The sequence below is a fragment of the Sebastes umbrosus genome, chromosome 1 (assembly GCF_015220745.1).
Source record: "Sebastes umbrosus isolate fSebUmb1 chromosome 1, fSebUmb1.pri, whole genome shotgun sequence".
Taxonomy (NCBI): domain Eukaryota; kingdom Metazoa; phylum Chordata; class Actinopteri; order Perciformes; family Sebastidae; genus Sebastes; species Sebastes umbrosus.
Window position 1 is genome coordinate 2428913 of NC_051269.1, and position 144179 is coordinate 2573091.

The window sequence follows — 144179 nt, forward strand, 5'->3', positions numbered from 1 at the left end:
GAGATAGCGCCCCCTAATGTAGGCAGTTTTTCAGAGAAGTTTCTTCGATCTTCACGAAATTCAAGTATGTCATTGCTCACATCCTCATACCTGGATTAAATATTTTTGAGATTTTTTCAGCCAACAGGAAGTCAGCCATGTTGGACTTCCTGCGTTTTTTTTAAATTTACGAACGCATATTTGAAGACTTTAGGATGCACAAAAAATTATGAAACTTTACACGCACATCCAAACTAGTAATTACTTTATTTTCGTGGTGAAATTTTGCATGGGCGTGGCATGTTTGCTCTCTAGCGCCCCCTTATGTCTTTTAGATATGGAACATACCTTGAGGTACTCGGAATCGCATGAAACTTGGCAATATGATGGACAACTGTGAACTTCATGTAAATATACAGCCATTATGTTCAGTGGGTTTAGCCGGCTCTCTAGCGCCCCCTAACGCGTGGAAGGCCGTAGTTTGGTCAAAGTTGATCCGATATTCATGAAAATTTGGTAGGCATATCCCACCCATTATTTCAGACATATTCCTCATCGGGTTTCATTAGCTCCGCCCACCGGGAAGTCGGCCATATTGAATTTTGTGCGTTTTTCATGTATTTTATGCATACTTTTATGAACTCCTCCTAGAGCGTTTATCGGATCCGCGTCAAATTTGGGTGGTATAATCCACCCACTACTGTGATGCTAAATTGCGAAGGGATTTTTGATCGCTCGCACGGTGATGTCATACGTCATGTGCGAAGACGCCATTTTGTCACTTTTTAGGTATGGAACTTTGCGATACTCCTCCTAGAGGATTCAAGCGATCCATCTCAAAGTTGGGCAGCAGAATCTCAACACCTTCACGATGATAAATTGCGAAGCTTTTGTGTTTTCGTGAAACGGCGTTCTTGTGGCGGCGCGGCGAATTCTGATGTTTCGCCATGACACAGGAGGCTGTTGTAACTTGACTTTACATAGTCCGATCTGCCCCAAATTTCACAAGCTGGATAATAGTCCAGGCCTGAAGACATATATATGCAATTATGAGTGAAAGTCATAGCGCCCCCTACAGGAAACAGGAAGTTGTTGTAAATTGACTATTTATTGTCCAATCTTCCCCAAATTTGACAGATTTTATAAGAGACCCATCCTGAAGACATATACATGGTATTATGGGTGATAGTCATAGCGCCCCCTACTGGCAACAGGAAGTTGTTTTAAATTGACTATACATTGTCCAATCATCCCCAAATTTGACATGATTGATAAGAGACCCATCCTGAAGACATATACATGGTATTATGCGTGATAGTCATAGCGCGCCCTACTGGCAACAGGAAGTTGTAGTAAATTGACTATGTATTATCCAATCTTCCCCAAATTTGACATGTTTTAAAAGAGTCTTGGCCTGAAGACATGTACGTGCCCCGACGTGCGCGTTCCCCAAACGTGCCCGCAAGGGCGAGGGCCCGTTCATCGCTGCTTGCAGCTTTAATTAGGGCCCGAGCACGAAAGTGCCAGGACCCCAACGGTGTCCTGGCATGAAGTGCGAGGAAACCTATTGTTTTTCTACAGATTATTATTATTATTATTATTATTTTTCCGCTGGGAGATCGCGTTTTTGAGGCCTTTCCCATCCCCAAAAACTCACCATAAGTGGACTATGCGTCGGATCTGGTGGGAAATTCAATGTTCTGGAGTGACCCGGCTCGGGTGTGTCCAGGGGGCGAGATAGCGCCCCCTAATGTAGGCAGTTTTTCAGAGAAAGTTTCTTCGATCTTCACGAAATTCAAGTATGTCATAACTCACGCCCTCACACCTGGATTAAATATTTTTGAGATTTTTTCGGCCAACAGGAAGTCAGCCATGTTGGACTTCCTGCGTTTTTTTAAAATATACGAACGCATATTTGAAGACTTTAGGATGCACAAAAAATTATGAAACTTTACACGCACATCCAAACTAGTAATTACTTTATTTTAGTGGTGAGATTTTGCTTGGGCGTGGCATGTTAGCTCTCTAGCGCCCCCTTATGTCTTTTAGATATGGAACATACCTTTAGGTACTCGGAATCGCATGAAACTTGGCAATATGATGGACACCTGTGAACTTTATGTAAATATACAGCCATTAGGTTCAGTGGGTTTAGCCGGCTATCTAGCGCCCCCTAACGCATGGAAGGCTTTAGTTTGGTCAAAGTTGATCCGATATTCATGAAACTTGGTGTGCATATCCCACTCATTATTTGAAACATATTACTAATTGGGTTTCATTAGCTCCGCCCACCCGGAAGTCGGCCATATTGAATTTTGTGTTTTTCGTGTCATTTATGTATTTTATGCATACTTTTACGAACTCCTCCTAGAGAGATCTTCGGATTCGCGTGAAATTTGGGTGGTATAACCCTAAAACTACTGTGATTCTAAATTGCGAAGGAAATTTGATCGCTCGAACGGTGATGTCGTACGTGAATTTTTATGGTTCGCCATGACATAGTAGGCTGTTTTTACTTGACTTTACCTAGTCCCATCTGCCCCAAACTTCACAAGCTCGATAATAGTCCAGGCCTGAAGACATATATGTGACATTAAAAGTGAAAATCATAGCGCCCCCTACAGGAAACAGGAAATTGTTATAAATTGATTATACGTTGTCCAATTTTCCCCAAATTTGGTATGCATATCCCACTCATTATTTGAAACATATTCCTAATTGGGTTTCATTAGCTCCGCCCTTCAGGAAGTCGGCCATATTGAAATTTGTCGTTTTTTCATGTCATTTATGTATTTTATGCATACTTTTACGAACTCCTCCTAGAGAGTTCATCAGATTCGCGTGAAATTTGGGTGGTATAACCCTGGATCTACAGTGATGCTAAATTGCGAAGGAAATTTTGATCGCTTGAACGATGATGTCATACGTGAATTTTGAATGTTCGCCATGACACAGTAGGCTGTTGTTACTTGACTTTACATGGACTGAGCAGCCTCAAATTTCTCAAACTGGATAAGAGACCAGGCCTGAAGACATATATGTGCATTTATGAGTGAAAGTCATAGCGCCCCCAACAGGAAACAGGAAATTGTTGTAAATTGATTATACATTGTCCGATCTGCCCCAAATTTGGTAGGCACATCCTGCTACTTATTTCAGACATATTCCTAATTGGGTTTCATTAGCTCCGCCCACCCGGACGTCGGCCATATTGGATTTTGTGCGTTTTTATGTAATTTATGCATACTTTTACGAACTCCTCCTAGAGAGTTCATCGGATTCGCGTGAAATTTGGGTGGTATAACCCTGAATGTACTGTGATGCTAAATTGCGAAGGAAATTTGATCGCTCGAACGATGATGTCATAGGTGAATTTCGAAAGTTCGCCTTAACACAGGAGGCTTTTGTTACTTGCCTTTACCTAGTTCCAGCTGCCCCAAACTTCTCAAGCTTGATAATAGTCCTGGCTTGAAGACATATACGTGCCACGACAGCGAGTTCCCTGACGTGCGCGTTTCCCAGACGTGCCCGCAAGGGCGAGGGCCCGTTCATCGCTGCTTGCAGCTTTAATTATTATTATTATTATTAGGGCCCGAGCACGAAAGTGCCAGGACCCCAACGGTGTCCTGGCACGAAGTGCGAGGAAACCTATTGTTTTTCTACAGATTATTAGGGCCCGAGCACGAAAGTGCCAGGACCCAACGGTGTCCTGGCACGAAGTGCGAGGAAACCTATTGTTTTTCTACAGATTATTATTATTATTATTATTATTATTATTATTATTATTTTTCCGCTGGGAGATCGCGTTTTTGGGACCTTTCCCATCCCCAAAAACTCACCATAAGTGGACTATGCGTCGGATCTGGTGGGAAATTCAATGTTCTTGAGTGACCCGGCTCGGGTGTCTCCAGGGGGCGAGATAGCGCCCCCTAATGTAGGCAGTTTTTCAGAGAAGTTTCTTCGATCTTCACGAAATTCAAGTATGTCATTGCTCACATCCTCATACCTGGATTAAATATTTTTGAGATTTTTTCAGCAAACAGGAAGTCAGCCATGTTGGACTTCCTGCGTTTTCTTTAAATTTACGAACGCATATTTGAAGACTTTAGGATGCACAAAAAATTATGAAACTTTACACGCACATCCAAACTAGTAATTACTTTATTTTAGTGGTGAAATTTTGCTTGGGCGTGGCATGTTAGCTCTCTAGCGCCCCCTTATGTCTTTTAGATATGGAACATACCTTTAGGTACTCGGAATCGCATGAAACTTGGCAATATGATGGACACCTGTGAACTTTATGTAAATATACAGCCATTAGGTTCAGTGGGTTTAGCCGGCTCTCTAGCGCCCCCTAACGCGTGGAAGGCCGTAGTTTGGTCAAAGTTGATCCGATATTAATGAAACTTGGTGTGCATATCCCACTCATTATTTGAAACATATTCCTAATTGGGTTTCATTAGCTCCGCCCACCGGGAAGTCGGCCATATTGAATTTTGTGCGTTTTTCATGTATTTTATGCATACTTTTACGAACTCCTCCTAGAGCGTTTATCGGATCCGCGTCAAATTTGGGTGGTATAATCCACCCACTACTGTGATGCTAAATTGCGAAGGGATTTTTGATCGCTTGCACGGTGATGTCATACGTCATGTGTGAAGACGCCATTTTGTCACTTTTTAGGTATGGAACTTTGCGATACTCCTCCTAGAGGATTCAAGCGATCCATCTCAAAGTTGGGCAGCAGAATCTCAACACCTTCACGATGCTAAATTGCGAAGCTTTTGTGTTTTCGTGAAACGGCGTTCTTCTGGCGGCGCGGCGAATTTTGATGTTTCGCCATGACACAGGAGGCTGTTGTAACTTGACTTTACATAGTCCGATCTGCCCCAAATTTCACAAGCTGGATAATAGTCCAGGCCTGAAGACATATATGTGCCATTATGAGTGAAAGTCATAGCGCCCCCTACAGGAAAAAGAAATTGTTGTAAATTGACTATACATAGTCCAATCTTCCCCAAATTTGACATGTTTATAAGAGTCCAGGCCTGAAGACATATACGTGGTATTATGAGTGAAAGTCATAGCGCCACCTACTGACAACAGGAAATGGTTGTATACTGCCAGCCACCCTCATAGAAGTGCTTTAAAGGACGCCCCACATATTCTCACAGTTCATTTCCAGCGCCAGATGCTCCAAGCAGACAATTCACTCTAACTGTTGCGTGCAGTTTCCGACTTTCACGGGAATGCACGACAGCGGGTATCCCGACGTGCGCATTCCCCAGACGTGCCCGCGGGGGCGAGGGCCCGTTCATCGCTGCTTGCAGCTTTAATTATTATTATTTTTCCGCGCGGAGATCGCGTTTTTGAGGCCTTTCCCATACCCAAAAACTCACCAAAAGTGGAATATGCGTCAGAAGTGGCGCGAACTCCAATGTTCTGTAGTGACCCGGCTCGGGTGTCTCCAGGGGGCGAGATAGCGCCCCCTAATGTATTCAGTTTTTCAGAGAAGTTTTCTTTCGATCTTCACGAAATTCAAATATGTCATTGCTCACATCCTCATACCTCGATTAAATATTTTTGAGATTTTTTCAGCCAACAGGAAGTCAGCCATGTTGGATTTCCTGCGTTTTTTTTAAATTTACGAACGCATATTTGAAGACTTTAGGATGCACAAAAAATTATGAAACTTTATACGCACATCCAAACTAGGGAATTACTTGATTTTAGTGGTGAAATTTTGCTTGGGCGTGGCACGTTGGCTCTCTAGCGCCCCCTTATGTCTTTTAGATATGGAACATACCTTTAGGTACTCGGAAACGCATGAAACTTGGCAATATGATGGACACCTGTGAACTTTATGTAAATATACAGCCATTAGGTTCAGTGGGTTTAGCCGGCTCTCTAGCGCCCCCTAATGCGTGGAAGGCCGTAGTTTGGTCAAAGTTGATCCGATATTCATGAAATTTGGTAGGCATATCCCACCCATTATTTCAGACATATTTTCTCATCAGGTTTTCAGCTCCGCCCACCGGGAAGTCGGCCATATTGAATTTGTGCGTTTTTCATGTATTTTATGCATACTTTTACGAACTCCTCCTAGAGCGTTTATCGGATCCGCGTCAAATTTGGGTGGTATAATCCACCCACTACTGTGATGCTAAATTGCGAAGGGATTTTTGATCGCTCGCACGGTGATGTCATACGTCATGTGCGAAGACGCCATTTTGTCACTTTTTAGGTATGGAACTTTGCGATACTCCTCCTAGAGGATACAAGCAATCCATCTCAAAGTCAGGCAGCAGAATCTCAACACCTACATGATGCTAAATTGCGAAGCTTTTGTGTTTTCGTGAAACGGCGTTCTTGTGGCGGCGCGGCGAATTTTGATGTTTCGCCATGACACAGGAGGCTGTTGTAACTTGACTTTACATGGACTGAGCTGCCCACAACTTCACAAGCTGGATAATAGTCCAGGCCTGAAGACATTTTTGTGACATCATGAGTGAAAGTCATAGCGCCCCCTACAGGAAACAGGAAGTTGTCGTAATTGACTTATACATTGTCCAATCTTCCCCAAATTTGACATGTTTTATAAGAGTCCAGCCCTGAATACATATACGTGCCATTATGAGTGATACTCATAGCGCCACCTACTGGCAACAGGAAATGGTTTGTATACTGCCAGCCACCCTCATAGAAGTGCTTTAAATGACACCACACATGTTTCTCAACAGTTCATTTCCAGCGCCACATGCTCCAAGCGAAAAATTCACTCTAACTGTTGTATGCAGTTTTTCCGACTTTCACGGGAATGCACGACAGCGGGTATCCCGACGTGCGCGTTCCCCAGACGTTGCCCGCGGGGGTGAGGGCCCGTTCATCGATGCTTGCAGCTTAATTATTCTTATTATTATTATTTTGTTGTCTGCCGAATAGGCGCAAAATGCCGTGAGCTGGAATGAGCTAGAAACATGAAAACTTGGCACACTAACTGGAAATGATGTGCAGCTTGCTGCCCCAAGAACTATGACCCCAATCAACCACATGGTGGCGCTGTAATTAACGCCCAAACATGCGATTTTGGCAAGGCCACGCCCCGCACCACCGTAAGTCCGATTGACTTGAAACTTGAACAGACATGTGCAGCTCCGTGGTGATCTACAATAAAGCCTCTGGGACTACTAAAGTCCGCCTAACTAGATTTTCCGCCATATTGGATTTTTTGAAAAACACATTTTTGACATCTCCTCCTAAACCGTTGGTCCGATTGCTACCCAATTTTCTGAGGATCATTATTGGACTATTGTCATTCTAATGTTACAATAAAGCGTGTTGATACCACATTGCGTTATGAATCTGTTGACCAACGAAACTTTCAATGGGAGGAGCTTAGCAGGAAATTGGCCATAATTCATTGACCATTTAGTCAAATCATCACAAATCTTGGTAGATATCTTCAATACGTGTTTGGAAATAGGCGTACCAAAGCATTATCCGCTTGACCCATAGGGGGCGCCAAAACTGTCAAAAAACTCATATCACAAGATCCGGTGCACAGAATTTTATCAAATTTGGTGTACGTACTCTGGGGGCAAGTAATTAACCAAGATCTGAAGTTGTGGATATTGATCGGTACATGTGGGCGTGGCCCTATTCAGCATTTTATGCTAAATTATGCCTTTGCTTCAATTTGCTGTGAGCTGGAACGAGCTAGAGACATGAAACTTGGTACCATAACTGTACATGATGTCATAATGCTTCACATAAAATATGAAACAATTGGCCACATGGTGGCGCTATATAAATTTTCAAGGCCAGCCCCCTAACACCCATAAGTCCCGTCGATTAGAAATTTGACAGACATGTGCTGCTGAATGTGATCTACAAAAAAGTCTCTTGGACCACGAAAGTCCACTGACTAGATTTTTCCGCCATGTTGAATTCTTTGTGAAAAAACACATTTTTGACATCTCCTCCTAAACCGTAGGTCTGATTGCTGGCATCATTTTCTGCGAATCATCATTGGACCAGGCTCATCAAAAAGTATGCATAAAGCTTGTTGATATGTCATTGTGTTGTGAAGTTATTGACCAATTCATTTTTAAGGGGCGGGCTCAGCACATCAATAGACCTAACTTCACCAAGCCTTTGGCCCATCGTCTCCAAACTTGCAGCATATGTTCACAAGAGTGGCTGAAACATCCGCTGAAAGTTTCATTCAAATCGGCAACTAGGGGGGGGCGCTTTGAGCGCGAAAGGCTATAACCCGCGAAATGCCGCTTGCGGCTTTAATTTTTCTTTGAAATAATGCTTCCTTTTCAAGAATATGGTTGGTATTAATCTGTATTTGTTTTTAACTTTAAAAAAAAATGGTTGTCGTAAAATACTTGATCATTGTATCTCCCATGCCAGGTAAATATGAGTTGGATGCCAACTCGCATTGCTCAACACACAGCTTCACAACGTACACCCAGACACTGCTGCCACAGCAACACTGCCACTTTCCTGGACATTTAAATTTAGTTTTCCCTACATTTTTTCGAATATTTCATACATATCCTTTTATGTATTACGGTGATGTTATCGTCCTTTGATGTGATGTCAATCGTCCTTTGATGTATTCACACATTCTGGAACATTAGGCTAGTTTGGGTAGACACTTGAAGCGTGCTGCCACAATACACTCACAGTTGACAATCTCTACTCAGTTGGATATTTGTAACATACATATTTTTTTTCTTCAAAATACAGCTTCTTTCAAGAATATGGTTTCTATTAATCTCTATTTTCCATACGTACATTTTGAATAATCATAAATATCCTTTTAATGTATTACAGTGATTGTCATCGGCCCTTTGATGTGATGTCATCATCCTTTGATGTTGTTACACATTCTGGAACATTAGGCTAGTTTGGGTAGACACTTGAAGCGTGCTGCCACAAAACACTTACAGTTGACAATCTCTACTCAGTTGGTATTTGTAACATACATATTTTTTTCTTCAAAATAATGCTTCGTTTCAAGAATATGGTTTGTATTATCTTGTATTTGTTTTTAACTTTAAAAAAAAATTATTGTCATAAAATACTTGATCATTGTATCTCCCATGCCAGGTACATATGAGTTTGATGCAACTCGCATTGCTTAACACACAGCTTCACAACGGTCACCAGACACTGCTGCACAGCAACACTGCCACTTTCCTGGACGATATTTCAATCAGAGAGACTTGTATGAATTGAATGATGATTTTTACAAAAATGCACGAATTATGAATAGTAACAGTCTTTGGCGATTTAGACCTTATGTGACATAATAAGGGGGAAGTGATGCCGTAGTTGGATTTAGGATTATTCCCCCCCGGGTCTAGACACTGGTGATGGTGGTAGTTCAATTCAATTCAATTCAATTTATTTTTGTATAGCGTCAAATCATAAACAGAAGTTATCTCAAGACGCTTTATATATATATATATATATATATATATATATAGGGTAGGTCTTAGACCGTACACCCTAGTTTAGAGACCTAACAAGATCCACCAAGCGCGCTGTGGCAGGAAAAACTCCCCGATTACTTGAAGAAACCTGGAGCAGAATGCGGGCTCAGGGCGGGTGGCCATCTGCCGAGACCGGCTGGGGGGATGGATAGATAGATAGATAGAGAGAGAGAGAGAGAGGAGAGAGAGAGAGGAGAAGAGGAGAGAGAGAAGCAGCCACAAGATAATGGCCTAGCAGCTGTAATAGCTAATACAAGTAGGACTGATAACACAAAATCAATAGTAGTGGATGGAAAGAGTGGTAATACAACTATCGGAATTGATATCATTGGGGTCGTCCTCAGACGGGCTTTCAAGCGGAGCTTCCAGCTGTCTCAGTCCACCATACATTCTTGGCTAGCTCGCGCAGCACTGTCCAGCATCTCTCCTCAGTACGTCCATGAATGTTGGTGTGGGACGGCCCTGTGATCGATGCCCGTGCGTTGGTTCCCGTAGCATCAGCATGCTTGCTGGGAGTTCTTGATGTCTTTGGCGGTGACCGAGAAGATTGATGCAGATCCGATGAATGAAGTGGAGCAGGATTGCTCTGATTGGCATGAATCTGGAGGTGATGGGGTGGTGGAGGGTCGCATCCGTTTGTGCTGATACTGACGCTGAAAACAGCATAGAGGAGAACAGTTTTTAACTTTTGACAGCGACAATGTGATTGGTAGGGAGCTATGGCAAGCTCTGATTGGTCACTGAAAAGAGAGACGCCCATAATCAGCTGACATAGTAATAGCCCATGATGAGAGAGACCCAGAATGAATGACAATGAATGAGATTGCACCCCTAGTCTTCCTGACTGAATTTACGCATAAGCTTCATTTATCTGGCGTGGTGAGGAAGTTGTGTTGCTCTGGCTCTATCTACCTGGCGTGGAGAGGAGGTTGTGTTGCTCTGGCTCTATCTGTTGGCATGGAGAGGAGGCCGTGTTGCCCTGGCTCTATCTGTTTGGTGACGCTGGGAACTGCTTGACATCCTCCTGGATCCACCTTCTCACATACTGTATGTTCACATAACATGTATATTTTTTGTCATATGGATTGACTATGTTGTATTTTCATGATGTTGTTACTCTGGACAAACACGACATCTATTGCACGTCTGGCCATCCCTGGAAGGGGGGATCCCTCCTCTGTTGCTATTCCTGAGGTTTCTAAAAAAAAATCTTTTCTCCCTGTTAACGTTTTTTTTTTTTTTGTGGGGAGTTCGTACTTATCAGATGAGAGGGTTGTACTGTAAAGGACAGAGGGTGTCGTATCCTGTAAAGATTGCAAAGCAACCCGAGGCAAATTTGTGATTTGTGATTTTGGGCTATACAAATAAAATTTACTTGACTTGACTTTGTCATGGCCGTTTGCACATGTTACCGCTGCACAAGGCGCCCTTTAGCACAGACTAACAGTAAACGCTCTGAGAAAGTGGGCCGGGAGTGTGGTGGACGTAGCTTAAGAGCGAAAAGACACAAACACTTTGATCCAGGGGACCGCTGTTTATGTCCCCTGGTTTCAGTTTCACATTACAATCAGCTGTTTGTTTGTGTCCCGTGTTAACAATGTTCAGTTCCATTTTCACTTTAGAAACGTAGTTTTAAGGCCAACCACTGTAGTTTTTCCTAAACCTAACTAAGTGGCTTTGTTGCCTAAATCGTATGTGACGCCAAGGTGGTAACTATAGTGGCTTTGATGCCAAAAATAAAGTGACGCCAAGGGGCATATGACAAAGCAGCAGCATGTGACGAGTTGGGATGAGAACAGGTTGGCATTAAACCTGTGAAATCTAAGACAGCTTACAATCACATTTGTCTTCCTCTGACGTGCTATTTGCTGTGCTGTAGTAAATACTTGTAGGTCTTCCCTTTATACAAAGTTTCCATGCAGGGAATATAAAAATAAGAATTTAACTGAATGAAAATCCAACATAATCACACCTCACAGCTACCCTCGGTAACATGTCAAGAAAATAAGTGTTTCAATGCAGAGACAGAGTAACTGGAGAACACAGCTCTCTTCCACAATGCTCTGCAAAACACAGCCCCTGCCATGGTAACAGATGGTCAGCCTTGCGCTTTGCAGCAATGATTATTTTCCATGGCAACATAATCAAAAGTTGCATGGAAACAATCATAGGCATGCCAGCCAGATCTGAACAGTGCCTTTTCCTATTCCTTCTTTTACCATTTTCATTCTGTTTACAGAGACTGATAATGCCAAGGTTTAACATCACATGTCCCACATCTTTTTCTCATATTGCTTCTTATTGGCAAAATCCTATTTAACTGTAGCTTTTATAAAAACATAATGTAAGAGCTTGATTGATTCTTTCATTTGCATGTGAAAGTGAACATAAGAATAAAGCAGATAGATACGCACACCAAATTAGCTCCCGTTGGAAGGATTTTTATTATGCCTGTAACGGTTATGCTCCAAACGTTACATTTCTGTGATCCAGCACCCATCCTATCAGACACGTGATACTGCGTGACTCACCGTGTTTTATTAAAGGAAACAGAGGAAACAGGAGAGAACAACATCCAGAATTGACATTATTGCTTAGGTTGTAATTATTTCTCCAATAAATCATGAAGATAATATGGCAACATTGAACAAAACACCTCCTGGGACACATTTACTGCTCAACTCTGTTCAATTCTGCTTCAGTGTTGAATTAGATCAAAAACACAACACAGCAGTGATATCATGATTGATGTCCTGCCCCTTTTGTTTGGTCAACCATAAAACTGTCTCAGGCACCACTGTCAACTGCACTTATTTCCTCATCATTACCAGTTCACATGATGGTGCTTGAACAGCTGTATACACAGTTTGATTAGAAAAAGTACATTTCTTAAAGTTTAGAACAAAACAAACAACTGTACCAGTCTGAACTGATTTTTCTGTGGCTGTGGGGGGAGGTGCTGTTTGCAACTTTAGTGTTGCCGGGCAGTGAAGACAGCAGGCAGGTGGATCCGTTCCTGTTTTAGGAGTGGAGGCTGGATGCCTCCTTTTGATAGGATGGACCAAGGACTAGTAAGTGGATTTGCTGGGCTTCACGTGCTGAATCTTCTTCACTCGACATATAACCTCTCGTCATATCCAGCATGTGCCTGCTGCCAGTGCTGGCATCCCGGCAGCTGCTGCCTGTGAATGCTTCTGTGGGTGCTTCCTGATTCTATGGGAGACTCCATGCTCGTGTCCCCATGTGGGGTTTTGTCACCCGACCGGGGAGAGATATGTTCTTCAACAATTTTCATGTTTAATGTCTGTATTGTCTTGTTAAGCGTTTCCATTCATGATTTACTGTGAAAATAGATTTTAGTAATTTGACACCCTGGAGGGGGTTCAGTGAGAAGCAATTCTGGTGCCTAAGGAAACCCTCTGCCTTCCCCTAGTGGTAGAAATGGTGTTCACCTGCCCATAGTTTGAAGTGGTCCTTCATTGATTGCTGTGATTATGATATGTGATTGCAGTGTGCTCATTGGTGTGCACTTTGATATCACATTCCATTGGTGATTAGTGTACTGATTGCTATGCGCTTTGACATAGTGTGCAGTGTTTCTTCAAGGGTGTGTGTTCGGGTCGTAGGGTTGTGACCTGAGTCGGTTCATGAGTTGACCTCTGTGCAGGCTTTCTGCCTTGTGATGTCCTAGTTTTTAATGAATTTATCTATTTAATAAAGGCTATATTTGTTGTACTCAATTCCTGTGTGTGTGTGTGATATTCTCTTGCCTCTGGACACTGGACCAAACTGGGTTAAAGTGGCAGTAGGCAGTATATTTTTTGGCATCATTGGGCAAAAATTCCATAATAACCTTTCAGCATATTGTAATTCAAGTGTTCTGAGAGAAAACTAGACTTCTGCTCCTCCTCATGGCTCTGTTTTCAGGCTTTAGAACATCTAGCCCTATATATCATTTACAAATCTGCAGATGTTCTTTAACTAATGGATTTTTTCCAAAGAGAGAACAATATTATATAAATGATACTGAGACTTGGTAATGATTTATTTCAGCCAATTACTCTTTTTTAGTATTTTGGTCTCCCTCTTGCCTCTCAAAAATAGGAGGAGCAACCTCCTCTGCCTCTATGGACCAGCCTCCACTAGTCGAGACGCTGTCCACTATAGTGGAGGCAGTGAAGACACATCAGGCTAAAGCTTCTAGTCAACAGAAGACCAATTTTGACTCTGAGTGAACTTTCAGTATTACTCTGAAGGGGAGCTGGTGGGATTTTAAAACAAGACTAGGAAAGAGGATTGTGTCCCAAGCTTTAAAGCGCTTTAAGGGCCCTATAAGATCGTAGAGAGGGTCACAGAAGTGTTGTATTGTGTGGCATCTAGAGGGGAGGGGTCAGAGATGGTGATACCTTTCAACCGCCTTAAATCCTATTTGTCTCCCTGTCCAGGACCAGCACCGACTCAGGATGACGATGTAGCAGGGCCCTACCAAGGCAGAAGGAAAGGCCTCCATTTTCTTTGTCAATTTGGAGTGTCTTAAATTTGCACTTCCTTTTCAGCACCTCAATTCTTGAACTAAAGTCCAGTACTAGTTTCGACCATCTTGTCACATCCTTCTGTATCCTAGTATTTATTATATTGTAGTTTTATTTCATATACTTTGTTCAAATCCGGAGTGATTAGCACTCCCAGATATTTTATTGATTTTGCTTCCCACTTCAAATTTATATTTTCTGCCTGATTCCCTGCCTTGGTGTGTAGTTAGGAGAGAGTACCTGTGTTTTTGTGATGTTCAATTTATAACCCGACATCAGACCGTCATCACGTATTTTCATAAGGTTTGGAAATGTGGAGTTTGGGTTCTGGAGTTAGGTAATAATATCATTTGCAAAAGTCCTATTATATGATCCTCTTTTGCTATATTGATTCCTTTCAGCTCTTTGACTTGTCTGATAGCTTGAGCCAGAGGCTCTATGAATATTGCAAAACAGGAGGGGCTAGGCAGCAGCCTTGGCGAGTTGCCTCTAAACAGCTTAAAAGTGCCTGTCAGATGGCCATCGATCTTTACTCTCGCTGTAGGATCTCTATATAAAGATGGTATGCACCTAATGAATTGGTATTAAAACCAGCCTCTACAGCACTCCCATACAGAAAAGGCAAGCGGACTCTATCAAAAGCCTTTACCCCGCGTCTTGGCTGACCAGAGCTGGCACTTAGATTCTGTTTATTTGCCTGTTCTATATTTGTAAGCTTCTTCTGATGTTATCCTGTTTGTCGGCCTTTTATAAACCCTGTCCCAGTCAATCCAGCGATCCAGTCTATCCAGCGGTCCAGTCCAGTCCAACCCAGCTCTTTAATCCAGTCCAATCCAGTGGCGATTCCTGTATCCGGTCTTGGCTCCTCCCGTACTCCTACCACGCCATCTGCCCGTCCGGCTGTCTCGCCAGCCCCGTCCGAAACTGTGAAAGCAACAGAGACACCAGGACAGTAGTGTGTTCCCCAATGCTAGGCTATCACCAACTCCAGCTACAAGCTTTCCTGGCCTGTCTCATGTGTGTCCGCCACTTAAATGTTACCACAAGGGAACTTCCGATTTCCCTGGGCGGCAGGAGACTAACTGCCGACCTAGGTCTGAGTGAAACTGCACTGGTGGACACGGTCTGCTGCATGTAGTCACACCGCACTCGCTGGTCACTCGGGGCTGGTAGGTATTATACATCAGGAGAGCTGTTTCTGCTGCACCAGCCGGTCCCTGGACTGTTTCTCTGACTGAAGAACCCCCGTCTGCTGCGAGCCGCTCTTTCCTTTTCTCCTCTCCGTCTGTGTGCATCTCGTTATTGCATGAGGCTTCGCCATAGCACCTGTCGCTCCTCCTGTAAATTCAGTTTCCTTGATTGGAGGTGTGGCTGTACCAAGGGTCATAGCTCCAGTTCATCAGCATCTCAAATAAAACACACTTCAATCCACGTATTAAAAGCAACCCAACAATTTAAAAGGTAGGTGCACCTACAACACAACACCTCAGGAAACAACCTGCAGGGATAAACAATGCAAAATAGAATAAAAAACAACCATAAAACATGCAGCATGCACAAGGCATTTTTGACCCTGTCACACATGTCCCATACGATGGTTGGGTTTACTTGGCTCAAATCAAATAGAAATGTAAAGAATTTTGTTTCATTCTCCAGAGGAGCATATATATTTGTAAATGTGACCAATGTGACCATTTTGGAATTTGAGAGTTGGAAATCATAGTGGCCACTCCTCTTTTTCAACTATTTTTAACATTAGAACTGAAATAAGAGTTTAGGTACCCAAACCTTTTCATCTTGTCATGTGTGTCTCCTGTAAAAATATACGTGTATTATCCTTTTCATTGTTGCTAGCACTTTACTACTCCTCTTGACTGGGTTACTCAGGCCATTCACGTTTAAGGAAGACATTTGCAAGTTATGTGACCATGTCATACATATTCCAAGTAATAAATAATCTAGTAGCCCCAAAAACAAAAAGTGAACAATAACTATAGAACACAAATGTGAACAAACCTCCAAACTGGCAGGAGGCTCCTGCACCTCCTCCCATGTGACCCCGTTGGTGGGTCGAGGGTGAAGCTTCTATATAATACATATATAAAAAGTGTAAAAAAACAAAATTATCGTAGTCGATTCAGTGTCACCATATTTTGACAGTCATACCAGACTGTGTAGTTTAAATCCACGTTCATGTTTGCTCGGCACGTCCCCTCTGGAACTCCTGGAGTTTATCCCTTGCTTTCTGGGCGGCGGCCCGCAACCTGCTGCCATCCCAACAGCTCACAAAGCCGTGTTTCCAGGCTGCTCTCTCCCTCAACTATCTCTGGCTCTTCAACAGGGAATCTGCATATCTTCAACTCCCACTGCGTCTCCTGTGCACTGTTGTATGTTTCAGACCCCCGTATCCCAGTGGATCCGCATCTTCGTGTATGGTGTTTGTAAGCAAATTCCATTTTTCTTTAGGGCTTTCTTTATCCCAATGTATTCCCTGCACTTCTTGACTATCTCAGTCGCATAATCATGGTCAAAGTAGAGAGTTCTGTTGCCCAGTTGAATCTTCCCCCTTTTCCAAGCTTCTCTCAGTACCGTCTCCTTGGTTGTAAACTCCTGGAAATTGATAATGATTGGTCTCGTGGGGCTTGGGGTCGAGGTTTGTTTGCCAGGGACCGATGAGCTCGTTGTATTTTTAGACCAATCTCTTGTGGTAATGGCAGCTGACGTCTGAGGAGTTTCTCAATGAATTGTGGTACCAAGTTTCCCTCCTCTTCCTCTGCCATACCAAAGATGTGCATGTTGTTTCTCCTAGACCAGAACTCTAAGTCCATTAATTCTCCCCACCCCCCCAACCCCAAAACCCCCAGTGGTAGAAGTGTTTTTCACCTGCCCATAGTTTGAATTGGGCTCAACTGATTGCTGTGCATTTTGATATTGTGTTCCATTAGTGTACAGTGTGCTGATTGCTGTGCGCTTTGACATAGTGTGCATTGTTTCTTCAAGGGTGTGTGTTCGGGTCGTAGGGTGGAGTCTATTAGGAGTTGACCTCTGTGCAGGCTTTCTGCCTTGTGATGTCCTAGTTTTAATGAATTTATCTATTTAATAAAGGCTATATATGTTGTACTCTATTCTTGTGTGTGTGTGGTGATATTCTCTTGCCTCTGACACCGGCCCAGACCGGGTTAACAGAGGTGGTGGCACCACAAACTCTTTAACAACTAAAGTTGATTACAAGATCCTGTATATGTTTCTCAGGTTTTGGTAGTAAACAATGCAGAGCTAAAGGAGAGTGAACATTGGATCATGTGTACAGTAACATGAGTCCAAATGATCATGCTAATGGTACTCCATATCTGCTGGAGTAGCCCGCTGTTTGCTAACATGTTAGTTGGCTTTTTGTTTTCAACACTTTCTGCCCTCTAGTGGTCAAAAATCATCAAAGCAACTTGAGGTAGGCAACGGCCTGGGGTCCCAATTAAAAGGGCCCCAAAGAGCTATAGATTTATTAGGATGTTTAGATAGAAAAATATTGAATAATGTTACTATTCTCACTCATTGTACCCCAAAATATCTTACAAAAGGCCCCTAAAGCCTTTCAAAAAGATGCAATGTACTGTGTTCTTCTACTTAAGAGGAAAACATTGTAGTACTACATTTACCTGACAGAGAAATGTTTACTGGTTATGTTGCAGATTCAGATTTGACTCACAAAATAAAACAATTCAAATATGATGCATTATTGGCCAGCATCATATTAGAATTGAAAGCTCCACCTTGAACAGACTCATAAGTACATTGTGCTGATAATGCCTCTCTTTCACTCTTCACTTGAAGTAAACTTTTGAATGCAGGACTTTTACTGTGCTGTAATAACAGTTTTACCATTAATAGTTAATCAGCCTACTTCTTCTACCACTGCCAATACCAACATTCCCAGTTGGAGAGGGGGAAAAGTAAATCTAGACACTGTTTGCCTGGGGCCCCCAAATCACTAAATCAGCCCACGAAAAACACGCCAAGGTCGCTGTTACTCAGAAACATCGATGAAATACACTCAGAATTCATTTCCAAATAGACGTATTAGTTTTTTCCTTTGACATAACCACTGCCGTTATATATGCAAGGTTTAGAAGTTAATTCATATGTTACGGTCTCAGAAGTGACCGTTCGTTATTGTGTATCTTGTTGTATGTTGCTGTGCTGCGCTCTCCCTGTGCTCTTTTCTTTTGGTGCGCTCTGCTGTCCCTTCGCTCTGAGATGACGTCATGTCTAGGGGATCCCCTTCGGGGCCACGCCTTCGGACCGCCCTCAGGTGGATGCCCTTAGTTTCCCGCCGTTTGTGGTCCTGCCTCTGACACGTCCCACCTGGTTATCCAATCACCAGCCGGCTGTGCCCGTGGAAAGATTTAAAGGCCAGCTGTGACTAAACCAAGGCGGGCAGTTATTATCATTGATCTGTTCCCCGTGCCTCTCGATTGTTGTTGTAATTGTTAACTAGAATGTGTACAGGTCCAACTGGAGTCAGTGGACTTTAGATTGTTGTGTGAGCTGTTAACTAGTCTGAGGTACTCGGTTGTGGTTATATTTAGTTGTGAATAGCGCAGTTGCTTAAATTGTCTGTGGTTAGGGATCATTCAGGGCTAGGGTGTGTGCCTTTTTTGATCTCCTTTTCGGCCACCCTAAACCCTCGTTTTCATTTATTATTAATTCAAACTATTGTATGTTTTATTTTGCTTTAATTTCAATCACCATCAATAAACAAGTGATTGCCTGATAACATCGGCTCAATGTTACATCCTTTACCCCTACACCAACTCCGGGTTGTAACATCATATATTTGAGTTAAGTTACTAGAACTATATTTACAATGTTTACACCGTTTATTATTTACAAATTTATGTTTACAAGATTATTATTTAGATATTTACATGTTCAAATATTTACGGCAGCATCTTTGAAATAGTTCTAATAATATCTTGAATCTGCCTTTAAGTATCTTCCTGACAATGACCTTAGTCCAGGTCCTTCTGGCCTCTGATTGGTTAGTTCTGGAATATGTGAGTTAGGAACAAGGAAGTGTTGTTGTTGTTGTTGTTGTTGTGAAACTGACGAAGTGGGAAGAATAGTAAAGTGGCTGCTTAAAAACGTATCCGTCTCCATCCTGCATGTTTATTCTCCTAAAGAGTGATCCACCACCACACAACGAACCCTCACATTACATAAAGAAGAGCATGGATTTCATTAGCAGAGGTATTTTGCTGCCGCTAACGTTATTACAGTAGCAGTTTAAGTCAAGTATTTTACCAGGGAAATACAGCCTTGCTCATGGGGGAAAAACACACACAAGTCGTGGCTTGCTCATGGTCACACCAGGGAAATACAGTCTGGTTCCATTCCTGTTGGCTATCCGCTCGTGTTGACTCCAGGGAAGTGAAGAAGAGTTTGGTTGTAAAGTGAACATCAGTCAATGAGGACATTCAAATGGCCATTCAGAACGATTGCTTGGCTGACGTTAGACTCCAGGTATTGCTGCTTGTCAGGGGCTCGTTCCAACATTGTCGGAACGTGGTCTGCCCCAAGACATTATGCTTGTCTCAGTCTGTTGAGCCCTGGAGCCCTCCCCTGCTGCTGCACAGAGTGTTGCATGCTTATTTATTCAAAGTTGATTCATATTGAATCACATCAACACACACATCCTTGGGCCCCCAGCAATACACCCACCAAGTGTGAGGTTGATGGCATGAACGGTTCTGGAGATATGGGAACAGCACACAGAGGGACAGACGGACAGGCAGACAGAGAGTCCTTACTTTTTTTTAGTATAGTATAGATGAATGTATAGAAACGCTGTCCTTCCTTCCCTAAAAAATAGAATAAATAAAGGTATGTTCACTCAGCACTCGTCTTATTATAAAAAACTTTTTCTGCTCAGAGACTAAGCGACCCCTATGTCTTGGTGTTTACTAGGAAATGGTGCATTTTTTTCAGTTTAATCCCTCTCCCTGGCCGGCCAGGGCAGTCAGATGACAGGCGCTAATCTCTTGACTGCCTGCCTGACTGCCTGCCTGCTTACTAATGTGGGATTAAAACCTAGCACGCCTCCATCACGTAGCAGGCTCTCAACCCAACAAGTGGGGTCAGTGGAGATGATGACTCAAATGAAGTGGAGCAGGAGGATGAGGAGCTGTGTCGCCTATATTTTTTTAAAACTCTCTTTCTTACCACTTTAATTGTCTCTAAGCCATGTTCCCCTGTATGTGTTTGTTCCTTCCCTTATTATTATATTTCAAGCACTTAAAGCTGAAGTAGGCGAGATTGGAGCAAATAAGAAAACGGTCAATATATCCTGACAGTAGTACATGAAACAGGTAACCTGAAAAAAATCATGTTCCTCTGTGTCCTCTGTGTCCTCCGGTACTCCTAACGGCATCTGCAAGATTTCATAGACTGGAGGAAAACAAGCAGTAAGAGCTGATCTGAGGTCTGCTGTCCAGCTGCCGTCTATGTCTGCCAATCACTCGTGAACTCCGATCAAACGGTGAAACTAGGCAGCGCTGATCAAATATGAATCAATATTATGTTACTTTAATGCCTATTTCTCTCCATCTCGCCTCATCTTGTAGTTCATGGTTTAGCTGTAAAATGAGAAAGTTTGTGACCCGGCAGCCATGTTGAGATCTCTTGATGGAATAACAAGCACCGTTCACATGGCCGGAGCACAGCCAATAGTCTTTACCAAATCATCTTGTCCGCAACAGAGAGGGGGACAAGTGGAAAACGGCATTCAACACTCCACTAGGCCACTTAGGCCTTGTTCAGACCTGGTATTAACATGCGTCCTCAGTGATCACAAGTGGACAGCTCTAAGTACAGGTGTGAACACACTCAAGACGCATTGAGGACGCATTGAGATCGGATCTTTCAGACCACATTCAGAGGTGGTCTGGGCCACGTATGACCACATTCTTTTAGCAGTGTGTAGTGAATGCATCCTGGGCCACATTAAGGACCGCCTACTCATCTGATGTCCAGCTGGGATCACCGCGTCCCTCAGGTGAATAAACAGGCAGACACAGGCGCTTGTCAGCATGGAAACGGCCTCTGTCCTCTACTGGATATAGACTATTATTATCGTACTGTCGGAGATGTGTTCTTGTTCCGCTGCTTTGAGCAGAGCTGACGCCCGCCCGCTCGCCCGCCCGCTCGCCCGCCCGCCTGTCGTCTGTCCTCCCCGGCTCTCTGGAGCTCTGTACCCCGCTGTTGTCTGGCAAAAGCAGCGGTGCCGGCGGCGCGGAGGTCCCCGGGGACCGCCGGTACAATAACCTTTTATTTTGATTTTAATAAAATGTACCAGAATTCATGAATATGTAGGATATTACTACTGACATTCATGTAATATTACGTCACAATGGCTGCTACCGTGTGTTTACTACGTGTTTATTTGCATATAGAGCGGGGAAGTGAGATCGGATCACAAGTGGTCACTGAAGACGCATGTGGCAACGCATTCTAATGCCAGGTGTGAACAGACGCACTTAAAGCTGTCCACTTGTGATCCAATCATTGAGGACGCATGTTAATACCAGGTGTGAACAGGGCCTTTGAGTATCTGGTAATGCCATTTGGACTTACTAATGCCCCTTCTGTGTTTCAGAATCTGGTGAATGATGTGTTAAGGGATGTGATGACATTTTGTTTTTGTCTATTTGGATGATATCTTGATCTTCTCCAAAGACCCTGAAGTGCACCAGCAGCATGTACGTCAAGTTCTCCAACAAGCTTTTTAGTAAAGCTGAAAAATGTGAATTTCATGCTTCATCTGTGTCTTTTTTGGGGTATGTTGCACAGGGGCAAGTGCAAATGGATCCCTCCAAGTTATCCACAGTCACAGAGTGGCCAGCCCACACCAACTGAAAACAGGTGCAGCGCTTTCTGGGGTTTGCCAATTTCTACAGGCGGTTTATTCGAAACTACAGCCGTCTGGCAGCACCTCTCACCGCTCTCACATCTACCTCCACTTCATTCTACTAAACCCCCGAGGTGGAGTCAGCATTCCTGGAGCTCAAGCACCACTTCACGTCAGCCCCGGTCCTCACTCAACCTGACCTTGAGCTCCATTTCATTGTGGAGGTGGATGTGTCTGACACTGGGATTGGTGCTGTGCTTTCTCAACATTCCCCCTCTGACCAAAAGCTTCATCCATGTGCCTTTTTTCACAAAAGCTCTCACCTGCAGAAAGAAACTGACATCGGAAATTGTGAACTGTTGGCAGTTAAGTTGGATATGGAATAATGGTGCCACTGGCTGGAGGGTGCTACACTTCCATTCATCATGTGGACAGATCATAAAAACCTTTCCTACATCCAGACCGCCAAACATCTGAACTCCGAGCAAGCCAGGTGGGCCTTGTTTTTTGGTCGCTTCAATTTCACACTCACTTACTGCCCTGGTTCCAGGAATATCAAGCCTGATGCCCTTTCCTGACAATTTTCTGCTGACAACTCCAGCTCTGAGCCAGATACTATCTTGCCACCCACTTGCATCATTACTACCAACTCTTGGGAGATTGAAGCCCATGTCCATCTAGCCCAGCCGGACCAACCTGACCCACGTAATGGTCTTAGTAACACCTTGTTTGTCCCTAAACTCTGTGCGTTCTGATGTTCCCCAGTGGGCCCATTACACCCATCTGACATGTCACCCTTGTGTGAACCGGACTCCAGCGCTTCTGGTGGCCCTCTATGGAAAAAGATGTCCGGAAGTTTCTCTCAACCTGCTCAGTCTGTGAGCACAAAACAAGACATCCACTAAACCAACTTCTGGCTTGCTTCTCCCTCTCCTCACACCCAGCCGTCCCTGGTCACACATGACTCTGGACTTTGTCACTGAGTCCAGTGACAAAGGTAACACAATCATACTCACAATCATTGATAGATTTTACAAGGCAGCTCACTTTGTACCTCTCCCCAAACTCCCATCCTCCAGGGAGACAGCAGACCTGCTAGTAAATCATGTGTTGTCATGCCCAGTGACATTGTTTCTGACTGAGGACCACAGTTCACATCAGGTATCATTTCATTCTCACTGTGCAATATCATTTTCCACTTGTGCAATGTTGTTAATGGTAAATGGACTTGCATATATATAGCGCTTTTCTAGTCTTCCGACCACTCAAAGCGCTTTACACTACATGTCAGTATTCACCCATTCACACACACATCGATCGAACCACCGACCTTCCGATTGGCGGACGACCTGTCTACCCTCTGAGCCACAGCCGACGACAAAAGAGAAGTATGGACAGGAGACACTGCTTCACAAGCCATCTCATCATAACACCACATATATAATTCTATAGTTATGATTAATAGTCTGTTTATTGTCATTACTGTATATACTGCTCCTATTTTTATATTTCCTTCTTTTTAAATGGTTCATATTTTGTTTCACTTTGTTTAGCTCTTTTTTACTGTGTTAGCACTATCCCCTTTGCTGCTGTACACTGCACATTTCCCCACTGCGAGACTAATAAAGGAATATCTCATCTTATCTTATCTTATCTTAGGTATGGAGTTATTTCTGTTCCGCCCTTGATATTAATGTCAGTCTGTCCTCTGGATATCATCCCCAGTCTAAAGGCCAGACCGAGCAAGCCAACCAGGAAATGGAGACTGCCCTTCGCTGTGTGATACAGCAAATCCTTCAACCTGGATTGCCCAACTACCCTGGGTGGAATACGCCCACAACACACACCTCAATGCTTCTTCGGGTATGTCACCATTCAAATGTGCTTTTGGTGATTTCGAGGAAGTCGAGGTTGCAGTTCCCTCCATTCAGGACCACCTGCGCCGTTGTCATCGGACTTGGAAAAAGGCCCAAGTTGCCCTTCTTCGAGCATCCACCAGGCCACAGTTACAAACCAATCATTGCCATATCTCAGCTCCTGTCTACACCCCAGGCCAGACAGTATGGCTGATGTCTTCTAAAGACCTCCCCCTCAAAGTGGAGTCTAAGAAACTTGCCCCCTGGTTCATTGGTCCCTTTGAAATTGAAAGTATCATCAATCCCTCTGCTGTGCGACTAAAACGTCCTGCCTCTCTCAGGATTCATCCAACCTTTCATGTGTCCCTGATTAAACCTGTCTGCTCCAGTTCCCTTTCCTTCTTTCCTTTCCAGCTGCAGCGCCTCCACCACCCCGGATGATAGATGACCACCCTAAACTGTTCGACGTCCACCGCCGCTTGCAGTATTTGGTGGATAGGGAGGGTTACGGGACTGAGGTGCACTGCTGGGTGCCCCGTTGGCAGATTCTGGATCCCTCCCTCACATCCTGACAGGCCAGGTCGGACGCCAGATGGGGTACTGTTACATCTGCTCCGTCAACATTATGTTTCATGGTAACCTGTCTGCCTCGGAGCCACACCATATTATCACCATAATCCAGATCTCCTCAAAAACCCTGCTCAGTCATCTCCCCCCTGCCAGTTCGTCTGTGTTCTCTTTCGCCTGGTGTTTTGCTTGCTATTAACTCTGGCCCTACCTAATCCTCCTGGACAGCCAAGCCGGCCTCATTCACTATTCCTGCCAGTTCATCACGTACAATACAGTGGTGGAGACGACATTTGGCATTCATCATTGGACCATGTACGTATTCTGCAGGTTGTTGATTGGTAACATTGGAGCGTCATTTGACATGTTTTGGCCAAACACAGATAATCATGAAAAAAATGAAATTGATAGAAGAGGTACCGCATCATGGGAGGAACAGGACCTGCTGTCCTCCTCTACCCCCCCACGATGCCCACAACCAATTCACACACACACAGGCTGCCCTTTCCCCTCTGCCCTGCAGGTGTCGCTGTTGAAGCATTTTAATCAGGATTTGAATAACAGATGTTTTCCAAAGAAGAAATACAAATATTTTATAAATTACAATGAGATTTGGTAATGATTTATTTCAATCAATTACTCTCTTTTTCATATTTTGATCTCCCTCTTGCCTCTCAAAAATAGAGGATGAGTAACCTCCTCTGCCTCTATGGACCAGCCTCCACTGCTGTATGTTCAGTCTGTCATCTCTCTTTCCTCTGGGAGGAGCTAGTACATGTCTCTTCTTTTCCCCCTCACTCTTCCTCACTGTCCCTCCATCTTTATCATTTAACTCAGTTTATTCTGTATTTGACTGTTATCAGAAATGATTTAATCACAGCAAGAAACAAAAAAAAGAATTACTTGTAAACAAAGAAAACAAGTGAGGATAAAGAACAAAAAATGTGACAAAATCCAGCTCTACAATTCTGTCTAAAGACAAACATGTGTTTTTTAAATATCAAGAGTAAGAAAGAAATGAGAGGAAAACAATTGTTTGACATTAAACGGCCTTGCATTTTATCTTTCTCTCTCTGCCTCTTTCAGGAAGTATACCATCTTGATTTTTTGCCACTTTTCCTGTCACATGACCTCCCGTCCAAAAACACTAACAGTTACTGTGCAAACACAACTTGCACAGAGCTTCATCTTGGCTGCAGGCTGCTGTTTGTCAGACAGAAAGAGGGACTGAAAGAAAACAGACAAACATTTTATTTTCACTGTCTTCTGGTTTTCTTGTGTCCTTATTGCACTACACTAATTAATGGTGGCACTGCATTCCTTACATACATATTTTCTTGTCAGGTTCACTGAGAGCTGTTTCTTCTTACTTTGTATTTTTTTTATTTTTCCTTGGTCCTTAAATAACATAGCTACATAATCTATTGCATATCAAGCACTCACCATGAGTAGACTTAAGCTTTATTATATTCATCATATACAATCACGTACATACATGAAATTTAACCTATCCTAAGAATTGTAGGAGCAGTGAGCTGCTGTAAAGCGCCCAGGGACACTACAACATGCAGACAGTAGGAGCCGGGGATTGAACCGCTAACCTTGCGGTTCGAGGATGACCTCTCTACCCACTGATTTACAGCCGCCCCCTAGACAGGAAAGGTGACTTGAAAAAAGTTTTGTAGTTTGCTGTAGTCAGCTTGAATTCCTAGCATATGAATGGAATCCATTAATGATCCAGTTTCATTGTGAAAAAACTACTGTGGGACAATCCACCTCTCTGCAGTACGTCTGTATGATCCAAATAATTATATTTACCAGAATATGGCTAAATACAAAGCACAGGCAGTCTTTACCTTTAGCCCAACCAGATCTCATGGGAAGGCATAGAAATAGCATGACATTTTAATGACATTCCGCGTATTAGGCTTTTTGCGTGTCATTTCACGCCGCATCATTAGCATGAAACGGTCACGGTTATGTTTAGGCAACAAAACTACGGTAACGGCCGCAGTAAGGTTTCGGCAAAAAAAACAGGTTTAGGAAAATTGTAGGCTTAACTAAATAGCCCTGTTTCCTACAAAATCAAATCCCTATACAACTAAACTGCATTCTCAATTACGTTGCGAGGATAACGTATTTTCTCCCGAACGAACTGAGTGGTTAACGTTGTAAATTGAAACAAAACAAAACAATAAACAACAAAAATGCATGATTACATTTATTAAAAAAACATCATGGTTTAGCTGAAAATGACTACATTTGTTACAATATTTATGCTATGGACGTAAATTTAAATAAGTGAATGTTGACTTTTGGTTTCACACAGGACATGAACAGCAGTCTCCGGGGTGAAAGTCCTGTTTGACCCATCCACCACCCCAACATTCTCCCTTCACGGACTTCTGCAGACTATCATTACAAACGTATATGTGATACGTCAAAAACAAATGTAATATGCGACAGAACTCTTGAACAATCCCTCGAAACTCAATTCACAATGCAGTTCGTTGTAGGGGAATCAAATTTTTAGGAGACAGGGCTGTTTTTTTTTCAACCTTCTTGTACCCTAACCTCTGTGACTGTTTACATTGAAATATTATAGAATTCACTTCATAACTTGAATATTAGAATTGTATATGACTTTTTATTGTAAACTATAGAGATGTCTAGTGAGATGGACATTACATTTTGAAAAAATACAGCATTCTCCACATTGGAGAAAACTTCCAAGTTAACTTCTAATATGATTAATTAATTTGTTAATATTTTACAATTTAACTAAGTGAGGTCTGCATATATTTATAAAATATTTCTGCCATGCTGTTGTTTTTGCCCCTCTGTCCCTGCCTCCAGCCACCTCTCACTTCCCCCAAGGTCATGCATTTCAGAGGTATTTTCCAGAGCCGCCATGCTCCACTTGTTCCACTAATCCTGGTCAATCCTGGTGACTCACATATCCATCCGCCCACCTGTTAAAGATCCCCTCCAATCAAAAATAGTTTTTTCTTATGTTTATGTCCTGTAAAATGTCTGACTTTGACCACACTGACTTTCATCTGTGCAAAGTTGGTCACAAGAGAGGTGTTTTCACATTCCTCTACTGATGTGGGAGTCTGTGCACTTACCTAAAATCAAATTCAAACGTAACCCCGGGCTAGATTTGGTATGTCACAAATTTGAAAGCTAATCACTGTCTAATTGGCAAACGCCGACACATATCGACGGGAAACAGTCTTTAACACAACACCGGCAAAGAAACCTGAAACCTTGCTGAGGGGATCCAGAACTTCTCAATGAAGGAGAAAGAGTACATGTGCTTGCAGCACCTTTTCAGAGTTTAACTTTTTACGTGGGAAAACCACGTTAAATAAAATATGAATCAAAGAAAAGTAAAACGTGTCTGGAGGGGAACTTGAAAAACCTGCTGACACACCTGCTGCCTTTATTTATGCTTGTCTATTTCAAATCTAGATCCTTCATTCTTGATAAGTCAGTCATGCAACACATTCACACCAACACATGCTATCTCAAATAAAGACAAGGTATTACTTTTACTTTCTGTCTCTCCTGCTGGCCTGAGGTTAACTCTCCTGTTATCCTTTGACCCCGTTCAATGTTTAACATCTCTAAACATGAAATTAACATGTTGATATATTTTTAGGGCTGTCAAAGTAAATTGGATAATAAAGCGTTAACGCAAATTCATTTTAACGTCACTAATTTCTTTAACGCATTTATAGAACCTGAAATGTTTAGGTTGTTTTTTGAGCATGGCAAAGGCCTCAAAAAGACAATTAATTTGCATGAAAAACAATAATCTTTACAGTTTCAATAGGGCCTTCACTGGCCCAACGTTGTCGCTGCTCGGGCCCTAATAACTTTAGACTTACAGTGTTCATGTGACTGCCATTACACGGATGTAGAGCTTACAAAAAAATAGTGTTAGTGGTGGATGACTTTGTACAAGGTGTTTTCAACACCTCAGAAACTTGCGACTTCCTCCTTCATTTTAGAAAGAAAAAAAAAGAAATTATAACCAACCGGAGTTCCAGCATTTACATGTAGTCTGTGAGAACTGACCCTTTAGGACACAGTTGGCCACCTCATGAGCGATGGAGGAAATCTACGCCAATGTTGAATATGACAAGTCTGTTGACCGAGGACCTTCGACCAATCCCACAGGTAAGAGTATTGAGTCAGTCTGTATATCATCATCTGATTACCATTGACTGTATCACTCTGTGTTCAGGTTGTGGCGGTACTGAGTTCCCCAGACTTTAGTTGTTCAGTCAGAAGACTGAAAAACAGTTCCCATCCACATAATAATATAAAATAAAATGCCTTCTTAATAATAATAATGAACAAATGCCTCTTCAATAATGAACAAATGCCTCTATATTAACAAACAATTAAGGAAACTGAAATATTGGTTTGTGTTTTTCCTTTTACCCTCCTTTAAAGTTTTCCCAAATAAAATACACTAAAAGAAATGGGTATAAAGGGTTTCATTGAAAATCAACAAATGAATAGAATACAAAAATACAGCCTACAGGCGTTAGGCTATTGTAAGGCAAGCCAGATCGTTGCCCAAATAGCACCTAATCGTCCCAGTGCAGGTAACCCAATTGGTTGGCACTTAACTTGTTTCCCCAACTAGGAGTCAACACTCTCAACAAACAAAACACAAAGATCACAGAATCCCAAAAGGGCCCAAAACAGACCAGAGTTTCTGGTAAAGCTGATAACACATGTTGCATTGAGTGAAGGAGAGATCAGAATGACACTGGGTGTGTAGTTTCCCTCCTCTTTTAAGCCCTACAGAAAGGGCGTCGTTACACCCTGATTGGCCAAGAGGGGAATGCACCAAGCTGCTCTCAACTATCATTTAAGAGCCAGTCCCCACACCCTGCGCAACAGGTGAACTGAATAACCCTCTAATCACTCAGCAACTCAACCAAAAAAACACCAGGGAAAAGGGAAACAACAGCAAGCACCAGAGAATTGGCAGCTGCCACAAGGTCCCAGGAGCTCAGAGAGGAGATTTCATGGAGCTGTTGTTCTCTGTCTGGGTATGCTGAGTGTTTTCCTGCTGGCTGGACTCATCGGCCTCGGTGTCCACTGTGAGTCTAAATCACGTTCACAAGATAAAGTCAGAACGATCCCGTGCTTGTAGGAGCATCCTTCTACTCTGGAAGATGTACATGTTTTCCCTAGATATGCGTATCACTGTTAGGACGGAACCTGTCAAAATAAAAAATAAGTGAATGAATAAATGACTCGATAAATAAATAAATGTATAATTAAATGCAGCAAAAATAATATTAAAAATAAATGAAACCATTAATTAATTGATCAAATGTGACATAATTTGATATATCTGTTTTAGTTTGCTTCTTTGTTTATTTATCTTTGAATTAATTCCATTATTTATTGTGTCTTCATTTAATTTTCCCTTTTATTTATTTATGTTTTTTTTTCAATTTATCTTTAAATGTATTTATTTTTGCATTTACTTTTATTTATTTATTTATTTATTTTTGCATTTATTTTTATATTTATTTTTAAATGTGTGTATTTATTTATGTATCTGTTTATTCACTCATTCATTCATCCATTTATTTATTTATTATGTATTTATTTATTTATGCATGCATGATTTTCTCTTAAAAAATAAATGCATATATACAAAAATAAATATAAAATAAATGCAAAATAAATAAATACATTTAAAAATGTATAAAAATAAATACATGAATAAATAAAAGGGACAATTTAACAGAAGAGTAAATAAATAAAAGAAATTAATTAATGGCTACATTTATTTTTAATATTATTGTTGCTACATTTAATGAAATAGTTATCTATTTATTGAGTCATTTATTTATTTATTTATTCATTTTTGTTTTATTTTGTTCCGTCCCCAAAATTTATTTTTCCCTTTTCGTTTGTTTGATTTGTCTTTTCTCAATTTTCTCATTTAGGTTTTGCTCTTTCGAAGCAGTTTTGTTTTCAATATTTTGACATAAAATAAAAACCAAACAGTCAAATCAACAAAACATTCCATTTTGGTGGCGTATTCAAATTGAATTTGGTTGAGATCGTCATCTCACCATTTATCCAGTGTCAACTTATTAGCTTTTTTTAACAGGAGTACATTTTCAAGACATATGCAGCAGTGGCATGTTGCATCTCTACTGTGATAAACCTGCAGTAGAAAATATGCTCCATTTACGGAAGTCTGCTGCAGAGTTTCACTTTCCGCTCTTTGATATGTTGGCTCAGTGTGATCAAAATAATGAAATGTAGTCTTGTGCAATACATTATAGACATGATTGCAGAAGGTGATTCAGCTGCAGATCTCTCCACTATCAAAGCCAACCTGACTGAGTGTCTCCAGGCCAGCGACTACAAGCTGTCCTCCGTGTCTGCAGAGAGAGACCGGCTGAACGCCAGCCTCACTGAAATGACTAAAGAGTTGGACAGGCTTCAGAGTTTGTCCAAAGAGAGTGAGTGCTTGCATGCGCTGTATTTAAATTTACTTTCTTTAACATTTTTTTCTCAGGTTAGTTGCACAAGAGACACACTGCATGACATGATCACTTGTAGATGATATAATCTATATGGTGCAAAACTTTTCTTTTCTTTTTTTAAACTTTTGTCTTGTTCAACCAATCAGGTTAACAGTTAAAGAAAAAACAAGCAGAACAATCTCAATTTTGAGTCTCAAACTGTCCGACAAGGTTACAGCAACCATATGAGCATCATCACAGGGCCGGTAAAGGGGCATTCATTGAAAAAGTTGACCGAACTAACTTCAGACACATTGACATGAGTCTTGTTGATCTGTATTGAATCTTGTTTGTATCTTGCAGAGAGCGCGTGTCCTGCAGGATGGACGATCAGAATAGCCTGTTACTTCCTCTCTGGTGAGACTGGCTCCTGGGATAAAGGCAGAGAGGACTGCAGAAACAGAGGAGCAGATCTGCTGACGATTAACAGCGCAAAAGAGCAGGTGCAATGTGTCTTTGTGTATGTGCATGTTTGCAATTTGATATTGAAATGAATGCAAAAGCCTTTGTAATCATTTGTATGCATCCTGATCTCATAAAAATTATGTTCCAATACAAAGAAACTGTATTGTCAATTAGCCAGATTACGTTTTTGACTTCTCACAAATATGTTAATAATCAGTCCGCTTAGGGAGGAAGTTGTGGTGGATGGATTGGTCAAACAAACAAAGACTTTCAGGAAACCGCTGTTCGTGTCCTGTGTGAAACCAAAAGTCATTGTTGACTTATTTTAATATTGCGTTAAGCGTTTAACGTTATGTACGTAACTTAATTTATATTTTACTAAACCTAACTAAGTAGTTTTGTTGTGTTTTTTGTTATTTTGTTTCTATTCACGATGTTAACCGTGTATAACTATCGTGTCTAGATGGTTACCAACAAGTTGCGAAAACATTTTCTTTTCTCCTTCATGTTCAGATAAATACGTAAACTGCACATATTGTGGTTAAAATTAAAATATAATGTGGATTTCTTTATGTTGAACAGACGTTTGTTGCTGGGCTCACCAAGAAAAATACTTGGATTGGTTTGAATGACAAAGATGTGGAGGGGAACTGGACATGGATCGATGGAACTCCACTGATTCTGAAGTAAGCCTTTACTTTGATATTTAATATAGACATATACAGCCGTCATTTTATGTTACTATGATTTATTTAAATATATATAGATAGATTTATTATAGATCATAAAATATGACTCAGCTCAAGCGGTTTCTTCCAATGCTGAGCTTTTAACGTATCTAAAACTGCAGCTTTCAGATAATAACTATAAGAATAACTAAAGAAAATATACACAATTTTCAGATTAATTGTCCTCAGTAATGTTTTTTTAATGGAACCCTGTTTTCCTCAGTGGAAGAGTCATTTATTTCTGGGAAGTAATAATTTGAAACCATTGATAAGCCAGAAACAGAACAATTAGTCTGCAAAGTTCTATTCATGTAAGTAAAATTATCATGAGGAATTGCCTGTTTATGTAACTATAGAAACAGCTCTAATGCTTCACTAGTAGCTGTGGCAGCATTGTTGCTATTTGTGCAGCGTGCAGTTTACTTCAATGGTGACTGTCAACTGGGGAAAAACACATCTGCAATGTCTTCATACCACTAGAGGAAAGTGAGAAACTTTGTCATTCGGGTAAACTGGTGTTAAAACAAATGGTTAGCAGGCACTTCTTCACCACCTAATTTTAACTTTCACACTGAAGTAGAGACGACATAAAAAGAGGTCCTTCCTCTTTTTTTCAATAATAACGTATTCGTCATTTGGTTGTTTCTTCCCTTTGAGTATGTTGCAGTGTTACAGCTTGTGTTACAAAGCGCAGTCCTGCGTTCTTAGACCAAAAATTCACTGCAGATATGACAGACATCTACGACGGAGTATCAACCTAGAGAGCCTTATGTGCCACAGAGGAATTGTATTTGTGTCAGAGATTTACAGTATCATGATTCTTTGTTCATTAACCTGTTAGGAATTGGGGGAAGAACCAGCCGGATAATGGTGGTGGAGGTCCATATTTCAAGGAAGAGGACTGTGCACATATCAGAGCTGAAACCGCTCGGTGGAATGACTTGTCGTGTGAAACTGTCATGCCGTGGATCTGTGAGAAAATAGCTTAATATTGGTTATATGGTAATGCAACCCAGTCGCACAGCAGTTCGTGAATTAGTCACAAAATGTATTGATTCTTGTACACAAATTTCAAATTTCTTTCGGGATGGTCAGCAAGAAATCAATTCGTATGTAATCCACGTAATTGTTAACCAGAAAGCATTCCAAGTGGCGAACGCAGCATACAAAGGAGGTCAGGGTGGGTGGAGAAGAACACAGGCCTTTCACCCAGGAGACCGGTATTGGTTTTAGGTGTGAAACTACAAGTCAAAGTTGATTTATTTGTCACTTACGTTACGGTACTTCTGGAGTTATTTTAACCAAAACCACGATCTCTTCCTCAAGCTAACTAAGTAGTTTTGTTGCTTAATCTTAACCAAGTCGAGTCTATTCCTAAACCTAATTAAGTACTTTTATTTTGAAAAGACTGAAGAGGAAATTAACACGTGCGTCACGTGTTGCTGGAAATTGGTAGGAAAAAGCCCGAAAAATACTTTGTTGAAAGTCGTGCTGAGCGTCACGAAAAAAATTTGAAATTCGTGTCTATGAACACGAATCAATTTTGCAACTATTTCACGAACTGCAGTGAGACTGTGTTGGTTAATGATATGTTAATTAAAAAACGCTTTCTGCATCTCCTACCGTTTCTAAAACGAACACTTGAAGTAGTTCAGCATATTTGATGAAGTTGATGTATTTGCATGATTCTTGCACTTTTTGGGGCTGTCCCCAAATGGTTGAATGCACTTAATGTAAGTCGCTTTGGGTAAAAATATCTGCTAAATAAATGTAACGTATCAATGATAATATATTATAGTTTATTTGTGGACTATATTTTGTATTATTAATCAGAATCTGTAACTACTGTACTAAGTAACTAGTAGCTAAAGGTATCGAATAAATGTAGGAGTAAAAAAGTACAATATTTGAATAGAAGAAGAAGAAAGTAACATAAAATGTAAATAATAAGTAAAGTACCTCAATAGTATACTGAATTACAGTACTTGAGTAAATGTACTCTTATTTACTTTCCACCACTGGTTTTGTTCAACTAGCATGAGAAGCTGGTTGTTTTTCAATATATTCTCCTCTATAGATATATATACTGTATATGTATACAGTATATATTGTATACATCTTTCTCACATGCCTCCACGGTGAACGGAGAATCCAAAAATGTAGAAAATTCCTGATGAATTTAAATACATTTCTATCAAAATATTTGTTTACAAACTCTCATACACTTTAATAAGCTACTTTAATCAAAAAGTAAGCACAACTGCAAGTCAAGTATATACCTCTCTGTAGGCCTATAAGGCAAGAATACTTAATTGTATTTTTCATAAGTATATAGTATCTCGATCAAAAGAGTAAGTACAAGTATAAGCCAAGTATATTTAGACTTTTCTGTATACCTGTCTGTATAAGCTAAGTATAATTAAGTATATCTCTAATAAGTACATACAAAGTAAACTAAAAGTATACTTTAAAATAAGTATACTAATAGCACACTTGAATAAACTTTTATTTGGTAAGAGTCCTGTTGAGTTCTTTCAGGGTCAGCAGGGTCCGTTTTGAATCCTAATTGAAAATTAAAGCTGCGAGCAGTGATGAACGGGCCCTCACACCTTCCCGCGCGTCGGGGGTACTGGCGGGACGCCGACTGACGCGGCCAGGTACAATGAAACCGGAACTCTGACGACCACAATGATGCCTGCCATAAGACTCTATGACAAACGGTTCATGAGTTATGAAAGGGGGCGGGGCTATAAGTCTATATCGACATGAAAATGACCTCAGGCCTGGACCACCATCATGGCTGAGAAATTTGGAGCAGATTTGACAAAGTATGCTGAAGTTACAACAACTTTGTGTTTCATGGCAGATCACGCCAAATGGCCCCCATTCCACGGCAACGCCGTTCAACGAAAACCCAGTCTTCACAATAATGCATCATCAAGGTCTTCTGGCTTTTCTGACCACATTTGAGGTGGATCTGGTCAACCTGCTAGGAGGAGTACATTAAAATAGAAAACATGTCATTTCAACTTGCCAGTAGGGGGCACTATGAGTGTGACTCAATATGGACATGTACATTTCCTCAAGACTGGACCCTTATCATGCCTGAGAAATTTTGGGGCAGATTGGACTATGTACAGTGTCTTACAACAACTTCCTGTTTCATGGCAAATGGCTCAAAATGGCTGCCACGCCACGGTCATGTTGTTCAGTGAAAACTCACCATTTGAAACACTTTTCCTCCTGAAGGTCTTAAGATGGTCTTGACCAAATTTCAAGTTGTTCTGATTAAATCTGTAAGAGGAGTTCATTAAAGTACACGGCTTATAAATCGCTAAAAATGGGCGAAAATCGCACATTAAATTCAAAATGGCTGACGCACAAAAAAGCTTGAAAAGATGAACACCAGTCTCTGAGTACAAACTATAAATTGTCTTAATTTCATGAACTACAATAGACTATTTAAAACATGTATACTGTAGTAAAGCACTCTGCTATGGCTGGGTAGTACCGGGCGGCCGGGTGCTAATTATGGCTTTCCCCACCTGACTGCAAATACTGTACCACTCGTTGGGAAAAAGTAAATGAATTATAAGGAAATATCCTAAACAAAGGAAATGAAATAGGCCTAAATTCCACCATTTGTCCTCAGATAATAGTTATTATCAGATAACAGATAATAATATGAATATTAATATATTAATATTACTTTACGGACGTTTTGAAAGCCGGTGATGAAAATGCAGTTGTTATGGTTTCATGTAAAATAACCTCTTGACGCTTGTGTCACAGTGCACCTGATGGTCGTTCTTTCATGTACAGTATTGGGATACAAACGTCCAAGACAGAACGATAATGCTGATGAAAGTTATTAAAAAATGCGCTACTCTGGCTCTGATGCAGCTGCCTCTCTCTGTCTGTAGTCACCACTCCGTAGTCCCACTAGATGTCCCGCTCACAGCACTATGTGATTTGTTACACATCACGATTAATAGCCTATCAACACTGAGGGCCAGATTATCTTGTGTTTATAAAAATGCAGTGCAGTGGGGGTACAGACACTTCATACATCGGACGTATTGAACGTGGACCCGACCTGCTGATGCGCATTCAACCCGTGCTGGACTCGTTCAGAGACGCCAGTCTGCAGTGTAGTTCATACACTTCACTGATAACCCAGAGAACTGTGCAGTAACAATGAGCTTCATGATCAAAGAAAGTTTTTCATCCCATCTAAACTTTAGTCCATACTCTCACGCTCCCTCTACTGTATGAGGAGCAGAAATGCAGGGTTCAGCTTCTCACAGCTGTTGCAGACTAGACTGTTCACATGTGCCACCTGGTGGTGGTTGGTGCTCACTGCAGCTAGTGCAAGAAACAACAGAAGAGAATTAAAGTCCCACCTCCCTTTCTGCCAACGCGAGGCACCGTTACCGCCGCGGCAATCCTGTTAAATGAAAGGCATCCCATCTGTTCAGGGTTGACCAACACCATCAATCAGGTTTGTGAGGGAGGGAGAGAAGCCATCAACCAGAGCAAGAACGTCAAACAACCTGCTACAAAAGGCCCAATCATGGGACATGAGGGTGGACCTGGGAGGGAGGCTGCCGGTCCCCCAGGTCATCCAGACAACCCTGAGGCTGGATGTGGTCCTGTGGTCGGATGAGGCGAAGAAGATCATCCTGATCGAACTTACAGTCCCGTTGGAAGAGGGGTTCGACCAAGCCTTCGAAAGGAAGAGTGCCAAATAAGCTGGGAAAAAAAAGTTCTGAAACTTGTGTTTGGTTGATTATTTCTCTGTTGTTACAATGCTAATGGTCATTGTATTTTACGTCGTTGGAAAGCCTGTTTATTTACCTTCACAATGATGTCCAACTTGTAAGGATAAAGCATTTGTGGGATGAGCAGCACAGCTGATTATGTGGGTAGTGCCCAAAAAAAAATTGCCAAAATGCTCTGCCAATGGTAAACAGTGTATTCTCCTGTTGGTATTGACTCTTGTTTTGAGTTGTTTGGTGGATGGGATGATTGAACTCTCTATCAGTAACAAGGAACAAACAAGACATATTGGCTATTTTACACTTTATTAATTTAATACACCGTCAGGAGCCTCAGTAGCGGTGGAAGATCCATACGCAGCCACAACAGCCTGGCACCTCCTCCTCATGCTGGTCACCAACCTGGTCACACGTTGCTGTGGGATTCAATTCAATTCAATTCAATTTATTTTTTGTATAGCATCAAATCACAACAGAAGTTATCTCAAGACGCTTTATACATAGAGCAGGTCTTAGACCGTACACCATAGTTTAGAGAACCAACAAGATCCACCAAGCACGCTGTGGCCAGGAAAAACTCCCTGATTGGTGGGAAGAAACCTGGAGCAGAACCGGGCTCTGGGTGGGCGGCCATCTGCCGAGACCGGCTGGGGGGACAGATAGATAGATAGATAGAGAAAAAGAGAGAGAGACAGAGAGAGAGAGAGAAGCAGCCACAATAATAGCCCAGCAGCTGTAATAACTAATACAAGTAGGACTGATAACACAAAACCAATAGTAGTGGATGTAAAAGAGTGATAGTACAACTATCGGAATTGATATCATTGGGTCGTCCTCAGACAGGCTTTCAAGCGGAGATTCCAGCTATCTCAGTCCACCATACATCTGGCTAGCTCGCCAGCACTGTCCAGCATCTCTCCTCGGTACGTCCATGTATGTTGGTGCCGGACGTCCCTGTGATCGATACCCGTGCATTGGTCCCCGCAGCATCAGCATGCTTGCTGGGAGTTCTTTGATGTCTTTGGCAGTGACCGAGAAGTCTCATTCTCCAGGCTGCCACTTTGTCACTAAGCCTTGGTAGTCTCTCGTTAGCCTTGGTAGTCCCTTGTAGAGACGGAATTAATTAACGATGGTAGCAGTTGGTGTCAAGCAGGCAGCGGACGCAGCAGCAGGTGCAGCCACAATCCAGATGACATCCAGATCCAGGTGAAATTCCGCTCCAAGTGTACCCCTGCTCCAGGTATAACCTCGCTCCATGGTTACCTGCGAGACAAGAAAGCACAAGGACTCCGGGGAAGAAATGAAGTTAGTAACAATGAATGGGACATGAATATATACTGAAGGAGAGAGGAGCTCAGTGAGTCATAGGAAGTCCCCCGGCAGTCTAGGCCTATAGCAGCTTAACTAGGGGCTGGTCCAAGACAGCCCTAACTATAAGCATTATCAAAGAGGAAAGTCTTTAGCCTACTCTTAAATGTAGAGAGGGTGTCTGCCTCCCGGACTGAAACTGGGAGCTGGTTCCACAGAAGAGGAGCTTGATAGCTGAAGGCTCTGGCTCCCATTCTACTTTTGGAGACTCTAGGAACCTCAAGTAACCCTGCTGCATTCTGGGAGCGCAGTGCTCTAGTGGGGTAATAGGGTACTATGAGCTCTTTAAGATATGATGGGGCCTGACCGTTTAGCGCTTTGTAGGTAAGGAGGACGATTTTAAATTCTATTCTTGATTTTACAGGCAGCCAGTGTAGAGAAGCTAATACAGGAGTAATATGATCTATTTTTCTAGTTTTTGTCAGTACACGTGCTGCAGCATTCTGGATCAACTGGAGAGTCTTAAGAGACTTATTGGAGCAGCCTGATAATAAGGAGTAATCGAGTCTAGAGGTAACAAATGCATGGACTAATTTTTCTGCATCATTTTGACACAGGATGTGTCTGATCTTCGCATTGTTACGTAGATGAAATAAAGCAGTCCTTGAGGTTTGTTTTATGTGAGAGTTAAAGGACATATCCTGATCAAAGATAACTCCCAGATTCCTTACGGTGGTGCTGGAGGCCAGGGCGATGCCATCTAGAGTAACTATATCATTAGATAATTTGTTTCGGAGGCGTTCAGGGCCAAGTACAATGACTTCAGTTTTGTCTGAGTTTAACATCAGGAAATTGCAGGTCATCCAAGTTTTTATGTCCTTAAGGCATGCTTGAAGTTTAGTTAACTGGTTGGTTTCGTCTGGCTTGATCGATAGATATAATTGGGTATCATCTGCATAACAATGAAAGTTTATGTAGTGTTTTCTAATAATATTGCCTAAGGGAAGCATATATAATGTGAATAGAATTGGTCCAAGTACAGAACCCTGTGGAACTCCGTGACTAACTTTGGCGTGCATGGAGGACTCATCGTTAACATGTACAAACTGAGATTGATCTGATAAATAGGACTTAAACCAACTAAGTGCGGTTTCTTTAATGCCAATTAAATGTTCCAGTCTCTGTAATAGGATGTGATGGTCAATGGTGTCGAAAGCAGCACTAAGATCTAACAAGACAAGTACAGAGACAAGTCCTTTGTCCGATGCCATTAGAAGGTCATTTGTAATATTCATTTGCTGTCTCTGTGCTATGGTGCACTCTAAATCCTGACTGATAATCCTTGAATAAATGATTGTTCTGTAGAAAGTCACACAGCTGACTGGCAACTGCTTTCTCCAGTATTTTGGAGGTAAAGGGAAGGTTAGATATAGGTCTATAGTTGGCTAGGACCTCTGGATCGAGAGTGGGCTTTTTAAGAAGAGGTTTAATTACAGCTACTTTAAAGGACTGTGGTACATAACCTGTTAGTAAAGACAAATTGATCATATCCAGTAAAGAGGTGCTAACTAAGGTTAAAACTTCTTTAAGTGGCGTTCCATTCCTCAACCAGGATTTGTTGCAGGTCAGCCAGCGCGGTTGTGTTGGTCACTCTAACACGTACAGCACGCCCAAGCTGATCCTACAAGTGTTGAATTGGGTTGAGGTCTGGACTCTTGGCAGGCCGTTCCATTCTCTCTACTCCCACATTGTGGAGGTAGTCTGTGATAACCCTGGCTCTGTGGGGGCGAGCGTTGTCATCTTGGAGGATGAAGTTAGGTCCCAGATTGTGGAGATATGGGAACGCCACTGGCTGCAGAATCTCATCCCGATATCTCAATGCATTGAGATGGCCTTCAATGATGACAAGCCTTGTTTCGCCAGTGAGGGAGATGCCAGAAAGAACTTCTTGTTGGCTATGGAGTAGGAGAGAGGAGACAAGCTGGAAGCCAGGAGGAGGAGATTTAGCAGTGATTTAGCCACCACCCGCCAACGGGAGGGTGTTATGGTTCAGGGTCGAAACACCCAGTGAACACCCATCATCTGATGACATCAACTCCTCTCGTCAACAAGGTGCAGCCTACACTGCACCAGATGTGTTTGCATCCAAGTTAGCGACTGTACAGTCAGCAACAATAATTTGCATCAAAGGATAACTTCGGTATTTTTCAACCCAATATTTAGCCAAGCTGCTTTCGACAATGCGGATGCGACGCAAGATTTCAGAGCGAGGCTTCTCCGAGCGAGACACACAATAACAAACAGACCGGATCAAGCGAAAGCTAAGAAAAACATTACATTTCTCTGTAGCGTCCTTTCCATAATGTCGGCAGACACTTAGTATAACAATCTGAGCCTGTCAGTGGCAAAAACTGTAAACTGTAAACCAGGTTGCTACAAATGATTACTTTGCAGCTTGTTTAGCGGCTGGCGGCTGCAGCGTATTCTCTCAATACTGGATAAAATTTCAAAAAGGCCAGGAGGCAGGTGTTTGTATCCCGTGTGAAAACCAGAAGTCAGGGTTGATTGAACCACAATCTTTATCAAAATCTAACCAAGTAATTTTGTTGCCTAAACCTAACCAAGCTGTTTCCTGTGATACTGGAAGTTTATTTAGAAAATACTGTATGCATGCAACAAGCGGAAATTGACACAGGCTGATGGATATTCGTCACGTGTTGCTGAACATTCGCATGAAAAAGCACAAAAAATAAGAAATAACTTTTTTTTCGTCTTTTTGTTGAAGATATCATGCAAACCGTTGTATGAGGATACATTGAGTTACGATGACTAATGCAGGATGATAATAGCTGTGTTCCTGTTATAAAGTGTTGAAACTAATCTATATTTCTCTGCTGTCTAATGCGCCAATACCAAAGGTAATTGCAAGTTCAATTGATGAAGATTACAGTTCAACCAGGAAGGCCCTTGAAGTGGAAATTTCCATATAGAAAACACAGGACATCTCCAGTGAGAGGAGATGTCCTGTGTTACAACCTTGTTGTAAAACTTGATATGATTTACTTCAGTGTCACATAAGGTACCCGACTAATCTGGGTCTCGAAAAACAATTTTCACAACATGTTTTTTTTTTTTCCCTATCCCGTCCATCTTGACACGCCATATCTTGTGCTAAGCTGACTGGCTCAATATACATGTGGTTGGCCTGGTGACCTGGAAAAATTACTTCCGTAGCTTGTAACTGCAGTTGCAGTTTGAAGTTTAATTCCACTCCTACATCCCAATTATTACTTGTAACAGATACCAGCCTCGCGGTTTACTTCCTTACAGTCGCATTGGAGCTACATTTGAGCTGTCTTAAGTTACTGCTGATGCAACGTAAACACGTTCACACAACAACAGTGAACAAGCAGTAATAAGAAATGTGATGGAACCACAAGCAGTGCTTTTCTGTACAAATGTTTAACACTAGTTTGTCAGCAGATCAGTTGTGAATATTACAGGGTGGAATTATATAAGCCAAAGACAGTCTTGCCAAATCAATTACCAAGTCTGCATTCTACAACACCTTAAAAACATAGCTAGAATCAGAGGATTCGTGTCCAGGCAGGACATGCTTTCATTTCCAGCAGGTTAGATTACTGTAATGTAATTGAACGTGTTTCTCCATTGAATTCTTCCAATCTATTTTTAAAAGAGTTAACTGAAAGAGCTTCCTCTGGAAGCTCGTTCCATGCGTTTACAGCCTGAAGATGGTTGTATTCTCTTTTTAGAGGAATTCCCTCTTAAATCACATTTATTATTCTAAAAGTGGATGATGGGATCTGCTAGGATATCATATATTCTGTGAACAAGTTTATAGACCTTGATCATGTCAACCTCTGTGTCCCTTTTATACTAGGTCATTTTAGTTGTCTTAACTTCTTCTCATATGACATCTCTTTCCAACCCTGTCCCCTACAAAATGACATCCCCATGCAACTAAACTGCATTCTCAATACTTTTGAGGGAAACATATTTCCTCCTGGATTACACTTGCAGTTTTTAACAGTTTTAAACACGTCCTTTACTTTGTATATTGAAACAAAACAAAACAAATATGCAACAAAACGACTTGGTTAGGTTTAGGCAACAATTTTACTTATTTAGGTTTGGTAAAAAAAACATCATGGCTTGGCTTAAAATGACTACGTCTGTTAAGTTATTAAGCTATGGACGTAAATTTAAATAAGTGACCTCCTCCATACACGGACTTCCACAGACTATCATTACAAACGTATTTGTAATACGTCAAAAACAAATATAGTCCACGATAAAATTTAATTCACAATGCAGTTTTGTTGTATGGGAATGTCATTTTTAGGAGACAGAGCTACTTTTTTAGACCTGGAATTAGTTTGGTAGCTCTTCCCAGAACCATGTCTTTTTTGCATTATGTAAAGCACTTTGAATGGCCTCTGTGTCTGAAATGTCCTGTACAAATAAGCCTTTCAACCTCAAAGGCCTTGCCTATCAAAACGTGCAACTGCATCACAGCAGAACACTCAAATCCTTGAGTGTACATTATTATCCAGACCAGACCGCTTCATTTGATAGGAAAGTCAGCAGGATGTCTGGTTCCCCGGAGCAGATGTCAGTGGTCATACTGGGTCATTTGAATGATGCAAAGTTGCCTTCAGGAACATGTGTGTGCGTGTTTGTGTCATTTATTTGAGTGAAGCAAATTTGTTTTCGGTGTGCAAAAGACAGTGGGGATTTGTTTGTGTGCGTGTGTGTGTGTGTGTGTGTGTGTGTGTGTGTGTGTGTGTTTATGGAGATCCTAAACAAATCAGGACGGAGAGTTCTTCAACCTGCACATTACAGGTCATACATCAGGTCACTAAATAAACAGGTTCGGCATTAGTTCACATCTCCCTTCTTTCAAGAATATCAGAATATATAACCAATGCAAATATACCTGAATCTTAACAAAATGACAAAATAAACATGGTTAAAGCATTTATCTTCTTCAGGTTTACAGATGCTTCTTCTAAATTTAAACCAGTAGCTTTCAGGTCCTCTATTGTTGTAATTAGCTTATTTCCTATTCAACATGAACAGTTATGCAATGTTGCTTTCAATTCAGGACAAACATACATTAACTCTGTATGCTACCTGTAACGTAACACTATTAACTAACTTTATGTTTCTCCACTTTCTGTGACTTACAGTGAATAACATTTTGGAGGTTCAATCACCAAAAGTGTGATGTCTTTACTGTCGTCACTGTGTAGTCCTGTAGTGACTGTGTAGTCCTGTAGTCACTGTGTAGTCCTGTAATCACTGTGTAGTCCTGTAGTCACGGTGTAGTCCTGTAGTCACTGTGTAGTCCTGTAGTCACTGTGTAGTCACTGTGTAGTCCAGTAATCACTGTGTAGTCCTGTAGTCATGTAGTCACTGTGTAGTCCTGTAGTCACTGCGTAGTCCTGTAGGCACTGTGTAGTCCTGTAGTCACTGTGTAGTCCTGTAGTCACTGTGTAGTGTTGTAGTCACTGTGTAGTCCTGTAGTCACTGTGTAGTCCTGTAGTCCTGTAGTCACTGTGTAGTCCTGTAGTCACTGTGTAGTCCTGTAGTCACTGTGTAGTGTTGTAGTCACTGTGTAGTCCTGTAGTCACTGTGTAGTCCTGTAGTCCTGTAGTCACTGTGTAGTCCTGTAGTCACTGTGTAGTCCTGTAGTCACTTTGGGTGTTACAGTTTCTTTCACAGGGGAAGGAACAGGTGCTGACAATACCGAGGTGGTTTGTGCTGGCTCACTAGTAGATGTAGGAAAGTCTTCCTGATCTGTACTTTTCGGTTCTGGAAAACTGTCCTCTCTGCTCTTCAGATGTTGCCTGTTTCTCCGCAAGGTACTGCCTTCAGGTGTTTGGATCACAAGAGACTATGGCAGAACATGGCTATGTTTCATAACAGCGGGCTGCCATGTATTGCCTACTCTTAACCTGACAGTCTCTCCCTGCTGTAGTGTAGGCAGATCCCAAACTAGCCCAAATTACAGTTTTTGCTTCAACTGTCTCTTTTTCATGTTATCGGTCACTTTCCCATACAGCTGCGGCTTTAACAGTTAAGCAGTAGCAGGCAGTTTTGTTTTCAGTCGTTTACCCATCAACAGTTGGGCAGGAGACAGTTTCACTCCATCTAAAAGTGCATTTCTGTACTCAAGAAGAGCAAGATATAAGTCTCTCTCTTGTGCCTTCTTGAGCAGGATTTTCATAGTCTGGATTACTTGTTGGTTTTGATCATTGGGTTGTGTGAATCCTGGGCTTGATATCATGTGCTTAAACTCCCACTGCTCAGCAAATTGTCTTAACTCCTCACTCGCAAACTGCGTCCCATTGCCTGACATGACCTCATCTGGGATCCCACATCTAGCAACCATGGATTTAAGAGCTATGACAACATGCTTGCTTGTCGTCTGGGGCACATTGGCAATTTCCAGATACTTTGAGTAGTAATCTACACACAATAGATACTCACTTTGATCAAAATGGAAAAGATCCACACCCAGTTTTGCCCATGTCTGGAATATCATGGCACAGAAGTGGTTCTTTCACAATTCTCTTTTTGAAAGTGTTACATATGCTACACCTCAACACAATGTTCTCAATTTGTTTGGACATGCCAGGCCAAAACTGTGCATCTCTTGCTCTCTCTTTGCATTTGACAACCCCAAGATGGATTTTCTGATGCAATTCTGCTCTCAGTCTTTGAGGGTCAGCAATTCTAGAGTTCTTAAAAAGAAGTCCAGTATGTCTTTATTTCAGCTGGAACTTGGCTAACCTGCACTAGCCATCCCAACTGAACTGCTGTCATCACTTGCTGCAGTTCAAGATCCTCTGCTGTTGCAGTTTTGAACTGATTCAGTTTTTCTTCTGAGATGGGAAGGTGTGCTGATAGAAGATTAACTTCTAATTCCTCCTCTAGTAGTTGTTCAGTCTGTTCTTGCAGATGAGCTCTGCTGAATCTGTCTGCAATGTGCAAGTCTTTTCCTGGTTTGTAGGCTACACGCAAGTCAAAATCCTGCAATATCATCAGCATCTTCGGCAGTCTGGGAGGAGCTTTGTATAATCCTTTTTGAACATTGGCTCAAGTGGTTTATTGTCTGTAGCCCTTTTCCATACAGATACTGTTTGAACTTTTCACACCTGTACACAATAGCTAGGAGGTCTTTTTCTTTCTGTGCGTATCTTTTCTGTGTGTCAGTAAGAGACCTTGATCCATACGCCACGGGTTGTTCATCCTGCATTATTACAGATCCCAGTCCCTCAGAGCTTGCATCCACTGACAATGTAACTTCCTTGTTGACATCATAATACCTGAGCACTGGAACATCGCTTACCAGTTTCTTCAGCTGTTCAAAGCTGTGTTGCTGATGTGCTTCCCAATGCTACACAACATCCCCTTCCATCTGCTTTCTGAGTAGTTTACTCACTCAAGTGTACTCAATTTTGAGAGGTACTGTACCATGCCCAAGAACCTCATCAGTACAACTTTATCATTATTATTATTTACCATTATTGCTCTTACCTCCCTTGGTCTAACACCAGAACGTGTCCAATATATTGTATCTCTGATATTCTCTATTCCAATCTTACACTTGTTTGTTGTTTGTTCAGCTTACTCTGTCAAAAAGTTGTCTCGGACATTTGTTGTGGTGTTCCTTGTCTACATCCCACACCACAATATCTTCCATGACATTTACAACTCCTTCCAGATCCTCCAGTCTCTGAGCAATGCATTTCTGGAGAACCTCTGGAGCTGATAACACACCAAAGAGAAGCCGTTTGAATCTGTACCTACCAAATGGTGTATCAAAAGTACACAACTTGGAACCGTCCTCATTTAGTTGTATTGGCAGCTTCTTTTTCCATCTGAATAATTTCTTTCTTTACATTCTTGTTTGACTCAAGAGCTCCAATAAACATTTCACTTTCGCTTTCCTTCGGTTTCTTTGTTTGACCATAGTGGTTCTTCCGTGAACAGATTTTACATATCTGACCATAAGCGGGACACTTGCGAGGCTCATGTCTGTATCCACACTTATTCATTTTTATCACTGACACTGCTATCCCTGGGCTTTTTCGTTAGCTTCATTTTACTTAGCTTGTCCACCGCTATGTCATTTTCTTCATGTAATGCTTCGTTAGCTCTGCAGATATCAAAAGCTTTACTCAATGATAAGCAGTCTAGATCTGACCTGATCATTAGTGACTCCACACACGATGCAGTCTCTTATCAGCGAATCTGTGAACTGTCCAAACTTGCAGTCCTTCTCTTTATTCTTTAGTCAGTCACATATGCATCGATTGTTTCACTCTTTACGTGGACCCTTGTAAAAAACATGTGTCTCGGGTACGTTATGTGCTTCCTTGGCTCACAATACTGCTGAAACCTTTCTTTCAGTACGCCCAAATCATCCACATCATTATCAAACCCCATGGTTTACACATACCTGTGTACCCGTCTCCAGCTACATGTAGAAAAGTCGCACACTTCACTTTTTCTGTTTTTCATCGATGCCACAAGGTGCAGCTCGAACTTCTAGATCTACGAACACCAGTTGTCCGCCAGGTTTCCTTCCAGGCAAAAACGGTTCGGCGGCTTTAGTCGCTCCATCGTTTACTTCTGACACCATGACGTATATTGTTATGGATAGATGATGAGTGTATAGGAATTCAAAACAACAAAAGTACTTGATTAGGTTTAGTAAAAAAAACATGCTTTCTCCATGTCATCCCTATGTGGATTTGCACGGACTGTTATTAGAAATGTATTTGTGATACGTCCAATCCGTGACAAAATACGTTTCCCTCCAAACATAATTCACAATTTAGCTCCGTTGTATGGAAACGTAAGTTTTAGGAAACTGGCAGAGGGGTTGTTTAGTGAGTCTAGTCTGCCTGACTCCTTTATCTGGCTTAGGTTTGTGCAAGAATCTATGGCCCCAACTATGGCTCTGAAATATCAGTAGCCTAACTGTGCCGTGTATTAATAGATACATGGTGCATGTCCGTGGTACTGAATTAATAAGGATTTGTAATTGTGACTTTTCCTCTTAACCCCGCCCTTCTGTCAGTTTCGTCTTGGATATAAAATATTCTCTAAACTACATACTTAGGGATTGGGGGTATTAAGAAATACAAAACCTTAAAAGAGTTGTTCATGGGGCAGGTGAACTAAACAAACCAAGTCCGTCCCCCCTGTTAAAAATTAACAAACGGCCTACTGGCCATGAAATTAAGTAAATCGTCCAACGCTGTATCCAGTTCTCTTAATACATCCATGGTTGACGCACGCACGCACGCACGCACGCACGCACGCACGCACGCACGCACGCACGCACGCACGCACGCACGCACGCACGCACTATTTACTGTGTCACAGCCATTTCAGTGAGCCGGTATGCTCTAAACCAGGGCTTCAATGGATCAGGGCCATAATTAATGTTATTAATTACACGTGTGATTACTCTGCAATGACATGTCAAAAAAGGCACATGACACCAGTTTTAACTTCCCTTCGTTGTTTTGGACTTTAAACTGTAAATGGACACGACCCTTCTTACCTGCCTGATGTCCTTATAAACCTTAAACCTTATGATGGAGCTGGAGATGGAACCTGATGGAGCTCTCTCTAGACTTGTAGTTTTAAAGGTTTATTCCACCCAAATACTACTTTATGTCTAACAACTTATAGTTTTAAATGTTTATTTCACCCAAATACTACTCTGTCTGTCTGTCTGTCTGTCTCTCTTTGTGTTTAGCAATGCAGTTCATCTGTCTGATGTACATACAAAGCATTTCTTCGTTCCGCCTATTCAGGAAAATTAAAATGTACCACTTTTGACAGTATTACAGTTTAGCTTCCAGCTTTTCTAGCATTGTACTTCAACTTTTAGCTTCTTTAGCTAATGCAGTTCAGCCTCCAACTCTGCCAGTTGTACAGTTTATCTTCTAGGGTTTTCAGCAGTGCATGTAGAAGTAATCCCTTTTTAACTATATAAAAATGTGATAAACAATGATAAAAGTATTAATCCTATAACCCTGTGTTTACTACTGAAACAGCATACAATCATGGTGCTGCTGTATTGACCCCAGTGCTGTAATACTCACACTGGCCGCTGTAACTCACAGCTCTAGTGATGTAATGCAAATGAACTCAAAGTCACCTCGCAGCTGCAGGGGGCCCAAAACAGGGAATCTGTCTCTGACATAATGGATGTTGGGGAGGTACCTAGATCATATGTATGGTATAGGGTATATGCTGATTAGTAAAATATTTAGACAGAGACCAGTAGAATTGAAGAATACTAGAATTTATGATGGCAGGATAGGAGGGATGAGTTCTTTGTTCCAAGTATATAAGGTTATGATGTAAAGCCAGCGGACAGTCGTGTCCGGACCGGCTCGGGTTTTGGTTGTGTTTGTGTCTGTTGATATTAAACACAATGAAAACTCTGCTTCTTGCAATATACTTGTACAGCATCAAGTGATTCATTTGAGTAACCTGTGTTGACTTTCTGACACCGTTAAAATTGAACGTAAAAGAACATTGAACTGGGATCTCAGCCAATCCAGGCCCAAGGCTTGAGATTTCCAGACTCAACATGCACTGCAATGCATTGCAATACATTTCAGCTGTCAGCATTCCCACGCATTTTCAGGGGGAAATGCATTTTCTAGTTTTTAACTGTTGTCCCCTGGCCTGCACAGTAGGAAATGTACAATGCAAGCATTTAATACAAAACCAAAGCATGTCAAGCAGACAGTCAGCGTGAGCAATTAAAACATGACAACATATGATCACATTGACAGGGACACAATCTGACAAACACACTTTTTAACCAAGTTTTACTATTATATGCAAAGGAATAGTAAGAGTCACATGTTTACATGTTTAATATACAGTAATTTCCAAAACTGGGAAGCTCTAACCAAAAGATGTTTTCCTCCTTGAGACGACCCTGTCCCCTCTAATTCCTGATCTGGTTAATATATCCCTACATTTTTTTCTGAATAATGAATGTGGTAAATGTGCTAAGCCATTTATCCATTTTAACCTTAAAGGAGCTCTATACGGAATTCAGAGCAAATCTATGATTGAGGTATTTCCTCAATGCGGCTCTGAACACGGCGATGGCTGAGCTGGCAGCTAGAAGCAAATGGTGCTAACAGCTCTAACAGTGCTAACAGCTCTAACAGTGCTAACAGCTCTAACAGTGCAAACAACGGCAAGAGTGCTGACAGAGTTAACAGTGTTACCATGGGATGGAAACGGAGTATGAGCGCTGCACTTCCGCAACAACGCCGTCTATTATTTTTATTTTGTTTTATTTGACCTTTATTTAACCAGGTAAAATCAATTGAGAACCAATTCTCATTTACAATGATGACCTGGCCAAGAGGCAGTAGCAAGAGCATAAAGACACAGTCCACACAAGCGACACAAACAGCACAGATACAATACAGTATGACAAACACATGAGAAAATGGCTAAAAACAGCATAGGTAAATTAATAAACACTATGTACAAAAAAAGGCGGATTACTGGATGTTCTTTGTAAAAATGGAAGAGAGAGAGAGAAGTGAGGGCTGGTCAGCAAGTACAGCTGTCAACTATGACTTGTTGCAGCTTTTGTTTTAACATGTTGAGAGGATTAGGACGGCGTTATCAGCGGTAACCACCACTATGAGCACAGTGCAGAGCGGCGGCCATTAGCTAGCCAGTGGGGCACACAAACAGGGACTCACATACACTTACATGCACGCACGGCCGGCCCAGCTATGGAAACAAAGCACGGAAGCTCGGATTACAACACACACAGAGGGAGAGTGATTTCATTCTTTGCTAGGGATGCCATTACTCCACTAGATCTTAAGAAAAAGTTGTTTGCTGCCATCTGGAATACCGGGTACTTTCCCCGTGGGCCACGTGCCTTTTGGGCCGACGCAACTGTCTTTTCTTTTTTTTTTTTTACTAACCGGCCCATATAACAGGTAGATCAGGCTGATGATGATTGAGATCTGTCTGCATGAGTCCCACCCCCACATGCACTATAGGCTATGAACGTGTGCAAATGCGTACTCAGCTGAGAGTTTGTGTCACTGCCAGTGCTCCAAGTGGGAGGACTGTGTCAAATAATCAGTGAAATGTTCGTCATAACTTATTTGTGAACAAATAATAAGACATTATTTCAAAGTTTTCTGAATCTGCTCTTTTGATTTCCATAATATGATTTTGCAGGGCAAACATTTCCAGAAGAATGAAATGTTCAGACGAAGGCTGTGATAGGCTATGTGTAAATAATAAAATAATGATCTAACTAGCATAATGGTCAAAAAAGATGTTGCATAACTTTAAGTCAAAGGCCTATTGATTCTTAATTACAAAAGTTCTGATCAGTCAGGAATAGATGATTTACAATCAGGCAGACAAATTCATTCAAATATGCAATAATTAAGATCAGTGTATATGATGGAATACTGTCATTAGAATGTGCCAGAGGAACCAAATTTGGGCTTTTACAGCTAAAAGATTTTTCTGGAGAGGCATCCCCCCGGCTCCCCTAGCTAGTTACTGTTTCCCACTGGCTGGCTGCTCCAGATACTGATAATGAAAAGCCCTGTTCATCACAGTAGATTATACACATTTTCAATGGCACTTGTTTAAGGGATTTATCATGTTTCCTCTCTGTTAATCATCTGTGATTCTGTCTTACTCATTATACAGCTTTAGTGTTTTTAGGGAGTGGCACAGTTGGTTTAGCCTACATAGGGGAGCGCGAAGATGGTTGGTGTGTGTGGGCCTGTCTGGGCCAAAGTGCCAGGGCCAATTTTTTTGTCCCAGTCCAGCCATTTTTGCTGCTATATTATTGGGGTTAGGGTTATATGCAAAATACAAGGACAGTTCCATTGTTGCCTCCGTATCTTTAAATCACACAGTGTGGACAGACCATCATCGTAACATTGACAACAATGTTCCTGCCAGTGTTTCCAAAATGTATGTGAACTTTTTACACATTTTTCATTTTAGCAATTCTTGATTCAAGCACAGGTTTTCAACTGTGTTCACTCTGCTTGCAAACTGGAGAGCATTAAAGTGGACATATCATGCTCATTTTCAGGTTCCTACTTGGATTTGGGGTTTCTACTGTTATGTTCTGGTTTACACAATAGCGTGGACTCAAATGCAGACACACACACAAGTCCTTTAAAAGGTGTAACAAAGATAATTTTATTACACTAATATAAAGACGGAACGGGGGGCACGGGGAGGGGGTGTCCAGGAATCCTTCCGGAGGAACAGATGAATCCACTATAGCTCCAAGCGGTGGAATGGCGTTGGAGAGTGAACAGGCTGGTAAGTAACAAAGGCAGGGATCCAGGTCGAGGAGGAGCAGAGGGTAGGAGTGAGCAGGCAGGTTGGAACCAGGAAACAGCTGCAGCTGGTAGGTGAGCAGACCTGAGCAAAGCACGAAAAAAACAAGGTAAGTCCAAAAACAAGAGCATGAGCAAAGTCAATAGTAACAATCTAAGAGAGCCTGAATTTGTCTAGTACCACTGAGGGTGACGGAACGATCTGGCGATGAGTGGCAGGAAGACCGGGGTAGATATACTGCAGGTGTGTGTGATGATTGGTTGATTGCTGTCAGCTGCTCCAGCAGTGCCTGCCCAGGAGGAGGGGGAGGAGGAAGGCCACACCTCCCAACACACTGACAGACTAGACAAACAGGGAAAAACACACAGGAGACAAAAGGGCAGGGAAACAGAGGAAACAAGGAAAAACTAGGCTGCCAAGATGATATCATGACATCTACCAGAACATGTTTACATGCTTTATTGTTCAAAAAACACTATTTTTCTCATACTGTCTGACTGAATATACCTGTATTGACCTTCTGTTTGAAACGTTCCATTTTAGCGCCTGTCCCTTTAAGACCCCCCTCCCAAAAAAGCCCGGCCTGCTCTGATTGGCTTGTGAGAAAAATATGTTGCACAGATGCAAAGGTAGTTTTCAAGCCATGGGTGATATATTCAAATCAAAGAGTATGGAAGCAAAGAGACGAAACTCTGGTGTATTTTGACACCCCATACTAAGTGTAAGGTCAATGGGTTCATCATCACGTACTGAAAATGAACTGTCCCTGCCCACTGCCGTCCAATGACACAGCTCATTGCAGGAAGGTGCAGAATGTCCAGGATTTAACACAATTTCCACAGACAACTTTATTTCAGTAATAAAAAATTGAGCAATTCACTAGCTTGTTTTGTCTCTTTACTTTTTCTACACATTATAAGGCACTGTTGACTGTTGACTGTTGACATGAAGCAGTAAAACCATCCTTATCTTCATCCCGCTGCTTTCGCCTGTGAGCGACGTCGTGTCAATTTTTCTTGGTTAACTTTAGCAACACATGGACCCTGCCAATTTGCTCTGAATAGATAATGCTCCAGTAGCTATGGGTGCATGTGGGTGTCCTGGCTCAGAGTGCACGAGATGCCTGTGCGCATGAACTGGTAGCGGTAATAAACATCAACAGCAAAAACATCTATTTTAAAATGCTTTTCAAGAAATTATGTCTGCTGTTATTCCCCAGCCCACAAAGTTAATTTAGTTTTGATGATAATAGAGCTTAGTTGAACTGCCAGGAAATCTTTCTTTATTTCTTTTTCCTCTCTTTCTTCCTTTCAAGAGGCTTGTGATGGGTCATGGGTCAGCTCAAGTCATATGGAGTCGACATTTTAAGCCCCCAAGAAACAGTGAAGCTTTTTTTTTGTTGTTTCAAAACACACCTCTTCAGACTTGCCTTCCCAAGCTCCCCGCCCTCATGTTTTTATTTTTCAGTCGATACCATTTTATTCTAATATTTTCTTTAATTTTATTCTTATTTTTTTCTGTCTGTATTAAAGAGTTTACTGCTTGTTTTTGTATTTCATCCTACAGTATGTAACGCGTCTTTGAGAACTTTGAAAAGGACCGGGCTGTCTTGGAAAGTATCATAAGATACGGCCTCGCGGCCTGGTACGGTAACCTGACTGTGCAGTTGAGGTCACAGAGTTCTCGCCTGGTGCAGACTGCCATGAAGATTATGGGGGTCAAAAACCACCCTACCCTTCAGTTGCTTTATGAGCAGTCTGTCATCAAACAGGCACAGAAAATTGTGTCAGACCCAACTCACATCTTACATCAGGAATACCAACTTTTACCTTCCGGCAGGAGATATAGAGTCCCACGGTGCAGATTGAACCGTTACAAACATTCATTCTTGTCGATGTCTATTAAACTTCTCCACAACTCGTAACATAAAGCTATCATAATGACAGTGCAATATGTTAAATAGGGACAGTGCAATATGTTAAATAGGGACAGTGCACTATGTTAAATAGGGACAGTGCAATATGTTGCATCTGTGTAATATTGGGCTATTGTCTGTGCAATATGGGCAAGCCGGTAGACGGTGCAGTGCATTACCTGGGTGCAATGTCTGCCATGGTGTGTGTGATGGTATGTGCCATTATGTACGTGGACTGTGTATGTGTTGAAACATCTGTTTCTGTGAAACTGTTTCCCTGTCTTATGTGGAATCGTTTATTATTCTTGTTGATGTTGTTTTAATTTAGTGTTTGGAACTGCAGTTGGACAGAGTCCAGGAAAAATATCCCCACGGGAACAATAAAAGTATATCTTATCTTATCTTATCTTATCTTATCTAAAACACTATATAAATCATATGTATTATTATTAAAGCTTCACTCATTACTCACTCACTCATCTTCAAAGACGAATGCTGCCTAGTTGAATGAATATGTCTACTGTTGAATTTCTTAGATTAGACTGTTTAATGTGTCCCAACCTTAGGCAAAGAAAAGTATTTCTGGTTTTATTAAAACATGTATATGGTCTTAAACATCCAGGTTTGCTTCCTCTCTTAACACCACTATTTAGATCATTTTACATATGCCTGAATGTGTCATTCTTACTCAGCTGGCTGCGTTAATCTAATTTCCTCATTTGTGCCTCCCAAAACCACAACCTATATCTGGGAGGTTACTCTCTGTCATCACCTAACGCCAGCACAAATACAACAGTAAGATAGTGTTTGAAAAACAGTGGAGGGGTGACATTTACTACCTATCAAGGGCTCAAGATAAGATGTGGATATAAAGAGTTTTTAGGACGGAGGTTAACACTGACATTGCCCCTAGAGATGTAAATGGAATGACCTAGTCAAGATGATTTTGGCCAATACATTCTCCATCATGGCCTCAGTGAAAGGCTTTTCAAAACTGCCTAAAAGTGAATACAATTATTAAAAGCCAAGAGGCAGAAAGGTGGAGCTATATGATCAGCATAGAGCAAAAATCAAACATCTGGAACATCAATTTGTGTGAGAAATGTAAAGAAATCACTTAATTCTTAGTTTTAAAAATGTAAACATACCCAAAATGTCCTTAGACGTGGTAAATGGTAAATGGACTTGCATGTATACAGCGCCTTTCCAGTCTTCCGACCACTCAAAGTGCTTTACACTACATGTCAGCATTCACCCCTTCACACACACATTCGACACACATGCATACACTGGTGGCAGAGGCTGCTAAGGTGCCAACCTGCCCATCAGGATCTAATGTAAATACTCATTCACACAGATGGCTGAGCCTTCGTGGTCATTTTTTACACATGACAGACGTAGGTCAGCTGAGCCAGGGTCTAACTCTGGAACATAATGAACAACAAACAGTTTGAAAAATCATTTTTATGTGCCTTATTTGAATATAGTGTAGGATATAAAACAAGCCTCTGCTCTTGATCTTTTCCTTATCGGACATGTTGCAGTCTTAAAATGTCTGTCAAAGTATTCAAATGGTTCACCTCTTTTCAATGGGATGATGGATGGATGAAAATGCTGGGCCACAGGAAGCAAAAGAAGCAGAGGGGGAACAAATGAATGCTTTCAGCTAAAAGTCTTTAAAATGGACTCTCTTCACCCTGATTGTTCTGCCGAGTGCTCTTTGATGCAACAGCTATAAAAGCTGACTTGTTATAAAATGGGACACCTTTTGTTAAAGGTGCTAAATACAGTATTGGGAGCATTTCTATTGCCTCTCAACAGCTCTCAACATGGCGACGGCGAGCCAGTGGCTCGCAGCTAACGGTGCTAACAGTGAAAACAACAGTGAAAGTGCTGACAGAGAGACAGCTAACAGTGTTTACCTGAGGGGGGACTGGAGGATGGGTGTTACGCTTCCAGACATTATCATCTTTAACAGCTGCATGAGAACAGTGCAGAGCAGCGGCTGTGAGCTAGCCATTGAGGCACGCTCACATGCACAAACATGCACTAAATGCATGCATGGCTGGTACGGCTATGTCAACAAGGCAAGGAATAGCTCTGATTACAACACACACAGAGGTAAAGTGACTTCATTCTCTGCTCAGGTAGACATTACTCCACTATATGGTTACACAGCAAATAGTTGTTCGCTGCTATATTAATGCTCTAGACATTGAATTTCGCACCTTTAAGATTTGAATACCTGCATGACTTGAGACTTTTCAAGGAAGGCTTGAATGTAGTAAACCTTTGGCTCACCAACGAATATTGCCATTATCAGGACGCGACCAAGCGTCTGGCCTAAAATGTCTCTTGAATTAAACAAGATGAGGAGCATCCATTTCAGCAGATTGGTTTTAAGAATTATTATTCTCAGTAAATTTCATGGCGATCTGCCCCTTCAAATTTTAGTTTATTTAGAAGTTTCTCTTGTGCAAATTAAAATTTGGCTTGACTGGTGCTAGAGGCTCTAGAACAGGGATCTCCAACACGTCGCTCGCGAGCGACCAGTAGCTCAGTAGCTCGCGAGCCGTTTCTGGGTCGCTCGCTAAAGGTTCAAAGAATATGTAAACAAATTTGATAAGACAAAGTCACTTGGTAAACCTAAATTTCTATCCAATTCAATTCACAGACATCTCCCCCCTTCTGACACAAACTGATTATTTGCTAATCAGCTGTCAATTTAACGAGTCACGCTGCTGCCAAGTTTGGTTACATCAGTGACGCCATAACATTACTACGTAGATGTTAGCAGGCTAGCAAGCACACACCAGATTTGACAATGACTGTGGAGAATAGCCAGGCCAAGAAAAGGCACAAAACATACTATTTTCATGAGGAATGGGAAACAGAGTTTTTTTTTCACGAATGTGAATGACAAGTGTGTGTGTCTCATTTGCGGTGTGAGCGTGTCAGTCGGTAGAAGATGTGACGTCGAGCGCCACTTCACCAAAGTCCACGGCAACTTTTCACAGGTGCTAATACTGTGGCAAGGAGAGTGTCTGCGCTGTCTGCGGATGTTGTGGAGCAGCTAGATCGGGACATGGACAGGTGCACATGGTTTTCCATCCAGTGTGATGAGTCGGTTGACTCCAGCGATACGGCCCAGCTGGCTGTCTAGAATGTCATGAAATCTAAGTTGAGAACAAGACTGACAGATTAACGTTTAAATGAGTCCATAAGAGTGAACCTATGTGGATCCACTCCAGCATTCACCTCTCTTGTTGACTCCATGCAGTGCCAGTCATCTCACTAACTGTTAAAAAGACTGAATGCATGTGATACATGCATGTGAACTACAGATGATGAAGGGAATGTGAAGGGACGTGATGTGATGCAGTGATATGTGGACAGACAGTAAAATAAGTAACAATATAGTTTTGTTTTCTATGACATTAATCTGATGTGAATGTAATTGTGTGAGCTGGACACATTGATAATGTAAAGAAATGCATACAGAAAAAAACATGCACATGCTGCTGAATTTAAGATGTTGATGATGTCAAAATGTGAGTGTTGGATATCAACATTTTCTAAATGTTCACACAAAAGAAGCTTATTCAGCTGGTTTGGGTGGAGCTGAGCGATGTGAATAAATGTTACTAATAATATAAAATATGAGGAGATCTCGGACACTTTCATTTTGTCATAGTAGCTCTCAGAGGAGAAAAGTTTGGAGACCCCTTGTCTAGACGGTCAGCAAAATCAACAAAATGTTAGGATGCTAAAGGGACTTGCACCTTTCTAGTCTTCCAGCCACTCAAAGCCCTTTTTCAGTATTCACACACACATTCGCATACACTGATGGCAGAAGCTGCCATGCAAGGTAGCAACCTGCATGTAAATACTCATTCACATGTTCACAAGAATCTCGCTCAAGGACACCTCGGCATGCAGACTGGAGGAGCTGGGGATCGAAGCACCAATCTTCCGATTGGTAGCCGACCTGCTCTGCCTCTGAACCACAGCCACCCTGTGATTCATCCACTAAGGATCCTTATTATTCTCAACTTATTTGCAATAAATCTATTAAGCAAATATTACCACAAAACTACAAATTCCGCAGGGAAAAGTATAGTAATGTATGGGGAGACAATGCACTGAAACTTCACAGTACGTGTCTCAAAAATAAAGTTTGACCGTTTGATCGAGTTTGCGAATGATTGACAGCTGCCTGTTGAATGAACAGCCAATAGGAACTCTCTGAAATGACCAGTGACCAGTCTCCTGTCGCGGGCTACATTATTTAAAGCCTGAAAACAGAGCCATGAAGGTGCAGAAGTCTAGTTTTGTGGTAGTAATGTTAATGTTACTGAATAGCTGTGTTTAGGTGGTAGTAATGTCCCTGAATAGCTGTGTTTAGGTGGTAGTAATGTTACCGAGTAGCTGTGTTTAGGTGGTAGTAATGCTAGTGAATAGCTGTGTTTAGGTGGTAGTAATGTTACTGAATATCTGTGTTTAGGTGGTAGTAATGCTAGTGAATAGCTGTGTTTAGGTGGTAGTAATGTTACTGAATAGCTGTGTTTAGGTGGTAGTAATGAATAGCTGTGTTTAGGTGGTAGTAATGTTAATAGGCTGTTTTTAGGTGGTAGTAATGCTAGTGAATAGCTGTGTTTAGGTGGTAGTAATGTTAATGAATAGCTGTGTTTATAGGTGGTAGTAATGTTAATGAATAGCTGTGTTTAGGTGGTAGTAATGTCCCTGAATAGCTGTGTTTAGGTGGTAGTAATGAATAGCTGTGTTTAGGTGGTAGTAATGAGCAGCTGTGTTTAGGTGGTAGTAATGTTAATGAATAGCTGTGTTTAGGTGGTAGTAATGTTACTGAATAGCTGTGTTTAGGTGGTAGTAATGTTACTGAATAGCTGTGTTTAGGTGGTAGTAATGAACAGCTGTGTTTAGGTGGTAGTAATGTTAATGAATAGCTGTGTTTAGGTGGTAGTAATGAACAGCTGTGTTTAGGTGGTAGTAATGTTAATGAATAGCTGTGTTTAGGTGGTAGTAATGCTAGTGAATAGCTGTGTTTAGGTGGTAGTAATGTTACTGAATAGCTGTGTTTAGGTGGTAGTAATGAATAGCTGTGTTTAGGTGGTAGTAATGTTAATGAATAGCTGTGTTTAGGTGGTAGTAATGAATAGCTGTGTTTAGGTGGTAGTAATGTTACTGAATAGCTGTGTTTAGGTGGTAATAATGAATAGCTGTGTTTAGGTGGTAGTAATGTTAATGAATAGCTGTGTTTAGGTGGTAGTAATGAATAGCTGTGTTTAGGTGGTAGTAATGTTAATGAATAGCTGTGTTTAGGTGGTAGTAATGTTAATGAATGCTGCTGCTGCTGTTCCTCTGTGTGGTGGATCAGCTGCACAGACTCCTCACACTGTGTTCCTTTATTTCCACCTCCGCGTGCACTCCAGCGCTTGCTCATGGGCGCGTGCGTACTGGGGGTGGGCGGATGAGGGTATCCAGGAGCAGCTAAGAAGCTGAGTGTGGACCCATGAGAGCCGCTTCAGATACCAACCAATGTGAAACGTGTGCGTGTGTGCGTGCGTGTGTGTGTGTGTGTGTGGGGGGGCTGCATTCACGTGCTGCTGGTAAACCTCCCCTTCCTACTTTGGAAATGTGTCTGTATGACTTGGCGGAGTGTTGAGGCTCTCCCAGTGGGTTAGTGATGGTGGAATACGAGGAGAAGAAGGGCAACAGGACATGTTAGAGGTCACCAGCGGACCTGGAGAATGGCCCGGCTTGGCACAGCTCGCATCAGCTCCAGTTCCACTCTCACTCGTGTAATGGCGCACTTGCCAGAGCTGAGAGGCGGGCTCTAACGCGTCACCAGCTCTCCTGTTGCTCGCAGAGCAGAGGAGGCAGTGCCGGTGTTTTTCCACTGCCGCGGATGTCTCATGTCCCCCCGTTTTCAGAGACAAAGGTCAGAAAGAGAGGCTTAGAAACAAGCGAAAATATCGGCTACCAACGCGCACAACCCTCAGTCGCTCTCACGGACACAGCAGGACACGGAGCAGGGAGCGCGCACAGAGGACATTAAAAGGACAAAATAACAGCTATTATTCCATCAACAGAACAGGTAACGGACACAACCTAGAGACAGACATGCTCGATACACACCTCTACAGCAGGGGGGGGGGATGACTGGGCTGCTCTCAGTCATTTATTACCATTATTATAATAACTGTGATTTGAATGCCTTTATTTCTATCTGTATTGTGGCTCAATGAGATGATGTTTATATCAAGCGGAGCAGTTAAGACGAGTTGTCCACGTGCATTTAATCAATTAGTAGCGTGTTATTGTGTTTATTGTGTTTATGATGCTTTATTATGTTTATGGATGCTTTTACTAGTGCTAGTGTGTGTGAGCGTGGTGGAGATGCTGCTGGACACGCGCTGTCCTCTCTCCGTGCGTTGGTTCCTGTGCTGGTGGATTTTCAATTTGTGAACAGCTTTAAATGCAACCTGGTGTTTTATTTTCCACGTCTTCTTCACGTGTTCCGTGCAGACTATTTCCCCCGTGCGTGCACCAAATGATTTGAAGGGATATTATTGATTTATTGATTTATTGATTTATATATTATTATATATCCGTCTTGTGGAGGATATGGAGCAGTCCATGTTATAGACTTTCAGGTCTTCAGTGGTCCTTTTCTTGTATACGCTCTATACAATACACAGTGTGTTTCTGTTTCACATCTGTCCACATGTCCAGATGTTCAGACGGAAGGAAGACTCGTGTACTTTATTCTGACTTTATTTCATTAAATTCCGTTATTGAACTAAACCAGAAAGGGGAAGTGAAGAGATCAGAGCGGTGAGGAGATGCTCGTCAGTCGCACGTTGCACAGCGTGCACTGCTTCCTCTAACCATGAGTCCCCCCTCCCCCCTCCTCTCCCTCTCTCTCTTTCCCTCTCTCTCTCTCTCTCTCTCTCTCTCTCTCTCTCTCTCTCTCTATCCCTCTCTCTCTCTATCTCTCCCTCTCGCTCTCTCTCTGTCTCTCTCTCTCTCTTTCTCTATCCTTCTTTCTCTCTCTCTCTCTCCCTCTCTCTCGCTCTCTCACTCTCTTTCCAGCACCACCCCAGCACCATATACATATATATATATATATATATATATATATATATTGTTTGGCCTTTTTGGTGAACAGCCTCAGTGATTAACCACTAGTGACAATGATGAAGATATTTTGGAATATATAATAATATGGAATATGAATATTAGAGTTTTGTTTTAATATGAAGAAGAAATGCATTATTTTGGATAATTTGGCAAATAGAAGTTGTTGACAGTGTATGGGAAGTATAGCCATAGTTTCCACCATCTAGTACACCACAAATGTCAGAGTTGACCCAGAGTTGTTAACGCTCAGAGTCCAACAAACCTATCATGGATTATTTAGGTTAGCAAAGAGCCCCGTATAAAACATCCTATAAACATAATTATCATCCTATATGTAAAGTCATTTCATCAATCTAAATAGGGTGAAAAGTGAAGCTTTAGATTCCACTCAATGTTATCAAATGCCAACCCTGTAGTTTTGAAGATGACTGTTTAGTGACACAGTACATACCAAGGTCAGACTGATATGGAATTTTGAAGGGAGATACTTTTCTTTTATATTTACAGCTGTCAGTTGCTGGTATTTTGTGCCCAAAATGTCAAAGATTCAGCATTTTTCGCCAAGAATTGTAGTGGAAAAGCCCCTGAAGCAGCATTTAGTTCTTCATGGGTCAATAAAACCCTGCCCTGAAACCTAGAGGAAAGACGTTGTTGTTAGTTGGCAGCTCTTCAAAATATGGTGACCAACCACACCTAGTCATCATTTGAGGGAAATGTAGAAGGTGGCTGAGAAAATGCTGAAACAAAATGTAACGTTACATTTTTGGGACTGTTTTGTTGTAGCCGTAGTTGGGCTGGATCACACTGACTGGCTGATAAACTGCTATATACCTGGGTAGATGTGTGTGTGAGCTCCTGGCAAGCTCGACAAGCTGATGTGTGACACTCTTGTGAATGGGCCACTGTGAGCTTGGGATGGCATTAGAACTACTGCATCCCATCCAGAGACACACCTCAGGGTTGACTAGAATGCTGTCTTTGTGTCCTGTGCTGGGTTCTGTAGGTGGAACACTTTTTCTTGCTCCTGATTATGAGAAAAAAAAGCATCACTTGAACACACAAAATGCATCACTGCCTGCATGTCACAGGGTATTTTCATGTATCCAGTTGCATGTTTATATATTTATTCAATGTGAAAATGTACTGGAATGTTGTAGTTTTTGAGGAATGGTAGTCTTCCCGTCAGTTGATCAAAGCAGCACTGATCTGATCTGCTGTATTAACTGCAGGCTTGTTTGCTGTTAAATCATTTATTTATTAATTCAGTACGCTGAAGCTAATGCAATGTGTGTTTCCGTGTGTTTGTGTGAGTGTGTGTGTGTGTGTGTTAGGGTTGGGTGGTATTATGGTATACCAGGGTATTTAGAAATCCCGACGGTATGATTTTCAATCCCCTCATAAATACAGACTGATTCTAGGTATTCTCATTTTAGTAACAAGATGTTCCCCCTGGGGCCATCATATACCGTATACATCAGTGAAGGTATGCAAAAACAGTTCTAACTCACACAGGCTCCGCCATCTACTGGACTCTATGGGTAATACTTTCTTCCAATCACACGCACGTGTTTGCCCACTGAGATTTGCAGAAACATAGCCTGCTAATCAGGACATGTCTACTGAATACATGCATCACCACAGTATATAAGGCAGTAGGGATGTCATGAGACCCGATACTTCGGTACCAACTCGGTACTTAAATTCTAAAAATGTGACGGTACTCGTTTTCTTCGGTACCGAAGGTACCGAATGATTCCTGTAATGGTCATTTGGTACCGGAGTGGAGGTCCTGGAGATGCGATTCTTCCGGATCTAATGTGGGCAGTATACGCTTACAAGTGTTCTCATCTGCTGTGAAATGAAGGAAGAAGAAGAACGCCGTAACAGCCATGGTAACAGCAGTTAGCGGCTAGTTAGCCAAGCTACGTGCAATGAACAAGAGCGAAAACGCTAAGCAACCGACCGGCCAGTTGTTATTATTTTCCGACACACCTCCAAATCCGGGTAGTTTGTGAGCTGCGGCAGGGAATAAATCCGGCTCTGTTGAGTGCAAAAGAGGAACCGTTTCCAGTCTCCCTTCTTCTACAAGTGAGCCACACGCAACGTTACAATAGATTTGCAAAAAACAGTATTCGGTGCAGTAACGGTGCCGTCGTACTTTTCTTTCCAAAGGAGGAAATACTTCCAATTTAGCAAAGCACCTCAAAGACAGACATCCAGACAATATGGTTTGTTTTAGATACTTGAGGGCTACATGCCACTGTTCTGTTTTGCAATGTTAATAGATGTTTCTTTTTATTTATTACTTAAAGGCTACATGCTTCTGTTTTTTGTAATGTTCAAATGTTCTAATAAAGGAGTGCGGGTTGAATTAAATGGGATTTATTGTTTTTTTACCGTGGTAAAGAATTGGTATCGAGAATCGTGTAAATTTACTGGTATTGGTATCGACTACTAGATTTCTGGTACCGTGACATCCCTATAAGGCAGTGTCCAGCACTGCCTGGCATCCTTTTCTCTTCAGCGACCGATTGCTTTATCTCCAGGGGTTGAAGCCGCCTCTACAAGAACCTTGCCAGTGCCCATCGTGCCCTGGCCTCATCGCCGGGATGGATCTTCACAATGTTTGCTTCCTATGCCTCGGAGGAGGGCTTCAGCAACCTCCAGACCGCCTGGCCTGATGGTCGATTCCCAAAATTCGATGAGAGCAGAAATGGGATCATTTTTAACGCTGCAGAGTCAGACTCCGCTGTGTTGACAGCGACTCTGAGCTTGAAGCTGCCGAGATGCCCGCTATGGCCATCTTTGCCACGACTTTTACGGCCCAGCTCATCCACCTCAGACAGCTTTCATCTCGAGGCGTCCTGGCGCCATCCATTGAAGATGAGAGCCCCAGTAGCAGGTATGGTGGATGTTCTCAGGGTTCAGGCCCGCACGGAGGCGTCTTGCCCCGGCGTGTCCCCCATAGACGAAGGCCTCTTGGCCCACCTGCTTCCACAATCAGCTGGCTGGTCAGAGAGAAGAAAGTCACGAGGGGCTTGGACTCATGACTCTTCCGCAGAAGGACCAAGATGATCTCCTTGGAGCCCTCATTGCTGCAGAGGGGCTCTTTGGGTCAGTTTCGTCTGTTTCATCAGCGCTTCAAATGCTTAGAGGAGGAGAAATCGCAGGTCAGTCGCCACTTGCCTCTCGTCACTTGCCTCTCGCCTCTCGCCCAGTCATTTAAGAAGACTGAGGCGAAGTGAAACAACGCAATGGTGAGAAGGCGAGAAAAACGGCGGGACAGGGCACCTGATATCACAGCTTTCTAACGGTTGCATCACAGATGGTGGCTCGCCCTCTCATGCAGTTTTACGAAGAGTGGCGACGCACCCGTATGTTAACGGAGTGGATGGACAGGACACTGAGACTGGGATAGTCTCTCCAGTAGGGATGCTAATTTTGATCATATCTTCTTAACCGATAACCGATCCTTGTTAACCGATTATTAACCGTTAACCGACAATCGGTGCACCAGCTGCAGTGTATGAGCACAACAGACAACTGAGAACCCAGTTCAACCGTACGGGAGCGTATGCTGCGTTCACTGTCTCCAGTTCACTGTCTCCAGTTCACCCGCACGGGAGCGTTAACTTAGCAGGCAGCCTCTATAAAAGTCTCCACTGCACATTTAGTTTAGTTTAGTTTGTCTGTCCTGACAAACAGTGTGTGCGTTTGTGCTACTTTAGTAGCTGCTAGTGTTGCCGGTGGCTCCGTGCGGGCCATAAGCCCAGTCACCATTGTGTTACTTCATTTGGCTTTTAATAGTGACTTAACAGACATATATTTAAACCACTTTAAGTTAGCATGGATGAAATTCTAAAGTTTGAAGATCTACACTTCCATGACAACTGAGCAAACTCAATCTGCCAGAACAAACAAGTTGGTGGAGAATGCTTTATGTCAACAAACAAAAAATGTCAATTATTCTACACAATGTAAAGCTTTATATTAGTTTATGCTGAAGAAGTGTGATATTTGTCTGGTATTTAGGGGCTAACTTTTCCAGGCCAATTCCTATCTTTGGTCAGTAAGTAAAGAAAGTCGGTGGCTCTGTTCTTCTGGGGGCAGGGATTGTGTTGAGAAAGCACAAGAGAGATGATCAATCTGTGAAATATCTATAAACAATTGCAGACCTTAACCCTAATCTTCAAAACGTCAATCCACAAACCAATGGGTGACGTCTTGGTGACTTTGTCCACTACTTGTATCCAGTCTATGATTATGACTGAGATATACTTGACTGATAATTCTCCATTCCCTTCAATGGATCACTCAATCTACAAGCGCCCTCCAGCAGCAGAGAGGGTAAACAGAAAAAAAGAATATTGTTGTTGATGCTGGTATGATCACCATTATAGTTGACAAACTATCACATTTGGTATGGAAATAATTGTGATTTTGAAAAGATCTCTATTGATGATATTTCATTTAGCATGAACTGTAGTTTAAGTGCCATCTGCTGGTAAAGCAGTTCCTCTTTATTTTTATCTTAATCTAAGGACTCAGACTTACTGGCAGCAGAATATTTTGTTATCTGACTCGGTGACACAGTGTTCATGTGAAATTTTGAGAGTTAGCAGTTTGTACTCCCCACATATCTGATATGACATGAATGCAGGGTTAAAATGATAAAAGCTGGCGCAGTCTTCCAGCCAGCATGTAATTCATGATAAACCCCAGCTTAATACTAAACTGACTCACTCAGGATAAGAGCAGAGATCTCTGTCAGGGCAAACCTCCTCTGAACAACCACTATGACCCTAGTAAGGCTTCTTTGGAAATGTGGAGTGATACTACTACACATACTGATCTGTTGGTTTCACATCATTTCATGAATGCCAAGTCACATTCTGATATGATAGGCTAGATACAAATCTTCTTTAAACTTAAGTCCTGGAATGTGTGATAATGAGATGGATGTTGGCGGTGTGTGTGTAAACAGGACTGAAACCTAAAGACCTGCATGACATTCTGTACTAGAATGCAAAATAACAAAAAGAATACCAAGAATCAACAGTGAATATTGACTCTAGACTGAAAGGTATGCACCTCTCTGTTTTTCTTTAACTTTTATTCTTCCTGTTATCTCCGTTTGTTCCTCTATCTCTCTCATGTGCACTCATTCTTGTAGTGGTACTGTTTGTTATACTTGACTTTCTATCCGTCATCTTGTGCTGTCTCTAATCTTGCTGGCTTTCTTTGTATCTGTATCTGTCATATTTATTTTTGTCTTTATCTGCATGTAACTTGTCACTCTCTTTTTAGTAACCTCTGTCTGTTCCTATATACCCCTCCCTTTTTCTTTTTTAACTCCCCTTTTCTCAGTTAACTTTTAACAGCTTTCTTAGACCCTCTTTTAGTTTGTCCCACTGCCCCTCACCCATTTTTCCCTGCCCTTCCCTGCCTCTTCCTCTCCTCATATCCCTTTCTCTCACACTATTGTATGCACAATAAAGTCTGTCTCTTTCTATTTCTCTAAAATGAAAGTGATAAAAGAAGGGACAAGGGTGTATGTGGAAGGAGGCAGAGGAGAGAAGAAATGGGTATAGGAGGAAAAGGAAGATGCAAAGAGAGGGAGGGGGACGTAGAATAAATGAAAAAGAAGATGTGGGTCAAAAGGAAAACAAAAGAGGAAAGAGGGAGGACAGAAAGGATGGGGACAGTAGAGGGAAGAGGTGGAGGAGGAGAGGGGGTTTGATGAAGAGGAGAGGTAAGAAAGTGGAGGAAAAACAAGAAGATATGGAGGAGAGGGAGTAAGTTGAAAGAGGAGGAGTAGAGAGGAGGATAAAACGAGGGGGAGGGGAAAAGATGGTGAAATATGATGAAGTCAACTTCAGGAGATCTAGAAGAGATGAAAGAAGAGAAAGAAGATGAGGAGAAAATAGTGATGGAAAGAAAGAGAGGGAGTTAAAGGAGTAAAATATCACTTGTGATTTTTAGTCGGTTGATCATCCTTAAAGCTAGAATGGAACGAGTCCAGTCACTGTTCAGAAAGGCCTAAATAGCTCATTTGCAATAATGAATCAATCAATGATCCATTTACATGTGATCAAAACAAAAAGGGAAAGGATGAGATCGGACAAAGAGAAGAAGGAAGATGAGGAGAAGGAGTGAAAGAAATGTGGAGCAGAGGAGGAGGAGGGAGGAGAGGAGAGACTTAATAGGTGGTCAGCCCAGTGGAAATGTACATGGTCTTAAAATAGGAGAGTATGTTATGTAAGTGGTTAGAGAGAGAGTGTGTGTGTGTGTGTGTGTGTGTGTGTGTGTGTGTGTGTGTATAATGCTGGCTGGGTTCTGAAGTCACTATATGAGTCTTGGGCCAGAAATCACACACACAGATGCTATACAATGAGTCTCTATGTTATACACCCAGCTTTTGGCATGAGCTTTACATCATCCCTCAGTTCCGTTGTGATTCCCACGGCCAGTCTCGCTCTCTGGAGCTTGTACTGTAGGCAACGGTGCAACACCAACGTTTCCTGCTGATGACTTTCACCGCCTTCATACCTTCAAACAACTCGCTTTCAATGTGAATCTGCAAATTCCCCATCTGACAACCAACCTTTCAAACAGTATGGTGGTGACATCTTCTACTTTGGGTCTTCTGATGGAGCTTTTCTGGGTGGCACTCTTTTCTTTGGCAGATTAGCCATGGCAGCTACTTCTGCTCATGCTCACCGCTCATTTCCATCCATTCTCTGTTGCCTGTGTCAGCAAAGTAATCTAGGTAGCCCGTGCGTCCTTCTCCCCAGGCATGTCTTCCTGCTCTTCCACACCGAGGGTCTGCCACAGTACTGCAAGTAGCGCACCTTGGTCAGTGCCCCTCGGTGTGTGAACGCAACGTGCCGAGGCACACCTCTGCGTCTGTATGGGACGCACCGGGCTTTCAACTAACGCCAATGTTAACCCATCCGTGTCATTATTAGACGGTCAGCGCAAATGAGGTAGTTTAAATAGCAACACAGTCCGAGTAGGACTGGTGGAAGGGGAGGTTGGATGGATGTTTGTGTACCGTGTGAAAGCAACTTTGACTTATTTTACCATAGTTTTGCTTTGTAACTTCCAGACTTTACTAACAACAGATTCATAACAAGGATAGTCATTTTATATAAAAAACACATTTAGTTCAACCCAACTTTCGTTCCTGAAGCCTAACCAAGTAGTTTTGTTTCCTAAACCTAACCACGTGGTGTTGTTGCATAAGGAAACCTAAAAACTAAGTAAACCTACATTGGAAGTGTATTTTGCATGGAAGGAGCCGAAACTTGGCACGCCGTCCCTGACAAAGTCCAAAACTGACACTAGAGGGGTACCGCTAGAGGGGTAGCGTAGGGCCACTGATCAAGCCTGATCAAGCCAAAATCACATACTATGCACTACATACTCAATAGGCATACTATCGTTCAACCTACTTTTATGTGAATAAACTGTAGTATGTATCTTTTCGGACGCACTGAGTAGTCATCGTCACTTCCTGAGAGCCTCCTTGCCGGTTGCAGAGTGTAACCATGGTAACCCGTCCCAGCCTCATGAGACGAAAACAACGATTTGTGAGAATTAAAGTCTGAACTAATTTAAAATATATAAAATTGAAATCTTATACTTACAGTTAAATTGAAGCGTTATTAATGTTACAGAGCTGTCCGTCAATGTCTGTTATGAACGTTGTCGTTACTGCCACGTTGCATTGTGGGATATTTATGCTGCTGTCGTGTGCAGCGTTGCACACTGTAATATTTCACCAGAAATAGTATGCAATTTGCATATTGGTTTCATACTAAGGTTTCGTACACACTAAAATATCTCACATACTGTTTTACCATACTAAATAGCACGTTAGTTTAGAATTTTGCATGCAACCTTTATCTTGAGAGGAAGTTAGTGATTGTTACTGTGTTGCTTGGTTGCTAATGTTGTAAAGGACAACCAGAGGGTAAATGTGTTACACATTTTAAATGCTTATGTGAACTCAACAAGGTTGAAGGAGGATGCAGAAACATAAAGTAGCAAAACAAACATCTATTTATATTTACACACAGATTACTTCTTTAAAAATTTATATTAATGTGCATCAGTATTGATTGTGGATCTCATTAACTTTCATCCTCCTCCTCTGTATCTCCCCTTTCTTCTTCCTGTAGTTCCGCAACATATATAGATTGTTATTTGTTATAGATGGCTGAATGAGCTCAATGTGAAAATAAGGCTCAAGTCTTGGAGATGAACCTTTTTTCAAATACAAATTGTTTATTGTTCTGGAATCTTTAAGATAAGTGAAATAGAGATGGGAGGAAAACCAGGAAAGATGTTTTTTTTTTGGTGATCTATGTTACCAAGCCTGTGGAAGTCTCGTTTGAGACTCATTTCACTCCTACTTTCAGTGGTAGCTGTCATACAGATGAGTTAAAAGCTTCCACGGAGTGTCACAATGCTCAATTGTGGATCCTCTACTTCTTAATCCTTAGGTGTTACCACTGGAGGTCATCATTTGCAAGGATTGAGGTTGTTATGACTCTCATTTACTTGCTGATGACACCCAACTCTATTGTGGTGTATATCTGTTTTTAATATTAACAGCAGGACTGACAAGATTATTATTTTTATTTTTTTCGCTTAGCCAAAATGAACCAAACGAGACAATTATACTAAAATACATCTATAAATTAGGGCTGGAATTCATTCAAGTGTTTCTATAAACAAGGGCTGTACTGAATGTATTTTTTTAATATTCAAAGCCTCCATTGATGTTTTCAAATGAAGCTGTGAATGTCTGTCGTCATATTTTATGACATCATCACCCTTAAATAAAAGAAAAAAAGGTGTTATTGTGGTTATATAAATGTAACTTAAAATGAATAGACATGAAATTCAAATGTTGATTTATAATTTGAATGTCAACGTTATGAATGCATCTTCGAAGCTTTTTAAATATTCTGTACAGCCGTACTATAATCTATAAACTATATTCACATCAATATGCCAGTCCTATAGCGGAAGGAATATTACTATCACAAATGGCCATTACTATCTACTGCTGTTAACAGCTTATCACAGACATAGTCTACTGTCTCTTCAAGCAGGAAATACTGACACACACACACACACACACACACACACACATGCTCTCAGTGTCCTTAGTGTTATTAATTAACTGTCCAGGAAGTTGGTCATGAAATGAGGAATGAATGATGGTGTGTGTGTTTGTGAAATCATTAACTACTTTTAGGAGTCTTTAGCTGCACTATGAGATAGATGGCAGATATACTGGACATATACACATACACATAGAAATAGAAAGGACAGTTGAACTCTGGAAGAAAAAGCAGATTTTGTTGGGCAGATCTGTACGAGAATCCACAGAAACTCTGGAAAGAAGAAATGGGTTGAGCTGTTGAAACCAGAAACGTTTGTTTTTTTCTCCTTTTTCTATATTCATCGCCTCTTTCCTTTATCTTTGTGCAGATCTATAGAAATAATATAATATCTCATCCTAATGACGTATTTCATATCTTTGTCTTGTCGTCGTTTCTCATCAGGTTTTTTTTTTAATTGCAAGGTAAAAGTGGCTTCTGTGTGTAGAATATATTCATGGTAAAAACATTATTTTGTAAAGAAATCATGGAAAATGAAATATATGTATCAATAGGTAGCAACAGAAAAAGCATCATCGTCTTGTCCTTAACCGTGTGTAGAGAAGTTGCAGAAAGTCCGATAGTGAGGGAATGAATGAGAGAGAGAAAAAGAGAAAGGGTACAGCAGTCTGGCAGATGGAAAGAGATAAAGACATGACATTTTCCACAATGACAGACGTCTGCTGACTACTAAGTATGTCTGTCTCTCCCTCGGACTCTCTCGTGCCCATTGGCAGGTGGAAATTTACAGCTGTGGTTGTGTCACTGCTTCAGCATTCTGACCAATCACAGAGTCCTATTTAATAGTTTTAATGAGGAAGGGAGGGAGGAGGAAGAGGAAGGGTAGAGTAGAGTTTACTTTTCTATTTCACCTCTCTATTAGAATGTCTTGCACATGTACACATAGAAGACTGAAGTTACCCACTAACCTTTAAAACAGGTTTCTGGCAGTTCATAAGCAATATAAAGGTATTTATAATCATGTTAAACATCATCATTGCTTCAAATGGAGTGAAGAACAAGTCATGAAAGTCAGCATTATACTCCTTACTCCTTGGGCCCGACTTGACATTTACTGTAGGTGTACTCTACTGCCACATCAACTGAATGCTCAAGAGATATTGTTTGTGCAGCGGACTTCTATTTGGGACAAATATTGCTCCTGTAGCTATAAGATTAAAAGTTTGATTCCCATTAAAACTAACATTGTTTTTTTAATCTTCCAGAGTGCAGTTGACTCCATCCTGAAGATGTCTCTGACCTCTGAACTGTCAGCGAAGTATGAGCAGAAAGTAAAACACACAAAAGCTCTAAAAGTGTAGATAGTATAGGCATATACTTAATCACCTCATTTTTAAAGTGAACGTCCTCGTCTTTATTTTTCCAAACAGCCCTTACAGCTCGGAATACCATCTAATTTTTCCTCTCTTCTTTCAGCACGTGTTTTAAAGCTGTTGATTTCAATTGGTTAACCCAGACTAAGAAACTAAAACTACCACTAGTCACCAGTCAAATGCTGGGAAATCTGGAGTTGTGGCTCCTGTGTTGGTCTAGCAGCCACTTAGGCAGGTAGCCAGTCACCGTCAAGTGGTTCTGTTCAAATGTGGAACTATTGAGCTTTTGATGTATTGACAGCAGTATTTAAAGGCTGCTGTTAGTGGGTTTGTTTCAGACCAATTCTCACTCCCAATTCTTTCTTTCTTTCTGTGCTGTTTCTACAGAATGGCACAAAAAGAGAAACTTCAGTGCCTGAAGGATTTCCATAAGGACACTCTGAAGCCATCTCCTGGTAAAAGCCCTGGCACCCGGCCTGAAGACGAGGCAGAGGGCAAACATCCTCAGCGGGAGAAGTGGTCCAGCAAGTTGGACTTTGTTCTGTCCGTGGCTGGCGGCTTTGTTGGTTTAGGGAACGTCTGGCGTTTCCCGTACCTCTGCTATAAGAATGGTGGAGGTAAGGTGTTTCAAATATCTCAACTATTTGTTTCCATATAGGGAAGACGTGCTCATCAAACATGCTCTGCTTTTCCACATTGCTCTTCTTTGAATTCAGGCTGATCATGTTTTCACTCCACCAGGTGCATTTCTCATCCCCTACTTCATCTTCCTGTTTGGCGGAGGTCTGCCGGTCTTCTTCCTGGAGGTTGCCCTGGGTCAGTTCACCTCTGAGGGTGGCATCACTTGCTGGGAGAAGCTCTGCCCCATCTTTACTGGTATGTCACCACTCAATTGAATTGATTATTGGGTAGCATAACATAAAGTCGGTCATAATATGACTAGTTTTAAAGAGTAGCAGACAGAATGGGGGTGGAGGTAAGGGTGGCGGGTGGATGCCGTTTTCACCCTCATCAACAGTGTCCGAGGTGTGTCCTTTCTCATGGGGACTCTTAGACGCTGCTCCTGGAAACCCCTCACTGAACACCATGGAGGAGACCAAACTCAAACCCTAAATGTTGTGTATGGTCCACGGAGTTCTTTTAAAGTTTTAATAACTTGGATGAGGTTGTGCATAGTTATCAAAAAACATTAAACAATCTTGCAAATTTATTGATAAATTGAACACAGAGATTGAAATAACTTTGAGTGGATATGAAGTAGTTTGTCGTATGTGACAATGTGAAAGGGTTGGCTTGTAGTGATAAACCTACAGAGAATTATGACTAAATCTGCCTCTCCCCTCGGCTATACACAGCTTCATACTGAGTTTAGCTGTCCGGCCCACAACATTACTGTTCTGGTTCACTCTCAACACTTTCATAGCTTTTACAGTTGGCAGCTGTTCTCAGCAAAGACAACTCTAAAATCCCACTGTAAACTAACTGCTGTTGGTAGAGACCAAAACCAGAGCTGAAAAAGGGAGAATATTGGCGTAACATTTGACAGAAACACAACTCCAAATGAATGATAATAACAATACAACTGTTTGTTATTTCAACTTAAAAGGAGTCAATGTTCTGTACCCAACTTGTTGGTGCAGCCCCCTGGGGGCCAAAACATCTGGTATTGAAGGTTTATCATTTGTTCAAAGTATGTTTTTGTCCAAAAACTACAATTCTTTGTATGATCACATCAAGTGTTTTATTCTTTGTGAAGATTTAAAAAATATATTTCTTGTGGAAGGTTTTGTCTACTTCAGAGGGTGTATGTAATAGCACTCTAGTTCTAGTCTGGCCACATGATACACATTATATTACATCCATATTATACTGGATACAGTAGATGTCAAACTATTGTTTATAGTACGCGCTCCTCTGCAAACACAACCAACGTATTGCAATAGTTGATGGAACTGTGGTCTGTTGTAGTCAGTTCCACCCACAGCTCTGACTATAGCTCCACCCACTGCCCCCCCCACCCCCCTCGTGGCATCTCACTGACGACTGATGAGCACACAGCACGGTGTCGCCAGCCTTCTCCCGTCCAACTGGGCTTCCATTTTTCCAGACCTCTGTTGTTTTTCACAGAGGAATGGCTGTGCAACATAAGGCTGAGTCATACCAGACTCTCCTCCAATCAGACCGCTGAGACTCTACCTTGCAACCGTTACCAGGCAACCGGCCTGCACTGGTACACCAACACACTGCGGCCTCTATTCTGCTTCAATCTTCTCAAGCTCTCACCTCCTCTCCCGTGAAAACCTTCTCTCTTCTCAGAAAGCACATTTAGAGTTCTTCGATGTATTCCGTGATTTGACTTCTGGGAGGAGTGAGACGTGTTGTTTTCTGTTTTGCCTGTTCAGCCATTCCTTCTTCAGTCTAACCTCTACTATCTCCTCCTTTCTTCCATCATATTTCCTTCCTTTCATCACTTCTTCTCACCTCCCCCCTCTCCTCCTGTTCACTAGCAGCTGATTAAGGTTAATGGATAAATCACTATCTGCTCTAACTATTTTTTTTCTTTTCCTTTTTCATATTCATACTGGCGATTGGTCTTGAGCAAACAGACCTAAACGTCCAATTCGACCTCATGTGTAAATTTACTTCAGTAATCGTATTGCCGTAACCGTTTTTCGTTTCATTATCTTCATTTCATTATTTACTTATGCTGCTGTTCTCGCTTTCGCATTCACTTTCTTCCTTTCAGACACATTATCCCTCCACTGTCTCGCACACAGACACACACACAGACACACACACACACACACACACACACACACACACACACACACACACCGGAGACGGTGTACAGTGTCCCAAATCATACGTTGCTACAGCAACAGTGAGACAACACATCAGAGAGATGAGGAGAGAGAAAGAAAAGAAGCAGAGCAGCGAGATCCAAGGAGCTGTGAGATGGACTGATAAGAAGACGAGAGATAAATAAAGGCAAAGAGAGAGGGTGAATGGACAAAAGGAGAGACTGAGAGGAAAAGAGTGAGACAGAGAAGAGGAGTCAGTGACTGAAAAGGGAGAGAGAGAATGGAAGAAATGAGGAGAGAATGGAAAATAAAAAGAATGAAAGCAGGAAAAGAGAGAGGGAGAATAAGAACAGTTCGATAGATGAGATAGATGATGGAGAGCCTCTATAAACATGGTCTGGAAATATTAATGTTAAGTCTTGTCATGCTAATAGAGAATTATGGATTTGAAGTGAAATGAGAAAGAGAGAATGGAGACATGTGGTTCCAGACATCTCTGATTTTTCATGGATTGAAAGGGGTCTCGTGTTGTGCTCATAAGAAACAACCGGGCCAATCAGAGCTGCTGCTGTCCATCCCAGTCAGCCCTGTCTCATATACAATGATGTTCCATACAAATAAACTGCATTCTCAATTAGGTTTCCAGGGAAATGTATTTTCTACAGGATTACAGCCGCAGTTTTAAACAGTTTTAAACAGTTTTAAACACATGGTTAACGTTGTAAATTGAAACAAAATAAAACACAATAAAACTACTTGGTTAGGTTTATTAAAAAAACAGGGTTTGGCTTAAAAATACAAAATACGCTGATGAGATCAGAGCAGCTGTACAGGTTGTTCTAAGTCCATCTACAGAAAAAACAACTCTTCAAGTTAGAACGCCCTTAGCTTCTGTGCAGACTGAAAATGATATACACAGGATGGACGCTGTACACCGGTCACTACTGATTGATTCCGTCCCAAACTGAAAGTGGCTAACACAGCATGAACACAATGACTGAACACTCAATGGAAAACCAAATTCAATCTAATTACCAGGCAACATGTGATTAGCCTAAACCTGGGAACAGGCAGATTATTTCAATTAAACAACAAATGATTGACACCGACAACGATTACACTCATAACAACTGTTTCCACCAACATACATGTATGTGTTGGTCTTTGCATCCAGGAAGGAGCACATCAGTGGAGGCTGGTCCATCGAGGCAGAGGAGGTTGATTAAAGGCAGAGGAGGAGATTCAAATATTAATACAATTAATTAGCTGACATACACCAGTACCTAATCTCATCATTTATAGTCATTTATAAAATATTTTTCTCTCATCTTTTGGAAAAAATCCATCATTTAATAAATTCTAATTGAAATGCTTCAACAGTGACACCTGCAGGGCAGGTAAGAAAGTGATGGTTGGGGCAAGGGAGGACGAGCGGGTGCTGTCCCGCCTTGAGGCAGGACCTCTTCTATCAATTCAATACATTAATTTTTTTCACATGCTAATCTGTGATTGGCCAAAATATGTAAAATGATGCTCGAAGGGAGGCCATCCTCCCTGGGGTCATTACCAATCAACAACCAGAAGAATACGATATTTACATGGCGTTGGGAGCTCATGGGAGCCCTGTTAGGCTCCCATGAGCAGATGCTACGTGCCATCGCTGAACAACAGGTTTTCCATGATAATATGTTGCGAGAAATACTTACCCAGTTGCAGAAAGCTGGGCAGACTCCACCCGGAATCCAAGCACCAAATTCAGTAATCCTCAAAGCACCTCCAGCTCCGCCCCACAGTTCCATAGCAGCCAGTGAACCCAAGATGCCAACACCTGCCCACTATGACGGGCATCCAGGGAAATGCAAAGGGTTTATTACCCAATGTAGCCTGGTGTTCGAGTTACAACCCTCCATGTTTTACACAGAACGAGCCCGGGTGGCATATATTATATCGCTTCTCTCAGATAAAGCTCTTTCTTGGGCTACTGCACTGTGTGAGAAACAGACTCCGACCTGTTCTGATGCCGCCCTCTTCGTGGCCGAAATGAGGAGAGTTTTTGACTGCGATATAAGCGGCCAGGAAGCGGCCAAACGTCTGATTGGGTTACGTCAGGGCTCCTCCAGTTTAGCGGAGTTCTCTATTCAGTTCCACACCTTAGCTGTTGAATCAGAGTGGAACCGGGAAGCTCTGACGGCCACCTTTATCCATGCCTTATCAGAGAAGGTTAAAGACGAGCTAGCCTCCCGCGATGTCCCCAACTCGCTCGAGGAACTGATTTCCTTGGCGATTCGGGTAGATAATCGAATTTGTGAACGCATCAGAGAGAGAAAGCATGTTCATGCCAGCCCTATGTCGGAGATGGATTTTGGCATCTCTCACTCATCATCTCTCACACGCCCAAACCACTCCGGGGGCCTTCGATCAGTGACGAACCCATGCAAACTGGCACACACGGCTCTGTCGGGCAGAAAGAGAGAAGCGGATGAACAGTGGTCCTGTCTGTACTGTGGGAAGGCTGGCCACTTCATTCGTACGTGCCCAGTAATGCAGAAGAAAGAGGTACTGGGAAACGAGTAGACTCATCAGAACGAGGAGGTTCTGCAGAGTCTGAATAATCCCCTCCCGATAGTCAATAACCGCACCTTTCTGTCCGCTGAATTGTCATTTGGTATGACAAATACAATCTTCCCGCTTTTGTAGATTCAGTTGTGGCTGCTAGTTTCATTGACTCAACCCTGGCCCAAAATCTTAAACACTGTGAAGAACCGCTACCCCCCTCATGTGCACGGCGTTTGAGCGCTTGCAAGGTGCTTCCATCTTCAACAATTTGGACCTTAAGAACGCCTACAACTTGGTGCGCATACGTGAGGGGGATGAGTGGAAGACGGCGTTCAACACCCATCAAGGGCATGACGAGTACCCCGTCATGCCTTTCGGTCTTTCGAATGCTCCGGCAGTCTTCCAGGCATTCGTTAACGATGTTCTTAGGGACATGCTGGAACAATTTCTTTACATTTACTTGGATGACATCCTTATTTTTTCGAAGTCCTACGAGGAGCATGTGTAGATCTTGTGCTGAAGATGTTGTTGGAGCACCAACTTTACGTCAAGGCAGAAAAATGTGTGTTCCACACCTCCACAGTCAGCATTTTGGGGTATATTGTATCACAGGGCAGCGTGAGGATGGACCCCAGCAAGGTCAAGACAGTACTGGAGTGGCCTCAGCCTGACTCTGTGAAACAAGTTCAGCGTTTTTCTGAGCTTTTTTCTTGTCAGTGACAGGGTTTATCAAAAAGATCAGTTCTGGTTTTAGGGTTTCCTTCAAAACCAGTATAGTACTGATTATTTGGTTGATTTAATATCTGCATGATCAAGACCAATATTTCAGGGATTTATTGGCAGATATGAAATTTTTTTTCTAAGAAGGCCAATAGCACCAAGTTGTATCACCATGACACTAAACAATATTACAGACAGTTCTTTCTTCAGGCTCAATCCTGCAGAGATACTCTATCCTTCCACATTCCACTGGGAAGCATCACGTGGGAAGTGACACTAGATATTCTTTCAGTGGTTATGTACGTTTAAAGGATCAGTTGTAAATGTAAAAAAACACTGAGCGAGGTCAGCCGAGGTCAGCAAATGTGCACAAGAAATGACATCATGGAGGAGGTCGCATGTTTGGTTGATCGGCATTGTTCCTTGTGATCCGAGCACGTGATTGTCTTCATGTGGAGGTGTGTGTCGGTGTGTGTGTGTGTGTGTGTGTGTGTGTGTGTGTGTGTGTAGGTGTGTGTATGTGTGTGTCTGTGTGTGTGTGTGTGTAGGTGTGTGTGTGTGTGTGTGTGTGTGTGTGTGTGTGTGTGTGTCTGTGTGTGTAGGTGTGTGTGTGTGTGTGTGTAGGTGTGTGTGCGTCTGTGTGTGTAGGCGTGTGTGTGTGTGTGTGTCTGTGTGTGTATGTGTGTGTCTGTGTGTGTGTGTGTGTCTGTGTGTGTAGGTGTGTGTCTGTTTGTTTAGTATGGAGATGCTTGGCAGCTGCTAATTAGCGGAGTGATTAAAAGAACATGATGGAATAGTTCACACGTTCACACACTTTCTCACACACATGCACACACACGCACACACACACACACACACACACACACACACACACACACACACACACACACACACACACACAGATGGCCAATGACGTTGAAGGACATTAATTGTCAGCAGTGTGTTCTAACTGATTAGTACACAAACCACACACACAGAAGTTGTACTAATATACTTGTGAGGACCCTCAATTGACCACAATCATTACTTAACCTTTAACCTAAAACCTAATCCATGTTCCAATCTGGACCCAAATCCCAACTCCTACACCTGTTCCCATTTTCTTATCTTTATATCCTTGTGTAGTAGAAACACACACACACACACACACACAGTCCTGATCCTGTGTTTACCACCAGTTCTGTCTCAAGGCCAGTATCGACGCAGTAAAAGCTGATTGCTGTAGACCTCGAGGAGACTAAATGTACTCTGTGTAATTATGCTAATGTGAAATATATCAACATGGATGCTACTGACATTTGAGTTTTTATATTCAATTTCTTAACCTCTTAAAGCACTGCATCAGATTGACATCATTTTATAGCATTTCCATGCCATTTAGCCTGAGGACCATGTTTATATAACACAGTTGTGTGGGTCTGAAGAAACGTGGCTCTGGCAGAATCAACGAGGACGACCAACAGGCTCAAACAAAAGCACAAATCTAAGTGTCATCCTGTTCATCTCTCGAGAAAAAATGTACAAACAATTGTTTGTGAAAGTGAAGTGAAGATACACAATTAGTATGTATCTTTTATCCACCGAACATCATCTGTGTCCGGTATCATTTCATGAAATGTGACACTTGTTTCATCATGAACTCACTCCTGTTAAATCCTGTTTTCTGGACAATCCAAGTTCAGCACTAAAAACCTTCCTGTTGCACTAAATGTGACACTAGAGGGACGAACGTGTTGAAATGGAGGGGGTTTGAAGAAGTTGACCGTGGAAATGTCAGTATCCTCTATTTGGCCCTCAGTTTAAGCCCCAGATGTTGTTGCTTTTGATGCCTCGGCGTCAAGCAGCAGCCGTGGCTGGAAGCATTCTGTTTCTGGGTTGTCCGTCCATACGTCCATCTGTTCGTCCGTCCGTACGTCCATCTGTTCGTCCGTCCCAACCATTCTTGTGAACTTGTTATCTCAGGAACACCTTGAGGGAATAAATGTCCACTTGTACTCCAGGATGAAGTGATCTGATTTCAAGGTCACTGTGATGTTACATCCGTTCCGTTCTCTTGAGAGCAATATGGCAGAAACGCCTGGAGGGAATTTCATTCCATCAAAACATCCACTTTACGCACCGATCCAACTTTTTCATTCCTGATACCGATACCTGGGCTTTGGGTATCGGCCGATACAGAGTACTGAGCTGATACCTGGGCTTTGGGTATCGGCCGATACAGAGTACTGATCCGATACCTGGGCCTTGGTATTTGACGATTCAGAGTACTGATCCGATACCTGGGCCTTGGGTATTTGACGATTCAGAGTACTGATCCGATACCGGTGTTTAATTAATAAGATGTATGCCTCACTGTGTGGAAGTGACTGGATTACACTTTTGGCCATAACTCAAGAATTAAAATGCTAATTATGACAATTTCACACAAATTTTCTGACATGATGAAATTGTGAAGTGATGAACATGAAGAGGGTTCAGTTTAGGTCATTATTTACTTGTATTATCTATATCTGTTGCTATCTCTTCTGCTGACATGTTACCAGAAAAGTTGATGACATTGTGACCTTCAGCTGAAGTCTTCTTGTATCATCACTTTGACCCTTGACCTCCCTCCTCCCTCCTCTCTCCAGGTATTGGTTATGCCTCCATTATAATCGTGTCCCTGCTGAATATCTACTACATCGTCATCCTGGCTTGGGGGCCTCTACTACCTGTTCCAGGTAGGTTGGGGGGAAAAATAAAAAGTCATCTCTCTTTCATTTCCTTTTCTATCACTTCCATCCAGAAATGACTTCCATTGTAGAAATACTGCAGGATGTTTATTGATTTTCAACCCTCTACGTACTGGCTAGCAGGAATGTCAGTGGAGCAGCAAAATGAATATTTAATAAAAAGTAAATCATAATAATAATAATAAATTCATTTAAACGCTTTTCTGGAACTCAAAGACGCTTAAATCATAATTTCCTACCCATCCAATGAACACAATGTAAGCCAACCACATTATTCCTGCTTTTTAGAAGGAATATATTATAATATATATATAATAATAATAATATAATAATAAATTGGACTTATATAGCGCCTTTCAGAAACCCAAGGACGCTTTACAAAGGGGCCACACAAAATCATACTAATAAATAACACAGAGGAGAAACTATAAGCTAAGTAATTAAAAGAGTGATGTGAGGTCATAGGCCTTGATGCACAGGTGGTGTTTGAGGTGTTTTTTGAAAGTGTCCAAGGGTGAAGCATTTCTTATTTCAGGAGGGAGAGAGTTCCAGAGGGTGGGGGGCCGCGACGCTGAAGGCTCTGTCGCCGAATGTTCTCAGCCGGGTGTGGGGGATGGAGAGCAGACAAGTGTCAGAGGATCGTAGTTTCCGGGATGGAGTGTAGGGGTGGAGAAGGTCGGTTAGGTACTGAGGGACAAGGGCATGGAGGGATCTGTATGTGAAAAGGAGGAGTTTATAGGTGATGCGGAGACTTGATTGGAAGTCAAATATATATATATATTGCTATTTTTGCAAAACTCTCTTTTGTTTGACAAAATATAAATCAAGTCCAAAAACATCACTTTTGCTTTTGTAATGACTCAGTCTTTCCAAGAGTGTATCAGGTCAATTTGGCCGATCCAGTGTCGCTAATGCCCGCACGCAGCAGTATGAAGATCTCTGTGTATGTGTGTGTGTGTGTATATACATAATATATAGGGATGTGTTTGTGTATCAGGTCAAAGCATACAAGATTCAATCAATAACTTATCGTATCTCACTCAACAAAGTGCATGTGTGTGTATTGATGGAAATAATAATCTGTGTTGTTCTTCAGTCTGCCTAGAGGGCCAAATGGCTGTTCTAATATATTATGTTGCACTTGTGAGAGAAAAAGAGAGTAAAGAAGCAAATGTAACATCAAATAAATGTAATAACTGAGTAAAGTCAAACTAGAACATATAAAGTAGAAAAAAAGAGAAGAATCACAGAAACTGGGAAAAGATTGATCATGTTTTGTAGCATTATCTGAGTTTTCACTGTGGCAACAAGCGTTTAAACGTGTTACAAATGAAACCAAACCAACTGCTGTGCTGTATTTGAACTGAAGTACAGTAAAATGTTAGCAAAGAACAGTGTTCATATTAATGCCCCATGTTCAGAGTACTCTGTTATCTATCCTACAGCCTCCTTGAAGTCTTTGAGAACTGCTTTAAGGCTGATCCAATAACCTAAATCCCTGTGATGTTGCCCCGTAACCCCGAGCAGGGGCCTTTTGAGTCTTGACAGACTACAATGAAGGTGGTTCATATTTATGGTACTAAAGGACAGAAGGTGTTGAATCCCCGAGGAAAAACTCAGCTGCCAAACTTGGTACAAACATAATAGAATGCATTATTTGTTGGTACACAGTTGGAAGTGTCTTGGGTTTATTATTTTCTATATCAGGACACCTTAGAGTATGTTATCACACTGAGGCCATGACCACCTATCATTGACAAAAACAGAAGCTCCATTCACCCAGTATGTCTTTAGTCAATGATTTCAAAGAGGTTAAACTGTCGAGTGGAACTATGAAAACACACGCCAGCCAATCGGGACGCAAAGTCTCAAAGCTAAGTTGACTTCAATGGAACTTGTGTTTTTTTACGTGTGCGTTTCAGTGTTTTCAGCCGGAGCTGCCCTGGGCCAAGTGCAATCAGCCCTGGAACACTCCCCGCTGCATCGAGGACACCTACCGCAAGAACAAATCCCTTTGGCTGCTGCCAACGCCTCCAACTTCACCTCCCCCCGTCACCGAGTTCTGGGAGTGAGTTCCATAAGACCACACATACAGGCTCACTTGCATAACCACACAACATTTCATCATATGTGATGTGTCATGTTCTGTTTAGTTGAGGTCTAGTCTAGCATACCCAGACCTATCTCCACAGCGCTGTGTCAGCTCTAAAGGTCCTGGCTGCACCAGTGGGCAACCTCCGGGTCTGAGAAGTGAAGCCAGTGCTGAAGTGCCTAAAACTGTCATTCTTTCTAACAGCCAGCAGGGGGCGACTCCTCTGGTTGCTAAAGAAGTCTATGAGAAAATGGGCCTACTTCTCATTTGATTTATTACCTCAGTAAATTGTAAACATTTGTTTATGGTCTCAATCACTATTTTTAAGTCTTCTTCAATACATCGTGATGTTCATATTAGTAAATGATGGTCCCATTTACAGTGCAGTAGAACATAAAGTAGTAAGGTATGGTTCAGGACGTGGCTGACCTTGTGATTGATGCTACCACGGCGTCGTCCAGTCTTATACTTTAACCCTTTCACCGTGTGTTTTCACTTCATGAAAGTTTAGTGGAACATTTTGGCCTAAAAAATGGGTCTTGTTCAGTTATTTGGTCATTACACATAGAAACACTTCCAATAAGTTGAAATTGATTAAATGGTCTCTAGCTTTTGGTCACCGTGTCATGAAGTGCTATGATTGCACAGATGGACACGCACGCTCATAGAACTTTCCTCTATGTTGCAGACATAATGTGCTGGGTATCTCCAATGGTATAGAGGATATCGGTCCTGTTAAATGGGACCTGGCTCTGTGTTTACTGCTCGTCTGGGTCATCTGCTTTTTCTGCATCTGGAAGGGAGTCAAGTCCACTGCAAGGTAAATCAATGTTCCTGTTACCCTCTACTGTCCTGTATTTATTGTTTTTTTATTACTGCTTGTGTTTTACACTGTCAATCAAGAAAACCAAGATTTTGTTCCCTCTTCAACTTGCTGAACTAGAAATAGTTTCAAAAACTGAAATGCCAACTTTTAGCATTGCTCTATCATACGTGGCTGCCGGAAACCATGACAGGGTGATGCTCATAGACTTGTTCACTGTGGTCTTACCAAGAGGACAATAGGGGCTATGTTCAAACTGAGAGCAGGGAAAGTCAAGTCTTTCTAAAGGCCTGGGTGGGCTGAGGAAGTGGCAAATGCCTGCGCTTCCAGTTTTGTGGGTCTAAATCTCTCTTTCCCTGTTTGATAAAACAGAAATTGAACAATCTTTTTTGAGCCCAGACATCAGAATAATTGAAAGACACAAAAAATAGCATTACAAATAGTCTGATCTGAGCTGATGTGTTTATTTAGGCAAGGCTTGACTTGGGTGGCAGTAGTTCTCAGGAGGAATAATTCAATACTGTCAGGCCAACATCTGGTTCCACTTTGCTCTTGTAGATCCTCCCAAAGATACTGTGCTTCCAAGCAGTATTTCCTCCGACATATACTGTATATCAGCTGATCTTTAAGACTTCCATACAGAAAACCAACGGTTTGAATGTTCTCCAATGTATGCAAGTTGAACAGGAAACAGCGGGACATTTTACAGTTTAAAACACAGTGCTCTCATCTGGAATAACTATGGAATGGACACACTGTTTTTAAAACATATCGCTACAGCAATATCTTTCACTTATTGATATGTGCAATTGGCATTGTGTAATTATCTAAATGTGAAAGAAATGGTCTGACATTTTGAGGATTCATATTCTGTATTACAGTATACATATGTCTCCTTTTGATAGCTTAACAAGAGAAAAACAAAGTAGGGCTGGGATGATGGCTGTTGTTTGTCCAGTACTTGCAGATGGATGTAGCCTTGGATGAATGCATTCAGGAAACATTTCACACCTTGTTCAGTTGCTGCCACAGCAACAACAAGCACTCGCCCGAGACCAGAGGCAGCTCAGTCAAGCCAAGACTGCTCTTTTTATAACCTCAACACCATTTATTGATTGGTCTGGCCTGATTTATGCTCTCTGGTTGCTCCAAGTTGTAACTCTGGTAATAAAGTCACTCCTGCAAGGCCAACTGTGGTCACCACTTTCCAAACAGCAGAAAATGATACACTGCTATTGATATTAAGGGACAGCCTGTGGTCTGTTCTTGTCATAATCCAAGAATGTTTCAATAAGTTCATACATTCAGAGTTTCAGGTAATAGCCTTCCTCTGTAGAATAATACAGACTGGATGATTTAGAGTGTCTCCATAAGGTGTGACCTTGTAGAATAATACAGACTGGATGATTTAGAGTGTCTCCATAAGGTGTGACCTTGTAGAATAATACAGACTGGATGATTTAGAGTGTCTCCATAATGTGTGACCTTGCTTTTCTGTTTTTGAATCTCCCTCAGGTGGTCTACATCACAGCCACATTCCCATTTGTCATGCTCATTGTGCTGTTGATTCGTGGTGTGACACTGCCGGGTGCTTATGCAGGCATCAAGTTCTACCTGTACCCTGACCTTGCTCGTCTGAAGGACCCAGAGGTAGGTGCCCCCCTGTGCTGCCTGAGTGAGAAAAGCCCATCAGTGGGCTCCTGTTATAGTCACTGTGTCTAGTCAAACATCTATGCGGGTTGCTCCCTGTTGAACAAGTCAAACGTCTGTCTGGCTGCACATAAAGTGGACAACATTGAATTGGAAACCGTGGCATCTATTAATGTTAATCTAACCTACATCCATTGGTAGAATACAACAATGTATGCCACTTTGAGAGGCAGTGGGCGTACATTCAGTAACGTCGGGTATAGTTTAGTCACAACAGAATTACTACAGACCCTGACTTCCCTAGTCCATCAGTAGCTGTGATTCCAGTTACAGATTTCATTTTGATGTATCGTTTGTATGTAACATTGAACTCACATGACTGATCAGCTGTATCTGCTGTCTGCTTCTTCTTGGATATTCCCATAATCTGCAAATGCTCGTCTCTGTCTCCGGACAACATGAAACATGACCAATACTAGCTGACATAAAAGAACAATTCAAACTAGCCCAATGGAAACAAATTCTCGAAGACCTCTCTTCATTTCTCTTTGGTAGATGTTTAGATAACTAAGCCGATTGATAACCTGTACTTCTTCTACTGTGTTTACTGGCGGATTACAGCCATACAGCAGCCCACTGCTCCTAAATGCTTAGGATGGCTTAAATGCAGAGGTCACATTTCATTTATGTACCTGTATGAATATGACAATTCTAATTAAGTTTCAGTTTTGAACTTTATTTGCTCCAAAGCATTAGATGGATACAAACTTGACATTCGCTTGACGATTGAATGGAAACACACCTGGTGTTAGCCATGACTTAATTCCCCCTTTAGCTTCTCCACGCTACTCCTGCCCTGTGCTTCCCCTGATCAGCAGGCCTCAGCCTTTCTGTCCCCACTCTCTCTCTCTATTTGACAGGTGTGGATTGACGCCGGCACCCAGATCTTCTTCTCCTATGCCATCTGTTTGGGCGCCATGACTTCCTTGGGGAGCTACAACAAGTACAAATACAACTGCTACAGGTGAGGGTTATCCGTTTTCAGTAAGGGGGTTAGCGGTAGGGGAGAGAGGGGAGTGAAGGGATCCTTGTGTGTTCATTAACAAATCCTCCTCATGACATATGTGTGACATAGGGACTGTTTGCTGCTGGGAGCCCTCAACAGTGGTACCAGTTTTGTGTCTGGCTTCGCAATATTTTCCGTCCTGGGCTTCATGGCACAAGAGCAAGGGGTGGACATTGCTGATGTGGCAGAGTCAGGTACGAGGGTTCTGTAAAGGCGGCAGTGATGGTGGGCGCTGCTTCCTGGTTAACAAATAAAACAACAGTAATTACAAAGAAAAACAGCAATGAATCCCTAAAGACAATTAGCCAATATGTTTCTTTTTCAGTTGAATGGCAACTTGGTATAAAATGTATTCCTTGATTAGATACAAATGACGGCATCGGAATATGGAAGTTTCCGCAATCAAACACTACTTGACAAAAGCAGAATGTGATAAAATATGAACATATTTGATCGGTTTATTAGTGCATCATTCGAGCAAAGCGAGTTGAATGGACTAAGGCTAAGACACAGATGTTGGAAAATGATTTTGATTTTGAAGAGCAACAGTTAGAGACATTAAAGGAATACTTCACCTACAAAATGACCAACAAAATGACTATTTGTATATCAACTACTCACATTATGTTGCCTTGAATTCTTGGAGAAAACTTTGTTTTTCTCGCATGCTTCCACGGTGAATGGAGAATCTGAAAACAGAGTAATCTGTAACCCCCCCCCGGGTTACAGATGATGGATGGATGGAGTTGTGAGAGAGTTGACGTAAATGGATGTTTTGAAATAGTTTTGCTGTTGTTAAATGCGGTCTCCATTTACTTCAATTCATCAAGATTTTTCTCTGTTTTTTGATTGTTGGTTCACTATGGAGACATGCGAGAAAAAACAGTTGTTCTTCAAGAATTCCCGGTAACAGGGGGTGAGTAATGATAATACAAAAGTTCATTTTGGGAAAATATTCATTTTAAAAAGACGTTTAAAAAATCAGCTAGAATGTATCCTTAGAACTAGCTGTGTGATGATTTACAGTGCCAGAGTGCCAGCTTAAATATGCTATCAGAGTTTAGGTCCTGAGAGGTTCCTCTTCTACCTACATGTGACAAACTGACGTCACCATTGTTGTGGTTCCTATCTATTTGAGTGACACATTGGCATATGGGACTAGTCCTTTTTTCTACAAAAGGTTTCTTTTCTAGATCTGGCAACTTCATCTTTTTGTAATTTATGGAAGGGCCCCACAGCCATGAAAACTCCACGGTAAACATGAACTACTGAACATTTCAGCAAAGTAAGAAAACGTCTTTTCATGATAAAATGAGACTGAGGTGTTTTCCAAAGCTTTCATGCAACCGTAAGTCCCAACATAATTTCCATGGACTTAAACTGTATCTATTACAGTATACAGTGTTACCTTATGATATCTTACAATTACTCTATGAAGCTGCAAATGCAACTTTAGTTTTTGTGAGGAGACAAAGTTAGCCCAGTTTAAGGTGGAAGTCATGCCTGTTTTTTACATAAGAATCACACAAGGGCTTCATTAAGACTTGTTTTTCACATCCCAAAGCAGATTAAAGATTCATGTTGGCTCATTCTTTGAAAATATACTCCAGATTACACTCAAAGAAAGGTGTTAAGACACCAACATAGAAGTGAAACTAGAAGTGAAACTAGAACTAATGGGACTTGTTTGGAAAGTTTGAATCGCCTCTTTTCTAGATTTGACATGCTTCTGTTAGACATCTTAGACATCTTGTTTGACATCAAAAGAGACACAAACTTGAAACGTGTCATTTTTGCTGAACTGCAGCAAAATGATAGAACTGCCACAGAACAATGATGTTGTTAGCATCAAATGCTTTTTGAAATCCAGGCTTCATCTGTTGCCCCAAGATCATCCAGGTTGACAAAAGTAAATTTAGATTAGCGCATTCTGCTAACTCAAACACTGTCCATGCTGCCAGCCCAGTCAATACCAATATTGAACAATTCTGTAGTCTCCAATTTACATCCAGTGCCAAATGAATTTGAGTAGAATTCTCCAATATCAGTGTTGTGTTTAGCGAGTGGGTTGATGCTCCACAGGTTACCAAAGAATAGAGATAGCTAAAGAAGAGGTCATTTTCCAGCCTGAGAAAGTGTGTCCATGTCCATGTGCTGTGGGCACAAGAATAGAGTTATTGAAAGTCTAGGAACATCACAAGTAAGTCTGCTTTAACCACGACTGCTTGATTGTGAATTAGCTGACGGATAAATGAATGTTTTCAGCATGAGAAACTATGCTAACTGAATACACAGAGAAAACATGTGTACAATGCTGTTTTTCACATTGCAATAGAAGCACACATGCTACGGCTTCTCTTGATCCAAGACTGTACTAAAAATAAAAATAAATACACTATGAGAACTTTAGTTTTAATATGTAGTGTTTTATGTTTTGTACAGTCAATTAATGATTTATCACATTGTTTAATGTGGATCCCATTTCATGAGTTAATCTACTTTATTAACGTTCTGCTAGCATTTCCCCTCAGGGAATGGAAATTGGTACTATTTTTGGAGTCAACGCGGTGTTTGGTTGGATGCCTTGTCATAATTTGCAACAAAAACTGAACATATTTGGACATCTTGCTATCAGCTGCAATGCTGTTTTGCTGTTACGGCTGTTTCCTTGTTTCTTAACTTCTGTTTTACAGTTCCCAATGTAGCATCAATGTCAAATTAGACCTCAGGGGGGAAAAACACTTTTGCTTTTTATTTGACATCCCAGTTTGCACCTGCTTCTGTTTTGCTACGGCCATTTTGCATTCCTCATATCATGCTTAATTCAGTCAGGGATGCAAAATAGCTAGAGTGACGTAGGTGTAGGCATACTTAACTAAACAATTTAAGAAACAAGATTACACTCCATTAACTTTTTCTAGCAGTTGATTGTCTTTAGCTGCCAGGAAAATGGGAATCAAGCATAAGTAGGTTAAATATTTCATATAATTGCTGCAATGTTTACAATAATCTATGGTCTTTTATTAACTTAACTCCACACAACACATATACTAGTTACGATCCATTACATACTCTACATGCATCCATTTATAGGAAGCTTCACGATTTCTCTCATGACTTACTTCCACAGAGATGCAGTTACGCGATACATTTTCTTTATTATTGTGCTGTATTCCTTTGTTATAATATTCTAAGTTTTCCTTGTATTATGTCATTATAAATGTATGAAATTGTGTCATGTGTTAAGTGCATACAACTAGTGATGTGTCATAAGTAATGTTTACAAAGAAGGAAGTAACAGGTAAGTAAAGATGTGTGTTAGACACACTTAATACCTATTTATTGACAACACCTAGCTACATACAAATACATAACACACACACACACACACACACACACGTGTGCAGTATTGTAACCCATGTTTGATCTTGCATTTATATCTGGTTTTGCATTTCCAGTGTTTTGGGATTGTTCTTCCCACAGGGAGGCAGCTCAGATGAACTTATCGTGATATTAATGTTTCCCCCCCCCCCCTCCCCCACCCCCCATCCCCCCCCCCCCCCTCTGTGTGCTCTTACCCCACACCCCTTCCTCTGTAGGTCCAGGCCTGGCGTTCATTGCCTACCCTAAGGCTGTAACCATGATGCCTTTTCCTACAGCCTGGGCAATTCTCTTCTTCATTATGCTGCTGCTGCTTGGCCTCGACAGTCAGGTTAGCAGAAACATGAACTTTCACACATTTACAGCTGTTAGAGCTGCAGGAGCCTCGACACTAAGGAAGTGGTGATAACACACACAAACTGAGGCGCCCATGAGCAAAACACTAGCCTACAGAAGCCTGTGCACAAACTTTAAGGGTGTTTAAAAAAAACTTTCTGCTGCATATTACTTTTTGGTGTTTCAGTGCATCTTAATTTTTAGGCAAACAAAATACAAATGTTCTTATTTTTTTTCAATAAACCAAACATATCAGGGAACGAGGCCCACTAACATGTTATATTGGCTAACAAGAAAACAAGAATTTCTACCATCGTAAACAAACAAGAAAAAATAAATAACTACTTCTGGGGCTTTCTATTTTGTGTCACAAATGATCATGTAAGCTCACTAAACCTTCCCAGAATAATTTTTGAAGCTGCTTTAGCCAAATTCAGTTTCTCCGAACAACAGCAAGAGAAGTAAATCCTGTAATATGACATAATTAATGCTTTTATATACCAAAGGAAACTAAAAGGATGAGAACCAAAGATATAAAGCTAATAGTTTGTAAGTTTAAAATGGCAGGCCATGTTGTCAGAGGACAACATACACCACCTGTGTCTCTGTGTCCCCCTGCAGTTTGTGGAGGTGGAAGGGCAGATCACATCACTGGTGGATCTGTATCCGTCCTTCCTAAGGAAGGGTTACCGCAGAGAGATCTTCATCGCTATCATCTGCTGCATCAGCTACCTGCTTGGACTCACCATGGTTACCAAGGTATAAACCCTAATGCTTTCATATATACTGTGTATATATATAGTGTAGCCCACAGCTCAATACAGCAGGAACAACAGGGTTCATACAGCTATCAGTGTTGGTCCCTGGGGGAGATGACAGAGGGATATTTATACTGTCAAGTCATGAGAGCTTCCCTTCCCTCCTCTGGTATTAATAGATACAGTAGACCTGACTTTGCTTTTCCAAATCTTTCTCTTTCTGCTCCCTCTCTTTTCTCCTATGTCTCTTGTCTGTTTTCCCCTGTTTATCATCACGTCTTACTCCTGTCCTTCATGTACTCTAATTCACAATTCCTCCTTCTCTATAAATCTTCTGCCTTTTTCTCTCTTCTATTCCAAACTTCTTTGTTTTTCAACCTTCCTCTTTGGTTCACCCTTGTTCATTCTCTCTTTTTCAACCTTTTCTCTAACTCAAAAATTCAACATTTCCTCCCCCTTGAACTATACAGACACATCATTGTGATGTATCATCCTCCCAACACTGTACCAATGCAGCCTTCTCACTGAGGACATTTGGACTTGCCAAATACAAGTGTAACTGTCCTAATGTCCCAGGGTTCTGGTATGTGCATGCTGGCTCACTGCGGCTTAGCAGGACACCTTTACAAATTGGAACCAAATCCCCTATCATTTGTTTTGCCTGCATTTTTCATGGCAAGTCATAGAATAGCACAGTTGGGTGTGAGAAAGGTCTATTGAGGCTTCTAAAAGTCTGACATTTTGACCTTTATTGAAAGCACTATCAGGTCAATCAGTGGAGTGTTTTTGACACCAGAATCCAGTGCCAAAATGCTTAATGCATCATTTGTTTTGGTCAAAATTAGACAAGTGCAGTCATATTGTATTTTGCCTGTCCATCTTTTTGAGAGACATCTCCAAGACAGAGACCACTGACATTTTGTCACCTATGGCCTCTGTGATTGTACACTTAAGAAAGAAATTTGTGTAGAGAAATGTTACCTCGAATTACATCCAAATTCCATTACATCAAACAAAGTGACTCGTACTAGAACACAGTGTGGTGATGCATCATCCCTTCAAGTTTCATCAAAAGACACGTGTCTTGTCCTGCATGCATGTAACCCTGTGCAATCTAACGAGCAGCTAAACACCTTCCACCATCAATTATAGAATAGAATAGAATTATAATTGTCTAAAGAAATAAAAGGAAATATAACTACACATGAGATGTATAAACATGCATGGAACGTCGAAGATTGCAGTAGATTGAAAAAGGTAAGACCAGACAAAAAAAACATGAGGTTGTCCTGCTCTCAATTGACTTCCTGACTGAGTCACATGGTACAAAGGTGACATGATTAAATACATACACTGATGCTGCACAGGGGGGAGACAAACCAACCCAAAGCAGCAGGGGGAGACAAACCAAACCAAAGGAAAACAATATCCTGATGGAGACAGAACACTCCCTGCCTGGTATCTATAGATAACACCCATTCACATAACTTGCTCTTGTAGTCTTCTTCGGAGAGAAGGAGGACTAAGTTCGTCACAGGCCCGAGAAAGAGCTTGGTACCATCTTGTCTGGAGATTTTGATCTCAACACTGCGGACCTTTCCATCTTTGCCTGGGAATACATTAGTGACCAATGGCATTGGCCATTCATTCCTCTTGGCTTGGGAGTCTTTAATGAGATCAATACTTCCAGCATCAATGTTTGGCTTGCTTGAATGCCACTTGCTCCGGATCTGCAATGTTGAAAGGTACTGCTTCCTCCATTTGCCTCCAGAAAGCATCCGCAAGGAATTGAACCTGACGCCAGTGCTGCTTGTAAAGATCTTTGGTGTCAAATTCATAAGGAGGAGCAGGGAATGTACCTATCTTCTGCATGAGAAGGGTAGCAGGGGTAAGCATCATTGGATCCGCAGGATCAATAGATATTGGAGCCAAGGGTCTTGCTTTCATGATGGCCGCTACCTCTGCCAGAAGAGTTGTGAGAGCCTCATGAGCGAGCCTTGAGGATCCTTCCAGCTGGAACATGGAATCCATGATTCTCCGGGCTATGCCTATAATCCTCTCTCATGCGCCGCCCATGTGAGAGGAGTGGGGTGGGTTAATATCCACGTACAGTCCTGTTCAGATAGGTACCTCTCCATAAAGACACTATCTATGTTTGAAGGAACCTTGAGCTCCTTGCAGGGCCCAATGAAATTGGTGCCTCTATTTGAGCGGATATGCTTCACTGGACCACGAATGGTCTGAAATGAAATGAACTGTCTAAGGGCATTCACAAAGCTTGATGTATCCAAGGACTCAATAACCTCAAAGTCCCCTGCTCTGATACTTAGAGAGGTAAAGATCACTGCATAATATTTGTTGTTGGAGTGGCCACTTCTTGTGTACCTTGCAAGAACAGTACAGGGCCCAAACACGTCCAGTCCAACATTAGTGAAGGGAAACTCAATGCTTAGCCTATCTGCAGGTAAGTTGGCCATCTTCTGGGCTTGAAATATGTCACGTAGCTTGCGGCAGGTGACACATTTATAGATGATGCTGCTCACATGCCTTCTCACTCCAACTATCCACAGGCCAGCAGTGCGAATAGCACCCTCTGTAAGGAGGTGCCCTTGATGTCGGCTTTGTTCAACACAAGTAACCTTGCGATGTGATGGCTAACGGGAATTGTTAGAGGGTTCCTTTCATCACGCTCCAATTTTGCCTCTGTGATGCGGCCTTCAATTCTCATTAGGCCGTTTTCATTGATGAATGGATCCAGTTTCTTGAGAGTGCTGTCTTTAGGGACTCCTGGTTCCTTAGGCATTTAAGCTCTGTGGCATAGGTTTCCTGCTGCACTGTGCGAATAATGAGATATTTAGGTTTAGGTTGTATAAGCTGTTAACTGTAGATAGGACACCCCAACGAGTGAACGGCTTATCTTCGTCTACGACCTGGAATGTGAACGTGTCCGGGCTGCAGGTCCCAATTTAGTCCAAGGCGACGCTGCATTGGCAACGTGTCTGTGCCGAGCTCCAGGATCCTTCAGGTTGTTTGCGTAGTCTTGTGAGGGGAAGGCTTTCATTACCTCACTGCTGTTTGACGCAATCTTATACAACCTGAGGTTCGAGCAGGCGAGCATATCCTGTGTTCTTTTCAGCAAGCTGATGGCAGCTTCTTCGGAGGGCAGTGACTTCAGGCTGTCATCCACATAGAAATCCCGATCTATGAACTGCTTGACATCCAACCCGAAGTCAGCCTCACCATCTTGCGCTGAACATTCAAGGCCATAGACGACAACAGCTGGAGAGGGGCTGTTGCCAAAGACATGCACTTTCATGGGATACTCAATGATGATCTTGTTGAGGTTGTTATCCCTAAACAAAAGGAATCTCAAGATTTCACCTCTCTGACCAGGAAAGAGTGAAACATTTGCTGTATGTCCACTGTCACCCTGATGGACTCTTTTCTGAAGCTAATCAGGACGTTTGTAGGGTGTTGTTAAGATCCAGACATGTTAAAAGGACATTATTCAGCGAAACCCCTTTGTATTGCACGCTTGAGTTGGATACCACACAGATATGACTTGGTTTTCTCAGATGGTACACACCAAAGGACGGAAGATACCAATGTTCCTCTTCTTCCCTCAGAGGAGGAGCAATCTCTGCATGGTCATTTTCAAGTATTTTTCCCATGAATGAAAGAACTTGTCTCTCATATCTGGTTGCAACTCCAAGTTGCATCTGAGTGCAGAGAGACATTTTAGCGCCTGTGCTTGATTTTCGGGAAGGCGCGCCTTTGTGTCCTGAAGGGGAGGGGGGCTACCCAATTATTGGCATCATCCTTTTGGAGCCCTTGTCCCATTATCTTTAGAAAGGCCTCATCTTCGATCGACGGAGCCATCTTGTTGTCCTTTGGAAAACTGTACACCCAATGTGGTTTTCCTCTTTGTCGCAGGCGGTATTATCTCTGAGGTAGCTCTTGATGAGGTCAGTTGACAGAGAGTCGCTGTATCTTTCTTTGATGAGGAGGTGATTAGGACAAGGTTGAAACAGAGATGGACGACCATTCTCTAGTGTGCTTGGGAAGAGAGGTTTCACGATGGATGCATTATGAACATTTCCCAAACAGACGTCTCCCACAATGACCCATCCTAGATCGAGCCTTTAACCATACGGGGCGTCAGGAGGAGCATTGATCTGTTCCCGCACCTTGTGCACTCTTATGATGTCCCCGCCATGGACTAGCAGAATTAGAGCTTGGTGGTCAATTTCAGGAATCTGAAGAGCTACAGATTTCAGGTGAGCATGGTGGAGCGCTGCATCTGGAGTGGGGATATCTGATCGATTGTTGGGGATCTGATTACATTCGATCAGCGTATGAAGAGGTAGGCACACCTGGCCATCCAGGGATTCGATTTGGTAATCATTTGCCCTTCTGTCAATTGTCCTTCAGCCTTGGCAGAAAGGACGTCCTTCAACAGATCACCCAGCTCTCTCAACTTCTGAAAATCCTTATTAGATATCTTGGGGAACCAGTCGAGTCTCTTGAAGAGTGAGCTCTCTATGGCCTCTGGTGATACATAACAGTGCTCCAGTCTTTCCCACACCATTGTTTGCCCTCTTTCAGGTTGGTTTACAATAACTGCCCAGATGCGCCTCACATGTCCAGCGGACTCATTTCCTAGCCATTTGACAAAGAGGTCTGTCTCCTCGCCTGTTGATATGTCTAGGCCTTTGAATGTGTTAAGGAACGAAGCACGCCAGGCTCTGAAGCTTTCCGGGCGATCGTCAAACTGTATGAGTCCTGTGCTGACAAGTTCGCAGCGAGCAAAGAACCTCATAAATGTTTGTCATGCTTTACCTCTCATGTGGATTGCCTGCTAATGGAGTGCTGTTGTGTGGAGCTTGTGGATGGTTGCGGTCATTGAGTCCTCCTGTCCTGATCCAACCATCATCCTGTCTCTCCTCAGCAGTATAGGTCTGATCTGTTCTACTACTCCACCTTTACTGACTGTTTTGTAGGGACATTATCCAGAAGGAAGGTGTTATTGTCATTCTCTTGGCTATGGTTTAGGAGCTGGAACAATGCTATCTGCTGTGGCATAGGTTCCATATCCAAACTCGTACCAGGAATGGGTTTCATTTCTGGCATTGACTGAAGGCTATTGTGAGACGTGGGATGCTGAAGTACATATTCAGAAGTACGCTCTTCGGGGTCTTTGGGTTTGAGTAGGAGGTCTACTCTGTAGCTATGTTTTTCCCCATCTGTGCCTGCGCTTGCCTCAAGCACCTCTGCCTCAGCAGTGGCAGCTATTTCTTCTTTCTCCATGTTCAATACATCTAGTGATGCATCTATATGTGCCCTTTCTATTTTCATTTGCATTTCTTTTTTAGCACATGCAACGGCTGCTGCATTCAATTCAATAAAATGTATTTTTATATAGAGTAAATCATAACAGAAGTTATCTCAAGACGCTTTTTATATAGATCAGGTCTAGACCGTACTCTATAGTTAGAAACCCAACAAGAGATCTCCCATGAGCATTGCATTGTTATGTTAATGCGCTGTGGCCAGGAAAAACTCCCCGTTTAGCGGCTAGAAACCTCGAGCAGAACCGGGCTCTGGGTGGGCGGCCATCTGCCTCGACCGGTCGTAGATGAACTGCTTGAGCTTTTACCAGAGCATGCGCTGACGGACCTGGTTTCAAATGCGGTTGCCTGTTTGTCTTCCACTTTATTGTGAAGGATGAGATTACCTGTGTTAGTGCTGCCTTTATCATAGTGTTCTCTCTCTGTGACGTAGCAGCAGTAACTCAAACCAGCTCAATCTTGTAGTCCAGCCCGCTACAAAGCTCTTGTTTCACTGTCTTGTCCTGCATGCACGAAACCCTGTGCAATCTGACGAGCAGCTAAACAACTTCCACCATCAAGCACTGGAGACTGGATTCGTCGTATGTCAGTTTAATGACGGAGAAAGGGTGAAACTGAGAAATGAAACAATTACTAAAGTTACTTTAATAATGAGATGAGTAACAAACACCATACAATTATAATTGTCTAAAGAAATAAAAGGAATTAAAGCTGCAAACAGCGTTGAACGGGCCCTCGCCCCTTTGCACACATCTGGAGTACCCGCTGCCGTGCATTTCCATGAAAGTCGGACACTGCATGCAACAGTTAGAGGGTGTTTTCTGCGTGGAGCGCGTGGCACTGTAATATCCTGTTGAGAACCAGTGGGCATCCTTAAAGGCAATTCTATGAGGGGAGGTGGCAATATACACCATCTCTTGTTGCCAGTAGTGTCACTATCACCATAACTCAATAATGGAACGTATATGTCTTCAGGCCGGACTCTTATCCAGCTTGTGAAGTTTGGGCAGATTGGAATATGTAGAGTCAAGTTACAACAGCCTCCTGTTTCATGTCGTATGCCTCGAATGTTGAGGCTAGGATAGGTCGTCTGGCGCGAGTCTCACGAGAGTTTTTGTAGATTCTCAGATCAAATTTCAAATTTACAGGCTCCTTTCTAGTCGCTAGTTGGGAAGTGGAAAATCAGGGCTAAAGCACGAGTAGAGTGAACTTGCTATAAACCAAACTGCCAATCACTGGGCCATTTTCATAATGTAGTAATCACATTAGTACCAACGTGAAGGGACTGGAAGATCTTGTACATCTGAACACTTTGTTCAAAGATGTTTCCCTCCGTAAATATCAACTACACTGGTTATAGCACTGTGTTTGCTGTAGCTAACGTAAAAGCTTATTAGCAGTAATTAACACAATGTAATAAATAATCACGTGACATCAAACTACGTAATAATAATCAATAGAGAGGCAGGAAAGGATACGGTAAACATGTCCATACCGAGTAACGCTGCCAAAGACATGGAACGTTGAAGATTGCAGTGGACTGAAAAAGGCAAGTCAAGACAAAAGAACATGAGGCTGTCCTGCTCTCAATTGACTTCCTGACTGAGTCACTTGGTACAAAAGGTCACATGATTAAATACCTACACTGATGCTGCAAAAAACCTCAGCGGGGGAGACAAACCAAACCAAAAGAAAAACAATAGCCTGATGGAGACAGAGCAACACGTTTTACCAGATTCCTTGGCACCTTCATTGCACAAACATGTCTCTTCAATAAAGGTTGTTTTGATGTTAAAACCTCTTTGACCAATAGCATGAATACCAGATAACTAGCTGACTGGAAGTGCTGTCTACACAATGCAGTTAGCATGATGAGTCCCTTTGTAAATACATAATTCCCCCCCGGAGCTACAGGCTTTTGTTCTAGTGAAAAACTACTTTATAAAACAGGAAACCCTTAGATGAAATATATGTAGGTTTCATCAGTTATGGTGCAAAAAAGCAATTAAGACTTTTAAATAAATATTGATTTGCTATTTATAGTGTTAAAGTGTTTCTGCTCTCCAATTTCTCCAATTCCTCCACTTACTTCCCCCTCCCCCCTCCCCTCTCCTTCTGTCTCCAAGATGATCATACTTTTCACCATCTATCGTCACTCTTTTCTTCATCCATCCTCATCCTCTCCCTCCTCTCAACCTGGTCTCACACACGTTCAACCTTCTCACTGTCATTCTATTTCCGCCCCACCTCCCTCCCTCGCTCGCTTCTCTCCCTCAGATCGTTCCCATGACAACATCTTTTTATGGCTGTGGTGGCCTGGTTCAAGTTTAGGATTCCCATGATTGTTAAACACTTTTCACACTGGACACACACGTGACTACACACTCAGACAAAGTAGCAGTCTCTCACATGTGGACATGTCAGCATGGTTCACATTTGGTTAGTCTCAACATATCTCTGTCTCCTCACTATGTTTGTTAATGATCATTATATGATCTCTTAAGAATTACATGTTTCATTTACAAGCTCTTGCACTTAAAGGGACTGTTTGTAACTTCTTACCGTATAAATCATTGCGGGTCAGTGTCCCATGCGCGCTCGCTGTGGCTACGCTGTTCAGACTCAACTCCACACAAACTACAGTGTTGGCTGCGGTCGGGAGGCTGAAGCAGGAAAAGCCAGCACTAGGATCAGCATTGATTCCTGGAGAGACCTTTGTCTGGTCAGCTAACATTACTGCCAAGCAGCTGAACTATAGAGTGATATTGTGCTTTTAGCTGACGTGTGTCGCCTCACTGTGTTGAGTGATGCTCGTTCGTGTCTATTTAGAGCGAGCACAAGCGCGAGCAACAGGACGCTGACTTTCTTTGACTTAACGGCAACAGGTGTCGCTGTTACAACCAATTTCTGATTCATACAAACAGTCCCTTTAAGTGAGTGTTGCAGAAGCTGAGTGTATTGAGGAAGACTAAACTAAAAGGGTATGCACTAAAAGACACAAGAATAAAGACCCGTCACAGGTTTTTCTATTTAAAGTGACATTTTCCTGTCTGTCTATTTCATTGCAGGGGTGGCATGTATGTTTTCCAGCTGTTTGATTACTATGCAGCTAGCGGTGTGTGCCTTCTGTGGGTGGCATTCTTTGAATGTATAGCTGTTGCCTGGGTTTATGGTAAGTACCATTCTTCCAAATATAATAGAATATTGTGAGCCAAAAGGATGTATACTTAACAACTACTAACCAACTTTAGTGCACAGGAAATGAATGCTTCTAAATGTATGGCCTTGTAATGTCTCCGTGCACTGAATGAGCTGTCCGGATGTCTTTGCACTCTCTTTGGATAGATAGCTCTATCACAGCAAAGTCCATTTAGAACAGCAAATCTATCTTATCAGATAACCGTGTCAATTGCTGGGGATGCCACTGCAAATACTAGAGGCTTTTTGCACACCTGAAATCAGATACATTTTTACATTATAGTAGTTTTCATAGAACACAGGATGCACAATGAGTGCACGGGCAGCCTGCGCAGGCAGGTAGACAGGCAGGTAGACATGTCCCATCATTCATTCAGTAATGAATGATTGACGGGGTTATTACTGTCCTGCGACAGCCACAGACACCAGATAGTTTTTTTGTATTTGTTGTTTGGAGCATTTGATTTATTGATGCTGTTGGGATGTAATGAAAATTGATATACAAATGTAACAAAAATGTAAAATGGTTACCAATCCTACTTACAGTAGGTTGTAGCTGAAGATCATCCATGCACAAGACTTAATGCTACTCTCTGTACCTTTGGTTGATGGATTCTCTGCATTGAACTTTAATTTTGCATTTTTTAAATTGTATTTTCCTCTTCATTATGTCCTTTACTAGCCCAGTGTGAAGCATTTTGAATTACTTCCTCTGTGTTTGAAATGTGATACACAAATTACCTTGTCTTGCCTTTTAATTGTTTTGAAACACAGTAGCCTTGGTGCAGCTCTGGGACCTGAGCAAGAGTCTACTTGCAAAAAAATCATCTGAATGTTTTTTTACCGTCTTTACAGGCTGTGATAAGTTTCTACGATGCACTTGAGGACATGCTTGGCTACAGACCAAATGCTTGGATGAAAGTGGAGCTGGACTATTATCACTCCTGTACTGTGCATGGTAAGACGCTGCTTTTATTGTAATATAACAGTAAACCATAATCATCAGTCTGCAGATGATGACCTAAGACAAGAGTTTGACTTCTTCTTTCTATTTTTAGTACAAACATTCTTCCACTTCCTGAAACGTGTACTAGTGTCCCATGATGTGGCACATGTTTCTTAAAGAGAAATGTCGCCATTTTGATTTGGTCAGTTTACATGAAATTCAATATACAGTATTTGCCTTGAACCGTCCATAGATGGTTTACCAAAAAATTACTTAATTATTTCATTTCAAATCCTCCAAACATAATTGAGTAAAGTATATACCACATTGACAACCCGTGAGTCATTGGCACCATGTTACCTGTTGTAAAGTGAATTTGGTGCATTGAATTTAGGTTTTTGAAGGATCCAATGACCAGATACAAAAATGTTTAAAATTTTAAGCTATCCCTTTATAGGGTTACATTTGTATTCTAAAAGTTGTTCCCTTCCTCTCCAGAGCTGCTTCATCTTCCTCCTTGGTCAAATACAAGCCACTGACGTACAACAAGGTCTACGAGTATCCTGACTGGGCCGTCGGAAATAGGTTGGACTCTGGCCTTGACCTCCATGATCTGCATCCCCATGGTAGTTGTCATCAAGATCATCCGATCTGATGGGCCGGCTCATTGAGGTGGGTGGAGTACAGGGATGTACCCAAATCTGAAGCTGTTATCCCGGGAAAGCACAAGTCATGTGATGGAAATAGATTATTTCTTCTTCCCAAGTTGCTTGTTATTATTCGGGACCAAAAAAAATGGCCTGTTCTTTTTGTAGCATAGCCTGTGCTAGTCATTTCATTTGCTCCACGTTAGTGAAAAGAGATGGCTATATTATGTAGATTGCTCACACCAGTCTGCAGCAAGGTGTGATGACATCATTCTGCATAATAATTAGCCATTTGCTTTTGTTTGTTGGCAGGGAGAGTGTGTATGTTCGGAGCAATGGCCGTTGTTTTTTGGATAAGTGACTGTCAGATATGGGCTTTCGGTCCAATTGGACATTTTTCTGACTATTGGGGTTGGGAATACGCACAGCACCGATTGTGGACCGTTCTATCATTCAGGGAAACTCTGGCATCGAGAGAGGAGGAGGCAAGACTATAGCCTGGTGTGGCAGCTGGATATCTTTCAAACCCCACAAACTAACATCAAAATTAAGCTGACAATTGTGGCTTTTAGGTGTATTTCCTCCATTTAAAAACCCAGGTCGAAATACTGAAATAAAAATGAGGTTTTAATTTGTATTTCAGTTAAGACTGCCACCTCTTAGTCGACTGAGACCAAAACGATCGATTAGTCGACTAATCTACTGAGATTTCTTTAGTCAATTTGCCATTTTTTCAACCTTTTTTCACGCTGAATGACTATTTACAAGAAAACTATTGAGCACATCTCTGGTAATCACAAGATTTAAGTGGCGCTTTTGTGTGATTCTTTGTCGAGAAACTCAGTTTTACAGAGCTGTCGATTAAATCAATTAATCGATATTCGACAAAATTGTATGAGAGTTAACTAAGAATTTCTTTGTGAAGGACAGCCCTGATTTCAGTTAATATTCATCCATTTAAGATGTAACATGCTGTATGAGCCATAGGTTTCATGGAAAATTCAGTTTGTGATTGTTTCGATGTCCCCCAGTTAAAGGGGAGTGCTGGTTGCCCACAAATGCATTACCAGAATAATACAATGCTCATGGGGGATCTCTTGTTGGGTGCGGTCTATACCTGCTCTATATGAAAAGCGTCTAGAGATAACTCCTTGCAGCCACACTCCTTGCGTGAGACGCTTGTCTCAGGTGCGTCTCTTCTAGAGAATAGAGGTCTCGCCTATTTTTGAACGGGTTGTGTGCCGCGCACGTCTCACAGCATCAACAGACAGTGAAAGTGATCTACTGACTGTATATTAACATCATACCAGCAAGATTACTACAGTTTCGATTGTTTATCTGTAGAAGAATATGTCACAGAGATGAAAAAAGTAAAGACTTATTTTGAAATCAACACTTCCTGCTTTCATTTCAAATAAAGCCCTCAAGCGTTTTTTCTATGGACAGAATTCCTTCATTTGTTAACACAAGGCTGTTATTCTGAAATATGAGCAGTCAGTGCTGTGGAACATGCAGTGACTTAGAGAGCTCCATGAATTGATAAAGTATGGGGTTTATATCAACATTTCCTGCTTTCATTTTGAAATTAAAGCCCTCAGCGTTTTTTTCTGTGGGACAGAATCTCCTTCATTTGTTAACACAAGGCTTTTATTCTGAAATATGTGCCGGAAAGTGTTCTAGAACATGCAGTGACTTGGAGAGCTCCATGAATGAATATAGTACGGAGTTTTAATAGTGGATTATTACTATTATTTACAAATTACCCACACGTTTCTTTACCTTTCTCGGTCTAAAATAAATATAAACTATATATTTATAATGAATGAAATGGTCTTAGAAGGCAAACTCTAGGTAGAAAGAAAGGGCTGACAGCAGCAGCTGCAGCAGCAGAAACGGCATCTGAAGTGCAGCTGGTGTGAACGCCCGCAGCGCGAATCACGCAGCCACCACGCCACGCAGCCGCCACGCAGCCCGCAACGCAGACCGGCCACGCGCTCCTGAGGTTCCTGTGTTGTCCGGGCTGTTAGTTTTGTTCAAAATAAAAATAAAGAGAGAGAAAGAAGAAAGTACAGTATGCAGATATGTAATATCTTTCATAATGAATTATATGGCAGTAATTTAATCAATTTGCTGCTTTGAAGGTACAACAATTGCATTGTCCAATGAATATTAGTTTTAAAAAATAGAACATTTGCCGGAATGAACGTGACTTCCAGTTCAAACCACACCCACTTCTGGTCTTCTATCACATCCAGAGACAGATCCAGAGACAGATGATTTCATTGGTTGAAACAGGCTATAGATACGGATCAATCTCATTGGTTGATTAGGCTACAGATACGGATCATCTCATTGGTTGAACAGGTTATAGATACGGATCATCTCATTGGTTGAACAGGCTACAGATACGGATCATCTCATTGGTTGAACAGGCTACAGATACGGATCCTATCATTGGTTGAACAGGCTACAGATACGGATCATCTCATGGTTGAACAGGCTACAGTTAGGATCATCTCATTGGTTGAACAGGCTACAGAGACGGATAAATGACGTCTCTACGCGTATTTGAGTCGCCATTGGTAGCTATGTAGCCGGTCCATATCGTGGTTTTTAAGGCTGGTTCAGATGAGAGATGCTCATGTCCTGCGAAGGACAAATCAAAGGATTATTTGAATTACCTTTTCAGATGCACATTTTGTAGGTTTTGCTTATATGCTTTTATTTTTTGTCAAAAATGTGAAGCTTAGATCTTGTTCTTATCCTCTTTTATCTTTTTTTGGCATTTTTTGTATCCCTTCTCCTCTCTTTGTCTCTCCCCTCTCCATCATTGCTCACTCCATTCCTCTCTTTCACTTCCCTTCTATCCATCATTCCTTTGTGGTTTGCTACCTCTTTTCCTTTGCTTCTTCCCTCATCTACCCTCCTTCTCTCTGTTATTTAAACCTCTCCTTTAACCTGCCCTTCACTCATACTTACCAATCCATCCCCCCTTCCTTTCCTGCAGAGGATTAAGGCGGTGGCAGCCCCAGTTCGCGGAGGGGCCAAAGCTCCCGTCCCGCAGACCACCGTGGCCTCAAGGAGTCTCTCCTACCTCTGGACCCCAATGGGAACAAGGGCCAGTTGATGAAGGCCCCCACCCACACCATCGTAGAAACCATGATGTAAAGGAATGAGGCGGAGGCTCTCCTGAGTTCGCTCTCCTCTTCTCTCCTGTCCTGTCCTCTCAAATGACTTCTAAAGCTAGCTAGTTTTCTGTCTATCTGTCTGTCTGGTGGACCTAGAAGAGGGTTTTAAGGAAAAAAAAAATGTTCCGTTTCAAATCTTGTAGGATAACTTTGGAAGTAGTTTCACTTTGGTGGGTTTTCTTAAAAGGGTAAGCAATCACTTTCAAATCTATTTCTGAATTATTCACAATTACTGGTACTGTGCCTTATATCCATTTGTAATATCCTGTGACTACAGTACATGGCCTCACTAGTGTCTTGTTTAAGGCAGAGTGGACAATTAGCGACAGCATCTGGTTATATATATAATAGATATTATATATATATATAGGTTATATGCTGGTACATTGATGTTCCATTGTTCCATGAAAACCAGCCTTAATTCATTAAAAAACCTGTTATTTTTTTACTCATGTCACACAGATAGACTGGATAAAGTTGCATGCCCCACTCAGTAATCAGGAATTCTGACAAAGACAACATTTGGATGATATTTCAGCTTACGTAGCAACCTAAATTGTAAAATGTGGCTGTCACAGGGAAATTGTCTCAATTCCACAATAACATGTTTCATCCTGTAGATTAATTTTTTTTTAGCTTGGAGCTACTAATACACATAAATGCCTGGTGCAGCTAAAAAGAAACAAATAAATAAGGTATAATTGTCCACAGCCATGATTGCCGATGACCCTCATCAAACCAGGATCCTGGGTTTTTAAAATGCACCTTAGCACAAATATCCCCATGGTCCATAGCCATGAACTATGGGTCAAAGAGAAAAGTAGAATTGCTGCTTCGGGGAAACCTGCTCCTGCACAAAGAGAGAGGTATCTGAAAGGATTTGAAGTGTGGAGGTTGAACCTTGAGAGTTGTTGTCTGTGACGTACTGTACAGTAGTAGCTAATCAGTCTATCTATATCTATCTCTCTATCTATCTTTCTCTGTCCTAGACCAGTTTACATACTTTAGTGACTGCACTAGCAATCTTGGCTTACAATTTTGGATTGGATTTATTTTATTTTCTACAGAGAAGTTCCATTATATTAGTTTTTTCCTCTGTCAATGTTTAGATTTTTTTATTAAGACTGGCTATAATGTTATTGTTATTCACTGTTGATGATAATTGCTGTAGTTTTACATAAAGAAGGAACACTTCTTTCATTGGGTGAAAATACTAAGCTATTATACCAATCATCCATTTACAGTGGCAGCCATGGTAGTAATAATCCTCATCATTCATTTCCCCAGCGTTGGTCCTGCCAATAATTCTGTCTTTAGCATCAAACAAACAAACCAAAAAATGCAGCTTATTTTTCCCAAATATTTTCTCTTCTGGGATGTGGGTTAAACATTCAGCGAGTATTCAATGTACAGTAAAAAAAAAAAAAAAAAAAGGGAGTTCTATCGAGTGGCTCCATGTGTATGTCGGTAGGTGTTGCTGGTTTATAGCTTTTCCTCTTCTGTAAATACCAGGGGACAGTATTTCCTTTGGATAAATTCAGTCCGACAGGGCTCTGTAGCCAATGGTAAAACAACATGTCACCAACTCAATGACTCAAAGCAACTATTGGTCTGGTGACGCTCCTCCCAACAATCGACTAGCGCCAGATTGTCGACTCGTCTGAGTGTCAAACTCCTTTCCCAGACACTGTGAAATATGGCAGCTGGCTGCAGACAATCAGAGCCAAGTGAAATAAAAGAGTCTTTCCCCACAGTCACCATGTTACTCACTTCACTTCAAATGAGAGCTGAAAAGCTCAACTGTTCTAACAGGCAGTTAAAAGGTAGTTGACAGGTTGTACCCATTGCACTTAAATTCCCTGCAAGTTGGTGGTAATTGGGTGTCTGCAATAGCAACAGTAAATACAACACCATTTGCAACATTCCATAATTCAAAAACTTGAAAGTGTTGGTAAATCAGACTTTGTTAAGACCTTAAATTGCTGCCTGGAATTCTAAGCAAAGCCTAACCAAAAACAGATATGAAGAGAATAGTAAACTTACTTCTGATCCAATATACTGTACTCTAGTTAATGAAAGCTGGGAAATTGGGCACTATATAGATATATTAAAGACTGGGAAGTTTGTGTGTGACACCCCCATACCTGTACTGACATATGTTAATGCTTTAGAGCCTGACTTTCAGAACATTGATCACTGATCCATTAACAACTGAAAGTTGACTATCTGAGAAGTAGGACATTAACCACTGTTCCATTCACTTTTGTCTGTGGAACAAGAGGTTTCCCATGTGTTTGTGTCACCAGCGCCCATCCACTCAGGACCTTCCTAGAGCTGCATTAAACCAGCATCCCAAAATTACCATTTAATGGTAGCAATCCAACTGGTTGTTTTTGTCCAGCTTAAGAAGCCATTGGATCAGGTCTTTGTTGGATCAGGTCTTTGTTGGATCAGGTCTTTGCACACAGAATGGAAAATCACACACCTTAACTGCTTATGTTATCCCCAATCGAAGGCGAGAGTCAAATTAAGTTGTTATTGCACGTTAATTTGTGTATTTGGACTTCATATCAAATGAAGAGGCCAACATAAAAAAAACTGCCATCTTTTTATTCAGGTCCTCGTTGGCCTCCATAGTAAAAAAAAAAAAAAATCAGAATATTGTTTAAACCCTTAAGATTTTTGATTTAAGTGCTTCTCCCAAAAAGAAGACATATTAAAAGAGATCAAAATGTAATAAGATATTCATTGGTATCAATATGCCGTTCTACAGTACACATGCATCGCAGGAATCTGACCAACAACATCACATCAGAAGTGATCGTGTGAGCAGGGCCTCATTTGGTTTCTCATCTGAGCTTTGATTTTTGATTTTTGATTTTTTTTTGTCAATTTATTTTGTTTCTTCAAATAGAATGAAGTAGTTCATATCATTAAAAGGGGATTTGTGAAACAAATCCACAGCAGACATCTATTTTCATACAGTACCAAAACTTTTCTATAGAAGTCGTCTTTGTACAGCTAAGCTCACATTGCAGACCTCAGCCATTTTTAATACAGATACAAAGCTTCATTTATTCTTAATCTTTTGTACAGATCTGGTTCTCAATTCCCCTGAAGGATCTTTGCACTAAGGTCAAAAACATGGAAATAATGCTAAAAGAAAGATCTGTCAGCACCTTCCCATAAGAACAACACCATCAGAACGTGAAATAACATGTTGAATTTTAAAAAGACAAATTGCACAAGAGCACCTATGGACAGTTACTATTCTGTCTTACTATTTGGTCTGCATGGTGCATCTATGAAATGTCCACATTTCTGGGTTGTTTACACAGATTGATCATTTCTGAGATGCACGAAATGGAAAGAAATGTTAATATTGTGGGGACTTGGAGAAGTATCTGTCAGTAGCAATGTTGACATTAATATCTGTTGCAAAGAGACAGAAACAGATTAAGGCCTGTAAATATGGCTGAACTTCCATACTCTCACAACTGAATAAAATCTGTCCCTAGTGCTACAGATCTTCTTTTGGTGGGGAAACATGAAGCAGAAATAATAAACTAATGCAGTCATGTTTTGTTTATTCTGCCTCTCTGTGTATATTTACAATTTGTACAGTCCCTCTACCTTCTTACACTCCCCTCAGTTAGCCTATGTAGACCTTCCGTTAACCTAACCTAACCCCATTTTTCTCAGAGAATATGAATTTGCAAGAGAATCGAAGCATTAGCGATGCACAAGTTTTTACCGCCGAAGGTTGAAATGTGAAAGTCACCTGTAGGTGAATGTAAAAGTTTCTGAAGATCTATTTTTAGGGTGAAAAAAAAATGTTTCTTTTTAGTTTTATTGATCTTGTTTTATGAAGCCGTTTCTTGTTTTATTTTATTTTTGACTGTGTGTCTCTCACATTTGCCTTTTGTATTCCAAAATCTAGTGTATTTGATCCTCTGTCATTGGAAGTAACATGTACAACTATCAATCAAAAAAAAAAGATTTGTTACGTGCAATACTTTGTAGAATCTTTTTTTTCTCGCTGTGTTTTCCAAGAGGGGTATTAACCTTTGATGAAGAAGATATCCTGTGAATATTCAGGGTCCAGTTCTTTAACCCCCCCCCCACAAAATGTTTTGCAGTGTGGAACCAAACGAAACGAAGACCACTATTCCATCAAAGATCTTGTGGTTTGAAATGCACTGATATGATACTAAAACTGAATTTCTTAGTGAAATGTGTTTTATTTTTGTGACCGACTGCTAAGTAGTGAGTTTGTGAGGGTATGAAACACAGTAACACTGCCACTAAGCCCACCATCATTCTACCTGCCTATGTTTATCTCAGTACTGCTGTGCTGCTAAAAATCAGGCAGCTTCCAAAAGCAAGCCACCACCAAAGGTCACCGTCTCTAATCTACAACACAACAGTGATATTTTCTAAAATCAAACCAGTACCCTATAGGACTTGTAGGTCTAATCTGCTTGTGATGGAACAAATACCTTGAAGTCATTCCTGCTGCTTTTGGGAAGCTTGCCCCTCAACAACAAACGCAGTAAATCCAATAAAAAACAGATTACACCATATCAAATGTGGGGCTTTTCTTTTAAAAACCTGTATGCAATTTCTACATTCTGCTTATTCCGACATTTCTATCTAAATCCAATTTGTCTTCCACCAAACCTGCAACCTTAGTGCGTTATTTAAGAACCAAACTACAGAGAACCTGATTTGAAATCCCATGTTGCCTACATCATGTTCATTACTGGTATAAAAAACACCACCATATCTGCAGGATTCTCAATCGGATTGTCTTTTTTCTGGTGATATAGATGCAGCATTAGACCACATATATGATGTTGGGGCTGTGTAGAGGTGACACAGAATCCGTTTTATCATTGAACATGATCAATCAATGATCATCTCTGTGACTCTGTGGGCTTTATTTCATTGGTGCAAAGAGCCTCTTCGTTCTTTGGTTTGGTTCTTTGAAGTTTGAAAAAGATGTGGTCCTTCCTCAGAGAACAGAACCTAATTACATTTCTAGCTTGATTCCAGATTTGACTGGTGAAGACGAGATGCTAACAATGACAGGAAAGGCTGTAAAATCATCTTTCCTCCTTTTCACTCACTTAACGACGATCTCAGGGCTAAAGTCCTCTGGGAAATTGAGTCCCACTCATCCTCCCCATGTCCTCTGTCACCAGACTCATTGTGATCATGGTCTCCAATGACAACGCCTCTGTCTCTCCTGAATTAGACTGTATGCCAGCCCTTCCTTTTTCAGAATGTACATGAGAAAATGTTTTTTAGTTCTTGGAGAGAAAAAAACATTTTTAACAGAATTTGAAAGATTTTATTTTTATTTCTATGGCCAACCTGTAAGCTAAGTAAAAAAAAAAAAAAATGTTTCAACAGGTTTTACAAATGTGTAAAACTTTTTTTATTTCTTAATAAAAAAATGTGTCTTCAGAAAATGAGCTCTTGAGTTTTATGTGTCCTGTATGATGTTCATTTTCAAGTGGTGTAAACATATGAAGTACATAGACACTTTGCACACACACACACACACACACACACACACACACACACACACAAAGATCATTCGATTCAAGTTCAATTTCCCAACTCGTGGGACTCATGTTCCTAAATCCCCTCGACAGCATAATAAAACTCTAATCCTACAAGCTTGTAATACAAGATTGAAGGTATTCAAGCCAACACGGGGGGTGCAACACATTCCCTGCTGCACACTTTTCCTTAAATATGAGAAAGTAGACAACTGGGTTATTTCTATAACAGGACTACTGTAACCTGTATCTAGTTGAGATATATGTCATCTGGCACCTGATTCTATTTGTGTTTATTTGGTTTATCATAATGCAAAGCATAGAAGGTAGAACTGCTAGCTGATTCAGGGACAACACTAACTAACTGTGTTGTTCCCAGTGAGCACTGAGTAGGTGAGAAGCAGCTCTAAAACCAGACTAAAGTTCATGTTTTAGATGTTGCATAGAACTATTGTTTCACTTTGTTTCAGAAAGACAAACTACATGTTGACACACATTATTTGAATGCTGTTGAGACAGCAGTTACATATACATGGTTACACTAATAACCAAGTGGAGCTCTCAAAGTCTGAAAATATATATTTTGTTTTATTTTGTGTGCACGTTGACGGACATGTAAGTGATGGCTGGATGTGAGTTGGGGGCTTTCACTGATACGTTAGCAACAGAAAAGCCTTTTTATAAAAACACAAACAAAACAATGTGCTACACATGTCCCTGGGCCCTGTGCTAGGAAACAGGATTTGGGGTTAGCGAGATAACTTCAGGTTTAACCCTTCAGGGTTTTCAGTCCTACGAGGAGGTTCACTTCTTACCGGGTTAGATTGAAACTTGTGCTAAACACTTAACCTGACCTAACCTGCTTCGTGACCGAGCCATGTGACCGAGGGGACGCTACTGCACCTGCTCCATGGGCCCAATAGAAGACCTGGGTACTTTTCCTTTTGAGTGTTTTGGAATAGGTAGGTAGCTGGCTTAGGAAACACTAAAGTGACTGTCTCTGTGGGGTGTCTGTCAGAACATGGGAGGCAGGTATCTCTTTCTCTCATTCACTGCAGGAATACTGATGTAAAGGGTACAGGAAGACACATCATTGGTAGGTGTGGTCTATAGGAAGCAGAATAACCTAATAAGACTTTAAACTGTGAATCTCCACAATAACAAAGCCACTAACAAATACTAGTAATAATTATAAAACAATAATAATGATAATAATACTACAGATAGTAACAACAAGGTGAAAAGGATATAAATGATGTACAGCAAAGGTAACATAGCACAATAGCACCACTGGTAAAAATGAAGGAATGATAGGCACTTCAATAGCTTACTGTCTTAAGGAGGAATAATTACCAAGGTCATAGTGCCCTCTTGTGGCAGCGCACGTAATACAAATGCACTCCAACCTACATCAATTAGCGATACATTTGAACCGCCAGGACAATACTCTAACCTATCTCAATACAATGAACAACACATACATTGACCAGCTTAGAAAAAGAGAAAATATTTACTGGGAGATGACCCAAATATGGAGCCTTATACTTCACCACCAAAGGTACACATACCACCGCGACGCACCTTTTCATCCGCACCCCAGCCCCATGTTGGAAGGTAAAAGCCATCCAGCTAAATTGCAGCAAACAGCATTAAAGGGACTGTTTGTAACTTCTTCCACGTATAAATCGTTGTGGGTCGGTGTCTCATTGTCGCTCGCTTGTGTCTACGCTGTTTAGACTCAGACTCCAACACAAACTACAGTGAAGCACCAAACCCCCTTGGTTGTATCTAGTGAAGCCCGTCTGTTAAACAGTGTTGGCCGCGGTCGGAGGACGCGGGGGAGACCGTAGCTTTGGTCTCCAGGACCGGAGTCTCTGCTGTACTCTGCTCCTCTGCCTGCCTTCACTCACACAACACGCTCGTTCTATCTCGCTCCACTCTCACGTGCATGCTGCTCACTCCACACTGCAGAAGAGTTAGTTTAGCTCTGAGAATATCTAGTGAATGTACAGTGGACGTTTGTGCAGAAATAACTGCTGCAGCTCCTCCAGACCAACAGAGGTTTCCCGTGTCTTGTGAAGTGACGGGGCTCCGCAGAGAGAAACGTTATCGTCTCCGACCAAAACTCCGGCGTCTCCCCTGTTCCCTCCGGCCGCGGTCGGGAGGCTGAGCAGGAAAAGCCAACACTAGGATCAGCACTGATTCATGGAGAGACCTTCGTCTGGTCAGCTAACATTACTGCCAAGCAGCTGAATTATAGAGTGATATTGTGCTTTTAGCTGACGTGTGTCGCCTCACTGTGTTGAGCGATCCTCCTTCATGTCTATGTAGAGCGAGCACAAGCGCGAGCAACAGGACGCTGACTTTCGTTGACTTAACGGCCACAGGTGTCGCTGTTAACAAGACATTTCTAATTCTCACATGGAGTCCCTTTAAACGATCAAACTACAACCAGTAACGAACAACAGAGCAACTGTAGCGAGGAAAACAATGCCTACTGCCATTTCTGCTCAATTGTGTCAGCAACACAGGTCTAAGTTTAATATAGTGCATCAAGATATATTACAGGATTGGACAATATGAACGGTAGGTTACTCACTTTATCTTCAACGACTCTCAACTAAGTTTTAGGCTACTTGGTTCAGGAGAAAGTCCACACAGCTGTCTGTCTTTGGAGATGAAAGAATGTACAGTAACTACGAGGGCGGCTTCTTGTGCACTACTTAATGCTATTGGTCTGTGCTAATGATGGAGTGTTCCTCAGCCAATAAGGTAGTAGATGTAAAAATAGGCTAATGAAGGGCATTATTGCCTGGAATCTGCACCCTGAGCACACTTTTATACTCAGTGCTTCATACGCCACTAAGCAACTTTCATAGGAATGAACGGGGGCCCCGCCTCCACGCTGTATCCAGTTCTCTTAATACATCATGGTATAAAAATGCCGCCTTCTGACCAATCAGAGCTCGGTAATCACATTGTAAAATAATATTACACAAAAACAAAGAAGATAAATTCATAATCCAGGCTAAAAGCATCACACTTTAAACTGCAAAATGCAGAAAGGACAGCTGGATATGAGAGTAAGCTTGACAGAAATAAATTGTCATTAAATTTGGATAAAACAAAATTTATGTTATTTGGAAACAAAAAAATAGACATACAAGTACAAATGATAATAGATGATGTGAATATTGAAAGAGTATATGTAAATACATTTCTGGGTGTAATACTGGACCACAAAATCTGCTGGAAACCTCAGATAAATTATGTAAGAACAAAGCTGGCAAAGAGCATAGCAGTTTTAGTTAAAACAAGACACATACTGGACCAGAAATCACTGCACATTCTGTATTCTTCACTTGTATCACCATATCTGAATTACTGTGTTGGAAGTTTGGGGTAACACTTACAAAAGCAACTTACAACCATTATGCATACTACAACAGAGAGCAATCAGGATAGTAAATAATGTGGGATATAAGGAACACACGAACACCACTGTTTTTAAAGTCACATGCATTGAAATTCATGGATTTGGTCAAATTTCAAACCGCAATAATTATGTTTAAAGCGAGACATAATTCACTTCTGGGCAATATTCAAAAAATATTTTGCGACAGGGAGGGGGGTTATAATTTAAGAGGAAAATTGAATTTTAAAAAGCATTGTGTTCGTACAACAAAGAAGAGTATGTGTATTTCAGTCTGTGGGGTGGATTTGTGGAATGGGTTGGGTGATGGGTCGAAGGGGAGCACAAATATAAATCAATTTAAAAAGCTATGCAAGAAAGATATTTTTGGGAGGTATATGGTTGAGGAAGAGTTGTGTTAAAGGTTGGTTATATACTTCTAACTCCGGATGGATTTGTGGGTTGTAAATAAACTTGGGATGCTGTTCATATATTCAACTTGGGATGTAAATAAATCTGGGATAGTTGTATATTATATTATATTATCATTCTATGATATATGAGTTATAAGAGGAGAAGTGAGAAAGGGGTAGGGAAATATAAGTTTTTCTTCTACCTACTCCTTTTCGGACAATATAACTCTTGTTTTTGTTTTGTTATTATTTTGTATCTGTTTTTATTTATTATGTTCGAAATAAGTCTTTCATTCATTCATTCATAAGCCTGCTTATCACTTTGAATTATATATATATATACTGTATATATTTTTTATTTGCTCCCAGGTGTGTTTCACACCAGCGGAGTCGTGGATGCAGCCGAAAGAAGGTTAAATTGTCATACATGCCACATTTATCTCCAAGGGACTCATAAAATCATTTCTGTTCTTCAAATATGTTCTAGAAGCATCATATAGTCAGATCTATCATGCTCTAGATGGGGCAGTGATATTTTAAATCTTATAATTGACGCATTCACACAGTCAGCGATGTTTTCTTTTGCCAGCCTGTCCTTCCTGCGTTTGGCAGCTTCATCTGTGTTACTGTTAGACTGGATAATGTGTAATGTCTTCATATTTGTCTAATATTACAGTTTGTTCTCTCTGTGTAAAATGTGCCGCTCTGCTGACAGACTTGTCCATGTCTGTAATTGGTCACATGCTGCAAACACCGCCCCCTTTATTGGAACGCACTCAGAGCCAGATTTACACCCCTGGATTGATTTACCGAGTTGATAACCAGAGTCGTAGGACCGCTTAGAGGGATCTCCTTTGTTAGGGTGAGTTAAGCCAGACAAAGAGAAGATACCCTGGGTATGCTGAACTCCCTCCAGAGCTGGAACTTTGCTTCGCGCCTGTGGACCTGAGGCCTGTAAGCGAATTCAGCATACTCAGGGTATCAAACTCAGCCCGTTCTCATTCCCAGGGCGTCAATACTGATGCTTTGTCATGGCCATCGGCGTTAAGCCTGGAGAACACTGCCCGCTTCATGCTCGCGTGATGGCAGCGTCGCGTGTTGTTTTTTTATTTCGGCGTCCATGTTAACAGGTTAGAGTAGACACACTGCCCGCATGAGGACACACGTCAGACACGCGTCAGACGCACGTCAGACGCGCGTCTATTTTATAGAATAGAAGGCTCGCCTATTTTACATGCGAGCCGCTCGCCTCTCGGCTGCGTGTCCCAGCAGCAACAGACAGTGAAGGTGATCTGTTGACAGTATATGAACATCATACCAGCAAGATTACTACAGTTTCCATGTCTAGACATCTGTAGAATATGTCACAGACAGTGAAAGTGATCTAGTGACTGTATATTAACCTTCATACCAGCAAGACTTTACTACAGTTTCGAGGTTATCTGTAGAATATGTTACGGAGATGAAAAAAAAAGTAAAGTTAAGTAAACTTGTTTTTAAATCAACACTTCCAGCTTTCATTTCAAAATAAAAGCCCTCAGGCGTTTTTTCTATAGACAGAATCCCTTCATTTGTTAACACGAGGCTTTTATTCTGAAATATGAGCAGGCAGTGCTGTGGAAAACGCAATCACTTTGGGGGCTCCAAAAATTGATAAAGTTTGGGGTTTAAATCAACACTTCCTGCTTTCATTTCGAAATAAAAGCCCTAAAGCGGGTTTTCTTTGCACAGAATTCCTTCATTTGTTAACACGAGGCTTTTATTCTGAAATATGTGCCGGACAGTGATGTGGAACAAGCAGAAAGTTGGAAAGCATCATAAATGAATACAGTACGGAGTTTTAATTGTGGATTATTACTATTATTTACTAATTACCACACGTTCTGAACCTTTCTCTGTCTAAAATTATATTTATCATGAAGTTAAATGGCCATTAAAAGGCAAACTCTATGTAGAAAGAAAGGGCTGACAGCAGCATCAGAAACACAGCTGACAGGTAGCTGACACGCTCCCCGAGAGGCAGCTAACTCGCGTCTAGTGTGAACACCCTAGGTGGGCATCACGCGGCCACGACGTGACGCTGCCGTCAGGCGAGCCTGAAGCGGGCAGTGTGCCCCAGGCTTTAGATACCGATGCACAAGGCACCCTTTAGCGTCGGTATGAGACGCACTGAGCTTTCCATTAAAGCATCAGTAGGCAGAAAGTTTTGGACTCATTGGGCAAAAAGTCCTCCAAAATGGGAAAACTATTATTTTATCGATCTGTCTTTGTGCATGGGGGGGCATTGTCAAGTAAAAAGCAAGAAAGAGCTTGCCACAAAGTTGGAAGAACAGTAGGCTACTGTCCAGATCTATCTATCTCTAATCCCATAATAACCTTTCAGCATATTGTAATTCAAGTTTTCTGAGAAAAAACTAGACTTCTGCTCCTCCTCATGGCTCTGTTTTCAGACTTTAGAACATCTAGTCCATGACGGAGACTTTGACCAATCACAGGTCATTTCAGAGAGAGAGCGTTCCTATTGGCTGTGCTCCGGCTGGTGGGTGGTGCTTGATATTTCCTCATCAGATCTCAACATGGCTGCCGGGTCACAAACGTTCTCAGTGTACAGCTAAACCGTGCACTACAAGCTCTTTCTGAAAACATCTGAGGAGAGAAATAGGCATTAACGTAACAGAATATTGATTTATTTGATCTGCCTAGTTTAACCGTTTGTTCGTCGTTCGCCAGTGATTGACAGCCGGCTCATAGGCGGTAGCTGTGCGGCAGACTCCAGATCAGCCCTGATTGGTTGTTTTCCTCCGGTCTGTGAAATGTTGTAGATGCCGTTAGAAGCACCGGAGGACACCGGAGGACACAGAGGAACATGATTTTTTTTCAGATTACCTGTCTCATGCACTACTGTCAGGATATAGTGACCTTCTAACTTTTTTTAATCATATTTGCTCCATTTCTACCCACTGCTGCTTTAACTGCAAAGTAAATCCATCCACATCGATATTAACACTCAGGGAAAGTGCGCCGGGAGTGTGATGACATAGCTTTACGAGCGAAAAGACACACATAGGGCGGGAGGGAGGGGAGGAGAGGAGGAGGCTGGGTCCAACAAACACAAGGCTTTAGTCCAGAGGCCTGTACTAGGAAGAGAGTTCAGCATACCCAGGGTATCTTCTCCTTATCTGGCTTCACTCACCTAACAACCGAGATCTCGCTAAGCAGTCCTACGACGCTGGTTATCAGTAAATCAACCCAGGGTTTCTCAGTCTGGCTGTGAGCGCGTTCACATGAACGGGGCGAGTGTTTGCAGCATCTGACCAATCACAGACATGGACAAGTCCACAGACTTGCAGACCACCAGGCAGAGACACATTTAACAAAGTTAAACACATAATCCAGGCTAAAAGTAACACAGTTGAAGCTGCTAGATGCAGTAAGGACAGCTGCAAAAAAAAAAACTCACGGTGTGTGAATGCGTAAATTAACAGACTTATTAATTTAACAGAACACTCAAAAGTCGGATATAGTCGTCTAAATATAAATAGCTTTTAGGAAATGTTTTGTATGAATTAGTTACTCTTCTTTTAACCCCATGATTCAAAAGTGTCATCTATGACTATTTGGACCTTCTTTCAGCTGCGGCCCCGTCTCCGGCGGTGTGAAACAGACTCAAGAGCAAGTAAAAAGAATAAATATAACAATATAATTCAAAGAGGTAAACACCCACAGCATACAGCCAGCTGTCCTTCCTGCATCTGTCAGTTTAAACTGTGTTGTTTTTAGTCTGGATTATGATTTAAACTTTGTGAAATTATCATACAATCACTGCACTGAGCTCTGATTGGTCAGTAGGCGGTGCTTTTATACAAGTTGATCTCTTATCTGGAACATAACCTGCTCCGGAGCAGGTCAGCTGTTCAGCAGTTACCATGGCGATCTACCCCGGTAAGAAGTGAACCACCTTCGTAGGACGGAAAACCCTGAAGGGTTAACCCTGAAGTTACCTTGATAACGCCAAATCCTGCTTTCGTATTACAGGCCTCTGTAGACCGCTGTTAGTGTTCCGTGCGTTACATCACAATCAGCTATTCGTTCATGTCCCCGGTTCACAATGTTCAGTGTCATTTTCACTGTACAAACAGTAGTTTGTGTTGATATTTCCTAAACTGAACTATAGTGTTTTATTGCCTGATCCATGTGCTTTTGTTTACTTCACAACATTAAGCACGTGTTTACTGCGACTAAAGAGTGACGCCGTGGGCTTGTTAAGCATGTGTTTGTGCAACCGCAAAGAATGGCGCAGAGGGGTCTAACAAAGCAGCAGTATGTGACACGTTGGGATGAGAACATGTTGAACAACCGCGATCACGCTAAGCGGTTCCACAATGGTGGTTATAAACTTTATAAACTAAATCAACCTAGGGTTTCTCAAGCTGGCTATGAGTGTGTTCACTTAAAAGGGGTGTTTTTTGCCCCATATAAGCAGTAATATGGTTACCAAGACTGAACACATACTCTGACCCTATGTCTGACCGAACCATGTGGTTGACAAGGGAGACGCTGCATTGATGAGCTGCCGATCAAATGTTTGTGGTTTGTCTAATGCAGCGCGTCACAGTGAGATGTAGTTGTTCCAATCACTTGATCCAGTATTGCCCGTTTATTCATTATTATGGGTTTTATCACGTGTGTACATATATTTCCTATATTGTTTTTTATTGATTTTGTGGTGTTTTACTATTGCATGGGTCTTTATATTTCATATCTGGTTTTACTGAGTTGTTTGTAATTAGACTATGGATCAAGTTGATAAACTGATGAGAAACAGCTGTGACAAATTGCTTCACACACCCGTGACAGCTCCGGATTGGCAGACAGAGATGCTGTGCTTCTTTTAAGTTGATTGTGGACAGGTGTGCAGGAGTTGGACAAAGGAAGAGAATCGTCCAGACACGAGGAAGTGAGGACGCCGAGCTTGACACGCGAGTTTGGAGTGTGGGACGGAGGCTGCTTCACCGGTACGTTTTGCTACAAGAACACGGGCTGACAGTGAGAGGGCGGCCAGGACGAGGTACCAGAAGAACCGCTGCGGGACGAGCAAGACGGAAGTGTAAAGACTTGGTTCCACGCCTACTATTTGATGAGTAAAGGAAAGTGAACCAAGCAATCTACCCTGATGTGTGCGTGTGATCTGCTATTTTGTGTGCGCTGGCCACTGAGGTTCCTTTTTCTCTCCGCAGCGTCAACAACGGATGAGGGTCCAGCAGAGCTGCAGGGCCGGAGCAGAGGAGCAGAAGAGCAGAGAAGCCGCCGGCCTAAGGAACCCCCTTCCCTTCTTGATAAACTGAGACTTAAACACTCCCCTTTTTTAACTGTTTATTGCCCGCTGTGCCATTGGACTCTAGCACCCCCATTTTAAGGACATTTATGTATTTATTTAGCAGTTTAAATAAATCTTTTAAACTGTTTATGGTGCTTTGGGTCCTTCTTAACAGTGGAAACACTTTTCATTGCTGGTATCCAAATAAGAACCTCACACAGCACTCTGCTGAGCTGCCCACCTTGACAGTACCCATGGATGGAATCATCCGGCCTCCGTTGTTCTTCAAGGTCAACAGGTGGTAACTTTCATAAAATGATGCTGGTACAGCATCAGTCACCAAACTGTTTCAGCACACATCACATGAAAGCTGCTTATCACCTGTGATTTCAAGCCTCTCCTATTTTCTTGGGAAGAGGAAAGAATATTAGGCAACAAAAAAAACAACACCCCCAAACTGGAACATCAAACAAACTTCATAGAACTGAACATCAAACAGCAAGAACTTTAAAGAGCAAGCAATACTCAAAGTCTAATACAGCTTAAGGCCGATGAGAGACAAGAATCAAAATGTCTGTACAGTTATATAAATATGCATTTATAAAATTAATAGATTTGCTGATATTGCAAATGAAAATTCAGCAGCATATACCTAAAGGATGTGGATGTGGGAACAGTCAACACTACTGCACCTATTACAAAAAATACTTACGTAGAATATATTAGTATGTTTACCTTTGAAGTGCGTGAGGATGAGGAAGCGGAATTCTGATTGTTTCTCTTAAAGGGACTATTTGTAACTTTCAGAAATGTCTTGTTAACAGCGACACCTGTGGCCGTGAAGTCAATGAAAGTCAGCGTCGGGCTCACGCTTGCTCGCTCTAAATATACCTGAAGGAGCATCGCTCAAAACAGTGAGGAGACACACGTCAGCTAAAAGCACAATATCACTCTATATTTCAGCTGCTTGGCAGTAATGTTAGCTGACCAGACGAAGGTCTCTCAATGAATCAATGCTGATCCTAGTGTTGGCTTTTCCTGCTTCAGCCTCTGGTGTTTCCCTCCAGAGGGGGAAACACCAGAGCTGCTCTGCAGGAAGTAACTTGCTGTCTCCTCCCGCAGCCGGAGAGAGCAGGAAGACACCGGCACCCGGTCAGTAACCAGACGACAACGTTTCTCGCTGCAGAGCCCTGTCACTTCACAAGACACGGGAAACCTCTGTTGGTCTGGAGGAACTGCAGCAGTTATTTCTGCACAAACGTCCACTGTTCATTCACTATATTCTCAGAGCTAAACTAACTCTTCTGCAGTGTGGAGTGAGCGCGCGTTCACGTCTAGAGGTGGAGCGAGTACGCGAGAACGCATGCGCTGTCTGAGTGAAGGCACACAGGCAGAGGAGGAGAGGCAGCGGCCACACGCGAGCGTGCATATGCGAAAAGGTCACCTATTATGCAAAATGCACTTTTCCATGTCTTTTAAACATCAATATCTGTCCCCAGTGTGCCTACAGGCCACCATAGTGTCATAAAAGACCATCCTCTCTCTTTTTCTCCTGCTCCATCTCTCAGAAAATGGGTCTGAAAAAACACGGATCAGCACTTCCTTAAGCTGGTGACGTTGGTAACATTTTTCAGGCCATATAAGAGTTTCCTGGTGGAACGGTTAGAACAACAAGAACAACTTCCAGCTAGGTGACCCCGCCCACAGAGTGTCTCTCTCGCCGTCTGCCACGTAACTATAAGCAAAGTCTGCTCCTACTGTTCTGGCCTGAGGAAAGGAACTTTCAGTTTATTTCTGCAGCCACTAGGGGGTGCTGTTTATTTTTACTACAGGCTTTATCTCTTGACCTTTGACCCTTGACTTTGGCTGCCATCTTTGTTTTTCCTTGCATTCCTGAGTAGAAAGCACATTGTGAAACTGTCTAGTCAGCATCTACATCCACCTTCTTTTGGAATCACTTTTATTAGCATTGTCTCTAAGTTCTGCTTTTATAAGATGCCCATATTTACATCAATGTTTATATTTTGTGTGGATGGCTAAATTAAACCATGTTTTTTATGTGTAACGCACTACTCATTGTTCACCATGCAACCTGTTCTGTTAATGGCTTTCCGCTAACTATATTGATAGCCATATATAGCATATATGCTTATGAGGCATATGATAGGCATGATGGGAATGTATATTGATGAGGCTTATCTCACTCATTGTTTCCTTTATTTTCTTTTTCATTTCAGTTTTACTCCATTCTCATGCTGTCAATAATAACGGTGGTACACAATAAATCCATCATTTATTGACTACAGTGTGTTGAAGAGTTATCTGTCTGTCTAGTTAAGGAAGGGGACTCTATGATGAGGGCAGATCACCTACTTCTGTTAGTCTGCAAGAACCAGCAGAAAAGTCTTCATGTACTCCCATCATCTAAATAGAACATGTTCTTTCACAAAGGCTTTATGTAATTACACTGTTTAAACAGGTGATATGAAACGTTAATTTGATGTCATGCATGTAGAAGAGTACAGGTAGTAAATAGTGACTGTAAGCAACACAACACATTTCTGTTTCACAGTCAAACTTTATTTGAGTAGACAGATGACAATATTAATTATTTACAGCATTTTTAATTATCCCACCTGTTAGTTAGTTATGTTGACATGGTACAGGAGAAAGTCTTTCAGCTCCGGTGAGCTCCGGTAAGCTCCGGTAAGCTAAGCTACGGTAAGCTCCGTACGGTGAGTGTAACGTTAACCGGTCTGTAGTCATGGTAACACAGAGACAGCTCCTACAGTAACTAATATATCATTACTCTGATTACTTCCATACGTTTATCAGGTGTCTTTTACCAGAAATAATGAACTGACTACTGTTTCACATCTTCTATTTTCCACCCTGATGGTTGCTGTGTTTACACACCGTCTCATAGCGGTAGCATGTAGCTAACCCGTTAGCATGTAGCTTGTTCATTTATCGCCAATTTATGATCAGATTCCTCTGGTAACGTGCACTGGGTAAAGTTTCTGGTTTATAAACTTTAAAGTAGTTTATAAACTCTTCCTAGCTGCTTCTCTCTCCCTGCAGTCGAGCTACAGTCAGACCTACAGGTAGCTCTCTCTCTCCGTGAGAGCAGAGCTGGGTTGCGTTCGAATAGTCCTTTTTGCTTAGGAAGGTTCCTAACTGAGTGAAATGACCCTCTCAGTACCTCAGTAGCAGCCATGATAAGAGCCGATCGAATTCACCAAAAGTTAAGGAAAGGAGCTTCAATGCTTCCATTATTATCTCCTTTAGCAGAGGATACACTGGACCATCCTTTACCAAAGGAAACGAGAGAATAACATCCCACAATTCCTTGCGGCCGTAGCATTTAAAGCGACGCACCATTTGGCCGTTCATGATAAACTATATGCTGATCTTTCATATTATTTTCATACGCTCATACACTAATTGGGATTCATGTTGAATATGAGTGGACAGTGACAACCATTTCGTTTCACTTTATTTTTAATAATTATTTATTTCAAACATGTAACAAATACCTCAGTAAAACACAAAACAAGAATAATTAATAAAATGAACAGTAAACAACCAATTAACAAATAATCAACATAAATACATATTACGAATATTTCGAAAAGAAGTTGGAAGAAGTGCAGCCTACACTTACTGGTCCTACCCCTTCTCCATAACTCCAACAATTAACTCAATATTTATCATTTATTCCTGTTTATTTCAATTCCAACCGTGGTAATGAAGTGATATTTTCCACGTTAGGTCAGATTATCTTTATTATCTGTTGATAGAGTGTTCCAACAGCAGGAGGAGGAGCTGTGGTTTCTCTCTTTCACACACCGCAGGTGAAGGAGTCTGTCACTGAAAGACCTACTTAATAACACACGGGGAGAAGCAGCGCCTTTTGTAGTCAATCTCCAGAACATTGTAGTTTCACCACAGCAAACTGACGTCACTAACATCCGCCGCCGTCGCATCATAATGATGGAGTCTAGTGAAAGAGCAGTCGGATTCTCTTAACACCGCTGTTGTCTTTTCCTAAGTCCTTCTGAATTCTCCTTCTCATCTTTCCTTGACCTCATGACGTTTTCCATCGAGTTCAAGGAAAAATGGTTAGGAAAAGACGTTAGGACGTAATTATTTGACTATTCGAACGCAGCCCTGCTCCGGGGGAGGAGAAGAGAGTGACGCTGTGTTGAGGACGTTTGATTGACAGGAAACGCTGACCAATCAGAGCAGAGTGGGAGGAGACATGCTGTGAATCAGGGTCTGTCAAACAGAGCCTCTGAGCAGACATATTCAGGCTGACAGTATGAGAAGAATAAAGGGTTTTTTGAACATTGCAGCATGTAAACATGTTCTAGTGCAACATTAAAATACATCTATGAACCTGGAAATGAGCATAATATGAGACCTTTAAATAACTATAATCAGAGACATTGTGTGCCATCATCGGCTCAGCCATGAGTGGAATATCTTCCTCCTCGCCTTCCTCCATCTCACTTTCTCCGTCATGATCAGCGGATTGAGAGCTAGCCTAGCGTTAGCCGGGCCATCCGACCCGACTCGACACACCTGGTGTCCTCATCACCCGGTATCCTCATCACCCGGTATCCTCATCACCCGTGTCTTCATCACCCGATGTCCTCATCACCCCCTGTCCTCATCAACCGGTATCCTCATCACCCGGTATCCTCATCACTCATGATAGCTCTGTAATGTAGCTACATGCTAACATGTTAGCTCTGTCATGTAGCTACATGCTAACATGTTAGCTCTGTAATGTAGCTACATGCTAACATGTTAGCTCTGTAATGTAGCTACAAGTTAACATGTTAGCTCTGTCATGTAGCTACATGCTAACATGTTAGCTCTGTAATGTAGCTACATGCTAACATGTTAGCTCTGTAATGTAGCTACAAGTTAACATGTTAGCTCTGTCATGTAGCTACATGCTAACATGTTAGCTCTGTAATGTAGCTACAAGTTAACATGTTAGCTCTGTCATGTAGCTACATGCTAACATGTTAGCTCTGTCATGTAGGTACATGCTAGCATGTTAGCTCTGTAATGTAGCTACAAGTTAACATGTTAGCTCTGTCATGTAGCTACATGCTAACATGTTAGCTCTGTCATGTAGCTACATGCTAACATGTTAGCTCTGTAATGTAGCTACAAGTTAACATGTTAGCTCTGTCATGTAGCTACATGCTAACATGTTAGCTCTGTAATGTAGCTACAAGTTAACATGTTAGCTCTGTAATGTAGCTACAAGTTAACATGTTAGCTCTGTCATGTAGCTATATGCTAACATGTTAGCTCTGTATCTCCCATGTAAATAGAATTATCTGCTCACAGCAAATGTTTTCTCCTTCTCTGGGATGATTCTGTCGGTCATTTCTCACAGATGGATCTATAAAGACAAACGTAAAACAGAGTGTATGTTTACGGTTTACAGAGTTTATGCAGAACATAAATAGCATTATTTACCGGAGCAAAACCGTCAAGAAAACCTGGAATCTTGGCCACAGATTTTGTTCATTTCTCGCTGATTTCGGATCAGATTCCTCCGGGAACGTGCGCTGTGTGAAGTTTCTGGTTTATAAACTTTTAATTAGTTTATTGTTCGCGGTACAGCTTAACTGCAGTGTGAAACTCTTCCTGCTGCCTGCTCTCTCTCTAGCTCAGGGCGAGCTGCAGGGCTAGGAAGAAAGTGACGCTGTGTTGAGGGCGTTTGATTGACAGCAGAGACCAGGAAATGCTGACCAATCAGAGCAGACTGGGAGGAGACAGGCTCTGAATCAGAGTTTTTCAGAGAGAGGGTGAAAGAGGCATTTGTCATAGCCTGGCTCCTAGGCCATGACAAATACGGGAAAGGATGCAGTGATTGATTGTAAATTAAAGATATTTATTATAAATAAATTAAGGAAGTACAGAAATAACTACACATGTGGAGTTTGTCAGTCAGTAACATCAGTAATGTAGATGTGGATGTGTGAGCATGATGAAGTGTGATGTGTTTTGACTGAAAACTAAAGAAAAGCCAAACAAAGTCAGCCCGGCAGGTTCTGACAGGGTTGAGTCCAGGTGAAGGAGAGAGAGACCAGAGCAACGTTTGATTGGGGCTTTTATGCTCAGGGCGCGCCAGCATCAGGTGCTCTGCATCAGGTGCTCTGCATCAGGCATCTTCTCCCGCTCCTTCTTTCATAAATGGCAAATCCACACTGACATCTCAGTAGTGAGGCAGGGGCCGTCAACAAATACTGCTACTCAAGAGGACTAAAACACAAACCAAAAGCAAACAAAAACAAAAAAACAAATAACAGAAATAATATACGACCTTCGTACGTAATACTCTTCCCGTAGCTTTCTACCCCATCATCAGCAACTCCGGTACCTGAGAAGCAAATTAAGAAGGTGGCACAGAAAGAACAGGTGGATAAAACAATATGACAGGACAATATATTATTCTAGACAGTCACACTAGTGACTAATCAATGCAGAGGGGCGCGTGATAGCGCATCAGCAATAATGTTGTCTGTTCCTTTAATATGTCTAATATCAAGGTTGTAAGCCTGAAGAAATAAGGACCATCTTGTCAGCCTCTGGTTTGGGCCTCTAAGAAAATGCAAAAACGTCAGAGGATTGTGGTCTGTGTAAACCAAAGTTGGCCCTCCTGCTCCTACATACACGTCAGAATGTTGTAATGCCCAAATGAGAGACAAAGCCTCCTTCTCAATAACAGAGTAATTTTGATAGCAACTGTTAAACTTCTTTGAGAAGAAACTAACTGGCCTCACCACCCCCTGGTTGTCTCCCTGGAGCAAGACGGAACCTGCTCCCACCTGGCTGGCATCTACTTGGAGCATGAACGCTCGATCAAAACAAGGAGCAGCTAGAACGGGAGAAGAGCATAACGGAGTTTTCATGTTATCAAAAGCTGTCTGACATTCTGACGACCAATCAAATTTTGCCTTGGTTTTGAGCAGTTCAGTGAGGGGAAACAATGGTGGAGACGTTTTTACAAAAGCTCCTGTAGTAAACCACTAAACCCAAAAACCTTTGGAGTTTCTTCTTTGTCATGGGTTTTGGATATCCAGCTATTGCCATAACCTTGGCCCGGACTGGCGCTACACTACCGTTTCCCACCACACAACTGAGGTATGTCACTGTAGCTCTTGCAAAGTCAGATTTGGCCAAATTAATGGTGAGCTTTGCTTCGGCCAAACGGTCATACAACGCACGGATGCGCTGAAGATGCAAGTGCCAGGTATCACTGTAAATTACCAAATCTTCAAGATATACAGCACAGCCTTTTAACCCAGACACGACACGGTTCATCAAACGCTGAAATGTTGCGGGGGCATTCTTTAACCCAAATGGCATCACCTTGTAGGAATACAGGCCAGACGGTGTGATAAATGCAGATATTTCTTGCGCCTGCTTGGACAAAGGTACTTGCCAAAAACCTTTAAGCAAATCAAATTTGCTAACATACTTGGCCCACCTAATCTATGCAATCATCCATACGTGGCAAAGGAAATGAGTCAGATTTTGTCACAAAATTCACTTTCCTCATATCAGTACAAAATGTAGGTGTTCCATCCTGCTTGGGCACCAAAATACACTGAGAAAAACATCTAGAAGCCCAACTAGATGAAGATGGTACAGCAATATTGTTTTGAAGCATGCACTCAACCTCAGCATCCAAATAACCACGTTTAGCTGGTGCCATGCGGTAAAAGTGTTGCTTAATCGGCTTTGCATCTCCAACATCAATATCATGCTCCGCCCAGTCAGTTTGTGAAGGAATGTCACCAAACAAACACGGATACTTGCGTACCAACTCTGACAATTGCTCACGCTTCGACTCCAACAGATGAGCCAGCAACTTGTCCAAATTACCAAGTGATTCTGCAATGTTCAACCTTCCATACAGCAAACTATCGTCAGGTTCTGACACTCCAGCTCCCTCATGCACCAAACCCTCCGAAGTCACAGTAAGAGCTGGATGCACACCATCCTTCACCTCTTGACCTAGGTCTGTGTCAATTACATGCCTATAGTATGGTTTCAGGAGATTGACATGGCAAAGACGTTTGGTTTTCTTCTGCTCTGGCGTTGCTATGACATAATTCAAATCAGACATTTTCTCTGTGAAGGTGTATGGACCTGTGTACTTAGCCTGAAATGGCGAACCAATAATAGGCATAAGTGCCAAAACCTGGTCTCCTAGACTGAACTCATGTCGCTCTGTAAGACGGTCATACAGCTTCTTCATCTTACCTTGAGACACGCACAACTTTTCCTGTGCCATACTACCCGCAACAAACAAACGATGTCTGAATCCATTGACATAATCAACTAGGCTCCTTGGCGGCTCAGTGTCAACACAGCCATCTTTCAACACTGCCAAGGGACTACGCACAGAATGTCCAAAGACTAACTCATTAGGGATGAAGCCTGTACTTTCCTGTACAGCCTCCCTCGCAGCCAACATCAGCCATGGAAGCCCCTCCTCCCAGTCTCTATCTAGCTCAGTACAGTGTGCACGTAGAAGAGACTTCAGAGTCTGGTGGAATCTTTCCAAGGCCCCCTGGCTTTGCGCATGATAAGCTGATGATTGGTTCTGTTTAATGCGCAACAACTTCAACACTTGTCCAAATAAATGAGACGAAAAATTTGACCCTCGGTCACTCTGGATCACCTCAGGGATACTAAACATAGAAATGAACTGTGACAAGGCCTTAACCACAGCCTTAGTCGTAATCGACCTCAACGGATAGGCAGCTTGACACCTGGTGGTCTGACACATTACCGTGAGCAGATATTTACAACCAGACTTGGAACACGGCAACGGACCCACACTCAAAGCTGGGATAGACTGCAGTGGTGCAGGCTTGACCCTCTGATTAGGTTTTCCGGTTAACTGGCACACATGGCAGGTTTTAATGTATGCAGCCACATCTCTTTTGAGACGTGGCCAAAAGAAATGTTTAAGGATGTTCAAATATGTTTTCCGGGCACTGTGCCACTTTCAAAACAAGGAAACGAAACTTAGTTGGCACCACCATCTGGAAAACATCATTTTTCACACCATCCTCATCAACAGGAACCCATTTTCTAAACAACAACTCATTACATAAGAAGTATCCATTAGCAGCACTATTTATCTCAGAGCCAGGCAAAACACGCTCAAATATTTCTTTCAAAGAAAAATCACTACGTTGCTCCTTTAACACCTCACTGTGTGACAGCGACAACGGAAGCTGAGACAGAGATGGGACCTCCAAAAGTACATCACCACTGTTGTTATCAGATGACACGTCAGGGTCTATTTTGCTCATGGCATGTGTAATCACACAGGATGAAAAGACCTCTGGTAACACCCTGGAGCTCTCGTCACACATAATCAGTTGGACAAGATGTAACCACAGTTGCAGGATGAGTGTCGGTCCAAACTCGGCTACCAGCCAAGCCGTTGCCCAAAATAAAATGTACACCTTCAATAGGCAACGCTGGACGCACACCAACAGCTGCCTCGCCTTTAACCAGCTCACAGTTGAAAACCATCCTGTGCAAAGGAACAGGGAGAATTTTCAACCCCATCCCACGACTGAGAACACCCTCACCTCCATATTTCATTTTTCTGCCTCTGATTGCTGATGGATTCGCTCTACTTCAATTTGCTTTTTAACTTCCAATTCATGTTTCATTTTGTCATGTCCTTCTGTTGCTCAAAAGTTAGTCCTTGAGTCTGAAAGGACATGGCAGTAGGAATTGGAGAAGACTTCTCTTCATCTCCGGGTATAATTCCTATTTCAATTAATTTTGATTTTATAGACGCTTTAATATTTTCTTTAATGCGCTTGTCTCCTACAACAACCACTGAATAATGCTCGGCAATCAAGAGCAACTGCTCTTTTGTGCAGGTATCCAGGGACTCCTGAGACGGAGCAGCAACGAACGCCTCAATCTCAGACATTTACAAAGTCAAAAGGCAAAACTGACAAAATGAGCAAATTCACCGTTGCGAACACAACCGCACTAGGCAGACACCACAATGTCTACTCTTGCGCTCAAAGAGGAATACTCCTCAACACGGTTTAGAGTTTCCCCGCTATCTAAAGACAAACCCAGCTAACTAGGCTCATCCCTATTCTTCATACAGCTACTTGCGGAGGGTATTTATGCACTCCAGACCGCTGGCCCAGCAGAGCGACTAGCAAGCTAGCAACCCCCAGAAACCACGGACATGCTCCCGTGAAGCATGGAAGCTTCAACCACTTTTGCCACAGCACTACAAATAAATCAGCAGAAACAAACCCAAAGGGAACGTCGCTAGTGCCTACAAGGGAAAACTCTGCACCACTTTGCAACAATTACGCACAGAGCAACTCGCAAGTGTCATCTGGGCCAGCTGATTGCAGCGTAAACAAGGACAGGAAAACAAACTCCTCTCTCCACAAAATCCGGGTAAGAAACGACTACAAAATCAAAGTCCTACAAAAGTCATTTAACTTACCCTGTAAAGCATCCCAAATGCGTTGTCCTTTCCCTCAAACCAACATTCGCGCACGCACAAGCCGACACGATTACCGGCGGTACTAGGTAAACAAAGGAACAGGCCGCGCTGCGGGCGCTCCAAACAAACTTTACGCATACGCGCACCAAATTCTCTGAAACACACAAACAGGCCATGATCAAACTTCTGCTGCATACAGTTTTTACCGTTTAACTAACCCAAATTGTCCAAACAAATCACAAAGAGCGCGACTAATTACCAAAACGCCCAAAAGCACAAAAATACACATTACCAGATCTTATCTACACATTGCGGCACCAACGGGAAAAAGCTGAATGAGCCCCAAATTTGTCATAGCCCGGCTCCTAGGCCATGACAAATACGGGAAAGGATGCAGTGAATGATTGTAAATTAAAGATATTTATTATAAATAAATTAAGGAAGTACAGAAATAACTACAAATGTGGAGTGTGTCAGTCAGTAACATCAGTAATGTAGGTGTGGATGTGTGAGTATGATGAAGTGTGATGTGTTGTGAGTGAAAACTAAAGAATAGCCAAACAAAGGCAGCCCGGCAGGTTCTGGCAGGGATGAGTCCAGGTGAAGGAGAGAGACACGAGAGCAACGCTTGATTGGGGCTTTTATGCTCAGGGCGCGCCAGCATCAGGTCCTCTGCATCAGGCATCTTCTCCCGTGATACCTTCAAGGACACAGGGAAAGAATAAATGGCAAATCCACACTGGCATCTCAGTAGTGAGGCAGGGCCGTCACACTTTATGCAGGCAGACAGTATGAAAAGAATAAAGGTTTTTTTGAACATTACAGCATGTACACATGTTCTAGTACAACATTAAAATACATCTATGAACCTGGAAATGAGCATAATATGAGACCTTTAAATAGGTTAATATAAAAGGTTAAATAGGCTTTGCAAATGAAGTGCCAAGCAAACTCCCTTTGAGCTGGAGTGTAAGCATGATGCTGTTTCAGAAGTTCAACTGGAAGATTTGAAATGTTAGAAAAAACAGACCCAAAATATGAAATTTGATTTCAGTTAATGATAATTGATAATGATTCAAGTAAGGGATAATGTACAGCGAGCCGGTCGTTGTTGTGAAAGAACCCGACAGGGCGTACCGCACCCCGACGCGAAGCCGAGTGGTCTCTCATCACCCTGTCGGGGTTTCTTTCACAACAATGACCCGCTAGCTGTACATTATCCCTCTTATTACATGGCTACTTACTTAAGAAATCAATAATTTAACACAAAAACAGTCTGCCAGGGTCCGACATCAGAACTGCGCCCATAGCAACGGTCTGCTATACATAGCAACGATCTGTTATACATAGCAACGGTCTGTTATACATAGTAACACTCTGTTATACATAGCAAAGGACTGCTATACATAGCAATGGTCTGCTATACATAGCAACGGTCTACTATACATAGCAACGGTCTGTTATACATAGAAAAGGTCTGCTACAAAGACATAACAGACCGTAGAATGTCGTGATTGACCAATTAGAATTGAGTATTCAACAAAGCCGTGTAATAATTAATAATATTTTTGTAGGGGTGAAACATGATAGTTTTGACATTTTTATAGTGCAATTCAGATCACAAATAAAATGTTATTGGTAGCCTGATTCAATATCCACTATCTTTGCCAGTGTGAAGTGAAACCCACTGTTTATTCTTACCTTGACCCTAAATGAAAAATATTTGAAATGACAGCCACAGAGATCTTTGGTATCATTAGGCTCAAAATCCTCTCATCTGGCAGCCATGGTCCAAGCTTTCCTTAGTCAAGGAACCTTTAACAAAAACAAGGCCATCTCAAAATGACTTAACATTACTCAAATTACAAAATGATAATTTGTATTAAACTAGCAGCATAAATAAGGCTTTTTAGATCTAGCTAATTTAGGCTAACATTAGCTAGCATGTATAATCATCTCATGAGTACACATTCCAGCTGGTCATTTTCTATGAAGTAAATTATACAAAGAATGAGGTCATTGCAAATATCACATTTACCCTTAGCCACGTAACCTTAGTGCTTAAATAATAACGTTACTCAGTATGTTGACGTTAAAGTTAGCCATCAACACCATCAACATGATGCTGTCAGGTCATTTTCAGCATAGTCTAAAGCCAGATTTCACAGTCACTAACTTACATAACAGTCACTTGTGAGAAGTTATCCCACGTTGCCTGTTTGGAATGTTTCGTCTGTTTGTACAGCCAAATGCAGCACATGCCTGTGGCATTTTTCAAAGCAGTCTACTCTCTGCGCTGGCACTCTTGACCTCCCCAATATGGCGGCCATGCAGGTGTACGTGAAATCCTAAATGCGGTATCTGCGTTTCTATATCTATGGTTTAAACTGTGTTGCTTTTAGCCTTATGACTTTAACTTCTTTGTAGTTGTGTAATATTATCTTATGATCTGCGCAGGGAGCTCTGATTGGTCAGTAGGCGGTGATTTTATACAAGTTGATCTGTTATCTTGAACCTAACCTGCTCCGTAGCGGGTTAGGTGTGCAGTATAAGTTACCAATGCGATCCGGTAAGAAGTGAACCACTGTCGCAGGACTGAAAACCCTGAAGGGTTAACCCTGAAGTTACCTCGCTAACCTCTAATCCTGCTTCGTAGTCCAGGCCTGTGTTGTGTGTCTGTTAAGCTGCAGGTGAGCTGCTATGATTGGTTGGGTTGAATGATTGCCCAGGTGGTTCCTGGTTGGTCATTGGTTCCTCCTCTCCTTTTTCTAAAAGTCACAACTTTAGTCTACTGTAAGTCAATTTATGTTTTTATGTGTGTGTTGTGTTTTGGAGTGAATCATCTGATGCAAAAACCTTTGCAGCTCTGGGAACTGTTGTTTTTTCACCCCTTAATTAAAGTATTTTCCCAAAGTAGGGGTTAGTGTTGGCTTCATGGTGGCACTACAACCCACAACAAGTGAGCTAAAACAATCCAACCTTACCTAACCAAATAAAGAAAAAAGTAAACAGACACACATCACATTCAGCTTCTGGAATATTTTGACCCAAACATCCCTTTCACAGCTGGTGATTAATAGAGGCTGGGTACTAAACACAGCTAAACTGAATTTAAACACGCTAAACTGACTCCCATCAAAGTATTAGGAGTCCTGTTTATGCCTCACAGTAAGAAGTCAGTGAAGCCAGAAGCCTCTTTCAGACATTCTACAAATCCAGTTAAGTTTCCTTATTTTGTCTTCATTTATAATTTTGCCCAGAAAAGAGGCACACAAATACCACCACGTTAATTATGATTATTACTCCCATCTGATCCAACAAAAGCCCCTTCATTCAACAGGGATACAGAGGAAGTTGTTGGCTTGAACCTGCTGTTGAATCATGTTCATTTAGCTGTTGTATTGCCGCAGTCTGAGCTTTAAATAACTGGCACTCCAGAAAAAGAAACACAACACTGACATTTCCATTCCCTGCCTGCCAGCTCCAAGAATAGACTTTGCTCCTGTGAATTTCTTTTCCTATTTCATCTTTATGACAGATTTTTTGGCTTTCACACAGAGCAGCAAGCAAAAACAAATGTGTGTTTTTAAGATGAGTGTTTCATGATACTTTAGCCTTTTGTTCTACAGTCAAAAATAGAACAGGAAATGGAAGGACAAGGCAAGCGAGGGATGATGTTTATTAGTCTGATTAGATACAGCAGCGCATTTACTTTCTTCACAGACTCAGATCATTTGGAGCCAGTAGCCAGATTATTTTTCTATTTTTCAGTTCAGTGATTCAGAGTGTCCTGTTGTACTGCAGCACAGCCTGGCTCAGTAGTATATCTGTAAAACTTCAAACTAAACTTTATAGTCAAATCAAAATCTGGGCGAAGATCATTGGCCAACCTGTGACAGCCTCCTTTCAAGCAGCTCACAACAAGAGCATGCTCAGACTTGCCAACAGCATCTCTTCTGATCCCTTACTAGTTTTAAATGAGGAACATCAACTTCTGCCCTCCAAGAGGCCATTCAGAGTCCCGACATTTAACCTGCATCAGGATAAAGAACGCTTTTGTCCATCAGTCCATCTTGTTGCTAAATAATAATGCATGTGCTGCTAAAGATATGTAAATCCAGAGGACAGGTGGTCATTTTGTAATGGGTTATGTATAAATACTTGTGATGTGTTTTGTTTTTTGTCTGATGGGTCTTACTTGTCTGTCTGTCTATGATAACAATATGTCTATTGGATGTGTACTTTTTCTCAAACTGAGCTGCCTAGGAATGCAAAATGAATTTCAGTGCAAACTGACAATAAAGTTGTATCGTATCGTATCGTATGTGAAAATCAAGTGTGGCCAGTTTTGATTGCAGGATGTTGTGGTTACTGGGGCAGCACGGTGCAGTGGTTAGCACTGTCGACACAAGATTTTGCCTTTTTTGCACCTGACACCAGTGAGCTTCACCTGGGCATAATGCACTGGGAGACAGTTCACCACCTACAAGCCTCACATTGTCGAGTATGAGCCAATAAACCGTCTTTATTTTATCTTAGTTCGCAAAACCTGTCCAGAGGTGGAAGAAGTGTAGGGACCTCACGAGACAAAGAGCCTTGGCCTACATGGGAAACCGGAGACCTGATCACAGCAGGGGACCTAACTGCCCAGCTCTTGAAATTTCGCATCTACATGCGAAATTTCATTTTGAACCCAAACAAGGGCTCCCATTGGATGAGGCTAACAGGAAATGTGGGGTCTTTCCGGTGAAACGGCCACTATCTCACAGGAGATAAAAGCACGCTCACCTGAATCTCATTCCCTTTTCCACTGCGACTCACGTTGCTACAGGAGGTACCCAACGCTGCGGCGTTCACCTTAAGACTCGAGCCACAATTTCCTGACCTCGCTGGACGAGTTTAAGAAATTGTTGTGTCCATCAGACTTTGAGCCACATCCCTGCAGAAGGAAGAATACAGCCCGGCTTCACCAAGGAAGCCGAGGACAACCGTTCTTCATCAAAGGAAACGAGCGCACCGCCTTTTCCTTCATTTCTGGCTGCTTTCCCCTCCGCTGCCACACGGAGGTCCAGCCTGCCGTTCATCAGCTGACGAGCTCCATAACGGCCCGTTATTGTCCGAGCCTGCGACGCCGCCGGACCAACTAACGACGATATACTCCACTATCGCTCCGAAGAAGCGATTCAAGTAAGAGGCTTGTGTCTGGGCAGAGACTAGTGAAATTGTATACTCCAATAAGTTAATAACTATTGTTGATTTATACTGAACGTACGGACCGCCGAGTCCGTCTGTTTGCTTTGTTTATTTAACTTGCTTTGCTCTGCTTTGCTTGTTTATGTTGCTTTGTTTACTATTGCTGACTGTCTGATTACTGTGTGCTCCTTGTGTTAGCTTCTGCCAAACGTGAAGATCTGTAGCTGTAGTTTATTATTAAAAGACCAGTGCACGGCTGACAAACGTGAGTTTGCCTGCCGAGCATCTGAGTAATAATAACCCAGCTATTACATCTCTCGCGCGGCAGTTAGGATTCCTTCTGCTGCGGTGTTTACTGTTTTACTGTGTTGATTGTTGACCACTGTGTGCTCCCCGCCGTGGGTTTTCCTTGAGAAACTCTTTGTGCTGCACCAGAGCGTCTCTTTTCCGTTCTCTTTCTCTTTCATCGACCGTGTGGGACTTAAACCTCCCGTTCGTACGCAGTCGGTGATTTCCGTGGCGCCTCCGCCACCAGAGCAACCCCCACTCACCATTCACATCCCGTTTGGGCGTGATCTGTAACGTTCGAGCAACTCCTCCCTCACGTGGCGTCACCACGTTAGTGGCGAGCTTCCCCTCTTGCTCCTCCTCTCTCTTGCACACACCTCCTCTCTCTCGCACACACCTCCTCTCTCACAACATACCAACCCACACCTCCGCTCACACACCCCCCCTCTCTCTCTCTCTCTCACTTTGTGTTTTGTTTAATTCTAGTTTAGTGCTTAGAGCTGCATTGTAGAACATCCATTTGCTTATTAAAAGTGTTGTTAATTAGTAATTACTGCTGTAATAACTATTGATTTAGATTAATGTTGTTAGAGTGTTTATTGTTGATTGAGATCACTATATTTAAATAAATGGTCTTATTTTAAATAGCAGTTGTCTGTGTTTACTGTGCATTCATATTGTAATAACGGCTGGTTATGAGAGTTAGTGCTCGGATTCACCCTTCACCGTTCATCTCCTAAGTGTAAAGTAGTGCTTAAATACTGCCATTTGGAGTGAACAATCCCCTTATGAGACTGGATTAACGTTTTGGTTATTGGTCCCTGATTCCAGGGTGGTGCCCCGTTCATTATTAATGTTGATTAATAATTCTTATTAATAATAATAATTCTATGAATATTATTTATTAAATTAGCTAATAACCAAACCTGTTCCATTTGTAAATCCCTTACAGAAGTATGCAATTAACCTTTACTTAAACCGGCAATAACTATTATTTTTGACTACTGTTGCTTATTTACGCATCCAGCAACATTATCATTCATTTGGAATCATATTTGTATCCACCGGATGAATGGAAGTCCAGTATTCACTCTCTTTTAGCTTATGAAGGAATTAGGCCTATCTGGCGACTTGTTATGAGATTTTTTGACAGGTTTACGACATACTAAACTATTACTTTTTTATGACATACTATAGTATGACTTCTTATTGCATACTATACTCTGACATTGTCTCTGCCAGTTTGGATTTAATTTAACAAACAAACTATGAAACACACACATGGATTGTACAGCCCCTGGTTAGTGGCACAGTAAACACTTGAAGATTAGAACATAGCAGTGTTATATTTGACCGTCTCTGAGTTTCAGCAGTTTGTTTGAATTTTGCGTATTCTTGCCCTGCTGTTATACAATAGTTGGCTTTTAAATTAGTTTTTTAATAACTGATAACTGTGAATTTAGATTGTATGGAGTGAGTAGTAGAGGTGAAATGCTGCCCTCTATTTCCTTGGAGCACATGGCCATATCTTACACATTGCATCTTTAAAGTGTGGATACACATTACGATTGTTCTGTAGGTTAAAAATAGGATTTGGCAGAGACGCCTTCTAATCTCTCATTTCTCTAACTCATTTGGATGTCCATTTATGTTTTGGTACAGAAATACACAATAACCTGTGTTGGCCTTTTGCTGAGTAATTCAACTCTTATCATACTTTGTCGCTCAGTGTGTCGTCTCTATGTGCTCCTTTCTGGCTGCCAATACCTCAACAAAAAATCTGCCTTTGATGGTGGAAGTCAATTGTTAATGTCGTTTGTCCAGTTTTTGTGGGTTTCAGCTGGTCTTCAGGTCTTTCCCCAGCTTCAGTTACTTTCCATCACTGCTGGTGGAAGTGGAAAAAGGCATGATGAAGACGTGATACAATCCAGAGACAGAACTCCTTTTTTAAGGTTGGCTTGTTTGCATGCATGTTAGTAAATCTGTTAGATGGGAGTGTGCATACTTGTGTGTGTGTGTGTGTGTGTGTGCGTGCGTGTGTGTGTGTGTGTGTGTGTGTGTGTGTGTGTGTGTGTGTGTGTGTGTGTGTGTGTGTGTGAGTGTGTGTGTGTGTGTGTAAATGTACATACAGTATAGTGTGCCGTTGGGTCTTTAACTACTTTTCCATATGTTACTGCTGTGCTTGTGTGTGTGTGTGTGTGTGTTGGACCTGTTATGTAACAGTCCGCTCCTGGGGATAATTAATTCAGCAGAAGCAGAATGTACAGAATGTTTTTTAGCGAACAGTGGAAGAAAAAAAAGATCACGTGTAGACACACACTTCACACATGGACAAAAAATTACCAAGAGGCTCAAATACTTGCATTCAAACATTCTTTTCCACAAACAGACACACACAGACACAAATATACACACTTCAAATAAGATACACACAGAACATTACATGTAAATGTGTATATACCCCCACACCCTTACCCAACATTCCTCCTCCACACAGAGACTCATGACTTGTTTCCTCCAAAACATTCAGGAACTATAAAATTCTGCACAAAGTTCCTTGAGCATGTTTGTGTTTGCAAGGTAGAAGCTTGTGATGTTAAGATTTAAGACTCCCCGACAGTTTGTGCCTTCCTAAGAAGTATAACCTTCACTTCAGCCACTTTTTGTGGTTCTATGGCAAGGAAGAAACATTTAAACCAGTTTAGTTCTTAATTCTAGAACAAGTTCCTGATTCTGGATGGAAAATGTGTGCATGTCAGTCACACACATGACCACGCAGTGTTAGCACTGGATTATTTGGGTTATATTAAAGTTCACAAAGACACATGAAAATAATTTCAGACCAGTCACCCAACATAAAATTAGACATTTTATTGTTCTTACTTATGATCTTTTCTCACGTTCTTCTAGAAAAGAGAAGTATAGCAGTACACTCCACTCTTTGTTCCATAGAAAATGAAAAAAAGAGACCACAACAACAAAGTTATACATTTTATTTTCCCTCTGATAATTTATGTTTTTTTATTTTCTCCCATGTTTCGGAAGAATAATATTGTCATACAAAAATACAACATGAATAATGAATAATACAGGCCTGCATGAATCCAATAACTTATATGCAAAAAGTTCTCGTGGGATTTATCATAAATGTGAAGCAAAGATTGGACACATTCATGACCAACAGATCATAAGAGACACTGAAATGTGCTCGTTTGGAAATGATGCAACACGCTTTTAGTTAGTGGAGTCACAGCTATTGTTAGCTACTGAACTGTAGTTCTCTCGGCAGAATGCTATTGGTTGGCTGACTATGGCTGCATTCGCACCAAATCAGGCGTTTCAGCGATTAGCGAAGGGTTGTGCGTTGGTGTGTCACTTAAATGGCCCATTTGTGTGATGCCAAGGCCTACCAAGACGGTGGCTTTTAAACTGGTGCACGAGGCCAAATTGAGTGACTACACGTGAAATATGATGCTACACTCCATTGTGTTTTGGTCATTCATGCTGCTGTTCTTCCTGTGGGCATATTCCAGTCGGATCACTGGTCACGTGATTGGCCATCGCAGCGTGACGTTGGGTTGTGTTTCTCCAAAAGTTGATTATGTTTCAACTTTTCGGCATTCCCTGTGGTCCCCAACACTGCGCGTTACCCACATTGAAATGAATGGGAGGACTGGCGTTTCCCCGATTTGGTCTGAATGCAGCCTTAATGCTATAGTTAGAATAAAGCTAAATGTATCTTGGTTGTAAGTTAAGTTAATGGTTAGTTGACAAGACACTATAGTTAGCTAGTTAACTATAGAGGAAACTTCTTGAATCGATGTATGATTATCCCGGCCATTTTTTTAAATTTCCAAAACTTGCAGTAATCATTAAAAGAGCACAATTGGAAATTCAGAGCATTTCTACTGCCTCTACACGGCTCTCAACACGGAGCTGCTTTCACACGGCTCTCAACACGGAGCTGCCTCCACACGGCTCTCAACATGGAGCTGCCTCCACGCAGCTCTCAACATGGTGCTGCCTCCACACGGCTATCAACACGGAGCTGCTTCCACACAGCTCTCAACACGGAGCTGCCTCCACACGGCTATCAACACGGAGCTGCTTCTCTCAACACGGAGTTGCCTCCACACGGCTCTCAACACGGAGCTGCTTCTCTCAACACGGAGCTGCCTCCACACGGCTCTCAACACGGAGCTGCCTCCACGCGGCTCTCAACACGGAGCTGCCTCCACACGGCTCTCAACACGGAGCTGCCTCCACACGGCTCTCAACACGGAGCTGCCTCCACACGGCTCTCAACATGGAGCTGCCTCCATGCGGCTCTCAACACGGAGCTGCCTCAACACGGCTCTCAACACGGAGCTGCCTCCACACAGCTCTCAACATGGAGCTGCTTCTACACGGCTCTCAACATGGTGACGGCTGAGCAGGCAGCTTGCAGCTAATGGTGCTATCAGTGTTAACAGTGCAAACAATAACAACAGTGCTGACATACCTAACAGTGTTTACCTGAGGCGGAACCGGAGGATGGGCGCTACGCTTCCGTGACGACACCGCCGGTCGGGACGGCGTTATCGGCTGTAACCGCCACATGAACGCAGTGCACTGTGAATATCGTATAGAGAACCTTTGAAAACAATAATGGGATAATGGGAAATAATGTAAACATTGTCTATATCTAGACAATAAGCTCATATTTAACTAATAATAATCAAATGTTACCTCTAGTTTTCTGGGTGACAGGCTAACTGTGGGTTTAATGCTGCATTCACATAGAATCAGGCTGAAGGTGGACGGCAGATGGACAACACCGTCTGGACAACACAGGAAGAACAAACAGTCCGACGGAACGGCAGGATGGCAAAACTAAACACGCATGACGATATGTCGCTACGGTGATGGAATAAAATAAACCAAACTAAATCAAATGATTTTTGTCTACTTTTTTATGTAACTATTCTGGTAACGCATGAAGCTATAAAATACAGCTTTCTCTTAATATTATATTGCAAACAACTTTTTCCGACGTGAGGGAGCTATGTAACATCCAGTTATAAATTATATCACGGAGGACGGCAAAAAGTTTAAATGTTTTAACTTTGGATGGCAATGCCAACTACTGCTACTGTTGCCGGTATTCTCTGCCAGCCTCGCCTAATTTTACCGTCCTCTTCTCGTCCACTAACAGGAGACCATCTAGCGTCTGCCTGATTCCATGTGAATATAGAAGACGTCTGCCATTGGCCGCACATTTCAGCTGGCATTCTCCTCTTTGTCCGCTATCTATTTCGCAAGTGCACTGTCGCTGCACCATGTGCTTAGCACCACCCGAGACGATCTCATTTTAAGACCAAACGTAAATCAGGCATAAAAACCCACATGGGGGTAAGACGGTGGAAGAAAGAGACGGAAAAGCAGCATTTAAAACAGGGGGGTGGGGTTGGGGGGGTCTTCTGTTCAGATATGACAGAAGTGTTGCCATATGCTTTTTTTTGCATGCGTGTATCTATCTCGGAGCCAGAGTGTTTTTTAGCCCGTACCAGAATGATAATGTATGAAGCCAGACTATTCTGAAGTGCTGACAGAGCACTCTGGAGATAGGTGTGACTATGCCAGACTAGTTGAACAGATGCTATGGTCGTCTGGAAAACATGCTAAATCATAAAATCAGATTTTGATACTGTATGTATGTGTATAAATGTCAACTCGTCAAATGTAATGACATTCTTCAAGGGGTTCAGGGACAATGACAACAGGCTATGTACGCAGTGTAGCGTCATGTCATCAAATCTTCAGTCTGACAGTGCCACATTTCTCCCTCAAAATTCAATAAGTGACTCAATCATTTTATATTAATATAACATGATTGTTGATTGTCACAGTAATTGAATGTTTTTTTCTTTCATTTTTACATTTTCAACCTCTTAACTATAAATGTGTCATTTAATACATTATACAACTGTGATGAATGTTTATATTTTCCTCTAAACTTATCACATCCGTGGGACTTTTGTTACGATTCCGGATTGGGCTTTAAACTGACCTTTGACCCAGAAATGCATATGGAGTATGGATGATCACACATCTCATCAGGGTTTCGGAATGGCCCAAAGCCCAGAAAAACATCACCGCTGTACAATGAAATGTACACCACTTAGCTCTCTCTGACACACACACACACACACACACACACACACACACACACACACTCTGAAAAGCTCATACGTACTTAAAATGACAAAAACAAAACCTTGGGTACATGTAAAAACACAGAGGAACACACCAGTACAGTCATATACACACATGCTCCCCCATTCTCATGCGCCTACACACACACACACACACACACTGGTGTTCTCAAAAGGGGCAGCTGGATTCTAACTGTATTATGTAACAATGTGAGGGAAGAGTGGGAGACATACAAACAGTGAAAGAGAGAGAGAAAGAGAACAGAGGTTGGGATTGTTTTAATCCTCAGAGGTCTCTGTCTCCTCTGTCTCTCACACACACACATTTTTTATACACTCACACATTTCGTCACATACACATGCACTCACACAGTCACATAGTTCTCTCTATTGTGCTATACATACACACAGGAACACATGAACTCTCTCTCTCTCTCTCTCTCTCTCTCTCTCTTGTTGTCTATGTCTCTCACACACACAGACACATTCTGCATTCTAAGTTCATTACTTCCATTCATTATGATATGTTTACGTTCATAATGATCATTTTGGGGAAGTGGCTTTGGAGGGAGGCCTGAAGGGACAGGCTGTCAGTGTTGCCGATTTGGCAACTTTCTCGCTAGATTTAGCGACTTTTGTGGCGAGTGCTCTGAGCTACTTTCATTGGAAGAGAGTTGAGATTTGGGTATTGTAGTATTAAGAACCGTCTGCTACGCCAAACTGATGGACCAAACGTGATTTATCAGAAACAAAGTTAAAATAAGAAATAATAATAGGAAAAATAAGAAATAGAGGACAAAAGCTACAGTTCTGTACAAAACGCTGAAGTAATAGCGTGTATATGCTCCCTTTCAGACACACCCACAAAGATAGAAATGTACCAACACACTCATGTACATACACATCAGAAAAAGCGATTCAATTCAATTCAATTCAATTTATTTTTATATCACGTCAAATCATGACAGAAGTGGAGCTTGATAGCTGAAGGCTCTGGCTCCCATTCTACTTTTGGAGACTCTAGGAACCTCAAGTAACCCTGCTTGGAGTGCAGTGCTCTAGTGGGGTGATAGGGTACTATGAGATCTTTAAGATATGATGGGGCCTGACCGTTTAGCGCTTTAGAGGACGATTTTAAATTCTATTCTAGATTTTAAAGGGAGCCAGTGCAGAGAAGCTAATACAGGAGTAATATGATCGCTTTTTCTTGTTCTAGTCAGAACACGTGCTGTATAATTGGGTATCATAACATAATAGAAAGAAAAATATAAAGACTTGTAACCTGTTTAAAGTTTAAATAAAGTGTGTAGCTGAAAGTATGCGGAAGCAGTAGCATTTCAAAGTGGAGTATGTTTAAGAGGATTTGAAGATTTTCTCCATTGACTTACATTGTAAAAAAAATGTGGAAGAAGGTTAATATTTTAAAAAGTATGAATAGTTGAAACAAGAAAAGTCATAACGTGTGTCAGAAAGATTTTAGAACGTGTTACATTACAATTCCGGAATGTTAAGTTCAGATTTTAGAATTTGTTACGTTAAAATTCAAGAATGTTCAGTTAAAATTTTAGAACGTGTTACGTTACAATTCCGGAATGTTCAGTTTGGATTTTAGAACGTGTTACATTACAATACCGGAATGTTCAGTTTGGAATTTAGAACGTGTTACGTCACAATTACGGAATGTTTAGTTCGGATTTTAGAACGTGTTACGTTACAATTCCGGAAAGACTAGTTTGGATTTTAGAACATGTTACGTTACAATTCCGGAATGTCAAGATGGGATTTACAATTACGGAATGATTAGTTCGGATTTCAGAAAGTGTTACAAATTACAATTCCGGAATGTTAAGTTCGGATTTCAGAATGTGTTACGGAATTACAATTCCAGAATGTTAAATTCAGATTTTAGAATGTGGTACTAAATTACAATTCCGGAATGTTAAATTCAGATTTTTTAACATGTTACGTTAAAATTCTGGAAGGTTAATTTCAGGTTTTAGAATGTGTTACGTTACAATTCCGGAATGTTCGGTTTGGATTTTAGAACGTGTTACGGAATTACAATTCCGGAATGTTAAGTTCGGATTTCAGAACGTGCTACGGAAGTAACATTCCAGAATGTTAAATTCAGACTTTAGAATTTGTTACGTTAAATTTCTGGAATATTCAGTTCAGGTTTTAGATGGTTTACGTTACAATTCCGGAATGTTCAGTTTGGATTTTAGAATGTGTTATGTTAACATTCCGGAATGTTTAGTTCGGAATTCAGAATGTGTTACGGAATTACAATTCCAGAATGCGTTATGTTAACATTCCGGAATGTTCAGTTTGGATTTTAGAATGTGTTATGTTATTAGTTCGGAATTGAGAATGGATTACGGAAGTACAATTCCGGAATGTTAAGTTCTGATTTTAGAATGTGTTATGTTAACATTCCGGAATGTTCAGTTCGGAATTCAGAATGTGTTACGGAATTACAATTCCGGAATGTTCAGTTTGGATTTTAGAATGTGTTATGTTAACTTTCCGGAATGTTTAGTTCGGAATTCAGAATGTGTTACGGAATTACAATTCCGGAATGTTAAATTCAGATTTTAGAATGTTTTATGTTAATATTCCGGAATGTTTAGTTCGGAATTCAGAATGTGTTATGGAATTACAATTCCGGAATGTTCAGTTCTGATTTTAGAATGTGTTATGTTAACATTCCGGAATGTTCAGTTTGGATTTTAGAATGTGTTATGTTAACATTCCGGAATGTTTAGTTCGGAATTCAGAATGTGTTACGGAATCACAATTCCAGAATGTTCAGTTTGGATTTTAGAATGTGTTATGTTAACATTCCGGAATCTTTAGTTCGGAATTCAGAATGTGTTACGGAATTACAATTCCGGAATGTTCAGTTTGGATTTTAGAATGTGTTATGTTAACTTTCCGGAATGTTTAGTTCGGAATTCAGAATGTGTTACGGAATTACAATTCCGGAATGTTAAGTTCAGATTTTAGAAAGTTTTATGTTAACATTCCGGAATGTTTAGTTCGGAATATAGAATGTGTTACGGAATTACAATTCCGGAATGTTCAGTTCGGATTTTAGAATGTGTTATGTTAACATTCCGGAATGTTTAGTTCGGAATTCAGAATATGTTACGGAATTACAATTCCGGAATGTTAAGTTCTGATTTTAGAATGTTTTATGTTAACATTCCGGAATGTTCAGTTTGGATTTTAGAATGTGTTATGTTATTAGTTCGGAATTCAGAATGTATTACGGAAGTACAATTCCGGAATGTTAAGTTCTGATTTTAGAATGTGTTATGTTAACATTCCGGAATGTTAAGTTCTGATTTTAGAATGTGTTATGTTAACATGTCCGGAATGTTTAGTTCGGAATTCAGAATGTGTTACGGAATTACAAAATCTGAACTTAACAATCCGGAATGTTAATAACACATTCTAAAATCCAAACTGAACATTCCGGAATGTTAACATAACACATTCTAAAATGTGTACTTAACATTCCGGAATTGTAATTCCGTAACACATTCTGAATTCCGAACTAAACATTCCGGAATGTTAACATAACACATTCTAAAATGCAAACTTAACATTCCGGAATTGTAACGCAACACATTCTAAAATCCAAACTGAACATTCCGGAATTGTAATTCCGTAACACATTCTGAATTCCGAACTAAACATTCCAGAATGTTAACATAACACATTCTAAAATCCAAACTGAACATTCCGAAATTGTAATTCCGTAACACATTCTAAATTCTGAACTAAACATTCCGGAATGTTAACATAACACATTCTAAAATCCAAACTGAACATTCTGGAATTGTAACATAACACATTCTAAAATCTGAACTTAACATTCCGGAAT

At 41.7% G+C, this 144179-nt stretch overlaps 1 protein-coding gene, 2 long non-coding RNA genes and 1 pseudogene across 3 annotated transcripts; 2 read left to right on the forward strand and 2 right to left on the reverse strand.

The window, feature by feature from the left end:
- Positions 1-28076: 28076 nt before the first annotated feature.
- On the forward strand, positions 28077-31546 carry LOC119481328 (C-type lectin domain family 4 member M-like). The gene is made up of 5 exons (XM_037758176.1): positions 28077-28528; positions 29365-29466; positions 30673-30852; positions 31219-31358; positions 31538-31546. Exons 1-5 carry the CDS (start codon positions 28459-28461, stop codon positions 31544-31546), a joined length of 501 nt encoding a protein of 166 aa, XP_037614104.1. The 5' UTR covers positions 28077-28458.
- Positions 31547-51490: 19944 nt separating this feature from the next.
- Positions 51491-51783, reverse strand: LOC119490177. Its single transcript, XR_005207349.1, has 2 exons — positions 51728-51783; positions 51491-51631 (listed from the first exon to the last, which is right to left on the reverse strand). It is a non-coding gene; the product is annotated as an uncharacterized LOC119490177 (long non-coding RNA).
- A 7243-nt stretch (positions 51784-59026) lies between these two features.
- LOC119490172 lies at positions 59027-108692 on the forward strand (annotated as a pseudogene).
- Positions 108693-123929: 15237 nt separating this feature from the next.
- Positions 123930-126507, reverse strand: LOC119490189. Its single transcript, XR_005207355.1, has 3 exons — positions 126377-126507; positions 124891-124985; positions 123930-124369 (listed from the first exon to the last, which is right to left on the reverse strand). It is a non-coding gene; the product is annotated as an uncharacterized LOC119490189 (long non-coding RNA).
- Between the last annotated feature and the right edge of the window lie 17672 nt (positions 126508-144179).

Bases quoted from the DNA above. Each gene is read 5' to 3' on its own strand.
- LOC119481328 (XM_037758176.1), top strand. From the start codon at position 28,459: ATGGAGGAAATCTACGCCAATGTTGAATATGACAAGTCTGTTGACCGA. The intron at 29,467-30,672 runs GTGAGTCTAAAT...AATACATTATAG, and splicing joins CATCGGCCTCGGTGTCCACT to ACATGATTGCAGAAGGTGAT. The intron at 30,853-31,218 runs GTGAGTGCTTGC...TGTATCTTGCAG, and splicing joins TCAGAGTTTGTCCAAAGAGA to AGAGCGCGTGTCCTGCAGGA.